Source organism: Xenopus laevis, chromosome 2S (genome assembly GCF_017654675.1).
Source record: "Xenopus laevis strain J_2021 chromosome 2S, Xenopus_laevis_v10.1, whole genome shotgun sequence".
In the NCBI taxonomy this organism is placed as follows: domain Eukaryota; kingdom Metazoa; phylum Chordata; class Amphibia; order Anura; family Pipidae; genus Xenopus; species Xenopus laevis.
Genome location: NC_054374.1, coordinates 66,309,975 through 66,454,153, shown reverse-complemented (window position 1 = coordinate 66,454,153; position 144,179 = coordinate 66,309,975). Strand labels below are relative to the sequence as shown.

The 144,179-nt window shown below is 39.0% G+C and overlaps 3 protein-coding genes across 5 annotated transcripts; 1 reads left to right on the top strand and 2 right to left on the bottom strand.

Moving 5' to 3' along the window:
* Positions 1-7,748: 7,748 nt before the first annotated feature.
* stmn1.S (stathmin 1 S homeolog) lies at positions 7,749-18,617 on the top strand. 3 transcript variants are annotated; one of them, NM_001087203.2, is given in 5 exon segments: positions 7,749-7,832; positions 13,861-13,906; positions 15,482-15,654; positions 16,305-16,496; positions 18,233-18,611. In NM_001087203.2, coding segments are annotated over 4 exon segments (438 nt in total). In that variant the 5' UTR covers positions 7,749-7,832; positions 13,861-13,893; the 3' UTR covers positions 18,293-18,611.
* Positions 18,618-32,836: 14,219 nt separating this feature from the next.
* Positions 32,837-48,391, bottom strand: LOC108709510 (PI-PLC X domain-containing protein 2). The gene is made up of 5 exons (XM_018249421.2): positions 48,283-48,391; positions 47,727-47,939; positions 35,635-36,095; positions 34,886-35,121; positions 32,837-33,319 (listed from the first exon to the last, which is right to left on the bottom strand). Exons 2-5 carry the CDS (start codon positions 47,809-47,811, stop codon positions 33,184-33,186), a joined length of 918 nt encoding a protein of 305 aa, XP_018104910.1. The 5' UTR covers positions 47,812-47,939; positions 48,283-48,391; the 3' UTR covers positions 32,837-33,183.
* A 27,417-nt stretch (positions 48,392-75,808) lies between these two features.
* Positions 75,809-133,747, bottom strand: nectin3.S (poliovirus receptor-related 3 S homeolog). The gene is made up of 6 exons (XM_018249419.2): positions 132,994-133,747; positions 100,532-100,873; positions 97,489-97,785; positions 92,846-92,963; positions 82,749-82,900; positions 75,809-77,598 (listed from the first exon to the last, which is right to left on the bottom strand). The coding sequence occupies exons 1-6, from the start codon at positions 133,064-133,066 to the stop codon at positions 77,006-77,008; spliced, it is 1,575 nt and encodes a 524-aa protein (XP_018104908.1). The 5' UTR covers positions 133,067-133,747; the 3' UTR covers positions 75,809-77,005.
* Between the last annotated feature and the right edge of the window lie 10,432 nt (positions 133,748-144,179).

Genomic DNA, 144,179 nt, shown 5'->3' with positions numbered 1-144,179 from the left:
CATCTGTTTTATAAATCAAGAGCCTACACTACTTCATAATAAACTATGTGATTAATACAAAATAAATAAATAAAAATAAATTGCAAAATAATTGAATTATCTAGGGCTTACCTGTGACTTCATAATAAGCGTTTACAAGTACAATGTACAGATACCCTATTGCCCAGACGTGTCCCATGACTAAAATAATGAATGGTCACTGAATAGGTGTAATGTAATAGTCCTAGAGCCAAAAACTTGTCAACAATGCCCTACAGAAAGAACCAGCCTTTAAAGTGAAGGGCATTAGGTTTACTTGATTAGAACCCTGTTTATGTTGGTGTCTTTTCCAGAGCTGATCTTGTATTTTACAGTTTATGGTAATTTTCTGTTAAATGACTACTGCAGCACAAGGTGAATTTTCTGTTGGGTTGAACCATTTCATTTGCAGCTAACATCAGGTACAACTATTAGGTGTTCAGTAGGAAGCTGCAGATACCTAATTCATAGTGAGATAAATACTGACATCTGTGGGAAAATTCTAGTTGATCCAGTGTTCTGAGATTGCACTTCAAACATTAAACCTTATTTGAAAAAAAATGAAGCATGGGGCATCTAGTACAGGTATAGGATCCCTTATCCAGAAACCCGATATCCAGAAAGCTCCGAATTACGGAATGGTCTCCCATAGACTCCATTATATCCAAATAATCCAAATTTTTTAAAATGATTTCCTTTTTCTCTGTAATAATAAAACAGTAGCTTGTACTTGATCCCAACTAAGATATAATTAATCCTTATTGGAAGCAAAACCAGCCTATTTGGTTTATTTAATGTTTAAATGAATTTCTAGTAGACTTAAGGCCTGAAGACCCAAATTACAGAAAGATCCGTTATCCGGAAAACCCCAGGTCCCGAGCATTCTGGATAACAGGTCCCATACCTGTACAACAAAACAATACCTGCAAATTGGGACAAAGACAAGCTATCCAACTAAATTAGCACATACAAATCCAAAATCAATTTGGGCCCCTACATGTCATATACTTTTGTAAAACCTATACACCTAGGACAGTGATCCCCAACAAGTAGCTTGCGAGCAACATGTTGCTCACCAACCCCTTGGATGTTGCTCCCAGTGGCCTCAAAACAGGTGCTTATTTTTGAATTCCAGGCTTGGAGGCAAGTTTTGGTTGCTTAAAACCCAGCTGTTCTGCCAAATAGAGCCTCCTGTCGGCTACCAATCCATATAAGGGCTACCAAACGGCCAATAACAGCTCTGACTTGACATCCCCATGAGTTTTTAATGCTTGCGTTGCTCCCCAACTCTTTTTTACATTCAAATGTTGCTCACGAGTATAAAAGGTTGGTGACCCCTGACCTAGGACATCAAACAGTTCTTTAGATCAATGACATTCTTATTTAGTATGTTTTTATCTTGGTATCTAATGACCTGTGGGAAAAAGATTCTGAAAACTGGAGGCTTTAAGGTGATTTTTCAGAAATTAAAAAGTAAAAAACAATAAATTCTAGTTTGGACAAAAAGACATATTTACTTATGTTGGATTCAACAGAATGTGTTTCCAAATATGTATGGGTTTCTAGGGTTTTGGTCTTGTAGTAACACACGCATATAGTTAATCACAAAAGTCTCAGTTTATGCCTGAGCTTGCCTGTGCAGCACAATTTCAAATGCAAAGGTTCATGTTGTTTAGTCTTAGGTGTACAGGTGGGTACACGAATATTTACTAAGGATGGGTATAGCCTCTGGGAGTTTAATGTGCATAAATAGCTTGTTCTTTGCCAGATGCCTTCTGTTCTCTGTGTGTCTTGTGTTTGTTTTGTTAAGCTGGTAATGGCACTGCTTGGGGCTAATGAGAGTTTAGAAAATTCCCTGATGATTTATTCTGACAAGGGCTGGGTTCTTTCAGAAGGTAGCTGATCTATGAGTGCAAGATAGTTCAGAGATACAGAATACAGTACATACTGTAGCATGAATGTCTCTCATGGTACAAAAGTATTTGTGACTACATACACAGATAAAAAAATATAAAAATACCTATTTCTATTAGAGAATAAGAACAAAATTTGGTTTGTGCACAAAAGGATATCATTATATTACAAACTCCATTCTGTACATTTTAAGAAATCTGTCTCACAAATGTATAACATCCATGAAACAGACGCAGTGATGTGTAAAGTTACTTACAGTAACTTCTGTGGTCTGTGCTGGAATTAGCCTGAAAATCCAACTATTACTGTTTTTTCGGGCAAAAATGCTGAAAATTGGGGCTTTTCAGGGAAAGGCCTGAAAGAAATCGAGCGATTTGGGGAAAAAAATCACACAATTCAGATTTTTGCTTGATTGTATCGAGTTGTTCCCCGATCCGATCAGAAAATCTAGTGATATAGCTTTTTAAATAATAAATTGATTTGGAACAAATGGCACCCCATATATCTTGATGTTTGGGTTCAGAACTGTCTCTTATTATTAGCACAAATTGAAGAGAGAGTGGTTGCTTCATTAGTTAGGTAGGGAACAAAGTATCTGCAGGATACTTTTAACAACGCTCATTAACAGATGTATTTAAAAAGTTTATAAAATCTATTTTAGCTTTGAGAAACAAATGCCTGGTGGTTCCAATGCATCAACTATCAATAAAGATTCTTTAAACTTGGGTGCTCTGAAGATAATTCTTTTTTGTGTATAAATGTGTATTTTCAGGGTACTTGAAGATACAACAAAACAAATGAATTCTTCAGTGTAAAAATAAAAGATGTTTCTAATATAGTTAGTTAGCCAAAAATGTACTGTATCTATAAAGGCTGGAGTGACTGAATGTCTAACATAACAGAACACAACTACCTGCTCTCTCAGCTCTTCTCTCTCAGCTCTCTCACTCTGAGTTAGTCAGTGACTTTAAAGGAAAACTAAAGCTTAACTAAAAAAGTAGCTAGAAATGTTGTACATTATTTTGTTTCTGTACCAGCCCAAGGTAACCACAGCCCTTTAGCAGTAAAGATCTTTGTCTCCAAAAATGCACCAGTAGCTCCCCATCTTCTTTTCTGCTGATTCACTGCACATGCTCTGTGCTGCTGTCACTTACTGAGCTTAGGGACTGACTCACAATATACAGAACACATAGGGGCATATTCCCTAAAGCGACGCAAATTCGCTAGTGTCCGCTTCGCCCACTTTGCAACACTTCGCCAGGCGTAAATTCGCTAGGACAATGCTAATTTCCTAAAATGAAAAGTTGCGTTCAGGGCGCCGAACGCTGTCGAAGTTGCGCTAGTGTTACTTTGGCAAGCAAATCAAAGTTGCGCTAGCGTTGGTTAATTTGCATACGGCGGGAAGTGAAAGTTGAATGGACGTATATGTTGCAGCAAATACATTACATTACACAATGCCAGGGAACCTTAACAAAATAAAATAGAGTTGTTAATAATGCCCTACACATGAGCCCAGTGTATAGTTTATGTGCCGTATGTTAGGAAATGTAGGGGGGAACCCAAAAAAATTTTTACGGTGTTTTGCAGGCTATCACTCAGAAAAAAGGAAAAGACGCCAGTGTTTTTTGGGACTTTTTGGGGATTTTTTAACAAAAAATTTAGGAAGTCCTATCCACTCCATTGCACTTTGCCTGGTCTGAGGTGGCGAAGGCAAGTCTGGCGCAAGAGGTAACCTTTAGTAAAATCCTCATCTCTGAGTTACGTACGTTTGCCAGAGCTAAAATTCACCTGGTGTTAGAGTGCAAAGCAACGGTACCGTCTATCTCCTTCGCTAGCGAAGTGATGCCTGCACACGTTAGGTAATTGGCAAAGTACCGAAATAATGTCCGCAGGCGAATTTTCGCTAGCGTTAGTCACTTCGCCCTATAGGGAATCTGCCCCTATAGACTAGAAATGTCACACTACAAGGCTGATTAGTAATTAATACAGATAATTACTACATGGCAGCACATAAACCAGTGCAAATAGCATCAGAATTTAATAATCAGTCCTGTAGCATCAGCTTATATTACAGGCCAACCTCATTTTCTGCGGTGACGACCCCTTAGCTTAGCTTCTCAACAGCTGCTCAGAGCCCACTGAGCATGTGAGTGTCACAGACACTTTCCAAGTTGGTGACCCCTTGTGACAAGTTTGAAGTCCTGGATCATTGCTGCCAGTGGCGTAACTACGGGGGGAGCAGGGGCTGCGATTTAGCATGGGCCCGCACCCCCTTATGGCCCACCGGCAGCTCACGCGCCACTGACTCCGGCGGCAGAAAATGGCGTACGGAGGGGGGCGGGGGCCTGGCTGCACGTCCTGTGCCAGGGCCCGCCCACCTCTAGTTACATTACTGATTGCTGCTATTGAACAGCTGACACTTTAGGCTGGTGCTGTGAGTTCGGCATATAAAATATGGCATTTTAACCATATTCATTATTAGGGTTTATTTCTCCATTAAGGGGGCCACATGGGACATACAGTAACTGTTCAGTGAGTTTGCAATTGATCCTTAGCATGCAGCCCAGATTCAAAAGCAACAGTTATGACCCATGTGCCCCCCCCCTAAAGTCACTGATTAATTACTGCCTGGTAACCAGTCAGTGGAACCAAGAGAGATGCAAAGTACTGCCTATTATGTTAGACATCCAGTCACTCCAGCCTATAGATTACATTTTTGACGAACTAACTCTTTTCAAAATATTTTATATTTTGCACAGCCTATCTATTTAACCAGTTTTTATTTTTATACTGAACAATTCCTTTAAAAAGCCACTGACATACTCTGGGGGGGGGGGGGGGTTGCTTATACAACAATTGGTAACATAATGGCTGATCTTCTTGCAATCTTTAGCAGGTGGTTTTACTTCCCAGGCACCAAAATTCAGAATAAAGTACTACACTGCATTATTCAATTGCGAATGAACAACATTGATATAAGAGACTGGAAAACTACTAGGATAGGCCCTAAATAATAGAAACGTTATCTTAGAGGTGAACCATCCCTTTATTAATCCTTATTTTATTTTTGCAGCAAATACAGGTATGGGATCCGTTATCAGGAAACCCCTTATCCAGAAAGCTTAGAAACACGGAAATCCCATCTCCCATAGACTCCATTATAATCAAATAATCCAAATTTTTCAAAATGATTTCCTTTTTTTCTGTAATTATAAAACAGTACCTTGTACTTGATCCAAACTAAGATATAAATAATCCTTATTGGATGTAAAACCAGCCTATTGGGTTTATGTAATGCTTAAATATTTTTCTAGTAGACTTAAGGTATGAAGATCCAAATTATGGAAAGATCCATTATCCGGAAAACCCCAGGACCCGAGCATTCTGGATAACAGGTCCCATACCTGTATACCTATTGCAAAAAACTATACAAATACATAATTTATTAGCTGTATTAATAATTATTCCCATTTATTTGAAGAATTGACAAAGTGCAGGCAAATAATATTGGTTAGTAACTAGGAGTATGTGAATGTATCCAGCTGGGGTTTATTTATTTAATATATAAATATTTTTTTTTTTAGTAGATATAAGGTACGAAGATCCAAATTCCAAAAAGACCCTTTATCCAGAAAACCCCAGGTCCAGAGCATTCTGGATAACAGGTCCTGTGCCTGTACATAGTTTTGCAGGTAGGACTAGCACACTCTAGATAAGTAAAAACATGTTTACAGGGAGTCCTTGAGTAACATCGAACTTACATACAACTCACAGGGGGTTGTTACAGTAACATACTGTGGTTTGCTTGACTTTTATTAGAATTTAGCTTTAATAAACCACCTGCCCCAATCCCCTCTGGTGTGTGTTGTCTAGTGTAGAGCACAGAAAGGTAAAAGTAAATACTATGTTAAGACAGTCATCTGTCTCAGTTTCATTTAATAAGTAAATGTATATGTTTCAACTTACATACAAATTCAACAAACCTACAGTCTCTATCTCGTACGTTACCCGGGGACTGCCTGTATTCACAAACCATTCTAGGACTATATATATATTTTTTCCTGTATTGTAATTGCTGTAGAAGTGTGCATTTCTGCTTATCCTAATGTGACTTAAAGTTGACCCATGGATGATAAATTATCAATTATAATTGATGTCAATATTATATACTGAACACAATATTAAAAAATGTAGTAAAGCTGTATTTACAGAAAATATGGAACCCCTAGACTAAGAATGTGTACATTGAAATAAAGGTTACTACAATAAATAATACCTTAATTATAGTATATTACAGGGATTTACCTTTGAACTGGAATGCAAAAAAAGGGCCCCCGTAATGATTAAAGTGGGTGCTCTTTATGTCCTTTAAAAATGTGATGTTTCCTACTGCAAAATCACCACTCCATTTATAGTTAAGTGGGCTGGGGGAACCCAGGATCCACTGAGTGGAAACCAATGAATGGGAGCTGAAGCTGCGAGACGCCAAATGGGAGTTGAGGCTCGAAGCTGCCTAATGGGAACCAAAGCTGGAAGCTGTAAAAGAGAACAGAAGAAGCTGCTGGAAAAAGACCGCCTACCAAATTTCGAATATAAGTTTCCACTGAACACCAATGGTCTTTTTTTTCTTTAAATCCTTGGCCACCATTCTTAAATTCTTGGCCACCATTTGTATCTTTTATGGCGGGGAGTGCCCTGACGACCGTTTGTTTTTTTTGTTTGGACCCTGGCCACCAATGTTTTTAAAGTGTGTGGGGGGGTGGATGCTAATTTTTTTAACTAGGAGGGCTGGCCACTAATTTCTTAACTTTGGCAACCAATGTTTTTTTTTACCTTAGGGGAGTGGCCACCAATTTTGTTTTAACTTTTATTTGGGGGCCCTGACCACCATTTTTTTCTTTTAGTTGTATGGGGTTGGCCCTGACCACCAATGTTTTTTTTTTTAAACATGGGGAGGAGTTGGTGTCCAATGTCGTACATTTATATGTGGGCTGCTTTGTTTTGTTTTTTTTGCCACGGCCGATATGTGTTCTCAGTTCGGCCCTGATAGCAACCAAATCGCTAAAATGGCAAACTGCAGAGCTGCTGAATAAAAAGCTAAATAACTCAAAAACTATTTTAAAAAATGAAAACCAATTTCAAATTGTCTCATAATATTACACTCTTTGCAATACTAGAAGGCAATTTAAAGGTGAGCAAACCGTCTACCACACAAACGCAAGTGATACAAGTTGCCATTCTGATGTGGCTACTTTGCCTTGGTTGCCAGAGCATCTTGTGGCTTCTTTGTCCACCTGTCAGAACATTAAAGAGAAGGACACACAGCTGCTTTGGAAATGTTGCTGAACTAGCCCATGTCCTTTCAAAAAAAGAGCATCTGTCAGACTCATACACAATCCTTTCTGTAGAAAATGGGCAGATTATAGCTATAACCACAAATATTTGAATGTCCCCATCCAGACGTGAATATTTACATGAGTGTGAGAAACGAAAGGCCTCTATAGAGAGGCGGACTGTAGTTGACTATGTCAGCTTTGTCTATTATGTAAAATGAAAATTGTACCATGGGGGGGAGTTGTTATTTAATTGGCAGAGTCTCTACCATTCTGTCATGTTGTAGCTATTACTAGAAAACCAGTTAGCCAGCAGCAGCCTTATTCTAACATAAGCACAGTGACAAAGCAACCAGCAGAAAAAAAAACAAAAAACTGCCCACTCCCATGATAACCCCCTCCTCTGCCCCGGAATCCCGCCCGGCGAAGGAGGCGGGGCAGCAGCAGGTGCCCTTGCGCCGTTGTGTTTGGCCAATGAATTGCGCAATAATGGGTCACGTGGGCGCGGATGGTGCTTTTCTTCGTTGGTTCTGAAGGAGCGCATTGTAGTCTGCGAACGCTTTACAGGTGAGAGGAGCAGGGGAGAGTGCAGTGGGTAGTTGTCTGCTCCCGGGTGAGTGAGACATAACGGGCGTCTATGTGGAAATATTTTGAAAGCCGGTAATATAGATGGGACTCATTGTGAAGCAATAGCGTTGCACTGACAATAGTAGTAATCTAAGCATGGGTTTTGCCCTATTTATTTGCAATTGAATCTTTAAGAGAGGCGGACAATGCATGGACGCTGCTGCTGTGTGATTGATTTGATAACGTGCGCTGCAGTTTTTGTGCTACAGCTCTACCCCCGAATCTTGGGAGATAAAGCTGAACAATCGCCGAAGACGCTCGCAGGCGTACACGCTAAATCTGTTTGTGTGTAATGGGATTCTAGGCACGTGCTTGTTACATGTTCTTGTATTCGCTGCTTGACTTTTCGCTCAAGACTCCTAGACAGAGTCGTGCGCATAGATTGAGTTATTATTACACGTTTGCGGAGTGTAGTTGAATTTAGCTGTGGCGTGTTACACCCTGCCGTCATTTATATAATAGGCGCGCGCCCTGCTTTGTTCAGGTGTGTGTCTGGTCCCGCCTTGGCTTCTATTCGTCTGTCTGATTGCTGTCCGCTTTTCCCACTGGCTGATGTCCGGCTGGCCCCTCCCTTTTCCATTTCATTGGCCTATTGGAGCTGGACTTGTGTTTGCTTCAGTCCCGTTATCTCGAAACTCCCTCCGTGTTCAAAGTTGCCTCTTTATATATTTAATGTTTCCCATCTCGTTTAAAATCATGTCTCAGCCGCCATCTCCCGCGTTTTTATTGTGTGTGTGTGTGTTGACTGGTTTCCTTCCTGCGTCAGCGACTGTGGGGCGAGCGAGGGGCTGTGGCTGCGAGTGGCGCGCGCTTCTTTGTGTCACAGCTGTCTGTCCCTGTGGGTTTTGGCAGGTGGGCGCGTCCGTTTCTCACAGAACACCCCGCCCTTATAATCTTTAGTAGATGCGTCCAAACATTCAAGTGGCCACATAAAAACAATGTTCTTGCTTTTCAAACCTCCTCCATTTTTTAGCTTTCATCTTCGGCTGCTCCATTGAATGAGAGTGCACGTACACTTGTATGACTGGCCCTGAGAACATCTTTGGCTCGAATCTTTGTTTCTTTCCCTTTACAAAAGGGATGTTTAGACGTAAACCAATGACCAATTCTTTCCAGAATAGAATTGGAGCCTAAAGTGCATTTGTAGAGTGGAGGTAGAACTGAGTCTGGTTGATCTTAAAGGGGTTGTCCACCTTTGGGTTAACTTCTAGTATGATGTAGAGAGTGATATTCTGAGACAATTTGAAATTGGTTCTCATTTTTTATTATTTAAGGTTATTTAGCTTTGTATTCAGCAAATCTTCAATTTGCATTATAAACTATCTGGTAGCTATGATTCAAATTACCCTAGCAACCGTGTATTGATCTGACTAAGAGACTGGAATCTGAGAAGACCATACTAGAAAATGAGCAAGAACCAGTAGCCTTACAGAGCATTTGCTTTCAGATGGGGTCAGTGATGCCTGTCCGAAAGCTGGAAAGAGTCGGAAGAAAAGGGTAAATAATTATAAAACTATAAATATGAAAACCAATGGGAAAGTTGCTTAGAATTGGCCATTTATTACCTACTTAACGTGGTTCACCTTTAAGGTAACTTTTATCATGTTATAGAACAGCCAATTTGAAGCAATAGGTTTTTATTTATTTTTTTATAGTTATTACCCATTTTCTTAACTTTTGCCGCTTTCAAATGGGTTGTCGTTGAGTCCCTTCTAAAAAATGAACAGGCCCGGATTTGTTTGAAGGCCCAGGCCTAGGGCCGCAGAACTTTAGGGGGGGGCGGCATGCTGCACAACTAATTGGTTCGGATGCACTTGGGATTCACAGATACAATCCTTTCTAAAATTTCCTGAGCGTCAATCCCCAGTATTCCAGACCTGATGTTGAAAATTTGCGAATGTCATCAAGGGGAAGGGACAGGGTGATTAACAGCAGCCAGCCTAGTGGCACCTACTATGTAAATCCAGGCCTGAAAACAAATTAGTGCATGGTTGCCAGGGTAATTTGAACCCTAGCAACCAGATTGCTGAAATTGCAACTGGAGAGCTGCTAAATAACAAAAAACACACAAAGAAACTCAATTGCAAATTGTCACAGAATATCACTCTAACATCATTATAAAAGTTAACTCAAAGGTGAACAAGTTCTGACAGTCTGACTTAAGTAGTGGTCAAAATTTTGACTGCTGTACACTTCAAAAAGCCATGGCTTGTTGGGGGGGGGGGGAATTAAAAAAACAGAAAATATATAGTGTAGTACTTCATTTCAAAAAACTGTTACACCCTTCGTGCTTGCTTTTTAGTTTACAAGTGTTGCCCTCTTACCCATCAATATTAAAGCGTGAGTTAAGTATAAAATATATAAAATTGAATTAAGTGATAAAAAAAAATAACATTGGTGGTATACAACAATATCGTTATGCAAAATCCAATATCACCCACACTATCGATTGTGGCAATTTTTCCAGTACTTAGAATTGCTTTTTGCTCAAAATGAGCGAAAGACTTTTAAAACCGCAGTGCTCAAGTCTGACTTAAGTGAATACACCCATAATCATGATGTTCTTTCAGAGCATTTCCTCTTAAACAATGTTTCCCTCTAGGGTGTGAACTTGTGCACGGATGTGAAAACCACACAAATGTTGTATTAATTCTGACATGAGCACACAATAGGGGGCAGCCATTTAAATGAGAAAAGGCTCGGGGTACACAGCAGATATCCGATAAGCTCGGTAGAACACGAATAGCGTTCTCTTATCCACTATTTATCCTGTGCAGATAGACTTTTTCAATTTGCGCCATTGCAACACAGCAGCTTTGTTTATATGAACTATAGTAGTGTTTCTGAAGCAAACAGATCAGTCAGTTTTACCAGTGCAGGGCCACACTACACAATATTTTTATTACTTTAAAACACTAACATCATGCGATGTGCCTTTTCCATGCACCAACTTCCATTTAAGTCGAGGTTGGTCTGGATTTAAGTGTTTTCTACCTCGCCCATGAAGCTGCAAATCACTGGTGACTGCTCCATGTTGTCCTGTGTGCCGTTTCCCTTTGAGGGGACAGGGTGAGGAGGTGCTGTGCACCCTGGTAAGAAGGAAGCAGTGGTTAGGAGTATGTGCTCTAAAAGCAAACCAGATGCTCACATGAACTCCTCCTACGAAAGTTCTTTTTTTTTTTTTTTTTTTTTCGTTAAACCATAAACCGCACATACAGTAACTGCTTTCACTTATACCATTGGTTTCCTGACTGAATTAAAGCAACCACATTTGTGGTGTATAATTTTTCTGTTGAAGTGCTGGATTTTGAGGCCCGAAGTCCTGCTTCACAGAAAAAATTTGTGCACTTCCCACTATGCAAAAGGACTTGAGTCCAAGAATCCATCCAGCGAGGGAGGGGTTGAATAAACCTGTCGGCCAAGGTGAGGGTTTAAATTAGTGATGTGCGGGTAGAGAAAAACTCTACCAGCTCCCGACCCTAACCCGGTGTGCTCCCCTCTTTATATACCCATCCGCTGTGATTTCACTAAAGAGAGTATTAAAAGGCACGTGCAGAGGCAGAATTGGAGCAGAAGGCTAGCACAATCATTACTAGACTGCTAAGACTTTTTTTTTTTTTTTTTGACTGCTGGGAACATTTTTTTTGACAGGAATGTGGTGAAATTGCAAGGGAAAAAAACCTACAACATAGCGTTTGCTATGAAGTAAATATCTTTGTCTCACTCGTATACACAGCTGGTATTCATCCTGTAAAGCATCACTGCACAGCTGGTACTCAAGCCATACTTGACTTTGATTGTTTGCATCATTAAATTTGTATTGTCCCTTGTATTTTGTTGTTCTATACAATAGTAGGTGGTGAAGTGTTGTGTATTTGACAGGGAAAGGTTACTGTTTGAATGCCTGCCCCATGTCAAAAACTAGGATCGGTTTTCAGTCTTTGTATTGTTTACACTAGTCAATACACTATTTAAATGCAACATTTTTCAATTAGAAAAGTAGTGGTAATAAATAGGTATTGTCACAGATTGATTTTCAGTCACAATACCACATAAAGATGAAAAATCGGCAAGCTCTGAGTCCACTCATATAAAATCAAAAGTTTTATTTCAGCAGATTAAAAACATACAAATTCCTGATGTGTTTTGTATCCACGATATGTAGGCATAGGCATCACACAACACTTGAAAATATGGTACTCCACATTTCAATGGGATAGGTGTGGTAGTTTTGTTGACCACAATGTGAAATTATGACTAAGACATTTAGTTGACTTGACTTGTTTGACAATGCTAGTGATATGTTATGTTCCTCAGTAGTGTCAGTGACGTGAATAAGTGTGTACTGAAGAGGTGGGGAAGATGACCACTGTACAATCAGAATAATTGCTTTACAAAATATCAACAATCTGTTCTATAAGTTTTCTTTAATTGTGTCTAGACCTCATGTCTTTCTGGACAGATTTTTACAATTTAATGTTCTTTAAATTAACAATTTAATTATTTTAAAACTGTATAATGTTGCTTTTGGCCTCCGTTAACACACAATTTTGTCAAATGCTGCATAAAATCATTGACACTTATCTATATATAAATCCATATCTTAATAATTTTGAAATTGCTCAATTTGCATGTCTAGCCTTCTTACTATCATGCTGTTGACTCATCTTATCTGCAAGTGCATAGAAAATGCATAGACATTTAGGGACACTCTTGGCCTTAAAAAAAACAAAAAAAAACACAATATTGGCTGATTTAAAAGCCTGCTCAGCCATATAAATTTGCTAATGTCTCAAAATGCTAAAACTTAATGTAAATTACAAATGAGCTCAGAGAACCAGGGTTCAGTCTTTTTTGCATTTAGGTCCCCCTTTTAAAGGAGGATTCAACCCCATGGGCACAAAAATCCCACCCGGGCATATGCCCTTAACTTGTTACTTACCCCTCCTTCTAGGTCCTCTCCAGCTGAGTTTGCGGCAGCCATCTTCTCCCGAGTGATCTTCTTCCTGTAGTATATCGGCCTATGGTGGTGCAGTAGGAGGCATTTGCCGGTTCGAATCTACTGCGCATACGAAAATCGGAAACTTTGTGACTTTTGGGCGCATACACGGTAGCTCTGTCGGCAACTGCACATGCACCTAACAGTCACATAGTTTGATTTTCTTTTTTCGGAAACTTCTTGACTTTCGGCGCAGTAGATCCAAACCGGCAAATGCCTCCTACTGCGCATGCGCCACCAAATGCAGATGACTACATGAAAGATCGCTCTGGAGAAGATGGCTGCCGTGAACTCCGCTGGAGAGGACCTAGAAGGAGGGATAAGTAATTAGTTAAGGACATTTGCCCGAGGAGGGAGTTTAGCCTACACAGGGGAAGGAATTTTTGCATCTAGGGGGTTGAACTTCTCCTTTTAAAGAAGAACTATACATTGCATAACAAGCAGATAATTTGTATACTGGTATGGGTTCCATTATCTGGAAACCAGTTATCCAGAAAGCTCCGAATTACTTAAAGGCCATCTCCCATAGATTCCATTGTATCCAAATATTTAAAAATGATTTCCCTTTTCTCTTTAATAATAAAACCGTACCTTGTACTTGATCCAAACTTACCGTAAGATATAATTAATCTTTATTGGAATCAAAACCAGCCTATTGGGTTTATTGTTTTCTAATTGATTTAAGGTATGAAGATCCAAATTACAGAAAGATCCATTATACGGAAAAAGTACAAGGTTTTTATTACAGAGAAAAATAAACCATTTTTAAAAATTTGGATAAAATGGAGTCTATGGTAGTCGGCCTTTCTGTAAGTCGGCGCTTTCTGGATCACTGGTTTCTGAAAAATGGATCCCATACCTCCTGTATGTGCTTTACTTTTACAATGCTGTATGACGTATGACAATTGTTACTGTAGTTGGAAGAGAAGTCAACCTGTTTTGAGAACTTTTTTTTTTTTTTTCTTCCAGCTGTCCAACTGTCAGTTTTGCATCAAGATCATCATGTGTGACTCTGGTATGATATGCTTTATTTTTTTTTGTTTACATTTTTTTCATTATGGGGGGTGGTTCTTTTTCAGACTTTCTTGAATATTAATTTACACTGACAATTTAACTATTGCTGCACCTCATTTGCAGCTATCATTTGCTGTAGTTACCTTTTTCTATTCTCCATTAGGGTGTTCTTGTGAACCAGCCATTCTCATTATCAAAATATGCAATTTGTCGTCTTGAATAGTATTGCTCTGCAGCATTTCCCCCAACAAAATGGTCTGATCAGCTTTCTTTATAGTGTTTCATCTTAAGAGGGTAGACCTCCGCTGTAGGGGTTTAACTTGTTTGAAACAACAAGTTTTGTAGGGTTGCATACATACTTCCCATAATACATTTTTGTCTCTTAATTAAAAGCGGCAATATACACCTATGTTTAGATTAACACATTGCTTTTTATTTTGCATGTGAAGTCTTCTTCAGCTTGTGTCACAGGTTTACAGATATGGAGCAGTTCTTTATATAGGTGGTTTAAACTAATTTGATACCTCTTCCTCCTTTCACAGTTCTGCCAAGTAGGTGCGATTAGTTTATTAACCTGTATTTATAGGGGCAAATTCACTAACCAGCGAAAATGCGCCAGTGCTGGCTTTGCGCACATCGGAATACTTTGCCAGGTGTAAACTTCTCCTGGACAACGCTAATTCACAAAGATCCGAAGTTGCGCACAGGGTAACGCGGGCGAAGTTGCGCTAGTGAAAATATGCTCAGTTCGGAGTTACGCTAGCGTTGGCTAAATTGCATATGGCGTGCAGTTAAAGTACAATGGCCGTATATGCTGCAGCAAATACATTACACAAGGCCAGGGAACCTTAATAAAATTTTATATTGAGGTGTTATATTGCCCTACACATGTGACCATAGTTTAGGTGCCATATGTTGTCAAAATGTAGGGGGAAGGAGGGTACCCCCCCCCCAAAAAAATCCATCTTTTTCAGCTTATCACCAGTAAAAAGGAAAAAACGCCAGCGTTTTTTTTGGTACTTAGAAAAAATGTTCAACTTTTTTTTTTTGAGGAAGTCCTATCTACTCTATTGCACTTCGCCTGGTCTGAGGTGGCGAAGGCAAGTCTGGCGATAGAGGTAACTGTCCGTAAAATCAAAAACTTAGTGAATTTGCGTAGTAACACTCTTTTGCCAGAGCAAGAATTTGCCTGGCATTAGTGTGAAGTTGCGCCAGAGTCTACTCCTTGGCGAAATTACGCCAGTGACCGTTGGTAAATAAGCGAAGTGCCGAAATGACGTCACAGTGGCGTATTTTTTGCCAGCATTAGCCACTTCGCCCTTTAGTAAATTTCCCCCATAGAGTGACAACATATTGCGCAGCACTACAGTTTAAACTTGTTGAATACATGAATATATTACTCCTTTTAATTTTACATCTCCACCTCCTTAAATCCGTTTTCTGCATCTGTATCTTGTAACAGTTTGTCTTATTGCTATCTACAATAGGTATTCATATAAGTTCACTTTTTGTAGAAAGCTTTTTAATGAACAAAATAAGCAATAACCACTACCCCTTAATATTTTCCTCTCTGAAGATATTAAAGTAAAAGAGCTGGAAAAGCGTGCTTCTGGTCAAGCATTTGAGCTAATATTGAGTCCTCCTTCTATGGATGCTGCACCAGATCTTTCCATTGCTTCACCCAAGAAGAAGGAATGCTCCTTGGAAGAAATTCAGAAGAAACTAGAAGCTGCAGAAGAAAGGCGCAAAGTATGTGAAGCCATTCCCAAGAAACACATCACTTAGGTTTCATATTGTACTATTCTCATTTATTTATGAAGAGCTGATATATTATGTAGTTTTGCAGAGATTGTGCATCAATCACATCTAACCCTACCCCAGTTGTTCTTACAGAAAGTTCCCAAAACGCCTCATCTTTGGACGGCTAATCTCCGAACTGCCTTCCCACCGGCTAGAATCTAAATTGCCGATGGGTTGGCACTCAGCACTTTGTTTTCTGAAGTTGTCTCACGGGGAAACTTCGGGCGTTAGGAAAACAAAGCATTCCACGTGCCATCCCACTGGAGATTTGGATTCTAACTGGCGGGAAGGCTTTTCGGGTAGATTAGTCGTCAGAAGAGGCATTTGTCGCTGGGCAACTAAATCTTTCCAAATCTTCGCGTTTGTCTCTGCTCTTAGGGGTTTCCTTAATGCAGAACAAGTTAATGATTTTTGTGGCAAAACTATTAAACTCAATTTTGGTTAGCTGCTAAAGCGAATAAAGTACTGTAAGAAAATTAAAAAAAATGCTTTCAGCGCAGTTTCATTAACTTATTATGCATATACAAGTGTGGTTTGTAGTAGACTATTAGATTAGCATGAGGTGAGTTGGACTCAAATGTTATGTCATATCTCCATAGTTGCATGAAGCTGAAATATTGAAGCAGCTTGCTGAAAAGCGAGAACATGAGAAGGAGGTCCTACAAAAGGCTATTGAAGAGAACAACAACTTCAGTAAAATGGCAGAAGAAAAGCTAACTACAAAAATGGAAGCCATTAAGGAAAATAGAGAGGCTCAGATGGCTGCAAAGTTGGAAAGGTTGCGAGAGAAGGTACACATTAGAGAATTTACAATGTTACTTTGCTTTATCAGTATTTACAGAGCAAAATGCTTTTTCGAAGGAAAGCATATTTACAAAAGTAATGGGTGGTTTTGGTATCTCTTTCTGAAAAAGTGCAGCTAATGGTAGTTGTCCAACTATATATTATAGTAATTGACTAATGATTGTACAGTGCCTGTGGCATCTAAAAATAGGAGGCACCAAGAAAATGAAGTTTAAAAGAAAGCTATACCCCCCAAATTAATACTTAAGCAACAGATGGTTTACATCATATTAAGTGGCATATTAAATAATCTTACCAAACTGGTCTATATATTTAAGTAAATATTCTCCCTTTTACATCTCTTGCCTTGAGCCATCATTTCATGATGGTCTCTGTGCTGCCTCAGATCACCTGACCAGAAATACCGTACTACAACTCGAACTGTCTGTTAATTGGCTCATGTGACATAACACGTGTGGTTTTTGTGTGCACCATGAATCCTAGGATCCAAGGGGGCAGCACTTATTTTTAAAATGGCTATTTTCTAGTTGTGATTACATAATGGCACATACTACTAAAAAAGTATATTCTGAAAATGGTTAATTTACATGAAGCAGGCTTTTGATACAGTATAAGATGTTTCATGCAATACATTTTTTAGAGACCAACATTGTTTAGGGGGTATAGTTTTTCCTTTTAAACTTAGCTCTTGTAAGATCAATTGGAAAACTTTCTTTAAAATGTGAGATTATTTTGGTGAAACCCCTGTGTACAGCCAAAGACCAGATAACCAGTAGACAATCTCCTCACTCCCGCTTTGTGATGGTTTTGTCAGGAGTCCATTATGCAGGAGGGTCATCTGTGCACTGGTAATCAAATGGTTTTCCTCTCAACAAGAACTAACCATGGACCAAACATGAAATAGCTATAGTTTTCCAGTTGAGCTGATTAAAACAAAATTAAGTGTGATTTACATACATTGGCAGTGAATTGATACATATGTTATTGCACTAAAAGTTAATGTAATACTAAAAAAAAAAACAGCTGGTGTCAGACGTTGTTGATGGCTTACTACATATCAAAAAGAGTGACTGCTTACATTACATGTCTGCAGGTTACATTGAACAAGCCAAAGAACCAAGCTTTCTAGTTTGCTTATTCTCGCCTTAATTTGCAGAACACTTGTTCATGTGGACCTTTGCACAATTATTTGAGACTAATGTGAGTTGCTTTAGCAGATTGCTGAAAATACAATGATGGCTACAGCTCAAGCAACATTGTCATCAATAATGCAATGTTGCCCTGCACTGGTAAAACTGCTGTGTTTGCTTAAGAAACACTACTATTGTTTATATAAATAAGTTGCTGTGTAGCAATGGGGGCAGCAATTCAAATTAGAAAAAGCTCAGGTTACACAGCAGATAGCAGATAAGCTCTGTCTGCCTAATGGTGTTATCTGTTATCCATTAGTTAACCTGTGCCATATAGCAGCTTTTCAATTTCCTCCATTGCTCCACAGCAGCTTGTTTATATGAACTATAGTAGTGTTTCTGAAGCAAACAGATCAGTTTTACCAGTGCAGGGCAACCGTACATGATATTTTCATTACTTTAAAACACTTACATTTTTTGGTTACTGGATGTTGTGTACAAATGACACTGTATGTTGCCTTTTCTTGGATGCCAGTCTAGCAAAAGAAGAGCAGTTTGTTGCCAGAAAACTAAAATTAACTTCCCATTTACAGGATAAAAAATTGGAAGAAATCAGAAAGGGGAAAGAATGCAAAGAACCTTCTGAGGACTGATTCTGCTGTGAGAAGACTGGCTAGAGTATTCCAGAACTACTACAGTGAACGGTTCCCCTTCCTCCTCCATATTTGTCTAGCAGCTGTAATAATGTAGACTGATAATCTTCACCCTAATCACTTGGATAAGAACAAACGGTTGCCTTTTACTTATCCAAATTTCTTGTACTGGTTTCTGTTGTCTCGTGCTGGAAAGTTTTGATGTGGAAGTTTCTAGTATTTACGCCAGTGTTCAGACTGTTACATATTGCACTTAAATCTCAGTGGTTGTTTATTACTTGTACTTTGTCTTAATAAAAATATTCCAAAAATCTCATACTTAAAAGCATCTGGAACTGGTTTTAATGTAGTTCTGCAGCTAAACAAGGCTTAAATCACACACAGGCTATTTTTTCCCACCTTTACCGGATTGTACCTGCAAGCATTCACACTTTTTTTTGCAATGTATATTTCTTTGGGTCTGATACCATTCTGAGTATTTTAAAAAGGGAAATGTCATGTTCGAGGCAAAATGCACTCCTCACCAAAATAAATAATAGTTCAATATATGGCACATTCTAAATCCCTTTTTATATGGGCCCATATAGCAGATTCCTAGCCTGTAGGGGAGGTGTTTTGCCTTTGCTTAGCTTTGTTTCATACATGGGAACAATTTACAAGAGAACTAGAATGTCACACTAGTTTTAGAATAAATTAGTGGATGAGTTACATTATGGAAGCTCAGAAGAAAATTGTGAGTATAAACATGACTCTCAGAGTTATGTTCCTGCTTTGATTAAATATATGCAAGGAGTAAGTGCAGCCCTGGAATTAACATCTGCCTTGCGAAGGTTTTACCTTTTATATCCGGAAACCCATTATCCAGAAAGCTCAGAATTTGGAAAAGGTCATCTCCCGTAGACTCCATTATAATAAAATAATCCAAATTTTAAAAAAAAATTCTCTAATAAAGTTACCTTGTAATTGATCCAAACTAAGATATAATCAATCTTTATTGAAAGCAAAAAACAGCTTTTATTTACATTATTTTCTAGTAGACTTCAGGTATGAAGATCCAAATTACGGAAAGATCAGTTAGAAGAGGGAATTCATACCACATCCCATGAATGATCATAGTAAATGAACTGCAAACGTTATTTCAAGCAAATGTTCCTTTCATGTTTGGTTTTTGCACTTACCGGTAAGTATTTAAGCATAGGCTGTTTGAGCATTCAGCAATTTGGCATGATGCAAAGCTTGCCTTTAAAGGAGAACTAAAGACGTAGGCTACACATGTTGCACATTGTTTTGTGCTTCTGATGTGCCTCCAACGATGCCCCAGTAGCTCCCCATCTGTTCTGATTCACTGCACATGCTTTTTTGTGTTGCTGTCTCTTACTGAGCTTAGGGACCAACTCACAATTAGGGTTGCCACCCAGCCGGTATTACGAATTTGCCGGCAATTTGTAATACCCTTTTAAAAAAAAAAAAAACAAAGCAATGGGCCTGCCCCCAATTCACTCAGAACTTTTTTTTTTTTTTCAAGCCTTCTGGCCATTGTGTGTGTTGCTCTGCCCCCTTTTACATTACAGACCGCCCCTTTTGTTCCCGTTTTTCAGAAAAAGGTAGAACCCTACTCACAATGCACTGTATGTATACAGAATATAAATATCACATTATAAGGTTGATTAGTAATTAATACAGATAATTATTACATGGCACCACAGAAACCAATGCAACTAGCATCAGAATTTAATAATCAGCCCTGTATCATCAGGTTATATTAGACGAACCTCATTTTCTGCTTGTAAATTTACGACGACCCAGAGCCCACTGAGCATGTGGGCAGACACTTTCCAAGATGGTGACCCTGCCCGTGACAAGTTTGAAGACTTGGATCATTGCTGCTATTGAGAAGCTGAAACTTTAGGCTGGTGCAATTTAAATAATTTGTATAGTGTAGGTTATTTTGCTGGACAAACACAATAAAAAAAGACATTGGGATTATTTGTTATGGTGACTGGTTCCCTTTAAATTTATTTTTCTTCAAAATTCATGACTTAAAGGAAAACTATACCCCCCAAACAATGTAGGTCTCTATAAAAAGATATTGCATAAAACAGCTCATATGTAAAACCCTGCTTCATGTAAATAAACCATTTTCATAATAATACACTTTTCTAGTAGTATGTGCCATTGGGTAATCATAAATAGAAAATTGCCATTTTAAAAAATAAGGGCCGCCCCCTGGGATCGTAGGATTCACTGTACTCACAAACATACCAACAAACCATACATGTTAGGTCACATGAGCCAATTAACAGACAGAGTTGTGTCTTTTGCTTCCTCACTTCTTCCTGTTACAGTTTAAGTATTTCTGGTCAGGTGATCTCTGAGGCAGCACACAGACCATCACGAAATGGTGGCTCAAGGCAAGAGATATAAAAGGGCAATATTTACTTAAATATATATTCCAGTTTGGTAAGATTCTTTAATATGCCACTTAATATGATATGAACTATCTGTTGCTTAAGTTTTCATTTTGGGGGTATAGTTTTCCTTTAATAGCTCTCCTCCTGCAAAGAGAATTTTTTTTATTCTGTAATTTAATTTTGAAATGTCATGAGGCTGTAATTTTCTCACTATTCCAAGTACCCTCAGTCTTGTGACTTGTACCCCAATAAAAATCAGTCTCTTTACTGCTGCGTTGAGGTTCCAGTGATGCTAAAGGTCAGATGTCAAATAGTTTGAATTGTTGCTTATGTGAATTGCTGCAGGTAAAAGAAAATTCTCACATAACTGCAATAACGCAGAAGGGAGCATTTCAGGTAATTATGCAATTCAAGGGTATTTTAGGTGCATTGTTGCCCATTGGGAGTGTGATTTTAGTTGTTTTAGGGATGAGAACTGAATGTACTCGCTGTGTCAGGTAATTTTGCTTAACATCAATAGGAAGTGGCATGGGTGATTTCAGCCATTTCTCTGCCAGATAAAATACACCATTGAAAATGGCCCCATAAATTCAGACACTGAATTAGCTTGTAAAGTATAGGTAGATACAGTATATGCACACAGAATGAACTAAATAACAATACAGTTGGACTGTGCCGCGTACCTTCATGAAGAGTCCTGCACGGGTCCATTTTATAGAACCCGTACCCGCAACCCGCATTCTTACCCGCTTGGACCTGCTACCTGACCCGCAAGTACCTTATCCGCAACCCGGACCCGCTGACCATCAAGAATGTGCTGTCATTGTAAGCCAGAAGTGACATCATCGGAAGTAGGTGTGATGTGAAAAAAAGGCGTAAAACCGGAAGTGACATCATCAGAAGTAGGCGTGATCAGAAAAAAATCGCTATTGAGAAGACCCGCGGCCCAACCCGTTTCTATACTTGCACCCGGAACTCTTACCCGCAACGCGCAGGGTACCGCAGGTTTTTGTGGGTACCCGACCTGCTGCAGGACTCTACCTTCATGTGTTCTGGGATTGCCCCAAGATCCATTAATACTGGGCCAAAATAAACATAAACACCTCTCTAGGACTAACCTATATACGGTCATTTGCATTCTGCCTGCTGGGCTACTTTGAAGGACTCACAATGCCCTCCAGTGACAGACTGTTTACAACTTTTGCAGTATGCCAGAAAAGTCATCCTGCTGACCTGGAAGGCCCATGAACCTCCCACAATCAGCTTCTGCATAAAACTAATCTAAGGCAAACACTGACTTACATGGCCGTGAATTCCTGGAAAAATTTGGGACACAATGGGACAGATGGCTAGCGGACTCACTAAGGGTACTGCAGCCTGATAGTAGCAATCACAGGGTAAGCAATACCTCACAGAGATATCAATAAATATACATATGGGAATGCTCATCTTTGCTTCCTCTCTTTCTCTCTACCTCTTTCTTTCTTGTTTCTTCTTGCTTATTAAAGGAAACATCAATAAAGAAAACCTTTAAAAAAAATAATACAGTGACTTCCTAGAATGACATTTCCAAATTCTAAATATACAGAGGCAATGAGTCCTGACACCCCAGTCATCTAAAAGCTGGTGATGGTTTCAGTATTTTATAAATCAAAATCAACTCAGACATCATTTGCATTGCTAAAGAATCCATGCGCCACCTAGCGGTTTGGTGAGTTTGGTTGTGTTGAAAGAATCTCATGTTCTATTTTTTAAAGGAAAACTATACCAAACAATGTAGGTCTCTATAAAAATACATTGCATAAAACAGCTCATATGTAAAACCCTGCTTCATGTAAATAAACCATTTTCATAATAATAAACTTTTTAGTAGTATGCGTAGTGATGGACAAATTTCTCCGGTGAAACTCTGAAATTGACGCCCACGTTAATTATGGCGCCGCGTTAGTCAATGGGCGTCAGAATAGTGTTAACGCGTGTCGATTTTAACGCGAGCGACTTTTCGGACGCGCGTCCAAATTTTTTTAACGCCAGCGAATTTGCAGATTTATTAACAATGCTGGATAGGCAATAATGGGTGGCTTTGTGCCTGTAGATACAGCATGCACATCTTAATACGTGTACTTTAAAAATGCAGTCATTCCATTCAAATTATCTTATTAATGACTGGTCCTCCCACTATTCATTCTCTATACAGCAGAGGACAACAAGATGGTCACTTTAGAAACCATATTCTATAAACTGTGCTATTCTGCTGTTTTCTGCTAGTGTTACACAACATGTGTTGTTTGTCCACCTTGAAAGTGTGTATAGTTGGGACTACGATTTGGGGTGTACTCATCAGTGTAACAGGGCATGGACAAAGCACATCTAAGGGCTGAATTCCACGATGCAGTCATGACCGATTCGTTGCCATGCGATGGCATGAGATGTGTCGGATATGCAGAATATAATGGACTACTCGAGAAATCGCAGGTACAAACTACATGTATCCAACAGTGGAACTGAACGGTGCACGCTGCGTATTCATCCGACAGTCAGATAAATGTAGTTTGTATCTGTGATTTCTTGAGCAGTCCATTATATTCTGCACATCCGACACGTCGCATGCCTGCCATCGCATGGCAACGAATCGGTCATGACTGCATCGTGGAGTTCAGCCCTAAATCACAAAAGAACTGAGCTGTTGTCTCTGATACCCTGGAACTTCATGGGGGTTGGAAGGGTTTAGTTCTCCTTTAAAACGGAACGGAATCCACAGCCTGCATGGCTAATTAGCAATTCATTTAGATGCATGCTGCAGACTGAAATGATTTAGGGCAGGACTACACGGCCGATTCCGCTGCGATCTGACGCGCTGCGCAAAATCGCAGGCGTCACGTCAGATGCGACGGAAATAAGGTAAGTAATTCAATTGTCGGATCGTGTTGCATTATTGATGCGACGCGACACGACTGTCGGATGCAAGTACATTCCAAGTAAATTTGTAATACTGGGCCTAGTTTTGGCTAGAAAATGGATAGTGAATACTTTTATTGCCTAGGTGTTCACATTCACATTAAAGGCAGGTAACCTAATAAAGCAGGGCTAGATTTCAATCCAAGATGGTAAGAATGATGTAGTAGAAAACTTGCGTAGTGTGTGTGGTCTTTGCAAAATCATTACAGTTATAGTCATGTTAACTAGCAATGCTTTGGCCTATAGATGGGGTTTATGGACATCATCCAGAACAGCCCACATCACCATTATTATTGGTGGTTACCCATTTTTGCTTTTAGCCACCTTCTCCCGAGTGTGCACATATAGAGACACAGCCTCCAGCGCTGCGCTTGTATTGTTACTGCATCCTGGTAGTAACAGCGTGGCTCTCGCGTGGATTTGCTGACAGTTTGAGGAGGAGGGTGGAGAAAACAGCGCCTGTGCCTGAACATACACACTTCCAATCTCTGGGTTGTAGGATTTGAAGAAATAACATTTACCTGTCTTTTGACTTGACCTCATATTGCTATAATTACTTAACATGTATAATTGTACATCACTGTGCTGCTTTATACATACATGTTAAAGGGTTGTCCACCTTTAAATTAGCCTGTAGTATGATGTATGTAGAGAGTCATATTCTGAGACAATTTGCAATTGGTCTTTTGTTTTTTATTCAATAGCTCTCCTAATTGCTGTTTAACAATCTGCTTGCTATGGTCCCAATCAACTTAGCAACCAGGCATTGACGTCGGATGCGACGGAAATAAGGTAAGTAATGCCAGTGTCGGATCGTGTCGAATTATTTACGCGACATGACTGTCGCATGCAGACGCAGCGTGCGGCGTCTGCATCCGACAGTCGTGTCGTATCAACGCTGTGGCACAATCCAACAATTGAATAAGTAATTCCGTCGCATCCGACGTGATGCCTACGATTTTGCTCAGCGTGTCGGATCGCGCCGTGTAGTCCTGCCCTAAGGGTTTATTTTTTTCATGCATTATTGGAGAAGGAAAGGTAAAATCACTAAGGTGTGGAATGTTGTTTTACTTGCTTACTTGTTATACTGGGCTGATGCTCCTCTTCTTCAATAAGTGCCCCAGACTGGAGTACGGCTTGCAAATCAACACACTGACTTTATTCTTCCAGGCTCACCCTCTGCAATTCTGCAGTGTGCAGTATAAAAAGAAATCTTGGCAACCCTTCTGTACTGCACATTCACCCAAACCCAGCCTGGTGTAATAAGTAATAGACTAGAATCACTGGAGAGTCTCTAACAACTAGGCCTCCCAATAACTTTACTTTATTTGTCCTTTAAAGGAACAGTGACGGCAGAAAATGAATGTGTAATTTAAATATTTTTAATTTACTGTTGCCCTGCACTGGTAAAGCGGGGGCATTTGAATCAAAAACATGCAGGACCCACCGATCAGACCGGTTTGTGACAAAATTTGGATGACCATGGCTGATTCATGTTGGTTATGGTTTAGACTCAGAAAGTGCAGTCGTAGTCTATGCCCACAAACCTGACTGAAATATTTTGATACTAAGGTGTATTTGAATTTGTGATTGCAGAGAACCCAGGAATGGCCTAATTGCCTTTGTCCTTTATGAGTGTCATAGGCCAACTTGCTTTTCCCTTTTGACTGATTTAAAGGAAAACTATACCCCCAAAATGAACACTTAAGCAACAGATAGTTTATTTCAAATTAAGTGGCATATTAAAGAATCTTATCAAACTGGAATATATATTAAAGTAAATATTGCCCTTTTACATCTCGCATTGCCATAATATTTGGGCACATTAGTTATAACTGAAATGATCTGCCAATTGGTTTATACTGCTGCCTGTGTGGTGAAGGTTTTAGCAATATACACATACTGGCACGTAGTGACGCACCGCTCTCACATACGTCTTTAGTTTAATGTACTGGCACGTCAGTACATCTATTGCACCTTCAGCCCTAAAGAAGTATGTGAGAGCGACTTGTTACTACGTGTCTATTGCCAACACCTTCAGCACACAGGCAGCAGTATAGAGGCAGATCATTTCACCAATGTGCTCAAATATTACGGCTACATGATTCCTGATTGTCTTGGGGGGTGATAATATATTTTTATATGACCACATTTATATGAGAACAGCCTATTCCAATGACGGACAAATGGTTATGTGTCAGAGTGTAAGAATAATAAAGTCTAATAACAAATGCCCCTATCATTCTGACTCAGCAATAACCACATACCCAAGGCAGGAAAGGTGAAGGGATGGGTGATGTTCCCCCATTTATTATTTCTCTTATTAATGACACCCAGTGATGAGAGTCCACTTTGTAAGTTACTGACAGAATTCAGAGTGTCAGCAGATACTAGATGGGGCCCCTGTACAGAAGTGTTTTCTTCATTTACTGAGTCCCTCCCTGTGTCTGCTTTTAACAGATAAAGAACTGCAAGGCTGAGGGACAGTTGTAAGCGGGAAACTATTTTCAGTGCAATATCTGTAGCTAAGAACATTCAGTCCTCTTCCATTTTGGGAGGGTTCAAGTTATATAATGTATATAAGTATGTGTACTCCCATTTTAATCTATAAAAGCTTGTGAAAAGGGAAGTGTCTTTGGAAAAAAACACTCATGGGACACTGGTGTAACATGATCATTTTCCCAAGGCAAAACCATTAAAAATTCTTTGTTAAACTCAATAAACCTCATTTCATTTGAAATAGCCTTATCTCGATGTTTTGCCTTCCATATAATGAGATCATAGCAATAAAATTATCAACAGGGGCCACATTATTATTAATTTCATAACAGAGACTGAGGGCCAGCGTAAAAATTTGAAAATGGGCAATTGGACCCCGGGCCGCACTTCGGACATGCGTGTGTTAAACTTTCAGTCATATGAAAAAGTTTGGAAACCCCTCTTAATTCTTTGGACTTTTGTTTTTCATTGGCTGAGCTTTTAAAGTAGCAACTTCCTTTTAATATATAACATGCCTTATGGAAACAGTAGTATTTCAGCAGTGACGTAAAGTTTAATGGATTAACAGAACATATGCATCACAACAAAATTAGGTGCATACATTTGGGCACCCCAACAGAGATATTACATCAATACTTAGTTAAGCCTCCTTTTGCAAATGTAACAGCCTCTAGACGCCTCCTATAGCCTTTGATGAGTGTCTGGACTCTGGATGGTGCTATTTTTGACCATTTGTCCATACCAAATCTCTCCAGTTCAGTTAAATTTGATGGCTGCCAAGCATGGACAGCCTGCTTCAAATCATCCCATAGATATTAAAGTTGGTGGACTGTGACGGCCATTCTAGAATATTGTACTTTATGTTCATGAGAGGTCAGGTATTATAATCTTTCTTTACTGAGGTCTTGTCATGACAAATGCAGCTAACATACTCACTGTATCTCATGCGAGATTGTAACCATAGAGACCTAGCAGAATGTTGCATCAGTGATGAATGATCATACCAGATGGTGGGATGTTTCGTCCAGTCATTAAGCATGGAAACCTGAAAGAATGTAGAATCAGTTTGCAATGTCTTAACCAATAAAAATACTGGAATCTCTGCATTTAAATATATTTACGGATTTGATTGCAAAATACACAGGGAGTTGTTTGAAAAAGAAAGGACCTAATTATTTTCAAAAACCCTGCAAACACTAATTTATCTAACCACAGCTAGCTGTAGTATCATTGTATCACAACTGCAGATACAATGTAATTATCCTGATCAGATATTGTGCCTCCCACTGGGTCTTGTTTATCAGGCTTTTGCAATAGTTCATAATGGGATGTAAAAAGAATGTATGAGTATGCATGTGTGCGTATAGTAAGTAAGGGTAGCAAAAGACCCAACCTATAACAAGGTGTCATTATACTATTATGAGAGAACTCAATTATAACACCATGCTCTGACCCCGGAAACCAGTTAACATTTCAAATTTGCTCAGATATAATAACATAACATTTAAAGGGAAAACTATACCCCTCAAACAATGTAAGTCTCTATAAAAAGCTATTGCTTAAAACAGCTCATATGTAAAACCCTGCTTCATGTAAATAAACCATTTTTATAATAGTATACTTATTTAGTAGTATGTGCCATTGGGTAATCATAAATAGAAAATTGCCATTTTAAAGCATAAGGGCCACCCCTGGGATCGTATGATTCACTGTGCACACAAACAAATCAAACAAACTATACTTGTTAGGTCACATGAACCAATCAACTGTTCTGTTTTTTGTTTCCACACTTCTTCCTGTTACAGTTACGAGTTGGAGTATTTCTGGTCAGGTGATCTCTGAACAATGTTGGTCTCTGAAAAGATATTGCATCAAGCAGCTTATACTGTATGTAAAACCCTGCTTCATGTAAATTAACCATTTTCATAATAATAAACTGTTTTAGTAGTATGTGCCATTGGGTCAGGCATGTCCAAAGTGCGGCCCTTTTTCAAATTTACACTGGCCCTCAGCGTCTGTTATGAAATTAATAATAATGTGGCCCCCAACACAGTGCAATCAGGAATCGTGTAGCCGTAATATTTGGGCACATTGGTGAAATGATCTGTCACTTGGGCTATACTGCGGCCTGTGTGCTGAAGGTGTTAGCAATAGACACGTAGTAACGAGCCGCTCTCACATACTTCTTTAGAGCTGAAGGTGCAATAGATGTACTGACGTGCCAGTATAGTAAACTAAAAAAGTATGTGAGAGCGGCGCGTCACTCCGTGCCAGTATGTGTGTATTACTAACACCTTCAGCACACAGGCAGCAGTATAGACCAAATGGCAGATCATTTCACTAATAACTAATTTGCCCAAATATTACGGCTATGCGATTCCTTGTTTAAATGAGGTGCGGAGAGTAAGTCCAAACAGACTCCACTTCCTAAACGCCGTGTATGTGTCCAACTCCAGGATTGAATGATCCTGATCGCAAGCTAGCTACCTCAGAATGGATGTCAGGCTGAATGGTCGGCCCCCACACATTTTCACTTCACCAAATCTGGCCCTCGTTGCAAAAAGTCTGGACACCCCTGGTTTAACACATATGGGTTCAATTGCAACATGGAAGGTAGGGTGTAGAGTGCAGCCAGAACTCAGTCTCAAGTGTTCCTTGTGGAGGAACCTCCCTTATTTCAAGCTCAGACATTTAGTTTTGTTTGCTTTTAGTTGTTGAAATTTGTGGTATTACCATGCCTAGATTGAAAGCGCTCTCTGAAGCCATTGGGCTGCAGGGAGGGAAGTCGCATATCTGTTTTTTGTTGAATGAATGATTTTAAAAGTATAATTTTCATTGTCTTTTTTTTTGTTCACTTACATTACCTTTGACTTTATCTTGAAGATCAAATATTTATATGTGGGTAGTACTTTCTTTTTCACTTGACTGTACTTTACTGTTGGGAATCTCTTTTGGCTTACATTGGGTAAACTCGGTGCCTTTTGAGACCTTTCCTGGCATTTTCTAGCATTTAATTAAGAAAGTATATTTTTTAATTTTCACGTGGTACCAACCCATGACATTTCAGCTTTCAATTTCTTTCACAAACAAACTTTTTCTCTTTTTTCATCAAGGGCATTTTTTTTTTTCAGTAACAATGTTTTAGGTCTCATTTACAACAAACCTGTGCCAAGCAAATCGGACACAAATGCTGTTACTGGCACTGTGCACGGACGCTTGTGTTAACTTGCACAAGATTTACACATAGGAGAATAATATTCATATTTACACTGAAAAATGCTGTGTTGTGGGTAAGAAACATGCTGATTTGTGTCCTAATTTCACAAGTAGCACCTGCTCAGCAAATTACCGTTTTTAACAAAAAACTTGCTACAATTTTAGTAGAAGATAAACTGGTTAGAGACGGAAAACATATTTAGGTGAAAAACACCAAATGGCACTTTCAGTCTGAGAGATCCAGTAGTGTTACAGGATCCCAAAGTATATGTTAGAGAAAAAGTAGGTAGCACCATCCATTGGTAGAGATATCATACAAAATGGTGGTGTGCAAGGTCACTTAGCTATATATGATTGCACAAAAGGAAAGAAAAAGTATGACCTATATTATTGCACCTTCCCACACTTGTTATCTGAGTTCCCAAAGAAAAAGATAAAACATAACTTTTATTGGTCACATCCTAAAATTAATATGAAACGAAATTAGTGTAAAGTGTATGTTAAAACAAAGGTTAGGTGAGGTAGCTGAATAGACTCAAGGTCAACAGCTAATAAACGGTACTTGAAAGTTAGAATAACAATGTGGGTTATTAAGTCACGGTGGTGGCAACTTATCCACATCTATCCCAATATTAGGGTAAGGCCACACTAAGCGATAGCGCGGCGATTTGACTCGCCGCGACTATTCGCCGCGACTTTTAATCCTCAATCGCTGGCGAAACTTTGACTCTGGCGTCTATGGGGAATCGCTGCGTAAAAACACACGCGGCGATCTTTTTTCTATTGTCGCTCGAAATCGCCTCGCTAGGCGATTTCGAGCGACTATAGAAAAAAGATCGCCGCGTGTGTTTTTACGCTGGCGATTTTGCGCGATTTCCCATAGACGCCAGCGCCAAAGTTTCGCCAGCGATTGAGGATTAAAAGTCGCGGCGAATAGTCGCGGCGAGTCAAATCGCCGCGCTATCGCTTAGTGTGGCCTTACCCTTAGAGAAGTGCTGGTAACCCACAATTAGTGGACGGACTTGTGGAATATAGGGTCGGGTTTGTATTGTATATTATATCAAGTGTGGTTATGAATGGACCTGAGTCACGCACCACACAACTTATTTACACAATGTAGCAGCTCTTAGATATATTTGCAACTATATATGCTAAGTATCACTTTAAGGTGGATTCACAGACAGAAAAGGATTGGTCGTACTCTGACTGATCCCATGTGTCTGTCCACACAGGTGACAAAGCTTGCAGATCAGCAAGCGAAACGCACGTCAGGCGCTTGGACAAAAACCTTTTTTAACTGTTAGGCAGGGACGGCGCATTGGGAAAGTCTGGTTAAGACGGAAGGGTGGTTTGGGGTGCTATGATACGCCAACACGTGTCCTATCAGTCTCGCTAGTTGGACACCTCCGTGCAGCGTTCGGGGCTAACCGCAAAAGAAGAGTGTAGCGGGAGCAAGCCGGCAACTGATATTATACGAGGGGTCTGCTTCTCCCTCGTTAACGCGGAGACTGTAATGCCGAATGGGGACGAGCAGGCAACCTATTGAATACCGGCAGTTCCGCACGCTAAGCAAAAAATGCTGAGCTAATTTAACAAGTCAGGAGCAAGCGGTCAGACCACATAATATCTGCAGGTCTGATCGCCTCTTGCAAACATCGTATTAGCCATTAAGAACGGTGTGGACAGACACATGGGATCAATCAGAGTACGACCAATCCTTTTCTGTCTGTGAATCCACCTTAACTGATACTTAGCATATATAGTTGCAATATATCTAAGAGCTGCTACATTGTGAAAATAAGTTGTGTGGTGTGTGACTCAGGTCCATTCATAACCACACTTGATATAATATACAATACAAACCCAACAATATATTCCACAAGTCCGTCCACTAATTGTGGGTTACCAGCACTTCTCTACTGTTGGGATAGATGTGGATAAGTTGCCACCACCGTGACTTAATAACCCACATTGTTATTCTAACTTTCAAGTACCGTTTATTAGCTGTTGACCTTGAGTCTATTCAGCTACCTCACCTAACCTTTGTTTTAACATACACCTTACACTAATTTCGTTTCATATTAATTTTAGGATGTGACCAATAAAAGTTATGTTTTATCTTTTTCTTTGGGAACTCAGATAAGTGTGGGAAGGTGCAATAATATAGGTCATACTTTTTCTTTCCTTTTGTAGGATCCCAAAGTAGCCACACATGCAGAGATAGCTAGGTAGTCTCAGTACAGGTATTGGACCTGTCATCCAGAATGCTCGGGACCTGGGGTTTTCTTGATAACGGATCTTCCTGTAATTTGGATCTTCATACAGTATCTACTAGAAAATCATGTAAACATTAAATAAATCCAATAGGCTGGGTTTGCATCCAATAAGTAATAATTATATCTTAGTTGGGATCAAGTACAAGGAACTGTTTTATTATTACAGAGAAAAAGGATATCATTTTAAAACATTTGGATTATTTGAATAAAATGGAGTTTATGGGAGACGACCTTTAGATAATGGGTTTCCGGATAACGGATGCCATTCCTGTATTATTGCAGAATAAATCAGATACACAAATTGCATACAAATACTGATCTATTCACAGGGGCGATCCTGGGGCTGATGCCGTCCCCCGCTCCGTGCTTAAAGAGTGCAATACCACTCTCTGCATTAGCAAAGCCAAATTCTTAAAGTTACAAGAGGCGGCTTTTTGCTGCCCCTTGTAACTGGCTGCTCTCTGCCGCCTGAGGCAAGGTTCTTATCTTGCCTCAAGGCAGGAGTGCCCCTGTATATACATGATGTAAAGAGGGCCCTACTCAACAGAGCTTACTATCTAAAAAGAGAAAAGAGTGTCTTATACACAATTTTTGGGGATGGGCAAAATCAGGAGTAAGTAAAGTGAGAGATGTGGTGTTGAGCATTTTCCTCCCAAAGCCTTGCATGGTTTTTGTGCTCTATGGAGCCAAAGACACATGGCGTTGAGGGGCCTATCATTCATTTTTATGCTCTAATACAGGTATTCTGACACAGCCTGGGGCAGGCAGTTTCCATTAAAAGCAGCCCATTGTGTATTATGATTGTGAAGTCTTTATAGTCAGAGATTCCTGATAAAATTGCAGGATATGCAAAAATGGGCGTAAGCTACCATAATGTGGGGTCATGGCCTAACACCACTTCACAAATTGTTCATTGAACATGCACGTATCTTTAACCTGCCCTTTCTAATGCCAGAAATAACTCAATACGCATGTGCACATCCAGAGTTTGTACAAAAACAAAACAGGGGAATGACCTATAATCAGAGGACAGTAGGGGTGGGCTCCAAAACTGGTAAATCCCTGGAAAATCTAGGATTTTAGTGGGAGCACTTACCAGACATCCACAGGCTTCAGCATGCACCGCCATCCCATGCAGTGAGTCAATTTCCTTAGTAGATACAAATAGCAGAGCACCAAGGAAGCCGGTTTAAAATAGTAGAGAAAATTTATTTAGAGCACATTAAAATATCCAAAATTACAGCAGCATACCAACAAAATAAGCTGCTCGCTTAACGCGTTACGTGGCACCCAGCCACTTCATCAGAAGTAGGAGACCAGATTTAGTAGTCAGGACACTAGGGTGCTTCTGGAAATGTGTTAATGTGCAATTACCTAGATAAGGTTGGAATCCAGTGATGGTAGGGAGCTGGGGAAAAACCTAAAACTGGAAAACATAATTATATAGTCTTGGAGTACAAACATTGGTGTATAATATATGCAGTGCTTCCCATGGGGAGGAAAGTTCATCTTTGGCTGCTTTCTTTGTTGCTTATAAAAGGAGGTCATTTAATCTGATCACAGTTTCTGCAAAGTCAACCAGTTCCACAAAGTCTGAGGTAATGATGTTAACCCCCATCACACCAGGTTTTTGCATTTCGACCCATTTCAAAATCATGGGCAGGTTTCTGCAAAGGAAAAACAAAATGCTGTTTTTGTGTACAATATTAGAGTGAATACTCATACCGCCTCAAAACAGCAGCTCCTTGATTATCAAGAAGGATTTCCAGCGGTCAGATCTATTTTGTTATTTATCACAACTATCTTGACCTTCGGAAAACATTGAAATCTTGGCACATATATGAAAACAGATTGTGAGTGGTTTGAGTAGGAGCAGCGCCGAACACTAACACTCGTCCAAATCCTTGCTTTCCAATTTATTTCCAAATATTTGCCAGCATGCAAAATAAATTGCGAAATGATCTCATGAAATAGCAATTGTTATCAGTGAATACAGTGTCGGACTGGGGGCCCCCTGCCTCAGACATGGGGCCTGTGCACGCGACTATGTCACAACCTCCCTCCTAATCCCATGCATTTCTTGTACTTTTCCGTTGAACCCTTGATCAGGAGGTAAGGGAAAGCCACAATATTGTGAGGCAGGGAGCAGGTCTGGGTCGGCAGTGCTCACCGGGGGTTTTTCCTGGTGTCCTGCTGGCCCAGTCTGGCTCTGGTGAATAATTGATCTACAGAAATTTCAGGATTTTTTTTTAATGGGGAGAGAAACACCTGCATGTGCCATATCCACAGCGATTATCATAGATTTTTTTTACGGAGAGAATCTCTGCATGTCAGAGAAACAAATTGCCTTAGAACTCCTCATTTTCCATAAGTTTAAAGACTCTTACAAACAGAATCAGTTACACCTTACACTGTTTAGGATCACTAGAGCTGACTATTGGATGATGACCCATATGTGTGACCACTGTGAAAAATGCCTTTCTTTTTCCCTTAATACCTAGAGAGGTAGGTCTTAAAGGAGAAGGAAAGCTACCGAAGCAGTTAGTTAATTGCCAATAGATTAGCTGCAATAGTGCAAGCCATAACACTATATTTATTCTGCAGAATGCTTTACCATACCTAAGTCCTCCTTTAAGTACACTTGCAAATTTGACCCATTCTAGTCATATTAGCTAACTGAACCAGACTGGGCAGAGGTTATTACTGCTATTGAGACTTGATTCAGACCCTTTCTGTTAGAAAACAAAAATGTCTAGGTTTTCAAAGAGGTACTCGAGAAACTCGCCTCAGGCGGCACGCTGGAGAGGTTTCCAGGGGCGGCAAAAAGCCGCTCCTGGTACCTTTAAGAGGTGAATTTCCGGTTTTTAAACCGGAAATTCGGCTTTACTAATGCGAGAGAGCGCAATTGCGCTCTCCGCATTAGAGTTCCTGCCTCCCCTCCCGTCTGGTAAACCGGGGAGGGGGGTGGCATTGCAGGAGCCGCCTCAGGCGGCGTTTTCTACTGAATCGGCGCAGGCACAGATGCAACTGGGGAAATGTCAAACCTTCTAAAAGCTTCTAGGACTGCTACCAACCTGATTTGAATCCCATCTTTACTTTGCGATACAAACCATTTCCTCTGTAATTTATAATGTTCATTGGTGATTCTGGCATGTTAGTGGAAATAACGAGTTGTGTAATCGTGTTTCATATTGTGACGTATACAACTATATTATTAAGAGTAATGTCTTTACCTGTGAACAAGTGTATTTTTCAATCCAGATTTCAGTCGACGAATAATAGTCATTTTTTTCGGTGTCAAAATAGCTTGTGATACATGAAAAGTTCCACGCTTTGATCGCTCTGTGAGAGTTTTTTCGAGAAACTGGATAAGCTCGTGAACTTTGATGGTGTTGGCCCAGGGTGCGGGCATTTTATTACCGGGCCAAAGAAATAAATATTCATTCATATAATGGTAGAAAATCAAAACCTAATTTGGGAAGAGAAAAAAACATACACTGAATTAAAATATTTTGATAGTGGCCTGTTGTTTTATCCTACATTTTTCAAATTCTTTCTTTTTTAATCTAATAGTTTTCCTTTAAAATTTAACTAGTTCATATCAGAGCCACACTAATTTACAAACAAAGCTAAGAGGCCAATTTATTATGAAGAAGTGCCTACTGCGCATACCTGATTGGTTTCTATTGGCGCAGAGGCATTGAGCATGCCCAGTCTAAAACCATATAGGTTTGTAACTAAAACAAAACACAAACCTTGTTTATTGGACTTGTGTATTTTGCTTTAAAATATCGGTGTTTCCAATACGTTACGTCAATTTCAGGGTCTAAAAAAATCTGATATGAATCATGCCACAGTCCTCCAGCACCAAGTGGACATGAGAGGACCTCAACAATTTAAATGTCCATGAGCTAACAGCCTTACAGATAAATGTCCTTTCAGGTAATAAAAAAATTATGTTTGCAAACTCAGCACTACTTACTTGATATTTTTTCCCCCATAAGTATTGAAGGGTCATATCTTTATCACAATCAGCTGGGCACAGCTTGCTGCCAAATACTTCCTGAATCATGTTGACCAGGTAAAGGTGATGTTCAATGTCCATGGCATAAAAGTGGTTAAAGTCCAAAAAGACAACCTCTTTGCTGTGCTGTGTTAAGTACTGGTTGATCTCTTTTAACCCCTCCCATACTTTTATTCCATACAAACAGTGAATAAAGTAAATCTCTTTTCCAGCCTCCTCTGGTTTAGAAGAAACACGTAGATCAAAATACCGTATGCCTGATTCAAGTTGCTCTTTAAATGTTAAATTCTGAGTAACCACCCACTTCTTCAATGATCTCTTTACCAGAGAAATCTTTGCTAAGTGTTTGATAAATGCTGCTTGATCTGGTCCGACAGGAGACTTTTCATCAACCCAATAGCTGAATGAATTATGTGATCCTGAAAAACACAATGAAGGTCTTAAGCTGGCCACAGAGGCAAAGATAAAGTTGTACGAAAGGAATATACAATATTCGGACTAAAAAAAAGTAGAAAATAGCCACTGCAGGATTAATGTGTTAAACAACATATCTGCACGGTTACATTTTATTTCACTAACTTTAAAACACAAGAACCAAAAAAATATTAATTGTGGTATGTGCAAAAGTCGGACACCCTTTAGGCAAGGTCCTAACCCTAATTACAACATCAAGTTAGTAGCCACAGAATGACACTGCCCAGAATTAGACAACTTGTTATCTACAAAGACCCCTAGATCCTTTTCATTTAAGGAAACTCCCAACACACTGCCATTTAGTGTATAACTTGCATTTATATTATTTTTGCCAAAGTGCATAACCTTGCATTTATCAACATTGAACCTTATTTTCCAGTTTGCTGCCCAGTTTTCCAATTTAGACAAATCACTCTGCAAAGTGGCAGCATCCTGCATGGAACCTATAGTTCTGCACTATTTAGTATCATCTGCAGAAATAGAAACAGTACTTTCAATGCCCACCTCCAGGTCATTAATAAACAAGTTGAAAAAAGCAAGGGACCTAATTTGTTGCTCTAGTGCTCTAACTTGAGCCTGGTCACAGGGGGTCACCATCTTAGAAACTGGTTTCTGTGCTGCCATATAGCAATTATATTCTATTGACAGCAGCACAGGGCATGAGCAATGAATCAGGAGAAAAGAAGATGGGGAGCTACTGGGACATCTTTGAAGACACAGATCTTTACTGCTAAAGGGCAGTGGTTGCCTTGGGCTGATACAGAAGCCCAAAACATAATGTACAACATTTCTAGCCCACATCTACAGTTAAGCTTTAGTTCTCCTTTAAACTATTGAACTGACGTGAAAAAGTAATGATGGATCAGAATAAGAGAGTATGAGTGTTTAAACATACAAAACAAATTACCTGGAAAATTGCATAAAGCTTCAAATTCACACATTGTGACATATAAATGTGTTTAAAATGGTCTGGACTCAGGCCATTAACAATCTTCAGTTGATCTGCTAATCAAAAGATCAAACTCTAAGCAAGCCTCTTTGGCTTATCAAGCCACAAAACTTACTTTATCATGATGCCATTTTGCATTGAAGTGTATCCAGTTTGAGGAAATTTTTTTAGTGCACGCCACCATCCAATATCCAATGTGTATAAGAAACGGATCCGCACACACGCTGATTAATGCAGTCGGGGAATATCCCCTTTTATTCAGCCACCAAACATCAACATTTCGGGGGGGAACACCTGGTTGCTAAGGGACCCGGCCGGGTCAACGGAAGGAACGCACCACCAATTGCAGGATTGGTGAACTACAGGTGTACGGTAGGAGAATTACATTGTAACCATCCACACATCACCATGAAGAAGCTGCACTCACAGGTCTTATGATCAAACAAATAATTTATTAAAGATTGGTCACTAACGTTTTGGCTGTCGCACCAGCCTTTCTAATAAGACCTGCGAGTGCAGCTTCTTCAAGGTGGTATATACTGTGTGTGTGTGTGTATATATATATATATATATATATATATATATATATATATATATATATATATATATATATATATATATATATATATATATATATATATATATATATATATATATATATATATATATATATATATATATAGCACCAATGAGTAGGAACACACAACCACCATAAAAATAAAGAAAACCTGTGTGACAGTCCATAACAAAAACAAGTATCACAACAGTTTACAGCAATCCAAAGAAGATTCCAACTAAACAAAAGGTCAAATTGAATGAAGGTTTATTTAATCCAATGTTTCAGTTCCACACAGGAACCTTCCCTGACAAAGGTTTCTGTGTGGAACTGAAACATTGCATTAAATAAACCTTCGTTTAATTTGACGTTCTGTTTAGTTGGAATCTTCAGTGGTTCGACGGACCTCTGCCATTGACTTGTAAATGAACTCGGCAGGTTTTAGGAAGCGAAGTATCAATTAGAACTGTTTCCATGGTTGAATGTGATAAATCTCACATTTGAATTCAAATTCGAGTTAATGGTTTTAAACCGAGTTTTGACCCCAAACTAATTTTGAAAATTCAAATTTACCGTTTGAACCTTAAAGGGATACTGTCATGGGAAAACGTGTTTTTTTCCAAAACGCATCAGTTAATAGTGCTACTACAACAGACTTCTGCACTGAAATCCAATTCTCAAAAGAGCAAACAGATTTTTTTATATTTAAGTTTGAAATCTGACATGGGGCTAGACATATGGTCAGTTTCCCAGCTGCCCCCAGTCATGTGACTTGTGCCTGCACTTTAGGATGGAACTACTTTCTGGCAGGCTGTTATCTCTCCTACTTAATGTAACTGAAGTAGTCCCAGTGGGACTTGGCTTTTACTATTGAGTGCTGTTCTTAGATCTACCAGGGAACTGTTATCTTGTGTTAGGGAGCTGCTATCTGGTTATCTTCCCATTGTTCTTTTGTTAGGCTGCTGGGGGGGGGGGTGATATCACTCCAACTTGCAGTATAGCAGTAAAGAGTGACTGAAGTTTATTAGAGCACAAGTCACATGACTGGGGGCATCTGGGAAAATTATAATATGTCTAGCCCCATGTCAGATTTCAAAATTGAATATAAAAAAATCTGTTTGCTCTTTTGAAAAATGGATTTCAGTGCAGAATTCTGCTGGAGCTGCACTATTAACTGATGCGTTTTGAAAAAAGCATGTTTTCCCATGACAGTATCCCTTTAATAAGTCTGCCTCTAAATGTTATTAGAGGTTTAATACACTAACCAGATGCATATTTTGCAATGGTTTTGTGTGTGTAAATAGTGAATTCCAATGAGTCTGCAGCTCATACGGTCATGCACGAATCACTTATTGCTTTAGGTTGTACATGCGACTGACAGAGAGTCTTGCACATGCCCCCCCACAGTGTAACATTTACGCTGCAATGTTTAATCCGTGTCATTAACACAGCAAATATTGTATTTTTAAGTAAAACTGAGTCCTGTGCTTTCAATTCTTGAAGAATAAGGTTTTACACTTTCCCTGATATTTTGCACCACTTTTTTTCTTGTCCCCCGAAAACCATAACAATAGGGTTTCTATTGTATTTAAAGGGGAACTCCACAAAAACATAATTTTAGCTTTTTGAAAAGTAAACAAAATTTCAAGCAACTTTGCAATATACATCAATTAAAAAATATGCAGACCATGATTTTTAATGGTTTCTGACAGTTCCCTAAGCATAGCCCCCTGCTCTTCTGTCTTCTGACTACTTTGCTAAGCTGGCTGACTACTGTTACTAAGGGGCACATTTACTATTGGTCGAATATCGAGGGTTAATTAACCCTCGATATTCGACCCTCGAAGTAAAATCCTTCAACTTTGAATATCGAAGTCGAAGAATTTACCGCATTTGGAACGATTCGAAGGATTTTAATCCATCGATCGAACGATTTTCCTTTGATCAAAAAAGCTAGGAAAGCTTATGGGGACCTTCCTCATAGGCTAACATTGGTGCTCGGTAGGTTTTAGGTGGCGATGTAGGTGGGCGAAGTTTTTTTTAAAGAGACAGTACTTCGACTATCAAATGGTCGAATAGTCGAGCTGTCCTTAGCATGCATTCTCCAAACCCCACAATTCCCTGCACATGTGATTTCAGTAAGGAAAGGAACATCACAGTGCAATGCATTGTGGGTTATGTAGTTCCTGCATGCTGTCTGTGAGCTGTGGAGAAGTTGTTACATCAGTGTTTTAATCCCTCCTTCCCTGCCAGGATTTCAAATGATGCAGAAAGAGAAGAACTGTTAACCAGCTGGATTTCAGGACAGAAAATGGCATTTATTCATACTTTTTGAGGAAACAGGTAACTGTGACGTTTATATTAGGGGTTTCTGTGTTATTTAAGCCTCTTTATTAAATTTTGGTTTGGAAGCCTGAGTTCCCCTTTAACTTTCTCACTATTACTATCAAGAGATGGCTAACCCATTCTTCAAAAAGTTGCCTGAATTTTGGTCACCAGTTCTATAACTAATAGTTACATAGTTAAATTGGGTTGAAAAAGATAAAGTCCATCAAGTACAAATACAAATGAAACCCAACATCCATTCACACACTCCTCCATGCACTCACATAAATGATATATACCAATATCTATACTAACTATAGAGTTTAGTATCACAATAGCCTTTGATATTATGTCTGTCCAAGAAATCATCCAAGCCATTCTTAAAGGCATTAACTGAATCAGCCATCACAACATCACCCGGCAGTACATTCCACAACCTCACTGTCCTGACTGTGAAGAACCCTCTACGTTGCTTCAAATGAAAGTTCTTTTCTTCTAGTCTAAAGGGGTGGCCTCTGGTACGGTGATCCTCTTTATAGGTAAAAAGGTCCCCTGTTATTTGTCTATAATGTCCTCTAATGTACTTGTAAAGTGTAATCATGTACCCTCGCAAGCGCCTTTTTTTCAGAGAAAACAACCCCAACCTTGACAGTTTTCCCTTATAATTTAAGTCTTCCATCCCTCTAACCCACATGTGTCAAACTCAAGGACCGGCCCACAAAGGGATTATCTTTGGCCTGCATGATCATTTTTAATTATTATTATTATTTGGGATTGAAACAAAGGCTCCAGAAGGTAGAAGAGTTGAAAAGAAGTCTGATGTCATAGCAGGCCATGTTCAGAAATATCAAATCATAAAAGCGGGGCTGCTGTAAAAGCCAGTTTTATAGTGGCATCAAATGTTGCAAAATCAGTCCGGCCCTTTACAGAGGGAGAATTTGTCAAAAACTGCATGATAAAAGTTTGTGATGTTGTGTGCCCAGATAAAAGGCAAGCATTTTTAAATGTGAGCCTGAGCAGAAACACTGTTGCTGATCGTGTACCTCGGTTTTCCACCAATCTACAGCAACAGCTGAAGATGAAGGGATAAGATTTCCTCGCATACTCCCTTGCTGCGGATGAGAGCAGTGACACTTCTTATTTTCCAACAATTTTTATTGACAAAAGGATAGATATTACAATCATATACACTGAGTTAGAGAAACTCAATAGGCATACATTATAAATCACAATAAGTATCACATGAGTTTGTCTCAGATGTAAGTTTGTGCAGATATCGTATCAGTTGCAATATTATCCAAAGTCATTCATAATAACCAAAAACATAGAACACAAACCAGATATCAGTAAAGCTAAGCATCGACACTTCTGATACTGCCCTGCTGTCAATCTTTATCCATGGAGTGAATTCAAGTCTGTGCGTAACAGAGGAAATTTTGGGATTACACTTAATGCATGGCACAACTACTTTCAGGAGGTATCCAAATGTGTGAATGAAATAGGGCTGGCTTGGTATAAACTTCTGGGCCTGACCACAAGTGGAGCAAAAGAGTGGATTAGTTGGCAGGATCGTGGAGAAGATGCGGGAGGAAAACGGCGCAGGTGAGCTGACAGCTTATCACTGCATCATTCACCAGGAATCATTGTGTGGCAAATCCTTCACATAGCATGTTATCCTAACACAAGCAGTTAACTTCATAAGAGCTAGAGCTTTAAATCTCCGCCAGTTCAAGGCTTTTCTGGCTACGGAGTTTCTGGAGTTACGTTTAGAATATTGTGACTTGCCCTATCACACAGAGGTGCGGTGGCTAAGCCAAGGAAAAGTGCTGAAAAGATGTTTTAAATTGCACGAGGATATCTGTGAGTTTATTGAAAGCAAAGGGAAAGACACAAGAGAGCTCCCCGACAAAAGGTTTCTGTGTAAGTTGGCATTTCTGTATGACATCACAAGCCATCTTAATGCGCTCAACCTGCAGCTTCAAGACTGTGTGATCACAGACATGTACGCTTCAGTATGGGAGACACAGATGCTGCAAGAAAACTTGTGCCATTTTCTGTGCTGCCAAACCATGAAAGAGCAGGTCTCTACCACTGTGTTTCCCAGCACACAGTTTGTCGAAAAACTCAGCATACTTGGTGCCAAATTCACACGCCGCTTTGCCGACTATCAAGCCCAAAGAAACAGATTTGAACTGTTCAGTAATCCATTTGCAGCTGACATGGAAAACGCCAAACTGGAGAGCTGCTGAATAAAAAGCTAAATAACTCAAAAACCACAAATATAAAGAATGAAAACCAGATGCAAGTTGTCTCAGAATATGACGACATCATACTAACAGTTCATTTAAAGGTGAACAACCCCTTTCATGTATCAACAGTATGCCTTAGATTGAATCTCCCATAAAAGCAGCAAGACAGGAATGGTGTTTAAAGTGGACCTGTCATACACACATAAAAAGCTGTTCAATGAAAGTCCTTTGCAAATTACACATGAAACCCGAATTCTTTTTTTCTAAAACATCCATACCTTTTATAAACTCGTTTAAATGTTTCACCTGTCAATCATATATTGCCTGTCTGTCATGATCGCCGCCCGGAGCAGGTCCAGGAGCTCCGGGCGGCGCGTCCTTCCCCGCTGGCGTCGCTCCCAAGATGGCGGCGCCCATGGCCGCCACATGGGTAGCAGCGCCGGCGCGATGACGTCAGCGCGTCGACGTCAGGACGCCGATGACGTCAGAATGGCGCCAAATTCAAATATAAAAGCCTTACCAAGACGCCAGAATGGCACCCCAAGTATAGGATTCATTCCTGTGAAGTTTCCTGGGTTTCCTGTCTGCTTTGTTGAAGACTTATCTTGTTCCTGTTTGTTGCTGACCTCTTGCCTGGACTTTTGGACTTTGCTAATATTCTGCCTGCCTTTGAACTCTTGCCTGGATCCCGACTACTCTTTTGATTAACCCTTTGGACACCGCGACCTTGCTCCCTCAAGAGGGCTTCCTCCTCGATCCTGACTACCTCCCTGGAGGGACCTCCCGGCTCCCTGACATTATACTTGGGCCATGGATCCCACTGAGGAAGCTCAGCCAGATTTCGGCAGTGCCTTTCGAGGTCTGCATACCCGCGTGGAGGCGTACGAAGCTCGGCAAAATTACGTCGGACGCACACTGGAGTCGATCTTGGAAAAGTTATCCATGCTCACGCCGACTACTCCAACGCCGACAACGCCCACGCTAGCTGCTGCCGATATGGCTACACAATCCTCCACTTCTGGTCCGCGAATTCCTGCACCGCCTCTCTACAGTGGCGACCCTCAAGCCTGTCGTGGTTTTGTGAACCAGTGCCAGATTCGGTTCGCCCTGCAACCTGCGGAATTTAACTCTGAACGAGCAAAGGTTGGTTTCGTAATTACTTGTCTGGCGGGGAAAGCGCTCGAGTGGGCATCTCCGCACTGGGAGAAGGAGTCTCCCTTAATTGACGATTCCAAAGCCTTCCTTCATGAATTCCGGACGGTGTTCGATGCTCCCGGTCGGGTGGCGACCGCTGCTTCTCATCTGTTCCAGATCCGCCAAGGAAATCGCAGTGTAGCGGAATATGCCATTGAGTTCCGTACCCTCGCTGCAGAGACTTGCTGGAACAATGATGCCTATCATGCTGCCTTCTACAATGGACTCTCTATCCGCCTCAAGGATGACCTGGTCTCCCGTGAATTACCCACACAGGTTGAAGACCTCATTGCTTTGTCGGTCAAGGTGGTCACTCGTCAGAGAGATCATCAAGCTGATAGGGACAGAGTCAAGAAATTTCAACCCATGTTGGCTCCTCGCTTTCAAAGACCTCTATTACCTCCTATCTCCCAGCAGCCTTCTGTTATTCCTCCGGAGGAACCTATGCAAGTCGGAAGAGCTCGTCTCTCTGAACAGGAGAAACTCCGGAGACGTACGGCGGGACTTTGTCTCTACTGTGGGGGTCAATCCCACTTTGCCAACTCCTGTCCTGTGAAGCCTCAGAGTTCCCCTCTTCAAGGTAACCTTGCAAAGACTCATGTAGGGGGTGTCATGTAGGGGGTGTTACTCCCAAGTCACAAGAGAACTCTCATAGGTTTCTTCTGCCTTTACAGATCCGTCTGTCCTCTAAGACCATTGTTGGCTCTGCTTTTATTGACTCTGGAGCTGCCGGGAATTTCATGGACGCTCTCTTTGCCAAGCACATGAATGTTCCGCTGTTTCCATTGACTCCTCCACTTCGTGTAACCGCCATTGATGATCGACCCCTTGAATCCGAGTTTATCTCTATGATGACTGGGGAATTGCCTGTACAGGTTGGGACTTTACACAAAGAAAAGTTATCGTTCCTGATTATTTCCTGTCCTTCTGTTCCAGTCGTCTTGGGGCTTCCTTGGTTACGCCTGCACAACCCTATTATTGATTGGTCCTCGGGGCAGGTTTCCCGTTGGAGTCCTTACTGTCAACAGCACTGCCTTCCTGCTGAACCCATCCAGAGGGGAAGGTGACGAATGGAAGACAGCATTCAACACTCGTGATGGGCACTATGAGTACCTCGTAATGCCCTTTGGTCTCTGCAATGCCCCCGCTGTCTTTCAGGAATTCGTGAACGACATTTTCCGGGATCTCTTGGGGAAGTTTGTGGTCGTATACTTAGACGACATCCTGATTTTCTCCAAGGACCTTGCAAGCCATCGCTCCCAGGTGAAGGAAGTACTCTCTCGTTTGAGGAAGAACTCTCTCTTTGCCAAGCTGGAGAAATGTGTATTTGAAGTGTCCAAGATTCCTTTTCTGGGCTATATCATCTCCCCAGAGGGTTTCGAGATGGATCCCGTTAAAGTGTCCGCAATCCAAGAGTGGCCCCTTCCTCTGAGCACCAAGGCGATCCAGAGATTCATTGGTTTTGCCAATTACTACCGGCAATTCATTAAGGGGTTCTCTTCTTGTATAGCTCCTATCCTGGCCCTCATCCGAAAAGGGGGTAAACCCAGTTCCTGGCCTCCATCTGCCATTAAAGCCTTTCAATCCCTGAAGGATGCCTTCACTTCCGCTTCGGTTCTCCGCCATCCTGATCCGGGGTTACCTTTCTTCATTGAGGTGGATGCTTCTGAAGTTGGAGCTGGAGCTATCTTGTCCCAAAGGCATCCCTCTGATGGAAAGCTGCACCCATGTGCATATTTCTCTAAGAAGTTCTCTCCTGCTGAACATAACTATGATGTAGGAAATCGAGAACTCCTGGCTGTCAAGCTCGCCTTAGAAGAGTGGCGTCACCTCCTTGAAGGTTCCTTGATTCCAGTCACGATCTTCACCGATCATAAGAATCTCGAATTCATTCAATCTCTCAAGAGGCTGAACCCCAGGCAGGCAAGGTGGGCTCTCTTCTTTTCCCGATTTAACTTTATCTTGACTTTTCGCCCTGGTTCCAAGAATCGGAAGGCCGATGCTCTGTCGCGAAGTTTCTCTCCGGTGGATCGTTCTCCTGAAAGACAAGAGCCAATTATTCCTCCTGTCAAGATCATAGCTTCATTGTACCCTCAGTTTGCTGATCAAATCCTGGCTGGTCAATCTTCTGCCCCTCCTGATACCCCCATCGGAATGGCTTTTGTACCTCCTGAGCTTCGTCTGCCTATCCTGCAACAGACTCATAGTTCCAAACAAGCGGGACATCCTGGTCCTGTTAAAACTCTTGAACTTTTACGGCGTCTAGTCTGGTGGCCGACAATCTGTAAAGATGTCAAAGACTTTGTATCTGCCTGTACTGTTTGTGCCACTTCCAAGTCCAGCCATTCTCGCCCCAGTGGGTTACTACAGCCGTTGCCTGTTCCCTCTCGTCCTTGGACGCATTTGGCAATGGACTTCATTGTTGAACTTCCTCCCTCCAGTGGGAACACCGTGATCTGGGTTGTCATTGACCACTTCAGCCCTCTACGGAAGCTTCCATCTGCAGTGGAGTTGTCACAGTTGTTCATCCAGTTAATTTTTCGCCTGCATGGCTTCCCGGCTGAGATCGTTTCTGACAGAGGGTCCCAATTCACGGCAAAATTCTGGCGTTCTCTGTGCAAAGATCTGGGTATTAATCTTCAGTTCTCCTCAGCTTATCATCCCCAGACTAATGGAGCGGCTGAGCGAGTGAACCAAGCCTTGGAACAGTTCTTGAGGAACCACGTTTCCCTTTGTCAAGATGATTGGTCTGATCTCCTCCCGTGGGCGGAATTTGCTCATAACAATGCCTGCCACACTTCCACTGGAAGGTCCCCATTTATGTCGGTGTATGGTCAACATCCTCAAGCCTTCCCACAAGACTTTGTGTTGTCTGATGTTCCGGCCGCTGATGACCATGCAGCCCACATGTCTGCTATTTGGGCTGCAACCAAGTCAAACCTGGAGAAGAGTGCTCTGGTTCATAAGACGTTTGCAGATCATAGACGTAGACCCTCTCCTCCCTACAAGGTCGGTGATAAAGTCTGGTTGTCTTCCAGGAATATTCGGTTGAAGGTACCATCTCCTAAGATGGGTCCGAGGTTCGTAGGTCCGTTCTTCATCTCGGAGGTGATCAACCCTGTGGCTGTCAGACTTCAGCTTCCCCCTGAGATGCGAATTCCCAACGTGTTTCATGTCTCCTTGGTGAAACCTGCTACCTCCAACCGCTTTTCCGTTGTCCAGCCTCCCCCTCCTACCATCTTTGTGGATGGTCAACAAGAATATGAGGTGGAGAAGATCCTTGACTCCAGAATCTCCAGGGGCTCTCTTCAGTACCTCATTAAGTGGAAAGGCTTTGGCCCTGAAGAATGCTCCTGGGAAGGACTCTCTGATGTCCATGCTCCTCGTCTGGTGAGGGAGTTCCACTCCAAATTTCCCCAGAAGCCAGGTCCTGGTGGTCCGGAGGCCCCCCGTGAGGGGGGTGGTACTGTCATGATCGCCGCCCGGAGCAGGTCCAGGAGCTCCGGGCGGCGCGTCCTTCCCTGCTGGCGTCGCTCCCAAGATGGCGGCGCCCATGGCCGCCACATGGGTATCGACGCCGGCGCGATGACGTCAGCGCGTCGACGTCGACGCCGATGACGTCAGAATGGCGCCAAATTCAAATATAAAAGCCTTACCAAGACGCTAGAATGGCGCCCAAGTATAGGATTCATTCCTGTGAAGTTTCCTGGGTTTCCTGTCTGCTTTGTTGAAGACTTATCTTGTTCCTGTTTGTTGCTGACCTCTTGCCTGGACTTTTGGACTTTGCTAATATTCTGCCTGCCTTTGAACTCTTGCCTGGATCCCGACTACTCTTTTGATTAACCCTTTGGACACCGCGACCTTGCTCCCTCAAGAGGGCTTCCTCCTCGATTCTGACTACCTCCCTGGAGGGACCTCCCGGCTCCCTGACACTGTCCCTGCTCTATGCCTTACTTTCACTTTCCATTCAGCACTTCCTAGATGTCACTGCACTTCTTACATTCCCTCTCACTCTATAATTGTGTATAGTACCATGCCTGGGCATTAGGTCCCCAATTCTGGCACCTACACAAGATTTTGGGGCGATAAACTTGCCTTGTCACAAAATGGCACCTGCCTTGCTCACTATGATTGTAAATTCCAAGACTGAAGGAAACAAAATGTAAGTAATAAACATAGCTTGTGTGAATTTTATTTTGGTCAACTAACATGATAGAAAAGAATTTGGAATTATTTCTTAGGGTGACAGGCACCCTTTAAAGTGAGAAGACCAAAAACAATCTGTTTGAGCAGTGGAACTTACCTGGTATGGCAAGATTGGTCAGAGGTAGTGCACTAAGGGCAGCAGGAAGGGACCCCATCCAGTCTTGATTGCATTTTCCAGCCATCCCTGCGCATCTTTGGTCTAGCCTGGCTGCATTCCTCTTGTGAGAGCTGTTTAATTGGGCTGGTTATGCCGGGCACCAATTGCTCCCTGCTTGCTTACTCTCATGTTTCCGCCTTTATCTGGCAACTGCTGACAAAGCGACACTCTACTCACCCAATCAGAAAGAATTCACGTCAGACTAGTGCTGTCTAGCCCCGCCTCCCCCTATAGCCACTATAACCAGGAAACAACTTGTTCATTGTTTAGAGACAAATAAGATTCCAGGGCTTTGCAGGTAGCGGCAACTTATACAGAGGTTCCAGCCTCACCACATGACACCAGCCAGTGTTCTGTTGTTTTTCACTGACAGGCACAGTCCATGCACCAAAGTTCAAAAGTAAGCAATAAGAGAAAATGAAATATAATAATCCCCCTTGCACGCTATTAAGCAACCTACTTCGAGTATGGAAAAGCCCCACATTGTATAAGTTACCAGCAGTATTAGTCTCCTTCATGCACAATTTGTAACCTGCTTCCCTTCTTCCCATGTGACTTTCCTCCGGGTGCCTGCAGGGTCCTAATGCTCTCTCTTGAAGTCTCTCCACTCACAGCATTCCCTGACAGCCAAGAATCACAATGCACTGCTAAGAATTTTAATCCATTCTACACTAAATGAAAAATACAAGTTTACAAGTTAGATTCCGGGACAAAGCAGAGGCTTTTTGCAGTAACGTAACTAGAGGGGGGCGGGCCCTGGCGCGGGACGTGCATTTGGGCCCCCCGTCCCCCTCCGTACGTCCGAAAACACTGAAGAATTCAGTGGCGCGCGAGCTGGCGGGGGGCACTGAGGGGGTGCAGGCCCTGGCCCAATCGCACCCCCTGCTCCCCTGGTAGTTATGCCAATGGCTTTCTGTGTACCTTTAGCACCCTCCCCTAGTACTTATAGGTTAAAGCGATACTGACACGTTCCTATAAAAATCATAAGAACGTGTCAATATATAAGTATGTGCTGCACCCGGAATAGCCCCCCACCTCAAAGCTGCCCCAGCCCGTGAACCTTGGTGCAGCAGACCCGCTGACACTACTAACAGATCTTCTGTATTGCTTCAGTGACGCTCAGTGGCGGATTAATACTATGTGAGGCCCCTAGGCACACTTTCCACAGGGGGCCCTACCCCCCACTTTCCACAGGCCCTCCCCCCCAACTGCTGCTGGACCTGGCCGGGTGCCGTGCTGCCCCCATGCATGGCCAGTACCTGCTTTCTGGCTGACTGGGTGAAGATAAGGCTCAAGCTCTATGTGCTGCGTCTGCCTCAGCGTGTGGTGGTGACGTCACTGGCACTTGCCAATTCCCCAAAACCGTGCTTGCATCTTGCCTAATCCTCTGTAAGACAGCCAGAAAGCAGGTACCGCCTGTGCAGGAGTGGAGGGTAGAACAGCACCCTACTGGGCCCTGCAGCACAGTTAAAAAAGTTTTTCTTTAAACAAAATTGAAAAAGCAGGATGGGCCCCTCAGCACTTTGGACCCCTAGGCTATAGCCTAGGTTAGCCTATGCATTAATCCGACCCTGGTGACGCTGGGCTGGGGGCAGAGCTATTCTTCCATAGGCTGAACTCCAGGTTTTATTCGTACGGAAGGACCGCGCAGCCCCCAGCCCAGCGTCACTGAAACTGCACAGAAGATCTTTTAACAGTGTCGGAGGGTCAGGTTAACACAGATTCGCGGGGCTGGGGTGGCTTTTACGGAGGCTTTGAGGGGAACTATTGTGGGTGCAGCACATACTTGATACCGTCACGTTCCTATGATTTTTATAGGAACGTTTCAGTCTCGCTTTAAAGATCATGAGGCATACCTCCCAACTGTCCCGTTTTCCTCTGGCAAACAAGGGAAAGTTGTGCTCACCACTAATTTTTAAAACCATTAAGCAGGGGTGCAATGAGGCCGTGACCACAAAATTAAGTTTTTACCTGCAACTTTCTTGCTGCTTTCAAAGTAAAACTCCCAAACTTGGCTGTAGTTGGCCAGCTTAAATATATTGCAATATATGGACAAAAATCTCTGTTTTGTTTAAAGGGTAAGGCATTTGTCAGTAGCAGTATGCACAAAATGTCTCTGTCTTAAATATATTGATAATAGGTTGAGTGCAGAGTATATCCGTTTTTTTCGGGAACAGACCCGATTTTGACAGCTCAACCCTCAGTCCGGCATTGTTAATGAAATGTCCCGACTTTCACTATGATCTCCTGCACTGAACAGCCAGAAAAAGGTACAAAGTTTCTAATACTCAATTGGCTTTTGGCAGAAAGCCCAGAATACGTGGTAGGTGCACTTAGATACTTTTGTAACAATTTAAGATAAGCAAAGAAACGATTGTACCAATATAAGAAAAGTGGGTCTCTTGGGGAAACTGTGACTTGCAGCTTAAAGGGCACACAACCCTATAAGTTATTAAAACTACAGCTCCAGATATTATTATAAAAATGAACACACATGAAAAACAAGAAGTTAAAAAAAAAATCAACATTTTAACCCCTGAGGTACCAGTGTCCCTAGCTGATATATTCCTGGGAGAGACTCCGTTTTAAGTCTCCTCCTCTCCAGTTGAGTTTTGTTTGGCTGATTCCCATAAACATAAGGTCACTAGGATCTTTATTTTGTACCTTAGCAAAATGTTAATAATGTTTCATATACCCCTGTTTTATAAACCTTATATGTTCCCCCAGTCAGTGGCATAACCAGATATAACTGGGCCCCACAGCAATTTTTTTTTTCATTAATAGCAAGAAGGGCTAGTGTAATCTCTTTACAATAAATTTATTAATATGAATAAAATGCACTTACAATCTTTGCAGGCATCAGTAGCGTATAGTTGTACAATAGGAAGATTCCGTTCCCGTTAATGTACATTCAAAGGATTCAAATCCCAGTCCCAACGCGTTTTGTCACTCTCAGTAAATTCTTCAAGGGTTAAACATCTCTGAATGTATATATTTATCCGAGACAGAAATTTGCTCTGCTATCCCAGCAGTAATATCAAAGTCGCACATTTAGTTGCGTATAAAAAGCGCTCCAATTATTGTTACTAGGGTGGATTATGAGGAGGATGAATATGAAACCTTTTTAAAAGCAAGTGATTTTTTTTCCCTTTAAGAACAATCTCCTTGCACTCTTCTGTCTGTGGTGTGGATCTATACAATTATGCCTCTTCCTTCTTTCCCTACTTGTTAACAGCAAGCTCCTGTCTGGTTTTCACTCGGACAGTCAGGTGGACTGATTGATCGGGTTCTACTTGGACTATATATTCTAATAAGAATTGAACTCTGGCTATTTTTAAAAAGACTCCTCTCCATATACACTATTTCTTTTATGGACTGTGATAAAGCAACCCCCCCAATATATTGATAAAATTTAGTTTTTTAGAGGTTTACCTGTTTTACCAATATTTATTGAAATTGTATATTAATAAGGATCTCACAGGACCCCTATATCTCCTGGGCCCCCTGCAGCCACAGGGTCTGCTTTATCTGTAGTTACGCCCTGTGACATGCCACTGGCCTGCACATGTACTTTTTGGGGGAATTAGTGTTTGGTAGGCAGGTAGCGTAGGATTTGGAGCTTAGAGACAGGGACACCAAAGTTTTGGACAAAACAGCTTTATTAAGCACTGGGCATTCCCAACAAAAAGGCAACAGAAAAATGTTCAGGTTACAGTTCAACTTCACTGTAGAACAGGCAGGGTACAGTTCAGCAAATACACTGCAAAACATTATGGGTTTTCACCTCCTCTGGTCGATCACCATCAAGGGAAACTCTCACCCTCTTGCACCTTGAAGTATTTGGGCTTGACACTCAGCCCTGCTGGCTTACCCTCCTGGGATTCAGACTCACTAGCCTCTGCCAGTCCTTTTCTCGTTCTTTCCCCACAAGGGATTTTGGCTCCAAGCTCTGGCTGGCAGCAAAGATCCTTCTGCCCAACTCTGACTCTCACAGCCCCTCACTTCCCTGGAGAGCCCTGAGTTTTGCTCACACAGCCCTTTTACATTTCCAGGTAGATCCTCTCTCAGCTGCCACTTAATTACCTGGCTGAGAGGGAATATTAACCCTACCTGAGCCGAGTATCTCTCTGCAACACCTATCTTGCAGTTTAAATGTACTCTTTTCCATGTACTTTCCTGCAAGTCAGTGGTGTTTTCCAGAAACCCTGTCACAGCCCCTGTCCCCAGTCCTCCCCACATATTGTTTTCCACAGGGACATTGTAGGAGGTAGACTATATTACTCATATTGCAAATGAAAGATTGTTTCACCATTTAAGTATTTCCATTTGAGGTTGCCTTAAACTCTTTAATGGATTTTTTTGTGCAACTAGTTTAATATTATCTGCCCTTTTACTTTTGGTTTATTCCCAATCACAGAATCCATGTTTTTACCCAGTTTCAAAACATACCAATGCCTACTGATTATACAGTACGTTCTAGGAATTTATAATCAGCACTATACTGGGTAATAAAGATGACCTTCATCCTATACCATTTAACTAACTGCTTTTCTTATAAGGGCCTCTCTAGCAGAGATCCTCTTTAGCTTTTGTCTGATCAGTTAATTCCTCCATATAACCCTTTTCTATCAATTTGGTGGACAGTTCCTCACAAGCCTTTATGAAATCTGCCTTTTCTGTACCGTTATGTTTAATCCTACCGTACTGTCCCCGAGGCAGATTGTCAAGCCACCTCATATCCCGTGGCTCAAAATGCTTAAAAATCCATTTTTATTCAATTCCCCCTCAATGGTTCACCTCAAGCGTTTCGTACCTACCAGTACTTAATCATAGGTGATAATGTACCGGTAGGTACGAAATGTGTAAGGTGGACCGTTGAGGGGTCAGTATAAGTGGTACCTTGGGAACTGAGGCAATATCTGGTAGCATATTACCCAAAACAGACTGGCAACTATTTATTTTCCTAAATATTTTTTCGAATCTGAACCCAACTCTTATGGTGACAACTTGAATAAGGGATATAATCATTCACATCAGTTGGTTTTTGTACATCCTTGTACCTAACCTATTGCCCATTGAGAAAATGGGCACACACTACTGCGCTTTCTGGTCATCTGGAAGTGAACACCAACAGACTGTATATTCCACTCATCTAACGTGTAACAAGTAACTTTTATTTATGTATGGAGCATTAAAAGGGTTTGGAAGGAGTGCTATTTAATTCATACCATCAGTAACGTAACTAAGTGGCGTTGGGATTCCCCCCCCCCTCTGCAATCGTTCTTCTTAGTGGATACACAGGCACACGAACCGTCGGTGGGCCCCGAGGGGGTGCAGACCCTGGTGCAATCGCGCCCACTGCTCCCTGATTACCATATTATATTGGTACATTATATACTTTGAGAGTTTAAGCAAACCTGTGGTTTCCAAAAAAAATTGGGTAGCGCACTCACATCTTAGAAAACATATACCAAACACATTGTTACCCATTTCTTATTGGTCAGGCTTATTTGTTTTTATATTTTTGACACAGGCATTGTCTGTTTTAGTGCAAGTCAAATTCTATTTTATCCCCTTACTAAATATTTGTTTTTGTTTTATTATGTTTTCTTCTATGTACAAATAGCCTTGATAAGATATTGTCTTTTTCATGTCACTTAAGCTGGCCATAGACGCAAAGATCTGTTCGTACGAATCGAGAATTCGTACGAGTTTCGAACCGTGTGTGGAGAGTCCCGACATTTTTCGTACGGCGGAGATCGGTCGTTTGGTCGATCGGACAGGTTAGAAAATTTCTGTCGGCTGCCGATAATATCTCTGCGTGTATTGCCGATCGTACGATTTTCAGTGGGAGACTGTCACTAGCTTTGGTCGGACATAGATATCGTACGATTGCTGTCAGGGGCAGAACATTGCTGATCTGTTCTTTAACTAATCTGACTGGTAAGACTTTGATCTGAATGGTTAGTGGCGGGTCGGGAGATGGGAAAGTCCGATCGTACGATGATTCGTACGATCGGATCTTTGCATCTATGGCCAGCTTAACAGAGCCCCCTCCTGCAACTCACACCACCTCTGTTTAAAAGCACTAGGTCTGCAACTTCCAGCTTTTATATTGTAACAAAACCTAATGACTTATAATATGTCTATACTTTACAGTAGGGGTTACATTATCCATTGCTAGGAGATTTATTTAGTGAAATATATCATGTCATACCTTGCAGTTTCATAGAAGATCATGGAGGTTTTGCAAGGATTCTTTATATAAAGCTAAAAACATCCAAAACAGAAATTACACTCCAAACAAATTTAATCTGGCTTTAGAAACTGAATCAAAGATGCCACAGTAGCTCCCCATCTTCTTTTCTGCTGATTCACTGTACATGCTCTGCACTGCTGTCACTTACTGATCGTAGGGACCAATGCACAATATACTGAATACATATAATATAAATGTTACAATATAAGATTAGTAAATAATTGGTTCTTGGCAGATTTATAATAGTATTTGGGAACCGTGGATTCAATAGCAATATTTAGGAAATTTAATGAAAACATATATATAAGCCCAGGAGGATTATAATGGTAAAAGAAAGGCTATAAAGCCAGTATTGCAGATATATATGGGTATCTGGCTAAAAGATGGTGGATTTTGGGTTATGTTATATGAAATGTATATATTTTTTTATTTAGTTCCCCCCTATCCCCCCTTCTTTCTTTCTTTCTTTCTTTCGTTCTCTTTCTTTCTTTCTTTCTTTCTTTCTTTCTTTCTTTCATTATAATTGTTAAAATCAAGAAAAATAAATAATTCCGATTATTGGTTCATGGCAGCTCAGAAACAAACACAATTAGCACCAGAATGTAATAATTAGCCCTGTATCATCAGCTTATATGACCAGGGCCTGATTTGCACCCGCGGTGCCTCGCAACAAATCTGGGCCTGCCCAAAGCTTAGCTTCTCAACAGCTGCTCAAAGCCCACTGAGAATGTGCGTGTCACAGACACTTCTAACAATGTCCCGTCTTTCCTTGAAAGTGTATGGGGTGGCTTTTGGTACAGGGGAGGTTTTTAGCTCTCCTTTAAGAAATTCCCCAGCCTGGCTAAAATGATGCATTGGTGGAGCCAAAAAAACCCAATATAAAATGTAAAAACATAATATCAGGGGAGGTTACTGTAATTATTTAAAGCTTTTGTCTAAAGTGCAAACCTATGCAAGTTTATTCATTTTCTATATTCAATGTCCATGGAATGGGTAATTTTGCTCCAATTCTTTCTTTGCTTTGAAATAGTTTTAATTTATTGCAATTATTATTCTTTACAAAGACACTCTTTTCCTCAAAATCGTGCCCAAGCTTTCACAGGACCCTGCATTTAGAAACTGGTTAGATCCAACTGTGGGTATTCCATCACACTGCCTAAGCTAGTATTCCGTGGTGCTTCTATCCGCTATGACCTCCCACTGGTCAGTAGTATTTACAATTGCTTAGAGAAGTGAGAAGAGCATACCAGATGCAGATTGCTGCTGCAAGGTGCTTTATAAGTGACTACATACACACAACATGTTTCGGGCCACAAGTGCCCTCAAGTGAAAAACAGAATTGACCTTTTAAACAAACCCTCCTTACGCCCCGCCACTCAGTGTCCAGGTGAAAGTTCAGGCTTAAGGGTTTCCATGTATACAGATACTCAGCACATTCTGAAGTGTCCTATTTAACCAAGGAATCCATATTCAAATATGGTTATGTAAAAAACAAGTCAGACGTGTCCATTAATTGTGAGACTGTAGCATAATGTGCCACAAGAGTCCAAATTCCAAGTGTCCTTGAATTGTGTAGTTGAACTGTAACACCACCCTGTTAAATTTATTAAGTGTTAAACAATATCAGTTTATAAAATTCATTGATCATGCATTTGGGTACTGCCCTAGCAGCGCCTACCTTGCGCATCGAAACAAGTTATAGCACAAAGAACAAGGGTACATGTATTAATCTACTATTATTGCTATAAGGGCAAGTTAGGTATATACATAATACCCTACCAGTACGTTACACAACTACCTTAAAATCTGCATAACAGCAGCAATAGAATAATCTTACCATTACTTTTCAGTTCTTTTATATGTAGCTGGTGTATTCTATATTCAAGTCCTGGAATATCGAAAAGAGAAAATTAGCCTGATAGAAATGGTTTTAAACTCCAGTTAGGCAGAATTGATACTGTGTCACACAGTTGATACCACATGTATACGCTATAAATGGAAGCACAATTCTATGTATATTGTATGATGTTTACTAATATTTGGAAACACTGCAATTGGCCATTATAATTTTTTTAAAACAATTTTTACAATTATTTAGCTATCCAGTTTGGAATTTCAGCAGATTTCCAGTTGTTAGAATCTAGTTTACCCTAATTACTAATTACTCCACAAGGTGTCACTATTGCCTAAGTATTAAGATAAGCTTTTACTTGTGCTATATACACATATGCATCAGCACTAGTGTTCTTTTAAACCCATTTTTGTGGTCCTGTATTTGAACAGGCCTCCTTTGGTTCATACTATAAAGTTTTTAGTCTGGGCCCCTTGTCCATGTCTTGCGAGAACCTAGGATTTGAATAATCGCTGCTATTGATAGGGTTTCCTGGATCTATAATAATGTTAGCAAAATAAAACAGTGTATCACAGAAAGATATGTCATTTTTATTAATAAAAAAAGAAGACTTTAACTCCTACAAAAGATATATTTGCCCAGACACTCAAGGAGTATCACTGAAATTTGAATACAAAGAAAGAAAAGAAACCTTGTCTGTGACTGTATAAACTTCTCCTTGCTTTCTATACCTTATACAGGATTTCCCAAGTATATGTTTCTCACAGTTATAGTTACCACTTAGTTCATTTATCTATAATATATCCACTTGGAATGTAACCTTATCCACTGTGTAAACTTAAAGTGGACCTGTCACCTACACATAAAAAACTACATAATGAAAGTCCTTTCGAAATTAAATATGGAACCCCGTGGCATAGAGGAGGGGCAGTCCATTACTTTCACTTTCCATTCAGCACTTCCTAGATGTCACAGCTCTCCTCACATTCTCCCTTCCCTCCTCAGGCTCTATAATTGTGTACGGCACTGCACATGGACATTAGGTCCCTCATTCTGGTGCATACACAAGATTTTGGGGTGATACACAATTTCCCTTAATAACCGTGTCCACAAAATGGCAGCTGCCTGCTTGCTGTGATTATATAATTCCAAAACAGAAGGAAACAAAATTTAAATAAGAAATACAGTGTAAGTAAAGTTTATTTTGCTAAACTAACATGATAGAAAAGAATTTGAAATTATTTCTTAGGGTGACAGGTCCCCTTTAATTGAGACTCTGTTATTAACCTCAAGGGATACAGGGGAATACTTTGTTACAACAATGTATGATAGATACAAGATTACTCAGGTATTTAAAAAACAATCACCGTGTTTGTGTTCAAGTTAAAAAATCGACGACTTCTCAGTTAATTCATTATAAATTAATTATTCTAAAATGAAATCAATTTGCCACCTTAATCAATTGTTAACACTATTAAGTTATAACACGACAATGAATTCTTGATAACCACCTTATTAAATTAATTCTATGTACCAGTACTCTTAAAACAAATCAAATCATTTAGGTAGTTGTAAATAATCACCTTGGATGTCTCAATTTAATCCATTATTTAAATTCATCAATTTTAAAGTGACTTGTGCAATTAATTGATGCCCACTTAACTTATTCCTCCTTAGGATCTAAAGTGCACAATTTAAGGAGTGACTTGTGCAATTAATTGATTATAATAAGTTATAAAATGATGCTGTGCTGTGTTCCTAGATCAAGTACCCAGAGATTCCTCCTTCTGTAAGGATATAGAAAGGTGAAAAACATATAGAGGGTGGAGTTGCTCCCGAGAATCTAACTAAATTGTTTTTCTAGTCCCTAGGAGCACCACAAAGCTGGAGAAGACAGAAACTGTGGGGCTGCAGTCTCGATTTATACCTTTACTCTTTCTAATTGGAAGAGGCTAATGTAACCTATAAAACTGCAAAGCCCACAGTTCTTAGAAGAGAAAATAGATTAAGTAAAAGAGTCTGGAAGAGTTTTTTAAAAAAGTATTTCATTGCCGCAATCCCACCCCACCATCCAGTGGCTTGAAATAAAATCAATCTTTGCCCTGAAACACGTTTCACTATCTGCTGTTTCAAAAGGCAATTACTTGTTCGCATTTTGTCGGCGATTCTTATAGACGCATGTTCCTTTCCATCACTTCCGCCCACTTCTCACGTCAACGTCAGTCCTATGTCATAGTCTCACGAGTGAGCGCAGTTCGTGTGGAACGCACGCGTCGCCATCTTAGTTCAGCCTCTTCAGACGCCAGACTGAAACACTAGAGACAGGAACATTCAACTTTACACTTAGGTTTTGGAAAAACAGTAAAGAATAATGGAAAGTAATTGAAAAAAAGTCTTTATATCTGGAGATCTGAAAACATCTCAACTGAAAAAAAGTGTTTGGAAGGTGAACAACTCCTTTAAACCAAACAAGTAACTAGGGCTCTTATCTTTTATGATATAATCAATGTAAGAACTATAAAATGTATATTATTGACAAGAAAATCTTCTGGAAGAACAGTTACACAGGGATTGAAGAGATACACTGTATAGCATCTCAGCATTGCTAGACCAAAAGTAATTTTTTAGGCACTTAGTCTCTTCCTATGAACCCTGGAATTTACCTTCTGTAAACTCAAAAAAAGTTATTCCCTAGCCTGTGACCCTCATTATTTACCAGAGGGATGACAAGTTAAAGGTGGGAACCTGACACTTTAAATGGGTCTGTGACCTGAAGCTTTCAAAAAATCCACAAAGGGGGTAAAAAAACCCGAAAATACTAAACAGTCCTACTGTTCCCTAGTCTTTATGGTATGGGACCTGTTATCCAGTATGATTGGGACCTGGGGCTTTTTGGATAAAGGATCTTTATACCATAATTTGGATCACTGTACCTTAATGGGATTCTGTCATGGGAAAACGTTTTTTTTTCAAAGCACAAGTCAGTAGTGCTGCTCCATCAGAATTCTACACTGAACTCTGTTTTTTAAAAAAGCAAACAGATATATTTAATCTTGAAATTTGACTTGGGGCTAGACATGTTCCTAGTTTCCAGGTGCCCTTAGTCATGTGGCTGATATGCTCTGATAAACTTTAGCCACTCTTTACTGCTACACTGAAGTTGGAGTAATAGCACCCCCTCCCTTTCCCACCTCCAGCAGCCTAACATCAGAACAATGGGAAGATAACCAGAAGATAACCAGATAGCAGCTTCCTGACACAAGAAAACATAGATATGAGAATAGTACTCAATAGTAAGAATCCAAGTCCCACTGTGACTCCTTCAGTTACATTGAGTAGAAAAACAAAAGTGCTGGCTCTTTCTGAATGCACAGGATCAGGCACAATGACCTGAGATGTTTGCCTACACACCAATATTATGGCTAAAAAAATACATTTGTTGGTTTATGACTAAAATTGTATATGGTAAAGTAAAGTTTCTGTAATGTAAACAGTGCAATTTAGAAACATAAACAAAACCATAAAATCATGACAAAATCCCTATAAGTCTACAATATTAAGACATTAATTAAACCAAATAGGATGGTTTTGCCTTCAATAAGAATTCATTATATCTTAGTTGGGATCAAGTACAAGTTATTGTTTTATTAAAAAATATGTATGCACAACCTTTAAAAAATTGGGGATATATTCTCTCATATATATTATATACTATAGTATAAAAAATAAGGAAAGTCAGTTGCATGGAAGTCTTTATCCATAAACAGATCAGTGAAATGAGTGAGCCGTGTGAGCCAAACACAGGCACTTACAGGGCTTTCTTGTGAATAAAGCGTGAGAATTTATTGTGACAAAGTTTCAGGCCTGGATGGCTAAATTCTTTAAAGTGCATATAATCATGCAAATGTATTTAATCCTGCTTCAAAAGAGGCACACAATGACTCTTAATGGGGGGTTTATTCAGCAGAGTTTGTGGCCCACGCTGTGCCTAAAAATCAGTTATAAACAGCTTTGGAGCAGAACAACTAGCCATTTTCGATAATCCTGATAGAAATGAAAATATGACAAGTGGGGTTTTATGTGAGCAAGAGAACAATGTCCCACGGTATCAAAGAATGGGGCCCGTTTTATCTTGGGAGTTAGAAACACAGTCACAAATATCGTTATAAGAAAAACAGCAAGAACAACTCCAATAACGGCTCCTTCGACTGTCAGAGATGACGTATACTTTAAAGCATGGTCTGTAAAATAAGTTTAATTTCATGTGCATGCCAGTTAATTTAAAGGGTTTGTTCACCTAGTATGATGTAGAGAGTGATATTCTGAAACAATTTGCAATTGGTTTTAATTTTTTATTATTTGTGGTTTTTGAGTTATTTAGCTTTTTATCCGGTAGCTCTCCAGTTTGCAGTTTCAGCAATCTGGTTGCTAGGGTCCAAGTTACCATAGCAACCATACACTATTTTGAATAAGAGACTGAAATATAAATAGGAGAGGGCCTGAATAGAAAGATGAACTGTAAAAACTGGCAATAACAATAATTTTGTAGCTTTACAGAGAATTTGGTTTTTTTAGATAGGGTCAGTGACCCCATTTGAAAGAGTCAGAAGAAGGCAAATAATTAAAAACCCATGAAAAATTAATTATGAAGACCAATTGAAAAGTTGCTTAGAATTGGTCACTCTACAACACACTAAGGGGCAGATTTATCAAGGGTCGAATCTCGACGTACAAAAAACTTCGAAATTCGACCATCGAATTAAAAAACTTCGAATTTGAATATCGAATTCAAAGTTTTTTCAATACATTTGGCAATCCTGCGGTCGAATAAAAATCTAACGATTCGAACTATTTTAGCAAACGATCAAACGATTTTTATTCGATGTGTAAAGACTTAGAAAAATGTTGTACAAGGTCCCCATAGGCTAACATAGCACTTTGGCAGGTTTCATTTGGCGAAGTATTGAAGTCAAATTTTTTAAAAGAGACAGTACTTTGATTATCGAATTTTTGAATATTCAAACTATTTTTACTTCAAGTCGAAGTAAATTCGAAGTCGTAGTATCCTATTCGATGGTCGAAGTATCCAAAAACTACTTTGAATTTCAAATTTTTTTACTTCGAAAATTCCGTCGAATTCAGTTCGACCCTTAATAAATCTGCCCCTAGAAGTTAACGTAATGTGAGAACAACACAGAGCTTGCGATCACATATACAGAAGGCCATGAACATTAGTGCTGCGTGTTAATAAACAGATTTGGGGATTAATCCAATTATTCTTATAACAAATCTCCATCATAACCACAAAAAATAGACAATGATCAGTGGACAGAGGGGATTATGAATACTACTTGTCTTAGGGTGATGACCATAGTAAGCAGTACTGGGTAAATGCACCAGAATGTTTGTCATTTGTGACACTGGTTCATGGATATGGTTGTTTGAATTTACCAACCATATAAAGCAAAAAAAAAAGTCAAACAAACAGGATTGTTTTGCCGCTAATAAGGATTAATTATATTTTCGTTTTGATGAAGTACAATTACGGTTTCTTTATTATGGAGAAAAAGGAAATGAATCTTAAAATCAAAATGTTTAATCAATATTTGATTAAAATCAGTCTGTGGGAGTCTTCCCATAATTTGGAGCTTTCCGGATAAGGGATCCCACACTTTTACCCGACCATTCCAGAACTAACAACTCCTACAGTGTTATGTAGGGGGAATAAAGACCCAGACCAGTGTCAAAATACCCTTGAAACACAACTTGAAAATAACTTTTAAAAATAATTTTTCCTGCTTGCTCAACCCTAAAAATGTACACAGGGTTGGACTGGCGGGACACCGGGAAAAGACCTGGTGGGCCCCAGCCCTCATGGGACCCCACCGGGCCAGACCCCTTCTCTCGATTTCCTGGCCCTTAAAAAAACAATTTGCAGTGCCGCGCAGCACCGTTTGCGCATACATGCCACAGTAGTGGGGCCAGGGGGTCCGGAGGGGGGCCCTGGACAGTAGTCCCGGTGGACCCTGGGCCCCCCAGTCTGACTCTGAATGTACAGTATGAATTGCATAACCCAACAGGCATTGCTATAAATTTCATCCAGACTATCTGCTGGGCAGGATTATAAACCTTGAAAACTGTGTTGGCCCCTATTACAATGTGATGTCTGGCCTTGGGGACAAATGACTGGAGCATTGGGTCTTTTCATGTATACCCAGTGTTTAGTCCCCTAACTGAAAACAGAACAGGTAGCATTAGTCAAACACCAATAAGGTTTGTGTCCTGAAAAGAAAATTGATTTTATTTAGGGAATTTGGTACTGGAGCTTAATGACTTACAGATAACACATTAATGTTTCCATCAGGTTCAAGGCACCTTTTACTGTAAATATATATATATATATATTATTTTTACCACAAGAGGTCACTATAACATGAAAGCATCTAATGCACTAAGGAAATAATAGACCAAATGTGTTTAAATAGACGTCTTAATTGTTCTGCGAAAACCTTGGGAGGGTTTGAAGGACTCATGCTGAATATGGAAATAAAGGTCCCACTTTTTGGGTAATTGAGTGTCTTTTAACTTTTATTACTTGTATTTTAACTATTAAGTTGGCCATAGACGCAAAGATCCGATCGTACGAATCATCGTACAATTGGACTTTCCCATCTCCCGACCTGCCACTAACCATTCAGATCAAATAAAGTAGTAAAAGAACAGATCAGCCGATGTTCTGCCCCTGACAGCAATCGTACGAAAGTAATTTCCAACCAAAGCTAGTGACAGTCTCCCACTGAAAATCGTACGATCAGCAATACACGCAGAGATATTATCGGCAGCCGACAGAAATTTTCTAACCTGTCCGATCGACCAAACGACCAATCTCCACCGGACGAAAAATGTCCGGACTCTCCACACACGGTCCGAAAATCGTACAAATCCTCGATTAGTGCGATCAGATCTTTGCGTCTATGGCCAGCTTTAGTTCTTTCTTTAATAGGGTCACATTTACATATGAAGGCTTGGTGCTCATTAATCCATTATTACAGAAGCTGTCTGACCCACATAGGCGACCCCATTTAGACATTTACCAACCAAGAGTATGAATGCACTTTATTCCCAAGATGGGCCCAATACACTGTGCATACATAAATGCAATCTCCAACCTATCGGTTACTAGTCACAGCCCAAGGCAAGCAATACTATAACTGGAGATGCCAACATGCTGTTTGAAATCTCCCTTCTCTCTGTATAGACTGTGATTTATCTGCAAATAAAATAGAGATTTAGAACTGAAATCGCAACACTGTGCATCTTAGAAATTCAAATTATACACAAAATATTCAAATAATATAATCAGGATGCAAAAGTGTCTGGTGTACAGAGCTGCATATGAAAAGAAACGTACGAGTATGAAATGTTATGTTTATAAAGGAGAAGGCTGAGTTCACCATTGTTTCACGCCATTTATATCAGGGAAAGAAAATAAATTGAATGAAGGAATGTGATAATCTCTGGAGATGTGGGCAGTTTTATTTAGTATGTAAGCATCAAGTTGTGTTCCACCTACAATCAGCGCTTGCATGCAATGAAAACTGTGAGTACAGACCAATCAGGAACCATGGGGGCAGATTTAGTAAAGAGCAAAGTGGCTTTGCTTTTCGCCAGCGTTGCCAATTTACTAACAGGCGCAGGCACCAATTCGCTAGCGAAACAGACAGTCACTTGCGATCATTCGCACTCTATCGGCAGGAGACTTTTTTCTCTGGCGAAAGGACGTTACTCCGCACATTTACAAAAATGCGGATTTTACTGAACGTTACCTCTTTCGCCAGACCAGGCGAAGTGCTATAAAGCAGCTAGCCTTCCTCATTCTTCTGTCACTTACATCATATCCTGTGTGCCGAAAATGCATCAAAGTTCAAAAAATGCTGGCGTCTTTTCCTTTTTTCAGCGGGATTGCCTGCAAAAGACCTAACAAACTTTTTTTGGGGAACCGTTTTTTTCCAGACATTTCATAACATATCGAACATTCATTTTACAGTGGGCTCATGTGTAGGGCATTATATTAACTCTCTTGCCTTTATAAAGGTTCTCTGGACATGTGTAATATAAACCGGTAACTTAAACCATTTGCAGCAACATTTATACAGGTATGGGATCTGTTATCCGGAAACCCGTTATCCAGAAAGTTCCGAATTACGGAAAGACCGTCTCCCATAGACTCCATTATAATCAAATGATCCATATTTATTTTTTTTCCTTTTTCTTTGTAATAATAAAACAGTAGCTTGTACTTGATCCAAACTATGATATAATTAATCCTTATTGGAAGCAAAACCAGCCTATTTGGGTTTATTTAATGTTTACATGATTTTCTAGTAGTGTTAAGGAGTGAAGATCCAAATTACAGAAAGACCCATTATCCAGAAAGCTCCAGGTCCCAAGCATTCTGGATAATAGGTCCCATACCTGTAATAAAGTCCTCCATACAACTTTAAATTTCCCGCCCTATGCAAATTGACCTAAGCGCACTAGCGAAGTTTTGCTAAGCACAAATGAATGCTAGTGCGTCTTCGCTATGAAATGCTTGCACTGGCGAAGTAACTATAACAAAAAAGTCACCAGCGTTCGGCACCCATGACGAAATTCCGCATATTAGTAAATTGGCGTAGTCTGAGCGCGTTTGCAGCTGGCGAAGTGTTGTGATAGGTGCGAATCGGATGCTGGCGAAAATTTGATGGTTACTAAATCTGCCCCATGGGCTGTATTTGTTCCTACATTCCCAGTGGTGCAACACATGAAGAATTGATCACAGGGGAAGCAGGAACAAATGCTTGTATGTAGGGGCCCTTGGTCAAGTTTTCTGATTGAGGAAAAAACTGAATCTTTCTCTGTGACAACATTGTTATGATTAAGCAAGGTTTTTTACCCCTCAAAAAAATCGAATAGTCCCCTAGAGTCACTTATAAGTGTAAACTACTTTTGTGGCACGTGCCTCACTTTAAAGGGATTCTGTTATGATTTTTATGGTGTAGTTTTAATTTCTAAATGACATTGTTTACACTGCAAATAATTCACTCTACCATATAAAATGTAATTCCTGAACCAAAAGGTATATTTTGTTTAGTTGTATAGTTGTTTAGTTTTGCCTGGTCATGTGCTTTCAGAAAGAGACAGCACTTTCTGACAGGCTGATGTTTCTCCAACTCAATGTAACTGAATGTGTCGCAGTGGGACTTGGATTTTTACTGTTGAGTGCTGTTCGTAGATCTACCAGGGAGCTGTTATCTGGTTACCTTCCCATTGTTATGCTGCTGGGAACTGACAACATGTCTAGCCCCATGTTAAATTTTAAAATTAAATATAAAGAAATCCATTTTCTCTTTAGAAACGTATTTCAGTGCAGACATCTGCTGGAGCAGCACTATTAACTGATGTGTTTTGAAAAAAAACAGGTTTTCCCATGACAGATATTATAGATAACTCTCAGATCATAATTCTGTAAAAATTTATTTTGCTCAGCTCAAAGTAACAATCATTTTTGTTTTACAACAAACATATCTTTAACATCACTGCAAGCTCAGTTCAAGAATAACAAATATTTTATCATAAAAAGTCATATTTATATTAGCAAATCATCCAAATTAGTAAACTCATATTGCAGTACATTTAAAAAAAAAAAAAAAAATTATCGGAATCCAAAAGTTACGTTCCAACACTTACCAGAAGCGCAAGTAAAACATTTCATATATATATAAAAAAAATAGATATCACATTTTTTTCAACAGCTTAATCTAGCCGTCAAAATCGAACATTGCAGATTAGAAACAAGTACATTTATGTACAGATCTAAAAACCCATTTCACTGCTCTAGACAGATTTCATTTTATATTTATATTTCAATTCATGGGTAAATATATCCCTGAAAGCAGCAAGCAAATTGTTACTAAATGTAAACGTGAATATATTCAAAATATATGTATATATAAGATATTTTAAACATGGCCGGATATGAAGTCCGAGCCGGGGGGGGGGTTATTTATTAATGTCCGAATTCCTAAAACAAAAAAAAAATTTTTTACTATAAAATCTGGAATTTTAGTGGAAATAAAAACCCTCGCATTTTTCTGAATTTATTAAACCCTGAGGGTGGTAAAAGTCAGGATAAAAGTACTCCTACTCAGACCTGCCGAGTTCATGTAGCAGTCAATGGGAGAAGTCACAAAGATATCCTCATCTGCGTTGGGGTTGGTGCAATAATCCATAGATTTCATGGTTTTCGGGTAAGAATCTGAAAAATCTGCGTTTTCGGGTGTCAAATCCGAACAAAAATTTGTAAAATGTTAATTTTTTTTCAAGTTTTTTCCCGCACAGGTAATTTTTAGGAAAATGTATAGATAAATAAGGGGGGGGAGCTGAGTAGCTTTCAGAAAATAATGAGATATTTTTCAATTTTGATAAAATAATCCCCCCAAGTGTCGCATTTAGCAGGAAATCATACACATTTCATAATCAAACACAGTGCTGAATGGATGAAATGAAGAGGACTGATGTAGACCTTTAGCAGGCTGAGCAAATGCTAAATACACTTTTCTAAATTGAATTTAGAACCAATTGTACAATCATATCTCTGTAAACGTAGAACATTATATATAAAATTAACAATTCAACGCGTAAACAAATAGTTCTATCGCTCGGCTACAACCTGTTGTAACTGAAACATTAACGTGTAGAAAGTGTTCGCTTGGAAATCAACAGTGTCGTTCATTATAAATCTAGAGATACTGTGGAAAATCTAGTATCACATACACAATATACAACATTTGGAAGACTTCAGAGAAAAGTGAACTTAAATCAAATCCATTTTTAAAATCAGACAGCGCTCCAGTGCAGCCTGAGTCTTTTTACAATCTTGATCATTAAAGCAGAAATGAATTACATTCAGTTGAAGTCTATTTAATATTTGGGTGACAATGTTAAAAGCCTCAATAAACAGCCATTTGTCGTTGCTTATTTAGAGAGAAAATTGCATTGCAAAGCTGTTGCTATGTGTCTTGCCTTATTGTTTACCCTGACTACACACACTGAGATCCAGGTCTTTACGGGGCAGATTTATGAAAGGTTGATTTTTGAAGTTATGTGAATAAATTCAAATGTACTCACAACTCGAAAGGGAGGTAAGAAAAAGATCAAACGTCAAACATTCGATTGAATACGAAAGACCCGAAAATTTGAATCGAATATGAATCGAATTTGTAAAGAGTTTTCCTCCCGAAAAAAACCTTGAATGTCAGGAAGGCAATCAACATCTTCAAATGTGTCCACGGACCTATGCCATTGACTTGTACATGAACTCGGCAGGTTTTAGGTGGCTAATATTCGAATTAGAACTGTTTCCAGGGTCGAGGGGTGATAATTCAAATTCAAGTTGGTGGTTTCAAATTCAAATTTCTGAGTTTTGACCAAAATTGTTTTTTAGAAAATTCGAATTTACAATTTGAACCTTAATAAATCTGCGTCTACAATCATTAACATACAGCAGATGTGTACTATTTCTATCCAGAATGCAGCAGTACTTGTAGTAATAGCCAAGGCAGCACGTTTTGGACTGACTAGAGACAATATAAGGCATAAAGACAACACAATATGGCTCTTTGGGAGACATCACAATACATGCTGCCCAATAAGGAAGGTATAAATCATACCAATCCCTTTTGCTTTTAAAAGTGCTTTCACAACAGCTTCTCTTAAAAAAATGAATAGAACAAGGAAAACATATTGTTGCAGATAATGGCATCACATCATTACTCATTATTTTATTCATTATTTTACACTCATTTCATATTTTTACATTGTCCAATGCACCCATTTATTTTGCTTGAGCTAAGCTTTATGTTTCTTGTGGTTGAATCAGCCACATGTATTCCGAGTGGAGCAGAAAATGCTACACTTGGATCAGGGATCCCCAAACTTTTTTGCCTGTGAGCCACATTCAAATGTAAAAAGAGTTGAGAAGCTACACAAACATGAAAGTCTCTGGAGGTGCCAAATAAGGGCTGTGATTGGCTATTTGTTAGCCCCTATATGGACTGGCAGCCTACAGGAGACTCTGTTTGACAGTACACATGATTTTCATGTAACCAAAATTTGCCTTCAAGTCAGGAATTAAAAAATAAGCACCTGCTTTGAAGCCACTGGGAGCAACATCCAAGGGGTTGGTGAGAAACATGTTGCTCATGAGTCACTGTTTGGGGATCACTGCTTAGATAAAGAGTAATTGATACTTCTATATCTTGTGGGCATTGGTATACTTAGAAACACCCTGCCATTAAGCAAGACAAGACTACTGTTTGCTAGAAAGGAAAAAATATAAATGGGGTTATGTGTATAAAGGCACAAGTTTGTCCAGGGGCAGTAACCCGTAGCAACCAAACTGCAGGTATAATTTAAAAGTCACCTGTTTAAATGCAAGCATCTTATTGGTTGCCATGGGATACTGCTCTGGGTACCAGTTGTTGCTGCTCCTGCACCAGTTTAGAATGCAAGGGAGCTCTGCTATTAACCCTTTCTGTATGACCCCATCTGTATGAAGTACAGATGAATTCCATTTAGCATCTAATAAAAAGCCAGCTAGTAAGAGGCGTTGGCTGCTGTACATGACTCGCATGCTATTCTGTATATTCAGTACCCAGCACCATTCTTTACACCTTCAAAACAGTAAGTGAAACAAGACTTCAAAACAGTGGGTGAAATTATGGAGGCACATAATGGGCCTGATTCAAGTTAAGGAGAAAAACTTTGATTCTCCATTTTTCCCACAGAAACTTTTTATGAGATCAATTTAAATGTGTTTTTTTTATCATCAAAGGGAACCTGACCCAATATCACACTAAAGTCAAAAGTAAACAATAAAATACGATTTCTCTACATCAGTATCCTTTTGATGTTTACATCATATATAATGTATTTAAGTATCTGCCCAATTGCCTTTTAGTGTTGGGGGGGAGGCAAAGAAGACTGTAGGCTAAATTTAACTGCAGTACTGGGACTGCCCAAAAACCACACTGCAAGAAGCTCCCTTTTTCTATTACAGGCAGAAGCAAAAGCTACATAGTCCATACAAACTATTGCTAGCATTTTCTCCATGAATTCTGCACTGATTTATAATCAGGCCTTTGTTTTTACCTTTAAAAGGGACCCATCACCCAAAAAATTATTCCAAATCCTATTTTATCACGTTAGTCAAGCAAAATGAACTTTAGTTACACTATATAAATTATTTGAATCTTGTTTCCTTCAGTCTGGGAATTCATAAATATAGCAAGCAGACAGCAGCCATTTTGTGGACACTGTTATTAAAGGAAAACTATACCCCCAAAATGAACACTTAAGCAACAGAGAGTTCATATCATATTAAGTGGCATATTAAAGAATCTTACCAAACTGGAATAAATATTTAAGTAAATATTGCCCTTTTACATCTCTTGCCTTGAGCCACCATTTCATGATGGTCTGTGTGCTGTCTCAGAGATCACCTGACCAGAAATTCTAACTGTAACAGGAAGAAGTGTGGAAGCAAAAGACACAACTCTGTCTGTTAATTGGCTCATGTGACCTAACATGGTATGGTTTGTTGGTATGTTTGTGAGTACAGTGAATCCTACGATCCCAGGGGGCGGCCCTTATTTTTTAAAATGGCAATTTTCTATTTATGATTACCCAATGGCACATACTACTAGAAAAGTATATTATTATGAAAATGGTTTATTTACATGAAGCAGGGTTTTACATATGAGCTGTTTTATGCAATATCTTTTTATAGAGACCTACATTGTTTGGGGGGTATAGTTTTCCTTTAAGGCAAGCCTTGTATCATCTCAGAGTCTTGTTTGTGCACCAGAATGCGGGACCTGATGTCCATCCCCATGTACTGGCTACACAATTAAATGGTAAAGAGAGAGGGGGGTAATGCGTGGAGAGCAGAGACATCTAGGAAGTGCTGAATGGAAAGTGAAAGTAATTGTCTGCCCTGCCTCTATGACTAAGGATTTGATTTGATATTTGATTGACAGCTGAGATTTTTAACTAAATTTACAACAGCTATGAATGTTTTAATAAAAAAAAAAGAATTTGGCTTTCATGTTTAACTTGAAAAAGACTTTTATTAAACAGCTTTTTATGTCTGGGTGACAGGTCCACTTTAAATTCTTTTATTATACCTCTATTGGCTAGATAGATATCTAAAGTAATACATACACATTGTAGACGTGATGCTTTTGGTAAGCTTAAAGGGGAGGCTCACCTTTAAGTTAACTTTAATTTTGAATGTCCTTCATTTTTAATTTTTTTATAGCTTCTTTAATTATTTGCCTTCTTCTTCTGAGTCTTTCCACTTTTTAAATGGGGGTCACTGACACCATCTAAAAAACAAACGCTCTGTAAGGCTCCACATTGAGGGGGTTATTTACTAAAGTGGGGAAAAACAAATTTTTTTTTGTGGAAAAAAACTAGCTTTCTCCCCGAGATTTGCTAAAAATCTGAAAAAAAAAATACTCCATCTCAAACCTTCCGAGTTCACGTAGAAGTCAATGGCAGATGTCCCTTTTACAATTGGAAGATACTGCAATGGGTTTTGTACAATAATCGGATTCATTTGTGTTTTTCAGGTGATAATTGGGAAAATATCTGAGTATCTGAAAAAATCGTACAATTCAATTTTTTGTCAAGATTTTAAGTCTTTTCCAATAGAAACAGAATGGTCCACCTTGCACACCCTGGCCTTCCAGACTAGGAACTCCCTGGTGCACAGTGAAAGAGGGATCCGTGACCTCTAATAAACATGTGGATATAGAAGAAACATCGGCACACATGGATACTGCTGGCAGGACAAAGACCTTGCTGTTTATTGCGTGATCAAGTCTTTTCCCTCGCATTTATTTATTAAGAAATAAGATAAAAATGTGTATGGGAGTTTGGTCAAAGTTGTTTTAGTGCTAATTTTTATTACTCATCTTTCTATTCAGGCCCTCTCCTATTCATATTCTAAATTAATGCATGGTTGCTAGGGGAATTTGGACCCTATCAACCAGATTGCTGAAATTGCAAACCAGAGAGCTGCTAAATAAAAAAACAAAACCACAAATAAAAAATGAAAACCAATTGCAAATTGTCTCAGAATATCACTCTTTGCATCATACTAAACGTTAATTTAAATGTGAACAACCTGTGCAAACCCTTATGGCTCATCATGATTCATTTTTAAGACTGATGTGTATTGTGACCTGTGGCCTAGCACAGATAAATGAGTCTGTAATTGTAATGAACCAGGCAACGAAATGAAGGAAATGTATGAGCTGTTTATGTTCCAGGAGTTGATTGGTGGAACAATTCATAGTGCCGGCACCATGAGGGTGTTTCACATGAGACATGCGCTACAAATGCTTATACAACTGGTGATGTTAAGATAAAACTGTTTACCTATAGCAGGATCTTCAAATATGAAATACTGTACAATCATCCATATATTGTCAGTCCCATTAACCTTGCACAGTGATCAAATGGGCATTGGTAATGGTGATGTATTGGTTTAAAGGAACAGTTCAGTGTAAGAATAAAAACTGGGTAAATAGATAGGCTGTGCAAAATAATAATTGTTTCTAATATAGTTAGTTAGCCAAAAATGTAATCTACTGTATAAAGGCTTGAGTAACTGGATGTGTAACATAACATAACTCAATACAACTTCCTGCTTTGCCGGCTCTCTAAGCGACTTTAAAGGGGACCTGTCACTCAAAGAAATAATTCCAATCAGTTTCTATCATGTTAGCAAAATTTTTTTTACTTATATTACATTTATTATTTACATTTTGTTTCCTTGTCTTGGAATCACACAATCACAGTATGCAGGCAGGAGCCATTTTGTGTATAATGTTATTAAGACAAAGTTGTGTATCACCTCAAAATCTTGAGTATGCACCAGAATGGGAAACCTAATGGGGGAATGTGGGAAGTGTAGTGACATGTAGGAAGTGCTGAATGGAAAGTAAAAGTAATTCACTGTCCCTCCTCTATGGCTCAGGCATAGAGGCGGACAGGTAATTTTTGATTGACAGCTCAGATATTAAAATACCTTTATAACAGGTATGGATGCTTTAATGAAAAAAAGAATTTGGGTTCCATGTTTAGTTTGCAAACAGCTTTTTATCACACAGCTTTTTACGTGAAGGTGACAGGTCCCATTTAAGGGGGGCCACATGGGACATACTGTAAATGTTCAATGAGTTTGCAATTGATCCTCAGATTTCAGCTCAGATTCAAAAGCAACACGTATGACCCATATGCCCCCCCCCTCAATTCACTGATTAGTTACAGCCTGGTAACCAATCAGTGGAAACCAAGAGAGCTGAAAAGCAGGAAATAGTGTTCAGGCTATTATGTTACACACCCAGTCACTCCAGCCTTTATACATTACATTTTGACTAACTAACTATATTAGTAACATTTTTATTTTGCACAGACTATCTATTTAGCCCGTTTTTATTTTTATACTGAACTGTTCCTTTTACAGTTTTTGATACTGAACTGGAAACGAAGTTACTAAGGTCCCTGAAATAGGCACTCACATAATATTTTATATCAACACAAACAAACTTGTAGCCTAGAAATGTAGCAAACCTCTTAAAGAAGAATCACTAAATTTTAGACTTTCTTTCAACCTATTTGCAGCATTTTAATCACAAATTCCTTTCTATACAGGTCAATATGACCCAAACATTACAGGCAGCACAGTATAAATACAAGAATGTCAGGGCCAATTCTATTCGTACATTCATATACAAAGTACCATGGGTTTTTTTTTTTTTACAATGAACAAACAGACTTTGGCATTTGCAAAGCAATTTGGTACCACCAAGTGATCATTATAAATACAGACATTGCCTCATACAAAAACAAAAAGAGAAACCTTTTCACCAAGTCAGAAACAGATGAACATATTCTTAATCCATAAATATTTCCACTTGCAGATAACGTTGTTTGGCTGATAAAGGATAAAACGTACCTGCGGCCATGTTGAAACACAATGAAAAACAAAGATTATGCAGTTCAGAAAAAAAAGTACAATCCACACTGAAACATATTTGCATGATGATAATTTAAAGGGCCAGTAACACAATAAAGCTGAAATACTGTACTGACATTTAAAGGATATATGTGTTTGTATAGCAACTGCATATAGAAAATTTGTTGGCAGGAGGAGTTCTATGTTATTTTTATCCTATAGGTTTATAAAGAGCAATATAGAAAAGTAGAAAAGATTTATTGTGTCCTCTGCCTTACGCGTTTTGTGATACAAACACTTAATCATAGCCTATGATTAAGTGTTTGTAACACGAAACGTGTGATAATAAATCTTTTCTACTACTTGATGTAAGATTGCCTTTATTTGAGTGCCTGCTCCAGTTTCTTTTACGGTGGTCCGCTCCCCAAGCTGAGGGCTTAGGGCGGTGCACCTGGGCCACTTCCGAAATGTGGTGAGTAAATAATTTACTCTATGGAGTATCTTTTTCTTATTATTATAAAGAGCAATGGATGAATTTGATCCTGTTATTGTTTCTAAAGTACTAAAACTGTTAGATGAAACTTGAATGGCACCCCCATGACTACATAGAATAATTATATTAGAAGCTTCTGAAACAAACATTGAGCTTTTACCAATACAGAATCACAGTTCATTATACTCATTCTTATTTTGTGTGTTTCTGAACTTTTAATACCAGAGGCTGAACAGAAACACATGGTCCATCAGTAGATCTAACATATAGAAGAGTGTGAGTGAGTGAAGACAATGAGCTTGGCCATGTATGACGTTTTAAAGACAAGAAAAACAGATACAAATAGGATATAGTTTCCACTTAAATCCACCCGGAGACAGTGCTATATCAACAGTACAACTGATTTCCTCATACACTAAGAATAATGGCACACGTGATGTTATGTTGCCTCAGTTTTCCTTCAGAAAAAAACCTGGGGTGGCTTTTAATGATGATTAAAATCCTTGTTGCACCCAGAAAAAAAGTGTCAGCTACAAATGCAGAAGTCTTCTACAGTAAGCACCACCAATTTCCACTATCATTTATAGAAAGCATTGATCTAAGTGATTCTAATGTAGATCTATATTATCAGCAACAGGGAACAGCTCATAATTATCAATGTACCCCAAGACCAGATATTATAGTAAGACACCTCAATCTTCATTGTTTTGGGCGCACACTCTAGAGTCTAGACCAACCTCAGGCCACTTGTGAGTGAAAGTGATCAAACTGGGCAGGGATGGCTAGTTGAATGTGGACAAGATCATATGATAAACACGGTTTCCCAAACTGTGTGATGGACCCGCAAAAGAGTGCCCAAATCACTTGATGGAGGCATCAATACGGTACATATGGAGGGAATGTTACTTTGCAGCTCTGGAGTCGTTTTGGTACAAAATAATAGGGTGATAATAACTTTAGATGTCTCAAAATTTGTAGAACTAAAGGTGGCCTTTACAAATTGTTGTCCTATGGGGAGCTGGAAATTGAAATGCTTATTGTTACTGTCTGACATCTGATCTGCATAAGAACTGACCACTTTTTGCTGTGGATGATGCCAGTTGCAGTGATCTATAGGCCACCTGTTTAAAATCTACAGGTAGATCACAATGTAGCTTTTGGGCACCCAACTATCTCTTAGTCCATCTAGCTCTCTATGGAAGCTGTCATAGACTGAGATGTATTTTGAGTGTCACTGTTTTTTTGCTTTATGACAGCAGCGATACAAACATTGGGTGTGTAATAACCCATAGCATCATAAAGTTCCTTCTGGGTGCCTGGGTGAGTCATTGTGACATCACTTGCTCTAACATTAAAGCTTAAGGAAATGAATACAGATAACTGTACATAACCTCAATAGGATTGTTTTGCCTCCAATAAGGATTAATTATATTTTAGTTTGGATCAAGCACGAGGTAATGTTTTATTATTGGAGAGAATAACATTTATAAAAATGTAAATATTTCGATTAAATGGGCTCTGTGGGTGATGGCCTTCTTGTAATTTGGAACATTCTGGATAACAAGTTTCCAGATAACAGATCCCAAACCCATAATCTCCTATCCTATTATTATTATGTATCTATATAGCGTCAACATATTGCGTCATTTACACATACTCATTATTACTATTATAGTTATTAACTTTCATTGCAACCACCAGCCTATTCGGTTTATTTGACGTTTACATGATTTTCTAGTAAGCTTAAATTGTGGAAAGGTCTGTTATCTGGAACCCCCCTGGTCCCATGCAGGTTCCATACCTGTCCCCCAATTTTTCCTAACTGTAAAACTGTGGGTTTTTAAGTTTATACTGTTTTCTTGGTGAGAATTACATGTCTGTTTACTAAACACACTGTTAATGCAGCAGTATTTAGATGAAAAGACAATAATATTTGATATATTAACCACATTAGGGGTGACTTAAGCATCCCATAGAACCCAGTTAGAAGTGTGCTTTTACTATTTAGTCTGCAGTCAGCTGTGGATTACTGCACTGCTGCAAACCTGCCCAATGCTAGTAACTAAGTCCATGTGTGATTGAAGCAAATACTCGTAATATGAATGCCTCTCCCCACACACTATGCAAGTGTTGTACAGGTATGGGATCAGTTATCCGGAAACCCATTTTCCAGAAAGCTTCCAATTACGGAAAGGCCAGCTTCCATAGACTTCATTATAATCAAATAATCCAGGTTTTTTAAAAACAATTTTCTTTTTCTCTGTAATAATAAAACATTACCTTGTACTTGATCCCAAAACTACGATAAAATGAAAATGAATCCTTATCGGAAGCAGAACCAGCCTATTGGGGTTATTTAATGTTTACATTATTTTCTAGTACAGCTAAGGTTTGAAGATCCAAATTATGGAAAGATCTGGAAAACCGCAGGTCCCAAGCATTCTGGATAACTGGTCCCATACCTGTACTGTAATGTAATATCACGTTTAACCTAGTTCAAATCCCTATTTGGAACAAAAGATATTAACTTATAATATTTATTTGATTTAAAAATAATTTCTATCCAATTGTTCAAAAAAAAATGTTTTGTGAGGGGTACAAGTCTCTCTTTTATTAGAGTGTCTGTTCTGCATGCAATGGCACACAAAAGATGCTTTCCATTGACTAAAAATAAGTATGCCACTTTTGGGCTACTGTAAGCTGATTTTTTTTTGTCTTTTTGACATAAGCTCTCACACCTATCCATAAAGCATCAATACTAAATGCACATACTGTATGCTCTGGGTGGTTATACAGAAACCACGTGCTGCTATAGAGTCAGAGGCACCCACAGAGTCTGGGCAACAGCCAACTACCTGGAAAACTTTGGCAAAACTGATATATTTATAATAATCTCTTAAAATGAACAAGCATTCCAGCAGATACTAACTTGTCAGACCTGTTACAGGGGATGCTATGTAATGGTACATGGTACATTGTCCCTTATAATAAGTTCAGTATTGCTTAATAAAAAGGGGAAAAAATTATGTCTGTAACCACAATTAACCCTTAAAATCCAATATGACCAGTCCTTCGTTAATGTGGAAGATTTTGAAGTGAAGTGATGATATACTTTAGAAAAAGAATCATTCTGCTGAGCACAGGAGGCATTTTAGAAATCAATGTTATTTGGTTTTCAGTGCTTCTGAGAGTGGAACCACTCATACTGCAATGAAGCTATAGAAATCACCAGGGGAATACTCTGTCTATGAATAGCACCTTTTCATGGGGAAATGTATGTTGATTTCTACACTGAGTGTTACCTCTGTACCTAACTTCTCCCCCACTCAAGGGAACTACGTTTTAATAATCAAACTTCCAATGTATTGATTACATTTACATATTTCCAATAGACAAGAGAGGCAGGAGACCATATTGTACTCATCCACTTCTAAAGTAAGGTAAACGGGTATGGAAAAAAACAAGTGTTTTTAAGAGGTCACATGACCCCCACCCCCATCTTATCATGTAGTTGAATGCACTAAGTTTTTTTTTCCCCAGCAGTCTTTCACTAAACGTACCACTCTCTCCGTGAGATGAGAGAACCGTCCACATGTGATACAAGGTCTTCTTCATTGTCATTAAAGCAGTTTTTGTTGTACCTGGATACAACAGGCAATTGTTTATCTGGATAGTTAGTCATTGGCCTGTCTAAGTGTTCTTGGTATCGGTCGTAGCTAATCGCATTGTTCCAACCAGAGTTCTCAACATCTTGGAGATATTCGTTATAGATATGATCGTTTGCTTTAATATTAATATCCTTTTTGGGATTCTCGGGAAACGGATCCAGATCTTCGGGTTGAAGAACATCTATCTGAGACTCCTTCTGCATGTCAGATGGAGGGATGTAGCTCTTGGTAAAGTAGTCGCCACGGAAAGTCTGCTTCCTCCTATAGTAGATTATCCCAAAAATGACAATCAGCAGTATCAGAAAGAGACACCCGCCTACTACGCTGCCAATAATTGTGCCAAAGTTTCCATCCTGCAGGGCAGCCAAGGTTGATGATGGAATATGGAGCTTTTTTGAAGATGTTTCTATGCCAACAATGTCAGTAGTTGAGTGGGTCTGTGGTATTGTAGGAAGTGGGGTAGTAGCGGGAGGATCTAATGAGAGAAGTACAAAGAAAAACAGAAAAGGAAGAGAATGTAAATACTGGGTGAATAAGAGGAAGGTTATCAGTATAAGTGTCTCCTCCATTTGTATTCCCACTGTTGTCACTTTTCAAGCACTGCCATACAACATGATTTGTATAACTGTATCAATATATTTGCGGAATTAATCATCATCTCTGCTGCGGAGAAGGCTCTCTAGTTTTTCAGTCCTAGTACACTTGATCTGACTGCATTAAGCCAGTAAAATGCTGATATAGGTATTGAAGTGACCCTGGGAAAACACAAGGTGAATCTATAAAACTAGCACACACACATCTGCATTCTGCACCACACTGAAAATTCACCTAATAGGACCATGCCTTTTTTGTGACTTATTTGTACTTGTGGCCCTATACAATTGCCTGGTAAACCCGCAATAAAAAAGCAAATATGGCAGCCAGATGTACATGGTGATTAAGGCAATTAAAACAAACCAAGGCTGTTAAAAAAATAGCAAAACAGATACCTGATAAGATGTTTGGTACACACTGGTTCCAATACTTAACTGGATATAAACAAGAGGCAAAATGTTCTTAGTTCGTCTCTGCACAGCTATAAATTGAAAGCCTTACATATCATATGGGACAGCGCTGCCAGGTTCTGGACAAAAAAATTACATTTAAATACAAAATGTCACTTTTTGATGTTACTAGCCCATTGAGGTAAACTTAGGGCACTTGTGTACCTAAATTATCTGGCTAGTACTGAACTAGCCGCTAAAATAATGGCCAAGACCAGTATTATAATTAAATTGTAAACCTCAGTCATTCCCTCCCAAACCACCTTTGATCTGCCCCAATACCTTCACTCAGCTCCTCTCTATCCTTCAGGCACATTTTTAAACCTGCCCTTCTCACCAATTTCCCACTAGAACTGCCTCTTTATGCTACACCTTCATCACTTTACATCCTGGTTCTGTCTCTGTTATATCAATGCTCCGCCACCACGTCCCCACCTCCACCCCTTATATCATCACACATTTACCTACCAGATGTACTAGGTGTACCGATATTACAACTATGGGTCCCTGTTGTGCATCCGTCAAGGACACTGCTGTTTATATAATAAATAAATATGCCCACAATGTTTCTTGATGAGAGCAGGTAGCATAGTTTTATTCCCCTTGATGTGCAGATGCTGTGGGAATGCTACTCCTATCTGTTGTATAAATATTTAATATCATCTGGCATGGCTCACACACTCTGCACTAAATGAGGCCATTAAGAGCAGCTGAAATGGGCAGAGACACACACCAGAAAACACAACACAGTGTGCATATTGCAACTCCACACAATTCTACAGTTGCCGTCATCCCCACTCCCCCCACTGCCTGGATGCTGGGAGTTGTTCACAACAACAAGACTGAAACTCCCCTGAACTATATCAGTGTTATAATTTACTCTGGAAGAGGGCTAATTTTAAACCATAAGCCCTCCTTACGGATTCATCTGCTCACTGAGAAAAAGATAAAATTGATAACTGAGAAGAGGCAAAAAATGATGAACGATGTGGAAGTCTTAAATATGAATAATAACCTGTGTTAAGTTTTTTCAGGGACGGCACTAAAATAGACAAAAGGATAATGTGACAAACAGGGAGGCTTCAGATTACAGGAACAGCATAAATAAATTGCTGAAGCATTCAGACTTTTAGGAGTCCAGGATATTTGCTTCAATCCGAGAACCCAAGAGTTTTCTATCCAAGCTAATTATAGAAATATGATTTAACTGAATGTATTTCACTTTTCTTTCTAGCTATTCAGTCCAGATAACAGGGTCACAGCACACAAACCCCAGATAATATGGTAGTATATGTATAGGACCTTTTATCCAGAGTGCTTGGGACCTGGGGTTTTCTGGATAAGGGATCTTTGTGCAATGTGGATCTCCATACCATGAGGCTATTTTAAAAGCATTTGAACATTAAATAAACCCAACAGTGTTTTGCTACCAATATGGATACATGCAGCTTAGTTACTACATGGTACTGTTTTATTAAAACAGGTAAAAATAATCATTTTTTAAAATTGGACTCTATGGGAGAGGGGCTTCACATAATTCTGGATAACTGGTTTCCGGATAATGGATCCTATACCTGTACAGCCCACACCCTGCTGAAATCACACAGTGTTAATGCTAATGAGCGTCTGCCAGATACAGTACTTATTCTCCTGTGATAAGGAATTAACCAGAAAGACAACGTCTTTGATTTGCATTCTGGTATGTGAAAATGTGGTAGATCTTTTTTATAACCATTTATATGGATCTCAGCAGCTGACACTTATTATACAAAATAGGAGACCTATGTGATGATACATTTTTATTTCTCAGCAGGGAAGAAAGACATAGAGGAGAGGTATTAAATGTTATAAATAAAAGCTTATGTATAGGATAGTTGTAATAATAGTCCTCTGTTTTATCTATTATGGAACTGTTCTTATTGCTATATTTATATCACCAATTTTTCACTGTTCAAAAAGATGCAGTTCTTGTATATCATTTTACAACTTTTAGTATTTTAAAGATGGACTTATTCTGTCTGTTTCAGTTGGTCTTTTTTTCATTTTTTTTATTTATAACCACAGCAACTAAATAACATATATACTTAAAGGCTTTCATTTTCTTATTATTGTTCTCAGTGATGGACTGGTATGCCATGGGTCGACCGGAAAATAATTCAACAGGGGGAAAAAAAAATGCAAAAATATGGACAAGGAACCTTACATAAAGGTATTAAATGTGACATAACTAGGGCCTTGTGTGGAAACTAGGGAAGCACGGAATACACTATTTGGGATTTGGACAAATCTCCGAATCTTTTGTGAAAGATTTGGCCGAATACCGAACCGGATCCGAATCTGCAGATCTCTCAGCCAAGCTGGGTGAGAATGAATTGATCACTCAGTAGGCTAAATTACTGTTCACATTTATATTCAGCTTATTGGGTAACCCACAGTCCACAAGCCTAGCTTGACTGAGAGAGTGTGGTTTAAGGGGGTATTTTTTTTCCCTTCTTTTTTGGTGATACTGACAAAAACAAGTAATAAAAAGTAGCAATAACAATCATTTTGTAGCCTTACAAAGCATGTGTTTGTTAGATGGGGTCAGTGACCCCCAACTAAAAGCTGGAAAGACTCAGAAGTCGGCAAATAATTGAAAAAGATAAAATGAATCATTTGAAAAGTTGCTTAGAATTATCCATTCTATAACTAATTATAAGTTAACAAAAAAGTGGAACTACCTCTTTAACAGAACCTTGGTGGTGAATTGTGTAGAAAGCAGTTAAGCCATAAGGCAGCACCCCCACTAACTTGGATGTATGCAGCTAATACTGAATACTGCATTAAGGGTTAAGCTGGCCATAGACGCAAAGATCTGATCATACGAATCGAGGATTCGTACAATTTTCGGACTGTGTGTGTAGAGTCCCGACATTTTTCGTCCAGCAGAGAACGATCGTTTGGTCGATCAGACAGGTTAATTTCTGTTGGCTGCCGATCATATCTCTGCATATATTGCCAATTGTACGATTTTCAGTGGCAGGTTGGGAGATGGGGAAGTCCGATCGTATGATGATTTGTATGATCGGATCTTTGCGTCTATGGCCAGCTTTAGTCGTTTTTGTTGCCTGCAGGGAGCACAATTTGCCGACAGTTGATAAAGTACCATTGCCGTTAAAACCGACACTTGCAGTGTCTAGACTTGTGTTTAAACATATAAAGCCCATGATTACATATAGTTTCAGTGTCATAGATGAAGAAGATCAGTTGACACCCCTTGCTTGGGTTCAGAATGATACGCACATTGAATAAGGAATGTCTAAAATGGCCAGTTATGGACACACAAAAACCATTTCAACATATATATCCACTACTTATACTCAATATACATTAGAAAGGTTTTGCAGTAGATCTCCTATCTTAAATACTTTGAGAAAGGCCTTAAGTAGAGAGCTCTGGATGTGAATGATATGGTGTTAAGGGTCATTGAAGGTGATGTCCACATCCCTCCACTTACACGTAAGGTGCAAATTGTAGCAGCAAGTGTGCTTTGAAAGTGTTTGCGAGATGCAAAGATCTGTGCCTGAAAGTGGTGGGAAAAGACTTCTTGCCTCAGTTCGTATATAAGCCCTATAATTACACACATTTATTGCATGCATAAAGTAGTACAGGTATAGGACCGGTTATCAAGAATGCTTGGGGCCTGGGGTTGTCCGGGTAACTGATCTATCCGTAATTTGGATCTTCATACCTTAAATCTACTAAAATAATCATGTAAACATGAAATAAACCCAATGAAATCGTTTTGCTTCCATTAAGTATTAATTATATCTTAGTTTGGACCAAGTACAGGTATGGGACCTGTTATCCAGAATGCTCGGGACCTGGGGTTTTCCAGATAATGGATCTTTCCTTAATTTGGGTCTTCCTGCCTTAAGTCTACTAGAAATTCATTTAAACATTAAATAAACCCAATAGGCTGGTCTTGCTTCCAATAAGGATTAATTATATCTTAGTTGGGATCAAGTACAAGCTACTGTTTTATTATTACAGAGAAAAAGGAAATCATTTTTAAAAATTTGGATTATTTGGATAAAATGGAGACTATGGGAGACAGCTATTCCGTAATTCGGAGCTTTCTGGATATCGGGTTTCCGGATAAGGCATCCTATACCTGTAAAAGTTTTTATCATTACAGAAAAAAGGAAATCAATTTTAAAAATCTGGATTATTTAATTATAATGTAGTCTATTGGAAATGGCCTTTCCGTAATTCAGTGCTTTCTGGACAACAGGTTTCTGGATAATGGATCCCATACACATACAAAGCTGCTGTATGCCTTTCCCTGTACAGTACCCCTATGCAACTGAAGTACTTCACTGTATTCCATGCTTCTTTCACCGTCATCTTTTCTGTGTCAGCTATTGCTGGCTGCTCATTTACAAAAGGACAACGTTGCCAAACCAGGTAGAGGGCTGGGCAGGAGAGACAGGGGTCTGGTGGGTAAGTAGCAGCATTTCTAGTTTTACAGGCTTACATGATTACACACCAATACACATGCATACAAAGACAAGGTACAAATAACTGCAGAATGCAAACTCACCTAGAATTGTGATGATCTTTTGGTCACTTTTCTGACCAAGGGCATTGGCCACTTTGCACACATATATCCCAGAGAAATTGTGAGTAAGTGGGAGGCTGAAAAGTAGTGTATTATTTACAGACTGTAAGCCTTGAGGCCAAATTCCATCTAACCTGTATTAATAAGAGTTAAACATGGTATTAGAATGATGATGTTCAGCACAACAGCAACATTTTAGTAAACTGTTAAAATATGAACATATAAAAAGCTAAGCAAGCAATTTAGACTAAGATACAGCAGTCAACTACAAGAGGTCCTCTGCACTCAACCCATTATCAATATATTTAAGACAGAGACATTTTGTGCATACTGCTACTAAAAAAATGCCTTACCCTTTAAACAACACAGGATACAGCACCCTTATTTCCAAGCTGGAAATCACAGAAGCCAAAGTATTTGTATGTCCACAAATATATTTGTAGCAAGTCAAACATCATTGGGGTTGGGGAGCTCTTAAAAATCCCCCTTCCCCACTTGTGATGTCACTTGTACCGTGTGGCTGGGAACTCTGTACGGGTATGGGACCAGTTATCCAGAATGCTCGGGAACTGGGGCATTCCAGATAACAGATCTTTCTGTAATTTGGATCTTTTACTTTAAATTTACTAGAAAATCATATAAACATTAAATAAACCCAATGAACTGGTTTGGCATCCACTAAGGATCATGTACATGGTACTGTTTTATTATTACAGAAAAAAAGGAAATAATTTTTAAAAATTTTAATTATTTGATTATAATGGAGTCTTTTGGGCAAATTTACTAAAGGGCAAAGTGACTGACGGTGGCGAAAATTCGCCAGGGTGACATCATTTCGGTATTTTGCCAATTAACTAACAGACATAACTTCGCTAGCGAAGGAGATAGACTCTAGAGGTACTTTACTCCCTAACACCTGGCGAATTTTCGCTTTTCCTTTTTTCAGGGTGATATGCTGCAAAAGAGCGTAAATTTTTTTGGGGGTAAATCACTTCCCCCCTACATTTCCTAACATATGGCACATAAACTATACACTGGGCTCATGTGTAGGGCAATATAATAACTCTATTTTCTTTTATTAAGGTTTCCCGGGCTTGTGTAGTGTAATGTATTGGCTGCAGCATATACGCCCATTCAACTTTAACTTCCCGCCGTATGCAAATTAGGCAATGCTAGCGCAACTTCGCTTTGCTTGGCGCAGTAACGCTAGTGCAACTTTGCCAGCGTTTGGCGCCCTGGACGCAACTTCGGATTTTATCGAATTAGCGTTGTCCTGTAGAATCTACGCCTGGCGAAGTGTTGCGCTGTGAGTGAAGCTGTCGCTGGCGAATTTTCGGAGGTTAGTAAATTTGCCCCTAAGGGAGATGGCCTTTCCATAATTCGGAGCTTTCTGTATAATAGATCCCATACCTGTATTATAAAAAATAATGTACTCCCTGTAAAATATGATGATAATTTGAAACCATCCCAGAGTTCCATGACTGCAAAAAAAGCCTTTGGCCAACAGCCTTGTGCCTCTGTACTGCCAAGGAACTCCTCAGTGATATTTATCCCTATAGTTTACAACAGTGGGTACAATATTACCTATAAAAGAACTCCTACTTTAAACTCAAAAATTCAAGAGCTCTAAAGGCCTCAGTCTGCAGCCTTGTGCCTTTATTTGGTCATGGAATTAAATGATAACTTATAATATTCTTATATATTACAACAGGGGATACATTATTCTAATATTCTCATATATTAGAACAGCGGATACATTATTTCATGTCTCATTCACTGCAATATAATCCTGGAATGTTATCAGGGGTTAGAGCGTAGGCCACAAATAAGATCGATTTCAACACCTGTCACAAGGAGCTTCAGTGAACAAGACACAACACCCATCGATTGAACCAATGGCATTTGGCAGTTCTGCAGCTGCAACTCGAGTAATGCGTATCCCACGCTGACAAGAACAAACATAAAGTTCACTTTAGTCCTGTTCAAATCAGAGGGATGGCACAGAGTGAAATCTTTTGCCAACAAAACCAAAACAAAGAAGGCCTTGAGCTCATTTTTATATAATTTTTTCTCCAATAAAACAGCGTGTATCACTTCAAGTCTATTTAACTGAACAGCTCAGAATAGATTTTGTATGTACAGTTTTGTGACACTTATTAGTAGCTGCTTGTGAACTTGACATAAGCAGGAGGAAGCTAAATGATATGGGATTAGTAAAAATCTATGTAGAAAGTGAGTATGCTGACAGACAGCTGGCATACCAAGGAACATGCAGAATGCAGTCCAAATGTTACGTGAAAAACATGTCAAGGCGACTGTGTATTTGGCAAGGATTAAAGGGTTATTTCACCCTAAATATAACTTTCATTATAATGTAGACAGTAGTATTCTAACACAACTGCAATTAGTCTTCATGTTTGTGCTTTTCTTATACAGGTATGGGATCCGATATCCAGAAAGCTTCGAAATACCAAAATGCCGTCTCCCATAGACTTCATTATAATCAAATAATCCAGAATTTTTAAAATGATTTCCTTTTTCTATGAAATAATAAAACAGTACATTGTACATGATCCAAACTAAGATATAATTAATCCTTGCTGGAAGCAAAACCAGCCTATTAGGTTTATTTAACGTTTACATCATTTTTTAGTAGACTCAAATTAAAAATTTACAGAAAGATCTGTTATCCGGAAAACCCCAGGTCCCGAGCATTCAAGATAACAGGTCCCATAACTACATATTTTTATTTTTACCTTTTCAAGCCCTATTTATTGCACTTGTGTTGAACACGGCATTATACTGCACCTTTGAAATGTTAAATATTTCCCATTTAATTTTATAAAGCACATGCACATGAGCACTATAAAAATGGATGTATTTACACTGCTGAACTGGTCTGTCTAGGGAAAGGTCTAGCTAAATCCTTACAAATATATATAATATATATATATATACATATATATATATATATATATATATATATATATATATATATATATATATATATATATATATATATATATATATTTATAAACAGTGCTTAGTGATGTCATCAGTTATATAGTTAAACAGTACTTAGTGATATAATTTGTGCCACATCACTCTATGAAACCTTGTGTACTATAACAAATAATGTACTCACCTTAGTCTACTCCAAATACCTGCTGGAGATGCAATAGAACAGAAGGAACAATGTTCCATATTTGGTGGTCATGTCCAACTTTATCACCATTCTGCATGAGGTATCACAAATAATTATCCAACCAACTAACACCTCAATGGTGTTGAATCCAGCAATGGCATTGCTCAACCATGAACTATATAACTACCCATCAAATCTTCTAGTATTCCACATTCTTACAGATGCTAGGTTACTTATACATAGACTATGGAAATCTCAGGAAATACCACAAAGGGAAAACTTGATTCAATTAATAAATTCCAACGTCACCTTCGAAAAGTTACTAGCTAGAAGCGGGACATCACCAACTAGAATGCTAAGCCCTCACCAAAAGTGGCAAGAATGGCAAACAAAACAAGAAGAAGAGGAATGAAAGCAGGAAGGAAACCAACAGAACTCATAAAAAGATCAGATCAGATCATAAACGAAGCCAACAGAATAAAGGTTTCCAACTGGAGAGACATCCCCCCTCCCTTCTTAATTAGCTTTCTCTTTTCTTTTTTCACACTTTGCTGTCTTCAGAATCAGAATCACTGTATAAGGACATTTTCTATATGTTATGGTAAATTAAATAAAAAAAACAAGTTTGAAAAAGGAAAAGTCCCCTTAGTGTTCCATGACCTGTATAAAAGCATTCTGCCTTGCATATGGTTTGTGGGATTCCTTATATTATATAATAGGGCACATTATTCCCTATTTATCTGATATGCATGCATGCTTGCAACATGTATCCTGAGATGACCTAATTATCCTTTTAGTGTATGGACAACTATGAAAGTGGCCCTTTTTAACGTCATATAACTGGGTTCAAGTATGAGAAATAGCTGTAGACAGTGTCTGCATGCAGGCAGTTGGAATCTTTCTCATCTGATATGATTATGACTTGTAGACCTGAAGGTTCTGAAGCTTTTTCCAATTTAATAATGGCATACCATGACCCTCATTGGCTTCTTTAGAATATCACAAAACTGCAAGACAGTTATGGGAAAGCTATTTAATGTGAATAGGGCGCTATATTTCACATGTCAAACATCTGCTGTACCTATACACATATAAATGCATCCATATTAAATTATGTATATATTATTTATAGGGATGCACTGAATCCAGGAATCGGTGTGGGATTCGGCCAGGATTCAGCCCTTTTCAGCTGGATTCGACCGAATCATTGTGCCTAGCCGAACCAAATCCGAATTTGCATATGTAAATTAGGGCGGGTAGGGAAATCACGTGACTTTCATCACAAAAGAAGATTTTTTTCCACTTTTTCCTTTCCTGCCCCTAATTTGCATATGCAAATTAGGATTCGGATTCTGTTCTGAATACGGCCGAATCTTTCACCAAGGATTCAGCCGAATCCCAAATAGTGGATTTGGTGCATCGCTAATTATTTACATTTCAGTATTACGCTTAAATGGTCACTATTCTTTAACAGACTAGGTCAATCAACTAAAAAGACCATTTCAGGTGATATTGCCAGCAAAACTGAAGAGTAGCTGCCTGCTTGATAGATTGCACTGGGACCGATAAAGATTTTTTAACCTGGCCGATCAATTTTCTGACAGATGTCGGGCGAAAAATAGTAAGATGTACGATCGTTCGAATCCCACTAACCGCACGATAATTTCGAAGGATTGGTCGGACTTTGCTAAAATCGGTCGTTCGGCAAGAAAAATCTTTGCATCTATGGGGAGCTTAACTTGACTCTGCTCTGATGTCTTATGAGGTATGTATGCTCTGATTAGAAGTAAGTGTTATCTACAATCCCAACCATAAAGCAAGCGCTGCAGCTGTTTGTCAGGAAATAAATATAAATAAATATATTAAATAAACTTCTCAAACTAAACTACTTTACATAAACTACACATTGTTCTAAGGTAAGTATATCTGCTTCTGCTACACAAATAACCCAAGTTGCTTGAGGCAGGGACTTCAACTAGAATTGTGTCGGAATATATTTCAGACAATGGCTGTTAATACCTGTGTGCTGGTGTCATATAAATACATTCATTCTCTGCCAGTCTGCCACTAGTTGTGTTTTGGCACCGATTGTCGGATTAATCTTAAGCAATTGCACCCAATGAAAAACGGTTATTTGCATAATTGTATATACTTTAGTATGTTTGCTTTTCTACTAATGGCCGAGCTGTACTTGTGCCAATATGCCTTTTGTCTTTTACACTGGCAATATTTATAGGTTGCTGGTAATTTAATGGGAACAACATGACATTTAAAATTGCTCAAAAATGTGTTTGCTTGTTTTATCGTGAGGAACATGGATGTTGATTAGAAATGTCCAAGAATCCATCACTATATAACGATATTTTATTTAAATACAAGTAACAGGATACAACTGCATTTGTGCTAAAACGGCATGAATGTGATACAGGCAGAAGAGTACCTGAATGAGAAATGCCTACTATCGATTAATAGGATTTCCAATGCAAATGGTTACATTTAAAGAAGACTATACTAGTGAATTTAGAGCTAAAAACAAAACCAATCTAGCTTTTCACTCTGTATTTATATTAAAAAAAGGAAATGAGTGCAAAGCTTGCTAAGTAAGTTGCTACATTTTCCCTTTGCAAGGTTCTATAAGTGAATACACCGCACAAGATAAAACTGTATTACTGAATCTGTTGAATAGTAACATATGCACAGCCTAGCACAGCATCATTGTTACGTACTGGTAGATTTGAAAAGCACATTATTGTTTATGGTTGTATTGTACGTTGTACAGTATCCTTTAAAGTTCAACTTGCGCGAAAGACAGTATGTACCACTCAGTTGTACCCAGTATGGGGGATACGCAGCACTATATGTAGCCCAGCCAATGGAGTAGTGGTGGTGCTGTAGATACTCTTGCTGGCCAGAGAAATCTCTACTACTTCACTTTTCTATGATGTAGATACCAAGGAGCAGATTCATTAACTGGCGAAAAGTCACCAGTGACCGCTTCGCACCCATCTCTCAGACAACGCTAATTCACTAAAATGCAGAGTTTCGTTGTGGCCGACAACGTTTTCACTAGCCTTACATCGCCAATGTGAGCTATTCAAAGCGAAGATGCCCTAGCGTTCATTTCTGCCTAGCGCAAGTTCGCTAGAGGTCTTGCGCTCAGGTTAATTTGCATACGGCGGGAAATTTAAAGTTGAATGGACATCTTTATGTGATATGTTTCAGCAAATACATTACATTTCCACTGTTAATTACACATGTCCTGTGTAACCTCAATAAAGAGATTAGAATTGTTATAATGCCCTACACATGAGCCCACTGTATAGTTAATGTTCCATATGTTAGAAAATGTAGGGGGGAAACCGGTTACACAAAATTTTTAGGACTTTTGCAGGCTATCACTCTGAAAAAAGGAAAAGACGCCAGCGTTTTTTGAACTTTGATGCTTTTTCCACTAAAGAATATGATGTAAGTAACAGAAGATTGAGGAAGATCTATGTACTCCAATGCACTTCGCCTGGTCTGAGTTGGCAAAGGCAAGTCTAGCAAAAAAGGTAACGTCCATTCGCCAGAGCAAATTGTTGCCTAAAGATAGAGTGCGAATGAGCGCTAGCACCTATCTCTTTCGCTAGCGAATTGGTGTTTGTGCCCGTTAGTAAATCCGCAATGTCCCTGTGGGAGGTAACGCTGATAAAGTGTAGCCGACGTTTGCCACCACCCTTTAGTAAATCTGCCCCTGAGCAGGGGCATAGTTATACTTTTTCCCTACACTCAGTTGAAAAGAATCAAGCATTAGTCATCATTTAGCTGTGTTTTGTAAGCTAAATTAACGCTGACCGGCTTGCTCTATACATACAAATACAACTGAACCCCGAGTCTCCATCTCTTTAATGTCTTTATTTTCTATATGAACTAAAACTTGTAACTATAAGAAAAGCACAGACTGTGCTCTGGGTTCCCTGCTTGTAACATCAATGGCACAATCATCCTATTTTTTTTTTTTTTTTGCTGTGGATATCGGATTTAGTAGTGATAATGCACGCACACGTTCGGATGATCCTGGAACTGTACACCCTGTTCTTGCTCACTTGCTACTGGCCCCCCTTACAATGAGGTGAAGCACAAAAACTGCATAGTAAAATAAGTGATTATACATATTTTAAAGTGGTTGTTCACCTTTAAGATCGCTTTTAGTATGTTATACAATAGCTAATTCCATGCAACTGTTCAATTGGTCTTTATTTTTTCTTGGTTGCTAGGGTAATTTGTTCCACAGCAACCAGACAATTCCTAAAATTTCAAACTGGAGAGCTGCTACTTAAAGGGGGTTATTTATTAAAGTCTGAATACTAAAAACTTTATTTTTTTTTACTATAAAATCCAAATTTTGAATTTGGTTTTACATTTTTTGAGATTTATTATATCCAAAGGCTGCAAAAAGTCTAAATCCAAAAATACACCATCAGTTGAGGTCCTGTAGAAGTCAATGGCAGAGGTCCTATTTGCAATTTGAAGATATTATTGCTTGCTCTGGGTTTTATATGATAATCCGAATATTTTGTGCTTTTCCGACGATTTGACAAAAAAAAAATCAGACTTTTTTGATTGTCAAAACCAAAAAATTCTGTTTTTTTTTTTGTTCAACAATCGAAAACAGTTGCGTTTTTTTGTGCGACAATCCTAAAAAGTCACGTTTTTTTTGTCAATCTGATTTTTTGGTGTTTTTTTATATTGATAAATAAGGGAGAATAGTCTATTCTAGTTTTTTTTAATGTAAAAAAACAGAAAAATTCGGATTCTGATAAATAACCCCCAAAAAGTTAAATAATCAGTACACCACATCTAATAAAAAAAATCATGGTGAACAACACTATTAGATATACCGTATATACTCGAGTATAAGCCGATCCGAGTATAAGCCGAGGTACCTAATTTTACTTACGAAAACTGGGAAATTTAATTGACTCGAGTATAAGCCTAGGGTGAGAAATGCAGCAGGTAAACTGAGATGTTTTAATGCTGTAATAACAGGCATTTTTTTATTCAAAATAATTGTTACAGCCAGTTATGTATAGAGGTTATGGGAAAAGGGCCAAGGGTTAAGCTATTTTTGATTCAACTATATGAGTTGATTTCCTTTCTGAAGACAAGAAAAGAAAATCAATAGCCTGCTGCATTTTTAGAATTACACTACCAACGTCCAAACCTAAAACTCACTGTACCAGCTTCTTGACTAACCCGGCGGCATTTCCTCTTTAAGAACTAGTGTTGCCCTTTTAAGAGCAGCAACTCAGATTGAGTTTGAGGCTGTGACGTTATTGTGGAAGTGATTCGCGCTGGAACGTTGAGTAATTGGTAGCGTGATTGCAAAGTACAGCCCCTGACCGCCGACATGCACAACACGATGCCCAGCAACACAGAGCAGGTCAGGGAGTCCCCCCACGATCTCCCGGCCAACCCACCCCACACACAGCCGCCACCAGTCTCACCGCGAAACACCAGGCAGCGCCACCGAAGGGAAGCCCCACCCCTGGACCAAAGGAGGGACCGTGCCCGCACCACGCAGAGTGTGCCGCAGCGCCCCCCCCCACCCAGGCAGCACCGCACCAAAGGCCCAAGCCTGACGAATGAAAAAGAGGCACGTTCCTCCTCTGGGCTGCCAGAGATCACATCGGTAAGTAAACCGCAGGTCTAGAGGAGAGGAGGGGGGTGGCGCGAACCCTGCTGTCTTTCCCAGTTGTAGATTCCAAACTCGAGTCTAAGCCTAGTTTTTCAGCACTGACCCGGCTATAAGCCGAGGTAGACTTTTTGAGCATATTTTGGGTGCTGAAAAACTCGTCTTATACTCGAGTATATACGGTAGTTTTGTAGATAACAATGTATATTTTATTTCTTCTAAAATATTTTAGTTCTTCAACACTATAACTCAAAAGTTGCCAGAAATACTGAAACTGTACACTCCTGTATGGGCCAGGTTTGTCCAGCTCTATGAATCACGACCGCTCCGCCTAAGAAAAGGCAGTTGGTAATGAAAGGGGTGGTGCGCCTTAGTTATAGAATGGCTAATTCTAAGCAATTTTTGAATTGGTCTTCATTGTTTTTTTTAGTTTTTGAATTATTTTCCTTCTTCTTCTGACTCTTTCCAGCTTTCAAATGGGGATCACTGACCCCTTCTAAAAAAGAAAATGATCTGTAAGGCTGCAAATGTATTGTTATTGCTACATTTTAGTTCTCCTCTTTCTATTCAGCCCCTCTCCTATTCAGATTCCAGTCTCTTATTCAAATCAATGCAGGGTTGCTATGGTAATTTAGACCCTAGCAACCAATTACCGAAATTGCAAAGTGGAGAGTTGCTGAATAAAACGCTAAATAACATAAAAACTACAATTGATAAAACATTAAAGCGAATTACAACTTGTCTCAGAATATCTACTCTCTACATCATACTAAAAGTTGATCTAAAGGTGCACAACCCCTTTAAGACAGTACTGCCTAGAAATACAGAATTATTAATGAAAGAACAGAGGATCAGTCAGTTCATGGTAGACTGAGGCTACACACACCACTAGCTAGTAAAAAAGGGCCTTATTTCTTTATTCTATTGGTGGAGGTATTATTGCAGTGAACATTTCTGGTGGCTGCTTCTTCTTTCTCAGGCATTGGGCAGAAGTCATTAATTATATCCAATAATTGCTTCACAATGAGTGCCACCGGTGTATAATCAAATAATTAACTGTACAACAATAGTACCATAATCACATCATCAATACTTAACTAACATAAGAATTATCACTGACAATCCATGGACCCATAAAAAAACGAAGTCAATTCTTTCTGGGGGTCTTTGTTGTGTGAGCTGCACCCCTCTTCCAACAGGAGTGTATTTGGACCTACCTGATACAGAATATAAATGGCTCACAATCAATGAAGGGCTTACCTTGTCCATTTTATTTCAGTAGGAGGAGGATTAGCGTCAGAATTGCACTTAAGATAAACATCTGTTCTGCCAACAAACCAATTATCATCATATCCAGTTATTGAAACTTCAGGGGCATCTAATGAAAAACATATTAATAAAGCATGAGTCATATGCACAGGTCAGACTACATGAATTTGCAAGGCATATTATTAGTAATTACCCATTAACCAAAATGATACTTGCTCATCTACCTTCCATATCCTTTATGTCATGGTATTCTTGATGTGATATTCATTGCAAACTGCTGTACTACAGCCAGGCCCAGATTTGTGGGAAGGCCACAAAAGCCTGGACTTATGGCACCAAGTTTTTAGGAGCAGCATGTTTGGTGGAACTTAACACTTAACTACTAATTCATCGTCAATATTCAACATTTTAGCTCTATGAATCACCACTGTTCTGCCTACGAAGAGGCAGTTGGTAGTGAAAGGGGTGGTTCACCTACACGTTAACTTTTAGGGCTTTAGCACACGGGCAGATTCGGGATCACCAAGAAACTTCAGGCAACTTCGGAAATCGAAACGCTGCAAGTGCAATGCCGCAGGAGTTTTTTCATTTTAGCAGGTGGAAGGCAGTCGGAAGGCAGTTCGGGGAGATTGTCGCCCCGAAGAAGAGGCGATTAGTCGCCAGGCGACTAAATCTCCCTGAATCTGCCCATGTGCTAAAGCCCTTAGTTATAGAATGGCTAGATTGGCTTGAAATTCAAGGTATTAAATAATTACAAATTTTTGGTTGCATAAGTGAAACTGCAATCATTTGTTAGAGTATCCCTGTGTATCTTTAATGTTACTAAGGGGCAGAATTAAAAGCAGACAGGAAAACCCAGAAACAGTTCTATCTTTTACACAATATAGCGAAATGTTCAGGAATTTTTACTGAATTGACATATTTCTAAAATCTGATATGCATATCATTTTTTCAGGATGTGTTTCGCAGGCCCACATGCATATGATCTATGTCACATTGATCTACTAGTTTGAATAATGATAATCTCAAGGAAAACACAGTAAAGACCAGACCCTGCCATTTATGGGTCAGTAGATTTACCTGACAAATGGAAATGCATGCATGGAAAGTCATCAATAGACCGGATTGTCTATGCAGACAAAACTGGCAGTGGTCCAAAGGGATCACAAGGCAGTCTGTAAGGAAAGTTATTATATGCAGAATGGTTGTGCATTTCAATACAGCCAAACTGTCCAATCATCTTGCTCTATTCTTGCTTCATCCAGAGATTAAATAAAAACTGCTTTAGATTATTAATTGAATTAAAAGGATTGATTTCTGATACTTTGGTGGGACTGTGCCAAAGATGAAAAACCTTTAGAGTTAAAATAAAAGCAACAACAGCACAAGAAGTATACATATATATTAATACATGTTTTATGACTCAATAAAGAGGAATTCTCTTTTGTTTGTAATTTGTTTAAATAAAGAGCTGATTTCTTTCATTTAAGCCATGAAGGAAACATTTAGGTCAATAAGTCAAACCGCAAAATGTTTAGATTTAACTCTCTCGGTGGGCCTGTACCAATCATTGTTTCAATGCAGCAAACCTGACCTGTTTTTAATTAATCTAAACAAAGGAATCATCATTCCCTCTTCCAGCAGCTTAGCCCTTATTTGGAAGAGTGGATTTCCTCACTTCCACATTGAACTGCCAAATGCAGCTATTACATTATAAATACAGGTATAGGACCTGTTATCCAGAATGTTCAGAACCTGGGGCTTTTCAGATAACAGATCTTTCTGTAATTTGGATCTTCATACCTTAAGTCAACATTTAATAAACTCAATAGGTTGGTTTTGCTTCCAGTAAGGATTAATTATATATTAGTTGGGATCAAGTACAAGGTACGGTTTTATTACTACAGAGAAAAAGGAAATCATTTTTTAAAATGTGGATTATTTGGATAAAATTGAGTCTATGGCCTTTTTTTAATTTGGAGCTTTCCGGATAACGGGTTTCCATATCCCATACCTGCATCACATTAAATATGTTCACATTATCAGAGGAAAATCTAAAAACAATAATGAAGGAAAGAATAATAGGTCAAATAAGGAAGTCAACGTCATTGGAAACCTGTTAAAAACCCATTGCTGAGCCATATTTCTCTGTTCAGAATAATGCCTTGTTATATAGCAAATGCTTATGTATTAGGGGTTGGAGTGCTGCCTACAGTTCTTTGGGGTACTGCTCCCAAACTGACAAACTAGAATCACTTCAGAGAGAGCTAGATAACAAGTATTAATGAGAATAGATAGTTGAGGAAGTTAGCATATTTAAGTATAGGATTTCTAGAGCAAGGTGATCTAATTTGAAGTTGGAAGAATACAAATACTGCAGTGGATCTTAAATAAGTTGAATAGAAGGAATAAAAAACACATACCGTATATACTCGCGTATAAGCCGAGTTTTTCAGCACCCAAAATGTGCTGAAAAACTCAACCTCGGCTTATACACGGGTCATACCGTAGATATGCCCAGCAGTGCGACCCCCTGTGACCCGGCCCCAGCAGGACTGTCTGTGACGCGGCCCGGAGCAGGTCCAGGAGCTCCGGGCGGCGCGTCCTTCCCTGCCGGCGTTCGCTCCCAAAATGGCGGCGCCCATGGCCGCCACGTGGGTAGCGGCGCCGGCCGCTACCCACGTGGCGGCCATGGGCGCCGCCATTTTGGGAGCGAACGCCGGCAGGGAAGGACGCGCCGCCCGGAGCTCCTGGACCTGCTCCGGGCGGCGTCACAGACAGTCCTGCTGGGGCCGGGTCACAGGGGGTCGCACTGCTGGGCATATCTACGGTATCTACGCCGGCAGGGAAGGACGCGCCGCCCGGAGAGTGGACACAGTGAACCGTCCTGCAGCTCTTTCACAGGGCCCCTGGCGGCCATTGTTAAAAGGTCCTAAAGCTTGATTCCAAGTTTGCCAGCAGCAGAGTGCTATCTGTGGAGCTGTACATGTACATATAAATTGCCTTGTCACTCCCCTTTCATTCTGTCATCATTACGCCAGGTACATAGGGCGGAGAACAATGCTGCCTGGCAAGTCCTTGCTGTTGTCAGATAGAAACATGCCAAGCTTGTGACTTATGGTGGGAGTCACAGGGAACTCCAACATTCAAATGTACTGGGTGCCAGTATGTGAGGTTCAATGGCTATTTATAACCTGGCCCACACTGATCCTTCTCAGGGTAAGCATATTTTTGCAGTGTCATGTTCCTGCTGATGGAATTATGGGGAGGCTCTTTTAAATAGTTTTAGATAGATTTCTATGCCATAAAACATGATTACACATTTACACATTCACATTTTGAAATCTGACATGGGGCCCCTAGGCTTATACACGAGTCAATACATTTTTCCAGTTTTCTTAGGTAAATTAGGTACCTCGGCTTATACACGGGTCGGCTTATACACGAGTATATACGGTACAGTCAAACTGAGAGTTACACATGGGGGAACTCGGTAGTCCTTGAATAGATCTACAAACAGTACTTTAATTAGGAACAAATCATTGAGTGGTGCTTTAAGGACAGGGGCACATGGGCAGATTAGGAGAGATTTAGTCGCTTGGTGACTAATCGTCTCTTCTGCAGGGCAAAAATCTCCCCAAACTGCCTTCCACCTGCTAAAATGAAAAATCGCCTGCGCCAATGCACTCGCGGCGTTTCGATTTTCGAAGTCGCCCGAAGTTTCCTCATGAAACGAGTGCTGTATTTAAAAAATAACTCCCTGCAAAATATCACAAATTATATCCCAGTGCTTCTATCACCAGCATGTGTGAAGTTGGCCATATACAGTTAACATAATACCATAAAAGGTGTTGGTTCCTTTAGTCTAACTTCACTAAAACTGAAAGGGTAACTCTGATTCATGTCCTCTCCTATAATGGCATCATAATCCAGCCAGATTTTTGGCCAAAACTACCAACTGTCCAAATTGCCCAACCAAATCACTACGGGGCAGATTTATCAAAGGTTCAGTGATAAGAGGTTTTTTTTTTTACCTCGAATGACCTCGAAACTCGAATAGTATCTTATTTAAGAAAAAACTTGAACGTCTAACAAATATTACCGACCTGAAAACTTAAATCGAATTTGACTAAACTCGAATCTAGTTTTTTCACCGAAGAAAAGTTATTAACATCTTCAAATGGGTCACTGGAACTCTCCCATCGACTTCTACATGAACTCAGCAGGTTTTAGGTCATGTACTATCGAATTCGAGTTGTTCCCAGGGTCAAGGTATGATACAGTAAATCTCGATTTCAAATTCAAATTTTGGATTAATCCCAACTCGAATTGGTAAATTTTGACCAAAAATCCAACTTGAAAATTGAAATGGGAATTTACAATTTGAACCTTGATAAATCTTCCCCTATGTGTTTAGTGAGATCCTGAGTCATTTAAATACTTTGACAAAATAGAGCAGAATTAAAAGATTTCCTTTAGCTTATTTTCTGAACAAATTTAAAAGTAAAACTTGGACATAGTGCTTCTACTCTAAGATGGTCTTTAGCAATGATTACTTTAACATGAGAAGTGGGAAATGGATTCTGGAAGTAAACACAACTAAGAAAATAAAAATACTTAATCAGATTACTCACACTGTATATCCAACGTAAATGGATACCTAATGTCATTTTCCAGAGCAGGATGCTTCACCACACAGGTTATATTTCTTCCTCGTGCAAACCGACTTGGAACCAAGCGGTACTGGCTCATAACAGTCACTGTTTTGTTTGGATAAGATGTTGCATTTGTTTCCATTCTTCCAAGAGACCCTTCCCAGGACACTTCCGCAGCAGGCTTTCCAGTAGCAGCTGAGCAATATGCTGCTACTGTTTCATGAGCGCCATCCAGTAAGGGTTCAGGTCCCTTTGAAATGGTCACAGTCGGTTCAACTAAGATAAAAAGAATATTGAATGCATAATACACTATATGACACATAAGTAGCATACACATTTCATAAGAAATTACATACACAATTATGTGCTTTAAAAGCTTACTTTTTAAAGGAAATTTCTATGGCCTTTTTGCCATTATTCCTTAAAGGGATCCTGTCATCGGAAAACATGTTTTTTTCAAAACGCATCAGTAAATAGTGCTACTCTAGCAGAATTCTGCACTGAAATGCATTTCTCAAAAGAGCAAACAGATTTTTTTATATTCAATTTTGAAATCTGACATGGGGCTTGTGCCTGCACTTTAGGAGAGAAATGCTTTCTGGCAGGCTGCTGTTTTTCCTTCTCAATGTAACTGAATGTGTCTCAGTGGGACATGGGTTTTTACTATTGAGTACTGTTCTTAGATCTACCAGGCAGCTGTTATCTTGTGTTAGGGAGCTGTTATCTGGTTACCTTCCCATTGTTCTGTTGTTTGGCTGCTGGCGGGGGAAAAGGGACGGGGGTGATATCACTCCAACTTGCAGTACAGCAGTAAAGAGTGATTGAAGTTTATCAGAGCACAAGTCACATGACTTGGGGCAGCTGGGAAAATGACAATATGTCTAGCCCCATGTCAGATTTCAAAATTGAATATAAAAAAACCTGTTTGCTCTTTTGAGAAATGGATTTCAGTGCAGAATTCTGCTGGAGCAGCACTATTAACTGATTCATTTTGAGAAAAAAAAATTCCCATGAAAGTATCCCTTTAACCCTTATTGTGCCAGGGCAATGAATAATCTACACGTCACACACAATTACCAGTGCTGTATTTTCTGTTTCAGGGTTACACTTTTCTATTTGGAAAAAGCAGGGGCAGATTTATTAAGGGTCGAATTGAAAATTCCAAATTTTTTTATGGTTTCAAAATCGAACTGTGAATTATCCAAACTCGAATCGAATTATAATTCAAATTTCGCGATTTTTCAAACTCTGGCCCTTTAAAAATTGCCACCTAAATCCTGCATGAGTTCATGTATAGATAGGTATGGTCGAATTTTTTTGCCTTGTTTTGCTGCGGAAATGACCCCCATAGACTTGTATGGCGTTATGCGTAAAAAAAAAATACTTTGTTTTTGACGCCCATAGACTTTAATGGGCGTCTGCGACATTTCGCCGGCGGCTAATTTTTGCCGAAACGGGTCAAATTCGCCCAAGCCTAATCATGTATAAGTCAATGGGAGAGATCCAGGGATAAATTTGGACATGTTATTAGCCTTCCTGACAGAGTTTCTTTGGAGAAAAAACTCAAATAGAGTTTAGTCAAATTTGATTCGAATTTGATTCAAGTTTTCAAGTCGGTAAAATTTATGTGAGTTTTATACATTCAATTTTTTTATCAAATAACCACCCCCCAATTCGATTTCTAAATTTGACCTTTAATAAATGTGCCTCCAAGTGTTGGACATAGACTTTAATGGGCGTCTGCGACATTTTGCCGAAATGGGTCAAATTTGCCCAAGCCTAATCATGTATAAGTCAATGGGAGAGGTCCAGGGACAAATTTGGACATGTTATTAGCCTTCCTGACATTAGAGTTTCTTTGGAGAAAAAACTCAAATAGAGTTTAGTCAAATTTGATTAGAATTCCATTCAAGTTTTCAAGTCCGTAAAATTTGTGTGAGTTTTATACATTCAATTTTTTTTATCAAATAACCACCCCCCAATTCGATTTCTAAATTTGACCTTTAATAAATGTGCCTCCAAGTGTTGGTTTGAGAACACACTGTCGTGAAAATCAAAGCAGCCCACCACAGAAGGGTTTAAAGGAGAACTAAACCCTAAAAATTAATATGGCTAAAAAAGCCATATTTTATATAATGAACTTATTGTACCAGCCTAAAGTTTCAGCTTCTCAATAGCAGCAATGATCCAGGACTTAAAACCTATCACAGGGGGTCACCATCTTGGAAAATGTCTGTGGCACTCACATGCCCAGTGGGCTCTGAGCAGCTGTTGAGAAGCTAAGCTTAGAATTCGTCACAAATTAATAAACAGAAAATGAGATTGTCCTGCAATATAATCTGATGCTACATGGCTGATTATTAAAATTCGATGCTAATTGCACTGGTTTCTGTGCTGCTGTGTAGTAATTATGTGAATTAATAACTAATTAGCAGTATATTGTGACAGTTATATTCTATGTGTACTGTATATTGTGAGTTGGTCCCTGAGCTCAGTAAGTGACAGCAGCACAGAGCATGTGCAGTGAATCAGCAGAAAAGAAGATGGGGAGACACAGGGGCATCTTTGGAGGCATAAATATTTTACTACTAAAGGTCTGTGGTTGCCTTGGGCTGGTACAGAGGCCCAAAACATAATGTACAACATTTCTAGACTACATCTTAAGTTAAGCTTTAGTTCTCTTTTAAAGGAAATGTAATTTATTAACAGCACCAGCATCTGGCGCACTTGATGGAATTGTGGCTATTAACCATTTCCATGCCTTTGTTTTGCATGTGCCAGAGGTTAGGCCATTACAACTCAAATTCTATGAAAATGAGTGATTTGCCAAACCAAGGTTAATTTGCAGCCATATTGGTGCATTGCACACAAGTTTCAATGAGCAAAACCTAGCATTTGCTGGAATTTTAGGAATTGTGATTAGATTGTGGGTAAAAACATGGCAACTTCTGAAAGTGTCTGAAATTTCCACTTATTCACAATCAGATGTTTAAAAAACAAAAAAAGATGTACATTTCCTTACCAAACACTGTAACAGTAGTTGACGACTGGACATTTCCAAGTGGGAATGTGACTGCTTTGCAGATGTATTCTCCAGCATCAGAAAACTCAATGTTATTTATAACAATGGTTGCATCATGAAGAGAAGTGTTTTTGAAGGTCGTTCTTTGCTGATATGACTCTTCAAATGACGTTCCGTAAATAGGGTGATGTACAGCGATGGTCTGTGCACCTTTACCAATGATTCGCTCCCATGAGATCTGAGTTATTGTTTCATTAACTTCAATTAAACATTTCAGTGTAATGTTCTTTCCAAAAACCGCTGTTACGTGTGGGTCCACATGAACAGGTCCGGCAAACGAGCCTGTAAAAAGAGAACAAATATATGAAGTGTAAAAATCGACAACAGTTGTATGATTAAGATATGTATTATGGTACATAGGCATGGAAGTATGGGATCTGTTATCCAGAAAACTCAGAATTACAGGGAAACCATCTTCCATAGTCTCCATTTTAATCAAATAAAAAATGTTTAAAAATGATTTCCTTTACCTCTGTAGTAATAAATCAGTACCTTGTACTTAATACTGGCTAAGATATAATATATCCTTATTGGAGTAAAAGGTATCCTATTGGGTATTTATTATGTTTAAATTATTTTTTACAAGACATTATTGTCTAAAATCCGAAAAGTCTCATTATTTAAGTAAAACCACTTTTACCAAACTCCCATCCACATTTTTTCACCTTATTTATCAATAAATGAACTCAAAAAAATCTGGTGCAATTCCGAATTGTACAATTTCTTCGGATTTGACAACTGAAAACTTTTTCAGTTTATCGTCCAAAAACCACAAATTATATGGATTATTGGCTGAAACCCAGGGCAGATCAGGATATCTTCCAATTGTAAAAGAGACATCTGCCACTGACATTCTAGACAACCCCGGCAGGTTTGAGATGGATTACCTTTTTATTCAGACTTTTTAGCAGCCTCTGGGTATAATGAATCGAAAAAAAAATTTGTTTTTCCCTTTAAAACGCCCACCAGAAAAATTCAGACTTTAGTAAGTAACCTCCTTGATGTAGGGAGATACAAATTATGGAGAGACTCCCCTATCCAGAAAACCCCAGGTCCCGAGAATTCTGGATAACAGGTCCCATACTTGTACAAGTAAACTGCATTGCTGTAAATATTCCTGCTCTGTATAGTTGTTAAACAAACTCCAGCCCTCCTTGGCTAAACTACAAAAACTCAATCAGATTGGCTGGGGAAAATCCCCTCAGGCTCTCAAGACTGCAGTGGGTTGAGGATGCCAAGCACAGGCCAATATTAAGGTATTTTTTTTTTCTGGTCAAAACTTGTGAATTATCCAAACTCAATTTGAGTTTTAATTCGAATTTCGAGATTTATCATACTCTAGCCCTTTAAGAACTCTATTTTCGACTATTTGCCACCTTAATACTGCCGAATTGCTGTATCAGTCAATGGGAGAGGTCCAGGGATCAATTTGGCATTCGATTCAAGTTAAAAAACTCGAATCAAGTTTTTTTAAATCCGAATCGAGTTTTTCTAATTCGAATCAAATTCAATTTTTCAGATCGATTCAATTGGTCAAAGCTGAGAAAATTAGATTTTATTAATAAATTTCGATTGGTCGAATTTCTAATTTATGTGAGTTTATGGATGTTTTAAAAAACTCACATGAATTTGAAATTCGACCCTTGATAAATGTGCCTCTCAATATCAACTTGTACCAACTGCACTTCATTGGTAGCTTATTGGACAGTGTATGGGGCTTCTGTAATATCCTGTCCAAGCAACACCTGACCAGGGATTATCCAGATATCAGGCAGGTTGAAAAATCCAGCTCAGGATCTGAAGACAGGGGAGACGTTGGTCTGGTTATGAATACTTTCCTTGCGAAAGTATTTTAGTTCTTCTGCACAGACAATCATTTTTCTAACTCCGCAACAAGCTTAATAAGATTTTCTGGAATGTGCCAGAAGGTATAATAAAGAATGACTGACAGAAAATAAAACATTTTCAGAGGCTTCAAAAAAGCAATATGTATACTCACAGAGACATGTACAAATAAATACTGGCACGGGCACATATATATCCATACACACAGTATTAATACTGAAGAACTTTGCCAACAATAAAAAGGAAATGTTTCCAATCAGTACAGCACTGTTCACACTACAGACTCTCACACAATTTGAGTAATGAAATGGATGGTTCTGCTTTCTGGTTTTGTATACTTTAAGGGGCCCATTCACTAAGTTCGAGTGGAGGAATAGAGGAAAAATAGTTCGAATTTCGAATTTTTTTTTGGCTACATCTACCATCGAATTGGCTACTTCGACCTTCGACATCGAATTGAACGATTCAAACGAAACATCGTTCGAACATTCGATAATCGAAGTACTGTCTCTTTAAAAATTTCTTCGACCCCCTAGTTCGCCACCTAAAACCTACCGAGGCCAATGTTAGCCTATGGGGAAGGTCCCCATAGGCTTGCTAACAATTTTCTGATCGAAGGATAATCCTTCGATCGATGGATTAAAATCGAACGAATTACGCAAAATCCTTCGACTTCGATATTCGAAGTCAAAGGATTCGGCAGTCGAATATCGAGGGTTAATTAACCCTCGATATTCGACCCTTGATACATCTGCCCCTAAATATCACCTATGCTTAGGGGGTTATTTATCAAAACTCGAAAGGCAGACGGCACTTCTGAAAATGGGGTTTATTGGAGTGCCTGCTGGAAAAACCTAACGCGTTTCGGGAGTTATCCCTTAGTCCTAGTCCTAGTACTAAGGGATAACTCCCGAAACGCGTTAGGTTTTTCCAGCAGGAACTCCAATAAACCCCATTTTCAGAAGTGCCGTCTGCCTTTCGAGTTTTGTTGTGTGTACAGTGGGGACACTGTCTGACTGAGCACCTGGCTTGAGGGGAGAGCGGTGAGCTGTTTGCGGTCCTTTCTTGCTCTTTTGTTATTTATCAAAGTCCGAATTTATCTCAATATTTTCTGCTACAAACTCCGATCAAATCCGCTCGGGTTTTTTATGCTTATTTATTATTACATTTTCCCAAAAAATTGCTTTGCAGAAAAAAAATCAGATTTTCAAAAATTCTTCAGATTTTTCCATCATTTTTTCGAAAACTTTGGAGTATTGCACGAAATTCAACGCACATCAAAAAAATCATTGGGACTTCTCCCATTGACTTATATGCAACCCTTAACAGGTCTGAGATGCCGGATTTTCCGATTCTGAACTTTCCATCCTTGGGGTTTAATAAATTCTGAAAAATTCGTGATTTTTTAAAAGTCAGATTTTCTAAAAAAAAAAAAAAAAAAAAAAGAAAAGAAATCACAAATTTTTCGTGATTTTTGCATTAGGAGTTTAGTAAATAACCCCCTTAGTCTGCATTGGTACCATTTTATAAGGAAAATTACCTTCTAAGTTCTATATTAAATGGTTTATCTTTTTTTTATCTCCACTTATTACAATCAGCGCTGCATTCAAGGCCACAGCAAACATTCCACGTAGAATATAACCTTTTGATAATGACACTGAGTCATTCTTCCTTTTATTTCTGCCACTGTTATGAAGGTACTTTAATGAATACATTAGTTTAAACTTGAGCAAAAACAAGAAACTGTGAAATATAGAAGAGAGGAATAACAATAATCAAACATCTTTTTATGTTTGCATAGGTTGGGGAAGTAGGGAATGGAACAATCTTTTAAAGACAATAGGGGGAATGTAATTAAAGTGGCAAAGGGCAAAACAATTCGCACCAATAAGACAAAATCCACATCTCGCATTGCAATATTGTTCCTTAAACTCTTATTACATTGCAAATTTTAATTATGTACAATTAAGAAGTGCTGAAGGTGTCGTAATCTTTTAGAGCAAACATAGCGACTTTTTCATTAAGAAGTTTTATTACATTGACTGCGCATTGGCACAAACTATAAAGTTTGCAAATGGTCTTACACTGTCGGAAGTGGTCGCTAAACAGTTTCCGGGTTCGCAAAACCTATATTAAATTCGCGCAAAGTAAAATTTGTTTGCGCAAAGACTTTTCTCATTGCGAATACTTTTTCTGTTAGCAACTTTTATTACATTCCCCCGAATATGCCATTCCATCTGGAGAACTACTCAGCTTCACATACTGGCAAAAGTACAGGTATGGGACCTATTATGCAGAATGCTAGGGACCTGGGGTTTTCCTGATAAGGGGTCTTCTGTAATTTGGATCTTCATACCTTAAGTCTACTAGAAAATCACGTAAACATGAAATAAACACAATAGGCTGTTTTTTCTTCCAATGAGGATTTATTATATTTTAGTTTGGAACAAGTACAAGGTACTGTTTTATTAGTACAGAGAAAAAGGAAATCAATTTTTAAAATGTGGATTATTTGGATAAAATAGAGTCTATGGGAGACAACCATTCCGTAATTCTGAGTTTTTTGGATAATGGGTTTCTGGATTATGGATCCCATACCTGTACAAAATATGTACCTAGGGTTTTTTTTTAAATGTTGATACTTCAATTTCACTTGGGGTATTAAATGTTCCAATTTGAGATCCCGGCATCACAGACCTACTTTTCAGACCAGAAATATAGTATTAGAGAACTACTATGCACTGCTTTGTGGTCAATGCAAAATTATTTATTTTTGCTTATAGGGGTACAGACTCACAGGGTACATTTAGATCAAGTTATACCAGTGTTACCTTGTGCTGAAATGCTTAAAATTAAAATGTACCGGATAGTACAGGTATGGGATCTGTTTGTTATCCAGAAAGCTCTGAATTATGCATAGGCCATCTCCAATATACTCCATTTTAAAAATGGTTGAAACAGTACCTTGATCCTTATATATAATGAATACTTGGAAGTTAAACAATCCTGTTGGGTGTAATTTATGTTTAAAATTACATAAACTATTTATTTACATAAAGACCCTTTTCTGGTCCCAAACATTCTGGATAATAGATCCCATAACTGTATTCTCAAAAATGATGTCATACATGCTGTAATTCTGCATTCTGTTATGCTTGCTGCGATGCATTATTACTCATTTCTTTCTAAAACATACTTCCACGGTAGTGAGAGGGTTAGTTTTCCATTTCTATTACACAGGAGAAAAGTGTAGGAACAGGGTAGATTATAATTTATATAATTATATTGTTTCAAAGAAACTGCAGAACGCCTTGGCATTTCATACTGTGACAGTCTAATTTAACCGAACTGAAGTGCTTCAATTCCAAGGCAATAATAGGAAAGAAACCTGCCAAGGAACAACTTGCAAAAAAATGTTCCAAAGCCATTAACAAGCTTTGTCTGGGCACCCAACGGGGACAAGGCTAAGTCTCTGACTCAATAATTATGCCATATAGGTTTCTGGTATCCAGCAAAAAACACATAGTGCTTTGTCATTCATTACCAACAAATAAGGGACTGGTCTGTACCTTTCTCAAATATGGATTGTATTTATTAAAGCACTTGTGTTATCATAAACAGTTATTTACCTGCATACATGATTTCACTGTTTATTCATCATTTTATCTCATAATAGGCTTCTATTTGATGGTGCCACATAAGTATTCTGCAAGCTATACTTGATAGGTTAGGATCCTGTGTGGTTTGCTTTTAGCTCTTAGTGCTTTAAACTGGGATATATTTAAAGAAGGCCATAAAGTGTTTCATTATACAGGTAGAATGTTCTTGTGGTTTTCAAGATAAGGTTTTTTTATAATTCAGATCACCATACCTTAGGTTTACTAAAATACATTTATAATAAATAAAACAAACAAAGATTGTTTTGCCACTGATGTGGATTTGTGCAGCTTAGTTACCATCAAGTACAAGGTTTATTACTGTATAGAGAAAAAATTAATAATTAAAAAAATACTTAAAATAGACTGGCCTCCCAATAATATGGATTTTTCAAGAAAATAGGTTTCCAGATAAGGGATCCCATACCTGTACTACTGTTATAAACATGAATTACGCTATTTATCGCAATTCCTTAAAGAACATGTATAGCCTACATTTTTCTACCATGTATATAAGTTGGGCATATCTTCCCCAAGCAAGCCACATCATTTTTACTGCATATACCCCCTCAATGTGCCAGCGTCATTATATTTTCCTAAAACAAATAGCAGCTTTCACCCGGGGGCCATTTGACACATCATCAGTGCATTTATATCTGCAAACAGCACATATGTGATGTAAAGTTCATGCAACTGAAGAATGCAAGACCTGCTGGGATTGAGCACTGTAATGGTTACTCTGAGCTCAGGAGAGGGGTTATGATTTAAAAACAGGAGCAGACAGCTAGAGCAGAGTTTCTATGGGAACCAGCAATGTCATCCCTTCATTGGCTGATAGACTGGAGGGTGTGTTTATTAATCTGAGTTGAGAAGCCAACAGCCCGAGCGAGGTGGCTGAGTGGGTTAGAGGAGCAGAAGGAATCCTAAGTTATTATGGGGAAGCTACAGAACACAACCATTTTTATCACTTTGAGCAGGTTGTATTTGGATTATTAAGGTCAGGGGCTCCAAAACAGATGAAACAGACAGATGCAATACTATACCCAGTATATATCCATTTTAATGGTACCAGGCCCAGAAGCTGGGGGGGTGGAGCTCCTTGAATATGGCACCTCACAACAAGGCATTCTATATGACTTGAGAAAACAGGCCAATATATTGTCCTTGGCTATACTTGGGGCTTTTTTTCATAGAGGTGCACTTTCTCCAGTCACTTGCAGCAGTCTTATACACAACATTATAGCACCATTTTATATTTTGTGCTTGTATACTGACTTGCTGTTTTAGTCATGACTGCAATGAAATGATTGGTTTAGTTCAGCCAACTTCAAGCAGAACACTGAAAGCAAATAGTAATAGCAAGTTTGATTGGTTGCCATGTGTTTCTAATTGGGGCAAATTTGCCCAGTGTCAGTTAATAAGCGCTCAGACTTCCTTATCACCTCTACTATTATTATCATACTGTATTTATATAGCAAAACATAGAATGCTGACCACAGCATCATTTTTTGAATTATTACCTGTTCCTCTATAATATATAATAAAATCAATAACAATAAAACAATTCTGTATACATGATGGTAGCTGCATTGTGTTTCAGTGCTCAAGCAGCCCATCAGTGGGGTACAGACCATCACAGTCATAAATTAACATCTAGATTTTCACAATGACATTTGTACTGAGAGGACAGCATAAATCCATGTAACCACAGGAATTTTGCTGTACAATGCTGCCTGGAAAGAAATAAGAATATTACAGGGCATATTAATTTTATTAGTACAGGTATGGGATCTGTTATTCAGAATGCTCGGGACCTGGGTTTTTCTGGTTAAGGGATCTTTCCATAATTTGGACCTTCATGCCTTATGTCTACTAGAAAATCATGTTAACATTAAATAAACCCAATAGGCTGGTTATGCTTCTAGTAAGGATTGATTATATCTTTATATCTATTTTGGATTCGGCTGAACCCCAAAATCCTTTGCGTAAGATTTGGCCGAATACAGAACCGAATACTAATTTGCATATGCAAATTAGGGGTGGGAAAGGGAAAACATTTTTTACTTCCTTGTTTTGTGACAAAAAGTCACGAGATTTCCCTCCCCGTCACTAATTTGCATGTGCAAATTAGGATTCAGATTCGGTTTGGCTGGGCAGAAGGATTCGGCCGAATCCGAATCCAGCTCAATAAGGCCGAATCCTTGCCGAATCCTGGATTCGGTGCATACCTATTTACCACTGCCTTCTAGGACTAAAGATCCAAATATGTTTGGGAAAAATGCCTTACTTCTTCCTCTAGCAATTATATAATATGTATTTGCCCCATGTCCTCTGTGCACACAACAAACAAATGTTATTATATTTCTTATTATATATCAGCCAAATAAAGCAAGAACAAAATTACTTATTACAAATAAGAAATCTAGGAAAAACACCAGTATATACACTGATACTAAAGAGTCTGTATTTCTACATGACTTCTTCGCTGTGCCTTCAGTTGCAGTTTTACAAAAAGTAATACAGGCAAAAGGAGGAATCATTGATCACTGTGAATCTGTAGATATGGCAAATTACATAATTGAGGCAATTGAAAAAAAAAAACGGATCATGATTTATAATCTTCATATGTTAATCCACATGAAATCCCTGAATCCCTTCCCTGCTACTGACCATCATAAACCCCATCAATCATGAGTTACATTAGAGAGGATTACTGCAAATATTTCTCATCACATCTATAAATGTCCACAAGAGGGCAGCCTTCCTCTTTCTCATCTATTCTAGTTTATAGGTTCAATAAATATATCTTTCAACCATACATATATCTTTAAAAAACTCAGTGCATTTTTTAGTTATTTTTTTAAGACTACTGCGATGCAACTGTTGTTTCTCTCTTACATTGTGGAGGGGGGGAACGGATCTAAAAATTGAATCCTGCATTGTATTTTAACTGAAATATAAAAAAAAATTGAGAAAAGGCAAACTGTGCAAAGATCTTAAGTTAAGCGCTACGGAATTTGGTGCATTTAAGGGAGGAACTCCATGGACGATTTTGGAGCGATCCAACACGCTGTGCAAAAACAAGGCGTCAAAACGGATGCGACGGAAATAAGGTAAGTGAATGCATTGTCGGATGGAGTTGCAGTGTTGATCAGATGTCGGATGAAGTTGCGATGTTGATCCAGCATTACACGACTGTCGGATGCAGACGCTGCATCAACGTTGCAACTTCATCCATTACTTACCTTATTTCTGTCGCATCCGACGTGACACCTGCATTTTGCGCACTGCATCGGATTGTGTGGAAATCATCCGTGAAGTCCTACCCTAAATGAAAGAAGTTCATTCAAGAAAACACAACAGAAATAATTTTAACTATCCTAGAAACCCTGCTTTACCACTTATTTTTTAACATCTAACACCCTTTTTAATTGTCACCATTCCCAAAGTTACAACATAAACTCTTTCCTATTTTCTGATTTCTTTATGTATGCATGTTGCATTACGGTAAGGAGAAAACACTAGGCATTGCTAGGAATCACGCGTATAGCATTCCAATGGGTCAAGCGGATGGCTGTTTAGATAATTATGTGACACAGTAAACTTGCACACATTAGGAAAATCATGGGTAGAGATACAGGACCTGTTATCTGGAAACCTGTTATCCGGAAAGCTCAGAATCATGGAAAGACCATCTCCTATAGACTCTATTTTATCCAAATAATCCAAATTCTAAAAAATTTATTTTTCTCTCTGTAATAATTAAACAGTACTTTGTACTAGATATACATAATTCTAATTGGAAGCAGAACCATTTTATTTGGTTTATTTAATGTTTACATGATTTTCTAGTAGACTAAAAGGGGACTAAAAGACCTGTCACCCAAAAAAAATATTCAGAATCCTATTTTATCGCATTAGTCAAGCAAAATGAACTTTGATTACACTATATTAATTATTTGAATCTTTTTTAGGAATTCATAATTATAGCAAGCAGGCAGGAGCCATTTTGTGGACATTGTTATTAAGGTAAGCCTTGTATCATCTCAGAATCTTGTTTGTGCACCAGAATGGAGGACCCGATGTCCATCCCCATGCCCTGGTTACAAGGCATAGAGGAGGGGCAGACACTATTTGATTCACAGCTGAGATTTTTAATTGAGCTTACAACAGCTATGAACGCTTTAATAAAAAATAGAAATTGGATTGCATGTTTAATTTGAAAAGGACTTTTATTATACATCGTTTTGTGTCTAGGTGACAGGTCCACTTTAAGGTATGAAGAACCAAATAATGGAAATATTTGAAAACCACAGGTCCCAACCATTCTGGATAACAGGTCCCACACCTGTACCTTGTATTTGATCCAAATAATGATTCCTTATTGGTAGCAGAACCAACTTATTTGGTTTATTTAACGTTTATATGATTTTCAATTAAACTTAAGGTATGAAGATCCATATGACAGAAATATCTGTTAAACCCCAGGTCCTAAACATTCTGGATAACAGGTCCCATACCAGCAAAAGTTTTACTATTCAGCATATCTGGATAAGGCATTAAACTAACCAAAGTGACAACCCAATTTCAGTAAACTAGACAAACTTTAAAAGCATTCCATTAGGTTTTGCAATGCAGTAGTTATGTGTAAGTAATATAGCCCTTGAAACACAATCCCCTGAATATTATGTTCCCTACCAACGGTATACAGACATATTAATGGCAGGAGCACTAGTGTGCACGTGTGCATTACCAAGATTATTCCTCTACCCATAACCATATATGAAATCAAAAGATACTGATAAATACATCACAATTCTGTTGTTTGGAGCAGCAATTTATAAATACCCACAAAGGGCAAGTAGAATGAGTACAGTGTAGGAGTGTTGCTGGGAGATTTTTTTAGTGTTGCTGAATTGGTAACAAAACAAGCTTCTTCTGATGATAGGCAGGCAGTCTTTACATTCTTAATTTTTGAACCAAGGTCAGTTTAACAATGAATTCAGGAATCATATAAACTGCCAATCTTTTTTCTTTTCACATGTACTGAACTTGGGTATGAGAAAACCATTTTGCAACATCAAATAGATAGTGACATACTGCTGGCAAACACTCAAGATTTTTGGATGAACTTGAATTCATGTTTTGGAGAGCAGCATCTCAGAATCAAGGAGGTCAATCTGGTCTAGTTTGTTATTTTTCGTTTGTCTGTTCAATCACGGAATTTTCTTAAAGGGGTTGTTCACCTTTAAGTTAACTTTTAGTATGTTAGAGAATGGCCAGTTCTAAGTAACTTTTCAATTGGTCTTCATTATTTATTTTTTATAGTTTTTATAGTTTTTTTTAATGATATGCCATTTTCTTCAGATTCTTTCCAGCTTTCAAATGGGAGTCACTGACCCTATCTTAAAACAAAGGCTCTGTAAGGCTTTTTATTTCTCTTCTTTCTATTCAGGCCTCTCATATTCATATGCCATTCTCTTATTAAAATCAATGCATGGTTGCTAGGTTAATTTGGACCCTAGCAACCAGAGCCGCCAAATTAAAAGCAAAATAACAAAATAAAACCTAAAAATAATAAAAACCAATTGCAAATTGTCTCAGAATATCACTCTCTACATCATACTAAAAGTTAACTCAAAGGTGAATATCCCTTTAAAGGAAAAGTGAAATCACAGTGGGACAGTGGTGTAACTAGATGTTACTGGGCCTAGGGCCACCAATATATCCAGAGGTTGTCCTGTTTTACCAATATATGTTGAAATTGCTCTTTATTTGGGCCTCATGGGGCCCCCTATTCCTCCTGGCAGGGTCTGCTTCCTCTTTAGTTACGCCCCTGCAGGGGGATTCAAACTGGCAGAGAATCGCTGAGAGGGGTTTACAGGAAAGCAGAACAATAAGAACAGTAATTTAGTTAATTTTAGATTGTATTTAACAGCTATTTAACAGCTATATGCCAAGCTCAATTAATACATACGTTTTTTTTTTTCAGTTTTCCAATACTTTTTGGTTAATGTAGTTTAACTTTGATTTTGTTTTAGATTTAACTAAGGATGTGGTTTATATTTTTGAGCTTTGGCAGTGATAAGATGCCTTGTATGCTGTGCACTTGACTTCTTTCAAACAACATGAAAATACATTAGGAACAGTAAAACCAAAAAATGAAAGTGTTTTAAAGTAATTTACATAAAATATACAGTTAGCATGCATTGGTAAAATTGTGTGTTTGCTTCAGAAAGATTACTATAGATTATATAAACAATTCAGTTTGCAAAAAGGAGAAAAGTCACAGGTTACATAGCACATAACAGATAAGCCCTGTCCAATACAATGGTATTTTATCTGTTATCTGCTAAGTAACCTGTGCTTTTTTTCCAGCGTGAATGGCTGCCCCCATGGCTACATAGCAGCTTGTTTATATAAACTATAGTAACAAATAGTAAAACATAGTAAAATCCGACTGTCAGGCAAACATCTAAAAATTCTGATTTTTCTGGAAAAAAAATCTGATTAAATAGTGCTTTTCAAATAATAAATAAAGTCAAATCTTGGATTCTAGTTTGGTCTGACTTTTTTAATTTAAAAAATCTGAAAAATTCAGTTTTTGATAAATAACCCCCTTTAAATCTTTAAAAACAACACAATACTTATTTAGCCATAAGATACACGTACATGATCTATTATCTAAAATTCATTGAAAGTAAAATAGCCATCAAAGTGGCTTTTAGCTAGTTAACATCAATTAGAAGGCAATCTATTATTATTACTATAATTAAAGAGGAAAAACAAATCCGGTTTCATAGTAATTGATAATGTACCACTACTTAAAAGCATCATATTATTTGTCCATCTGAAGAATTAGGAAACTTTTCTCCACTCATCAATGGTTCTGTGCAAACCACTTCCCTTCACCTGCTCAACTAAATTTGTCTTAATTTGAAAATATGAAAGGTTTTTCAACGAAGCTTGCTGATTGATCTGACAAAGATCAAGGGCCAAAATCTAAGCTCAGCAAAGAAAGAGCTGACTGCTGATTTTGATCAGTTAGATGGCACAAGAATAAAGGGACATAATCAGAGGTGATTATATTCAAAATATGTATAATTATAGAGTAACTAATCATTGCAAAATCATTAGGGCATGTTTACTGATTGATGTAGCTTTTATTGCCCGTTAACGAAACCAAAATATGCAATTATGCCATGTTTGAGAATTTTAATATATATATATATATATATATATATATATATATATATATATATATATATATATATATATATATATATATATATATATATATATATATATATATATATATATACACACACCCCCTCTTGGACCATGAGCTGAAAAACTGTTGCTTTTGTACAAGATACAGATTTAAGCAGTGAATATCCTTTGAAATGTACAGCAGTGCTTGGATTACTGATAATAAAACTTGTGTTTAACTGCAAAATAAAGTTCACCTAGTCTTTGCATATTACAAGGTTAACAACAAGGCTGACAGTTACACTTTTAACTAGGATATAATAATCAGTAGGATGTGTGGTGTGTGTATAGCTATTTTAACATAATTCATGAATGACAAAACAGATCAATACAATATGAAAAGTATTAATGGCAGAATATTCTTTACAAAGGAGATGTCCATTCTTGAAGACAGCAAAACACTATGGGGGTTACTTACTAAACTCAGAATTTATCTTATGACCGCCGCTTCTGCAGTTTTCGTGAGTTTCGGCGTATGTGCAATTGTCGTGAAACAGAATATTGCTCCAACTGCACTTGCGCCGGCATGGTCTCATTCCGAAGAGAAGAATACACATACACGGCACACTATCGCAAACTATAAAGTTCCCAATCTCTATCCTACTGTCGTGTGAGGGGCAAAGTGTACGAAATGTGAACATTTATTTGCATTGCGAACGAACTGGAAACGTTTTTTGCGTTAGTGACCATTATTACATTCCCCCATTGGTGTCCAGGCATCCAAGTTAAGAATCCCCAAGTACGTTATGGTGCATTAAGAAGAGCTCATTCTCTGCTGTTAGGAAAGAAGCAGGTGCAGCAGATACAGCTGCTTCGGGAATAATGGATGAGGAGAAGTCAGTGCTGATGTATTGGTAGTCACTGAGAGCAGTTGCTCACCAAGGAACTTCTGACAATGAATCCCGCATGCCCATAAAGTGCGAGCTCCATTGTTTTGGTAGTATATTACAGATGGCACAATAGTAGAATAGGAGACAGACAAATACAAAACCTGCACTAAATAAGTATAGTGTAGTAAAACATCCAAATTATTAATCAATGTTATTTGTAATTATTATGTTTTATATAGGGCTGACAAGTTTATGCAGCATTTTATAGATTTTACACACCAGATCATTCCTTGCCCAGTAAGCTTACAATCTAAGATCCACAAACAATAGGGTCAATTTTGTCAGGAACCAATTAACATGCCTGTATGTAGACAAGGGGAGGACATACACACCCTATCACATGTATTGAGACAGAATATTAAGCTATAGTGGCAAACATAATTCTGTCCATTTATATTATCTGCATTCATTCATATTAGTGGGGTTTATATGCTGTCGCTCATCAGATCAACCAGACAATTTTTTTTAGGGATGCACAGAATCCACTATTTAAATTTTTTTATAGTGGATTCGGCCGAACCCCCGAATCCTTTGCGAAAGACTCGGCCGAATACCGAACCAAATCCTAATTTGCATATGCAAATTAGGGGTGGGAAGGGGAAAACATTTTTTACTTCCTTGTTTTGTGACAAAAAGTCACACGATTTCCCTCCTCACCCCTAATTTGCATATGCAAATTAGGATTTGGATTTGGTTCGGCCAGGCAGAAGGATTCGGCCGAATCCCAAACCGAATCCTGGATTGGGTGCATCTCTACTTTTTTTTTAATAAACTCCTGTAAAATAGAGTTCAAAAGTGGATATATTGTGATCAAGCAAACTATTTGGCAAAACTCGTTGCTGCCTTACAGTATGATATAGAATTTGTGTATATAGAGTGTATTTATTTAATCTTATACTAAAATGTATGTATGTGTTTCAAAGGTAAAGGAACCAAGCAGCACTATCTAGATTGCTACATATTTTTTTTAATTATTTTGTAGCATACGCATACCTAGTTACCACTAGTTGCAATACCACTTGGGGTTCCCAAACCAATTCTCCTTTCCTTTACCCTCTGTTACACCCCCCCCCCCATTCGATCACCAAAAGCCATGAATAATCTGTAAATTATGTCCCTATAAATGGTCCTTCGTGATGTCACCTCTTGTAATCAGTGCTTTGAGATTTCATTTCTGTTGCATGACTCCATGCAACCTGTGTATTATGAAGAATAATGTAACCCTTGTAAAATATGAGGATATTAGAAATGACTTCCGAATTCTATGCTTTATATGGTAATGGAATTCATATGTGATTTATCTTTATATTTTTAATATATAGATTTTTATTAAGGGACACATTAGTCACTATATAATGTAAGATTTCTTGTTTTGAATGGCTAGGAGAGCACTAGAAAATGGAAAGGCTGCCCCCTAAAGTCACTACCTTGAGGCAACAAGAAGTAGCAGTAGAGTAGTCAGAGGAAATTAAATCAAGATCCCTGGATCTGAGTATAGTGATTTAACCACTGGCCAGTCCTTATTACAAATGCTTTAATAAAAACTTCTGTCAGGCTACCTACACTAGAGTCCTTCATCAGGCCACTACCTGAGGGTACTTAAAGTGGCCATAGATGCAAAGATCCGCTCGTTTGGCGATGTTGCCAAACGAGCGGATCTTTCCCCGATATGCCATTAACAGGCATGGCTATATTGGGGGTAATCTGATTGTTCGGCCGTATGGCCAAACGATCAGATTACGATGTGCCATGGGCTCCGGCGGGATCGGTCTGGTCAAAATCAAACCTGACCGACCAACCAAACGACCGATCTCCTCCGGACGAAAGATGTCGGCACATGCCACACACGATCCGAAAATCGTACGAATACTCAATTCGTACGATCGGATCTGTGTGTCTATGGCCCCCTTTACCTGGAAAATAGGTAAATCAGGTTAAAGGTGGCCATAGACGTAACAATTACGATCTTTCTTGGAAAAGATCTGTCCAAGAAAGATCGTTCATTTCAATACACACGTAGAATTCTACCTGTAGAATTCAGCACGATTCAGCACTAACAATGGGCAATGTTTGGGTTCCTTCAAAGGCACCCGATCAAAATTTTCCATCCAGCCCGATCAACGTGCCGACCGATATCCAAGTCTTCTGCGGATATCGGTCTGCTCTTTTCCGACCATACACCCACCGAATATCGTACAGAAATAAGTTTTCAGCGATATTATCTGTGCTTCTAACTATGGCCAGGGTGGAAAGTCCCAGAACAGCTGACCATTTGAGAGGTCTACAGGTACCCAGCCCGGGTCATTTGCAATTGCAGACACTCATTCCTCCCCCCCTCCCTGCGTGAAAAAAAGTCTTTCTCCCCTGACCTGGTTTATCCACCTCCAGAGCGGGCCACTTCCAGACAACAGTGACGTCACTTCTGGTTTCGCCAATCCCATGATTCATTTAGAGGTGGGGGTAGGGTGGGTAGCATGGAGAGCACATAGCAGATCTCTAACCTACACACAGGGCACGTACTTGCACTTATAATCTTGAATACTTCAACTGAAGTATGTGGAGGAAGGTGTATATATGAAATGCAATATATTTAAGAACTTTTAGTGGTCCAATTTGGTTTGTGACATTTGAGGCTTAATACTCAACCAAACTGCTCCTGTAACAGCACAACAGTAATTCCTGCAAAGCAGAGAAAACTGTGGATGCCTAGAAGCAGAGATCACTGTAAATAGATTTATTAAACTGTGCCACTTTAATAAAGCCAAGAGAGAAAGGGCTGTACACCCAAACATGCAGTGGCACTCTTTATTATATCTATTTACAGCATAGTTCTGCAGGGGTTCTCTATTTTCTCTATATTGTATAAATACAATATTTATTTTACACTAGTTACAATGTGCTTACAATGCATTTGGCAAATAAAAAAGACATGATTTATGCACTGTCCCTTTTTTATACTATGTTTATCAGCAAATCAAATATGCATTTATAACATCTCTGCAGCTCTATATAATACTCAGGTTTAGCAAACGATGCATATAAAACACAATGTGGGTGTAATCCGCTCTCAGTATTAATTTGAATGTGCATAAAGCACAAGAGAACTGTGCATGCTGCGCAATTGAAAAAACGATGAAAAAGCAAGTTAAATGCATAATGAACACTGGTAAATATTGGTCAGTGCACTTATTACGGCACATTTTATATACATTTGCAATTCATTTAGGGCTCTTACACATGGAAATTTTTTAAATGCATGCTGAGCATGAAAAAGCTCATAGATTGCTTTTAAATGTTTTTTTTACGCAACTATGTTTCCATTCCAAGTGCAACCTCTTGTACTATTGATAGCGGAAAGCGCATCAAGCCCAAGAAAATGCAACATGCTGCGTCTAAACAAACACACAAAGGCAAATGGAGTCAAACACAACTTACAAGTACAACCAGGCAGAATATTATGGAATCAATGAGCGAATGCTATTTACGATCAAACCTGTGTTTAAACGCAGAAAAAACTCGGAAAAAAACACCAGTGTGTAAGATCCCTTAATTTGGCCATAATGTCGGAGCCAATTCATGTCTGTGCAAAGAAATATCAAACTATATCTCGTGCATGCATTCCAGTAAATGTACTTTTAGCAAAATGCAACTTGAAAATCCCATGATAATATATCAGTTTCGCCTGACCTGTGCAATTCCCATAAAATACAATCAACAATGAAAATTCCAGTGACTGCAGAAAATAATAGGCCTGCATCAAGACTACAGTTCCCAGCATTCTGAGATATCCACTGCACCAAGATCTGATCTCATGAATTATAAACTTAGCATGGCACAATTTTATATCATTTCTGCTTGCTTTTGGGTCTTAGTAATAACTTTTTTGTTTTTTCCAGTAGCACCAGTACATTTTTGTGAAGAAGCAGCATGTTTATCCATTAAATTCAATAAAAACGGCAACAAATCAACAGCATAAACCTTAACTACCTAGAGAACAATTCAGAGAGTTTAGTACATGATTAAAGGTCACGGTCACTGTTTTGCTCCAGCCAGACAAGGGCACATTTTAATGCAGATTTTTTTCTCCTAATTAATAGGCAAATCTTTGCTATGACCAGCATCTAAACTGGAGTCCATTATTTGTGAGTTAGTTCTTCATGATTAAGCAGAGTTCGTTAAAAAGGAGGTTTGATTTCAAGCACACATTTGTAGTAGATACTGCAATATGATACAGGACACCAAAAATAATTGTATTTGAGCCACAATATGAATAGCTCATGATGCAGAAACAGCTGGTAAGAATTACATATTCTCCAGAGCACAAAGTGCCTTTAACGCGTGCAAAAAGTAATTATACAGTGATTGTAAATGTTGATCAAATTTATCAAGCTCTGAAAACCTTTTCCTTAGGATTCAGTTTAGACCAGTAAAAAATCATGCTGAATATCGAAAATGCAACTCAGGTCTGGTTAACATTAATTCAAACAAGACATGGCATAAACAACAGAAGCTACACGTGGGTGTACTGTAACAGTATTAGCTCGAGGGGTTGTGTCATGCCTTTATCTGTCTTTTTATATAATTACATCAAATTAGAAGTTGACTGGTGTCAAGGAATATTATATGCTTAGAGCACCCTCAGTCAAGAATAACAGAACAGCATATGCTCTACAGTCGTTCTGAAAATGTCAGGCTGACCCCCTAGCCGAAGCTGTGACTGAGGATAGTACAGTTAGTTCCTAAATGCTTTCCTAAATACTCCTTTAATCTCAGACTGAAAGCTGAGATTTTAGGGGAACACTAGATATCCTTAAAACTAGATTGAAAGACTGATACAGAAGAAATCTTTTCATATTTCCCCAAATTATCTCAGGGCTCACTGGTTGCTAACACTTGCTACATTTTTATAAAAGGATTATCTCAATACAGAGGGCTTTGCAAGGCTATAATATATCCTCATGGAAAGAAAAAAGAAAACTTTGGAAATCTTATGTAAGGCAGAACCAGTGACAATGTTTAAGGCAATGGCACACCAGAAGATTAAAAACTAGGGAAGATTTTCCATTTAAGGTTCTTCAAATAACATTTAGATTTTTATCAATAAAACATATGTGGGGTCAGTGGCTTAACTAGATATTACTGGGCCCCACAGCAGATTATTTTTCAGGTGCCCAAATGGCTCACTATGGCTATAACCACATGGGTGAATCAGAGCTGAGAGTCACAGAGGGCAGAAAGATAGGACAGACTTGTGCATCTATGGCCAACATTAAATACTGGAACAATCAATTACAGAACAGTCGATGAGGGCAAATTTAGGACAATAGGGCAACACAGCACTAAAACATGTATTATGCTATGTAGCAGCTTGAAAGGTTTTGTGCCAAATAAGGGCAATTGTTTTTTTTTGCATTTTTTAAGGCTGCACATAAATGTAGAGGCTCTGTACTTTATCTTTGCCATAAGACTGACTTATGTAGAGCTAAGCAGTTTCATTTGTTAGTTAGCAGAACATTAAAATATTGCATGCATAATTTACCTCAAAGGTCCAGACCCGTCTACTAACTTTCTATTTGCCTCTACCAAGTTCACACAAGTCTTTAGTGTAAGAGGGCCTTCTTGTGACTTTCAACAGTAGAGCTAAATACTTAGCATCACTAAATGGTGCCTCACATTTTTATGCAATCTTTTTGTTTAACCCACTGAATTAAAGCTGAAAGTCTGCAGTTCAACTGCATCTGAGTTGTTTCATTTAAAATTCATTTTGGTAATTTACAGAACCAAAATTAGAAAAAAGTTGACTGTCCAAAGATTTATGGACCTAACTGTATGTACAACAGTAACAAGTAAGCAAAAAAAAGGGCTAGATTCAATTTGATCAGAAAATTGTGGTCTCAGGGTTTAAAATGCAATTGAAGTCTAAATGTAAAATCTGAAATTGAATTAGGAGACATGCTTTCCCCATTGAATTGAATCTGGTCCTAAGTATCTTATTGTGGATAGACAACACCAAAAAACCTATTGGATAGCATGTTACCACATTATGCCACATCGTTGGCTTTACTGCTGTGGAATACCTGCTGGGGTCAAAGTGTGCAATTTGCCCTTTTGCTAAGTTTGTTTGAAGAGCAGTTTTGCACAAACATTGATTGTAATTTTAGAAATGCTTGAAGAATGTGCAGCCACACGTGGGGTCAAAGCCCGAAACCAAATGATTACAAACTCCCTGCTGCAATCCAGAAACAACTGTTTCAACAAAACTTGTAGTATATCATGTCTGAGATAACAAACAGGTGTATAGTTTATAGTTTCTATGCAATGCAAGGATGCCTGAATATGTACTGTGACAACAAAAATGTCACAAACAGTACCAAAATTAGAAAGGTCATTTTTGAAAAAAATAGTTGAAAATGCTTATTACATAGCATGAAAGTTTAAAAGCACTTTACAATAGCTAGCATGAAATCAGGTTTGTCTAAAAGCAGCCAGATGATCCCCATAATTTATTATGTCAGCATGTGGAAGAGCTCCACAGACTTTTTTTGCAATAAGATTCTCCTATTAAGCTTATAGGGAAAAGCAACGCCTTATGATACAAGCTGGAAATATTTGATTTAAATCAATGATGTGATTTTATTTATTACTGCTCCCTCAGAAAGAAGGGTACAAAAACAAAAAATAAAGACATACATACCAGCGAACATCAAAAAATATTGGGACTTCTCCCATTGACTTATATGCAACCTCAACAGGTCTGAGATGCCGGATTTTCAGATTGACACTTTTCCATACTCAGGGTTTAATAAATTCCGAAAAAATTTGTGATTTTTTGTTATCACAAAATCACATATTTTTTCGTGATTACTGCATTCCAAGTTTAGTAAATAACCCCCTTAATGAAATAGTGATCTAAAATTTACAGAAAGATCCCTTATCTGGAAAACTCCAGGTCCAATTCAGAATATAAGCATTCAGAATATATACATATCAGAGGCAGGGACAGAACGAAAGAGATGAGTTACATACAAGCACTTCAATGGGAAGACAAGTCACCACCAATGTTAAACAAAAGAGAGGAAAAGTCCTGTATATTGCTCAGTCTCATAAACTGACATTTCCACATCCTAAATGCCTCTGACTAAACATTTAGAATGTGGAAGTGACATTTAAGGACACCAGGCTCCATGTCTCCTGCATTTGTCCAGTCTTCCCCTCTGCAAGATATCATTTCAGTTCAGTTGCTAAGTTAAATTTAGATTTTTGAGAACAGAAATAAGGCACTTACATATGCTCCTTTTGTAGATAGCCTTGCAACTGTAAAATCATTTGGTTATACATTCCTTTTAAAAAAGCACTTAGCAACTAAAGTACCAACAAAATCCACCACTCGCAAAAAAAGGGTTTCTTTTTACACAAAATATAAGAACAGATTTGAAAAGTAAAAATACTTCAAATTCATTAACATTTAAAAACTAAAAACAGACTTTGCACACGCTTTCAAACTTTTTTTGTACAGATCAATCTAATTAAACATATTGGGGGTAATGTAATTAAAGGTGCTAAGTAACCTACAGCAACCAATCAGCAGGTAGAATTTACTGGACACCTGTTTAAAAGCAAACATCTTATTGGTTGCTATGGGTTACAGCTCCTGGGCAAACTTAGCACCTTTTATTACATGTGGGGGATTGACTTGTAACATTGGTAGGTAAACTGTAACAAGAGAATTCATGATGGCATTAAAAGAAATGTATGATCCTCACACCTCAATAAAATCTAATACAGATTAGGGGGCAGTTGTATCAAAGGTCGAGGTGAATTTTCGAATCAAAAAAACTCGAATTTCGAGCTATTTTTTTTGTGTACTTCGACTAGGGAATAGCCCAAATTTGATTCAAATTTGAAAAAAATAGAATATTGAAATTTATCATGTACTGTCTCTTCGACTTCGACCATTCGCCATCTAAAACCTGCCGAATGCTGTTTTAACCTATGGGGGACTATATTACTTTACATTCTTACATGAATTCGTTTTTTCTGAAACTCTGGCTACAAAGTATCCTTCAAATCCATTCTATTGGGCTATTTGTTGTATTTCTGCCTGGACCAAACTTCCTTCCCACATGACCAGTAACATGGAATAGCACTTGACAAACAGAGAGATGTGGTTACAAGGTAAAATTTAGAATCAATTATTTTTTTATTACTTAAAACAATTCACAAGGCCATATACATACCAATAACATTTTTGACAATTTTCAGTGCATGTATGCTAGGGCAACATCTCAACCCTTAGCTTTGTAACATGGATATTGATTTATTAATTGAATACTGTGCTCTTCTTCACACCTTTACCCATAGCATGCAAGTTAAAATCATTTTTTCCAGTACCGCTTCAGCTTCATCCCATAGACTACACACAATAGATATTCCAACACTAATGTTTGCTACTGGTTATTTTAACACATTAATGGGTGTAGTTACATCCACATGGGCTTCAGAGCAAGAATAAAAAAACAACAAACAAAATTTTCTTAACCCCACACTCATCAACCATACACCCAAAAGCCTGCATAAACAATTTTTAAAATGGCCCACTCTATGGATTATTTTTATTCTTTTATCAATGTGTAGATGGGGTCCACAACAGTTCACTGTAAAACACACACAAGTGCTCTTTTGTGGAACTGCATGAAACGCTCTTAAAGGGATTCTGCCATGATGTTTACGATGTAGTATTTACTTCTAAATTACACAGTTTACACTGCAAATACAGTCATATGAAAAAGTTTGGGAACCCATCTTAAAGGGGTGGTTCACCTTCAAGGTAACTTTTACTATGTTATAGAATGGCCAATTCTAAACAACTTTTCAATTGGTTTTGATTTATTTCTTATAATTTTATACTTATTTGCCTTTTTCTTCTGACTCTTTGCAGCTTTCAAATGGGCATCGCTGACCCCTTATAAAAAGGTAATGCTCTGTAAGGCTACAAATGTATTGTTATTGCTAATTTTTATTACTGATCTTCTATTCAGGCCCACTACTATGCATATTCCAGTCTCTTATTCAAATCAGTGCATGGTTGCTAGGGTAATTTGAACCCTAGAAACCACATTGCTGAAATTGCAGACTGGAGAGTTTCTGAATAAAAGGCTAAATAACAAAAAACACAAATAATAAAAAATGAAAACCAATTGCTAATATCACTGTCTACATCATACTTAGTTATTTAAAGGTGAACCACCCCTTTGGAGTTTTGTTTATCATTGGCTGAGCTTTCAAAGTAGCAACTTCCTTTTAATATATAACATGCCTTATGGAAACAGTAGTTTTTAAGCAGTGACATAAAGTTTATTAAATTAACAGAAAAGATGCAATATGCATCATAAAATTTATACAGGTGCATAAATTTGGGCACCCCAACAGAGATATTACATCAAGCCTCCTTTTGCAAATGTAACAGCCTCTAGACGCCTCCTATAGCCTTTGATGAGTGTCTGGACTCTGGATGGTGTAATTTTTGACCATTCATCCATACAAAAATCTCTTCAGTTCAGTTAAATTTGATGGCTGCTGGGCATGGACAGCCTGCTTCAAATCATCCCATAGATTTTCCATGATATTGAAGTCGGGGGACTGTGACGGCCATTCCAGAATATTGTACTTCTCCCTCTGCATAAATGCCTTTGTAGATTTTGAAGTGTGTTTAGGGTCATTGTCTTGTTGGAATATCCAACCCCTGCGTAACTTCAACTTTGTGACTGATGCTTGAATTCATCCGACCTTCGACTTTAACAAGGGCCCCAGTCCCTGAACTAGCCACACATCATGATGGAACCTCCACCAAATTTGACAGTAGGTTGCAGGTGTTTATCTTTTAATGCGATGCCATGCAAATCACCTTTTGCTATGACCAAATAACTCAATTTTTGTCTCATCACTCCAAAGCACTTTGTTCCAAAATGATTGTGGCCTGTCTAAATGAGCTTTTGCTTACAACAAGTGCAGAAAGGGCTTCTTTCTCATCACCCTGCCATACAGATGTTCTTTGTGCAAATTGTGCTGAATTGCAGAACGATGAACAGATACACCATCTACAGCAAGATGTTCTTGCAGGTCTTTGGAGGTGATCTTTGGATTGTCTGTAATCATTCTTACAATCCTCCGCATATGCCGCTCCTGTATTTTTCTTGGCCTGCCAGTTGAAAGTGACAGTTTAAACCGGAGATAGCTTTTTGTAACCTTCCCCTAAACCATGATACTGAACAATCTTTGTTTTTAGATCTTTTGAGAGTTGCTTTGAGGATCCCATGCTGTCACTCTTCAGAGGAGAGTCAAACAGAAGCACAACTTGCAATTGGTGACCTTAAATACCTTTTCTCATGATTGGGCACACCTGCCTATGAAGTTCAAAATTACAGGGGTGTCCAAATTTTTGCACAGCCAGTTTTTCACATGTGATTTCATTTCATACAACTGAATACTGCTTCACTAAAAATCTTTGTTCAGAAAACACCCCAGTACTCAGATGTTCCTGGGAAATAAAAGACATACCACTGTTATCTTTTTTGTTAAAGTGGAGAAAATTATTATGCAGGCTGAGAGGGGTTCCCAAACTTTTTCATATGACTGTAATTAACGCAACAATATAAAATTTCATTCATGAACAAGGACGTGTATTCTTTTAGTTGTAATATTGGTGTGCAGGCAGCTATCTCAAGTCATTTTGCCTGGTGATGTGATTTCAGAAAGAGCCATCACTTTAAGATGGAACTGATTTCTGGCAGTTGTTTCTCCTACTCAATGTAACTCAATGTGTAGCAGTGGGACCTGGGTTTTACTATTGAGTGCTGTTTTTAGATCAGGCAGCTGTTATCTTAAGCTGGCCATAGACGCAAGTCACATGACTGGGGGCAGTTAGGAAACTGACAATATGTCTAGCCCCATGTCAGATTTCAAAATTAAATATTAAAAAATCTGTTTGCTCTTTTGAAAAATGGATTTCAGTGCAGAATTCTGCTGGAGCAGCACTATTAACTGATGTGTTTTGAAAAAAAAATGTTTTTCCCATGACAGTATTCCTTTAACATTAGAACATTAACATACATATACAGTGGTGTGAAAAACTATTTGCCCCCTTCCTGATTTCTTATTCTTTTGCATGTTTGTCACACAAAATGTTTCTGATCATCAAAAACATTTAACTATTAGTCAAAGATAACACAAGTAAACACAAAATGCAGTTTTTAAAAAAATGAGGGTTTTTATTATTTAGGGAGAAAAGAAATCCAAACCTGTGTGAAAAAGTAATTGCCCCCTGAACCTAATAACTGGTTGGGCCACCCTTAGCAGCAATAACTGCAATCAAGCGTTTGCGATAACTTGCAACGAGTCTTTTACAGCGCTCTGGAGGAATTTTGGCCCACTCATCTTTGCAGAATTGTTGTAATTCAGCTTTATTTGAGGGTTTTCTAGCATGAACCGCCTTTTTAAGGTCATGCCACAACATCTCAATAGGATTCAGGTCAGGACTTTGACTAGGCCACTCCAAAGTCTTCATTTTGTTTTTCTTCAGCCATTCAGAGGTGGATTTGCTGGTGTGTTTTGGGTCATTGTCCTGCTGCAGCACCCAAGATCACTTCAGCTTGAGTTGACGAACAGATGGCCGGACATTCTACTTCAGGATTTTTTGGTAGACAGTAGAATTCATGGTTCCATCTATCACAGCAAGTCTTCCAGGTCCTGAAGCAGCAAAACAACCCCAGACCATCACACTACCACCACCATATTTTACTGTTGGTATGATGTTCTTTTTCTGAAATGCTGTGTTACTTTTACGCCAGATGTAACGGGACGCGCACCTTCCAAAAAGTTCAACTTTTGTCTCGTCGGTCCACAAGGTATTTTCCCAAAAGTCTTGGCAATCATTGAGATGTTTTTTTAGCAAAATTGAGACGAGCCTTAATGTTCTTTTTGCTTAAAAGTGGTTTGCGCCTTGGAAATCTGCCATGCAGGCCGTTTTTGCCCAGTCTCTTTCTCATGGTGGAGTCGTGAACACTGACCTTAATTGAGGCAAGTGAGGCCTGCAGTTCTTTAGATGTTGTCCTGGGGTCTTTTGTGGCCTCTGGGATGAGTTGTCTCTGTGCTCTTGGGGTCATTTTGGTCGGCCGGCCACTCCTGGGAAGGTTCACCACTGTTCCATGTTTTTGCCATTTGTGGATAATGGCTCTCACTGTGGTTCGCTGGAGTCCCAAAGCTTTAGAAATGGCTTTATAACCTTTGAAATTGAACTCAGGTGTGATAAACCACAGTTAAGTTATTTTTTAACAAGGGGGGCAATCACTTTTTCACACAGGCCCATGTAGATTTGGAGTTTTTTTTCTCCCTTAATAACATAAACCTTCATTTAAAAACTGCATTTTGTGTTCAGTTATGTTATCTTTGACTAATAGTTAACGGTTTTTGATGAGCAGAAACATTTAAGTGTGACAAACATGCAAAAGAATAAGAAATCAGGAAGGGGCAAATAGTTTTTCACACCACTGTATTTAGCAAACATTTGAATATTCTTTGTGAATGTAAAAAAGCCTTAAACTGCTCTGTTGGAATTTATATAAGAAATTGCTTTCAAGTGAATTATTTTGACATTACTGGCAATGAGCTGAAATTTTGTCTTGACCTTTGATTAATTGGCCCCTTAGTCTGCACTTCTGAACATACTACACTTTTGCTTTTTGAGAATATGCCCTGCATGCCACGGCACTACTGTGGATTTTGTGCTTCCATTAAAGGGACATTATAACAATAAATTATGGGTTTATTTTGTGCTTCCATTAAAGGGACATTATAACAATAAATTATGGGTTTATCAAAAATACATGTTCTGCAGAGCTTTTCTTGCTGAATATATCAATGGTGTCCTCACATTTGAGTGATGTTTTGTTCACCCTACTTTTTTTTTTTTTAAAAAAAAAAAAAAGGTCAATTTTGGTGAAGCGAGATGACTGCTTAAAGTTTTACATGCAACACTCAGCAGTTGCAAGAATAGGAACTTGCTGACCATAAAACAAATACAGATGCTGGAACAAACGTAAATAAAAAAACGCTGAATGATGCTGCAGTTTGCACGCCTTTAACATTGACCTGGACATGTCATTCTTTCTATACCTACAGACTGAAACCTATGACCATAATATCATGCTGTTTATATGGAAAACGGACACAAAGATATGTATATCTAATAAAGCAGACTGTTTGGGGCCGATTCACTAACTTTGAGTGAAGAATTCGAAGTTAAAAAAAACGTCGAATTTCGAAGTTTTTTTTGGGCTACTTCGACCATCGAATGGGCTACTTCGAACTTCGACTACGACTTTGAATCAAAGGATTCGAACTAAAAATCTTTTGACTATTCGACCATTAGATAGTCGAAGTACTGTCTCTTTAAAAAAAAATTCGACCCCCCTAGTTTGCCATCTAAAAGCTACCGAAGTCAATGTTAGCAATGTTCGATTCGAAGGATTTAATCGTTCGATCGAAGGAATTATCCTTCGATCGTTCGATCGAACTATCTGCGCTAAATCCTTCGACTTCAATATTCAAAGTCGAAGGATTTTAATTCCTAGTCGAATATCGAGGGGTAATTAACCCTCGATATTCGACCCTTAGTTAATCGGCCCCTTACTGTTTGCAGAGCACTAGTGATCTGACCTGGCACACAATTTGGTCAAAAAAGTGTTTTTTTTTTTAATAATAGCTTCAATCTATTTAATTTTTTTCCTCCCTAATATCGGGTTGCCTTTACATATCAGGATTTATGTTAAACAGCCACAGTAAGCTGTAATTGTGTCACTAATACCCTACTTTAGCTACTGTAGGAATTCTTCACCATACAATACTGCATTGTCACTATACGGTAGGAAGTGAAAGTGACTGATGTGTGTAGAATTCACGTCAGTGATAACAGTGGCTGCTTAGTGATTAGTCCATTTACTAGGAGTCAGTGAGCTTTTTTACTGTACATAACAAAGGTCTTTTAAATGTTACTGGGGCACAGCCAAAGTTTTCAAGAGTCAGGATAAGTTACAAAACTATACCTCAGTTATCAACAGCAGAAATCTGCCAGGCTTTTGAGAAAAAAAACAGTTTCTCAGAATCTTTAAATAAGTGATATGCGGGTCAACTAAATTTACCTGCTCCCCTGTTTATATACCTGGGCACGCCTGCACAAATAAATAGAAAGGCACGCACAAAGGAGAAAGTGTCGTGGTCCAAAATGTTAAATTTGGCCATTCACTGCAGGTAAGGGTTTGAAGCAGGTCAGACTGGGGATGTACATTCCTCTATTGCTCATGAAGATTCCGTCTTGGAAAAAGAGGAGCACACAAAAGTAGAATACAAAGCATTAAAGTGAGGGTTCAGGTTGGATGCAGATCCTACCATAGCAACATTTTGCAGGTTGGGGTCGGTGTGGGTGGAATTTTTCCTGACCCACACATCACTAATAGAGATATTTTACAGACTTCAGGAACAACACAGGTAAAAACATGTTAATAGATCCCTTGATTTCACATTTTCATCCTGTTTCTTGTAGTTTATTTTAAGGTGCCTTTCATGTGTATGTTTGTGGGGGTGAATGTCAATTTGTTAGGCGCCTCAAATAATTCTAATCTCTTATCTGTCCCAGGGATCCCATGCAGCTTTCATTCAGCATGCCTCACTCTAATTATAACAAGGTGCCTGCTTTATTGACTGCATGCATCAATGGAGTAAAGTTAGGCACAGGTACAGACATCACTGTTAATATCCTGGTCAGGCTCACTGTGACATGGCCCCTTGATAAAACAGTAGCTTTTAGATGCTCTGCGCTGGCCCATAGCCAGTAAGGCACACTGAGCTGACACATGCCATCATGCACTGGTAGTTGCTGGCAAATAGATATACAGTATGTAGAAGAAGCTTAACTGACACTTGTGTTTTGTCTGCATCTATAGAGAGCTAAACCTCAGATGTGACAATAATGTCCTGCCTTGAAACACAACAATAATGTTGCGTATCTGAATCTAACTTCAGATGTAAGGGTTTTTAACATTGTAGAGTACTGTGGAGCATTCCTTGTCACATGGGTTTTCTTTTTAAAACGATCCAATGTAGTAACCCATAGTAACTAATAAACTGACTTTGATGAGTCTACTGCAAGTTATAAAATGAAAACAAATCTATGAGTGGTTGCTACGGGTTACTGCACTGGTGAAAATGTGCACAATTTTAGGAATAAAAGACTTTATGTGGTCTAAAATACACAGATTCTCTTACCTTACGGTAGCAAAACATGAGCAAAGATGGACAGGCAGTTTTGGTCTTTAAATCCCATGCCATCTGTTCAACCTGATACAAAGTTTGCTGTGATTCCATCACATTGTACCTGTGTCTGGACAAAACATCTGCTCTGCTGATGCCTCCCATCAGTATTGGGATGTGGAGCTGGCTGACCATAACAGTGACAGACACACCTTCCTTCCACTCACATTCCTAACTCATCAGCACATCAGATAACAAGACAGTAAGGGCAGAGAGACATGTGAAGATTCTGGGAGATGTAGTCGCTTGCCGACAAATCGCCTCTTCTTCGGGTGACTAATCTCCCCGAACTGCCCTCCAGCCGGCTAGATTCTAAATCGCCGGCGGGATGGGACCTGTCGCCTGAAATAAGAGGCGATTTGTCGCCGGGCGACTGAATCTCCCTGAATCTTAGCGATTGCCTTTACCCTAAGGGCAGAGACAGACGCGAAGATTTAGTTTTAGATTTGTGAGATTAAGTCGCATGGCGACTAATTGCCTCTTCTTCGGGCAACTAATTATATAATATATACTTACAGCAAAATACATTTTTCTTTTTAAAAAAAGGAACACCTCATATGAACATCTTTGTAGTAACTATCTGCATATAAAAAGCAATGATATCCTTAAACTCCACCACCCCAGACAAATCAGCATATCGAAGAGTTGGGGTTACTACTTTTTTATTTTTTTTAGTTTAGGGTGAATTATATGTGCTACAACATACTCAAATACTAACATTCTATTAATTAGTCAATCCACTTTAAAGATGCCATGACAAAATGCAATCACAGAAATGTATTTATTTGTGTAAAAATCCCAAATGAACCATTCTGAACATAAGAAAGCAGACGATATATGAACAGGGTTTCCCCGTGGTCCCAATTTTCACATCAAATATTTCGGTTTATTTTAAGATATTTGTCCACACACACCCTTATTTTGCTGCCTACAATAAACTGGCTGTCCTACTGTGTAAGTCATTTTATACCCTGTTTTCTCTTTACTTCCTGGTCAGGTGCCTGTAATTTATTATGGCACACACAGCAGGAACTGATACGGCAACGTTAAATAGCGTCTCTTAGTCTACTGAAAGCCAACACATTCAATATCTCATATATCTTTGGCAGTATGGAATGTTTATCCAAGGATGCTACAATATTGGCAAATCTGGTGTGTCCCCTTTAAACACATCTGCTTTATGATATCATTAAATGATGTGGATTAACATTCATACATCCTTGGCAGCTGCATTTAATTTTTACATACATGTTTGAGATTAGTATTTCTATTTCAAGCAGCCAGTGCATACTTGAAGCACAAGCTCTACATATTGCTCTAGGAAGCAAAACAATAGTACAGGTATGAGATCCGTTATCTGGAAAACCGTTATCCAGAAAGCTCTGAATTATGGAATGACTATCTCCCATAGATTGCATGTTATCCAAATAATCCAAAAAATTTAAATTATTCTCTTTTTCTTTACTGTTTAAATGATTTTCTAGTAGATGTAAGGTATGAAGATCCAAATTATAGAAAGATTCATTATCCAGATAACCCCAGGTCCAGAGCATTCTGGATAACAGGTCCCATACCTGTATAAAAATTCTAGAACTCGAAAATCTCAACATCGCTGTATGAAACAAGGCAAAGCATAATTAGCAAATGGGCAAAAGGGTCGAAGCAGTGGCCGTACCACAAGGTTATGGAACTGACAAATGAGATGGGACACTGCAACTCTGTTACAACTCAGGGGTTTGTATAGGGTCAAAGCAGGTGGAAAGAAACACTACAGTTCATTTAATAATAATATTCAATGGTACCGTGCTTTGTCTGGTGCTGTTAGAAACTTTTTATGACCCAAAAAAGGCCACATTCCAAAAGTTTTCTAAATATATGTAATCAATTGGTGTCAGCTTTACAGTATTGGTTTTATTTCAACTTAAATCAAAGTGATTTGTGAGAATTACATAAGCTTTGCAAACAGTTAGCCAATATGCACCCCTGGCCCAAAGCTGAAGTTAAACTTACCTAATAGTCAGCATAAGAACTCTACAAAACAGTGGCCTTTCCACTATTAAAAACATATCTTTTTAGTGGATGTGTCACTATATTGTGTAGACTATAAATTCAGTATAATCAGCCTGCGAGCTGGGATATGTAACCATATTTATGAAAGCCACGGGTACAGGACATTATTCCCCTTGTTAATGGGGGCATAACAGTTGTTATTTAATCTTTTTATTGTGTTGGTTTCCTATTGGAAAAAAACACAAAACCTGCAATGGGTAAAAGGTTTGCAGGGGCAAACTGTCCTAGGTACCTCTAGGTCATTTCACGTTTGCTGGTCTGGCAGTTTAACAAGAGTCCAGAGACTATGGTTAAGAAGCATTGATGCATGAATATATCAGTAAAGTATGCATGTCAAGCCACAATGCAATATAATGCATTCATCCCTAACAATACACATATACAGGCGGTTGCCAAAGCAGCAAAGTGAAGGTTAATCCCTCTTGTCAGTCGGCATCATAAACCAGTGATGAGAGAGGCAGTGCTGTGATTCCAAGCAACACATCAGCCTCCAGTGCCTGCACCTCAGGGAGCTCTGACATCACAGGTCTGCCTGCACCTCAGGGAGCTGTGACATCACAGGTCTGCCTGCACCTAAGGGAGCTGTGACATCACTGATCTCCCAGGGTCACCCACTCAGAGGTGGCCACTTCCCTGCTACAGTGTTCTTAGCTCTAGTTCTTTGGAATGGGTCCGCCAGGCAACCCGCAGGCCCCGTCACCGTAAAACTAACTTGTAAAAAAGGGGTTCAGCCCCTGTCTCATACAATTGTCTGCAAGGACAGGGGAAAGAGCTAAGGATTTTCACCACACAAAGTTGATGAGGCCATTATTAATATGACAGGCAAGAGGCTTGGTTTTTAAGCACACATGGGTCTCCAGATGGTGCTGATAAAACATGCCAAAACATGATGGTGGGAGCTGTAGTTTAACAACAACTGGACCCATGAGCAGAGAGGCTGCAATAAGTAGTTGGTGTCTCTGAATTTGCAGAGTATGACAAGCTGTACATGAACTATATCTCCCATTCAGGGCTGTAGCTGTAGGGCAGTACCTCTGAAATTCCCCCACACACGGGGCAGGTCAACTAGTACAAGTCAACTAAAAAGTATTAGAGTAGGGCCGCACCTCCTCCCCATAGCATTAGCCGGGAACATAGGAAGTAACGGTCCTGTTGCACAGACATCCCAGATCAGCCCGGAGCACTGGGGACTGGGCACAGGGTGGGGTAGGGAATTGTGTCAGCATGGCATGACTGTGCACTGATTCCTGGCACCACCACAAACAACATTAACAACACTGGGCAAACCCGCCGCACAACTCAAACTCACCGCACAGCCTGCACAGGAGCAGCAAGGCGAGGGCAGCACTCAGGGACGGGTTCCCTCCTCTCCTCCGCGCCATGACACAGTCCGAGGGCTGCCGTTCCCCGAGAGCCACTGCACTCACACACCGCGACTCCCAGTTGTCTCCGAGACTGGAGAGAGAGAGGAATGGGGGGTGGGATGCGCCACAGAACCCGAGCCGACTGGGAGGGGCTAGGCGAGACAGATCGCAGAAGGTCACCCGAGCTGTACTGGTGGCTGGTTGCTTTACAATGGAACTATTAGGGAGGGGAGAAGTGCAGCCAGACCCTCTTTGCTAAAGAAGGAAGTAGACTCAGTGGTAGAGCGAGTCCCCTCTGCTTTGCGCTTCTTCCACACTCCTGACACGAAGAAGTAGGCGGACTGAATCAGCGCCCAGACACAGTCCAAAGTGCGAGCTTTCCATTAAGCTGAGCCTGCCCATTCGCTATCCGCTCCCAGGATCCCTTCTTCCTCTCATGTGCCCATTACACCCCTTCTAAACTCGCAGCCACAATATGCCGCGTGTTTGACCCTCGGCTCGTCTCGTCCCCTACACTGGCCATCAAAGTTGTAGTTCAGCAACATTAGAAGCAGGGACACACGTCCCTTACAATCAGCGTCTGAGGAGCCCGGCGCCAATAAACGCACATAGTAGACGCTTTGCTAACCCAGTCCAGCTAAGCCATGTCAAATGTTTGTCTCCAAGCTGAATTGCTACCATGTGTGGCAAAAGCAGCTGATCTGAGCGTTAGGTGGCGATAGAGGGTTGAGCTATCTGGAGCTGTTCTTTGTTGACCATTTGAATCCCCCTTGCGCTGTAGTTAGAGACAGGCCACATTACTTGCGCATGTATACCTGCTAAATGAGGTTATTGGTGCCTTTAGTTCTTATTAGCAAATACATTGACTCAATGGAGAGTAAACTATCGAGCTTTTTCTCGAAACCTGATGAAGTACAGAATAGCACAAACTTTATTACAGGAAGTTTTCATTTGCTAACTAAAGATCAAGAAAGTGACCTTCAAGTAAAGGACCTATTCGTCAGCTTATCTGCCCATGTGTGGGGGCTCCCAATGGGTCCTCTCGATCGATATCAGGACAAAAATCAGCCAGATATCGATCGGTCAAGTTTGTTTTTGTTATTTTGTACGATCCAGGACAGTCGGAGCCCCAGGGCCGAATGTTCGGATTCATCCGATATCACCCAGACGTTAGTGGGCATATCGGGTTAAGATCCGCTCGTTTGTAGATCTTGCCAAACGAGCGGATCTTATAGTGTATGACCATCTTTAAGGCATAAGGAATAAAAGCTAGCAAGGTCAGTCTTGGGGAAATCAAAGGAAGGCCATGATTTTCCTTAAGTAGTCGCTCCCTGACCAATACCGAAATCTATTGTCTGTCTACTGAGGCTTCACCAACATCCCAAAATAAACCAATTCATCATGAGGCTGAATCCTTAAAAAGGGAAGGTAGCGGGTGAGTTAAGATTGTTGTTTCCAGCACTTCTGTGTTTTACCAGTGTCGGACTGGGATGCCAGGTTCCCACCAGAAAACCTTAGACTCTATTTTCCATCTATTTGGCCCCTTTGTTTCCATACAGAATTAAAGAATGTCCATGAAATTGTTACAAATGCTTAAAAATGTGCTGTGATTGGCCATTTGGCAGCCTCTATGTAGAATGTCAGCCAACAGGAGGCTCTGTTTAGCAGTACACCTGTTTTTTATGCAACGAAAATTTGCCTCCAAGCCATGAATTAAAAAATAAGCATCTTCTTTGAGGCCACTGGGAGCAACATCCAAGGGGTTGGTGAGTAACTGGTTGTAGATCACTGTTCTATGGAAACATATCAGATCTTATTGACAAAGCAGGGTACAGCCTTGCAAAAGGCTGAGTCCTTTATTGTGTACATTGCCACAGGCTTCTGCACTCCTTTTTGTGCTTTGAATTGATCCAAGAGGAGCAGACAGGCTCCTGTGCCCCTATAGTGCTCTTGCATTTGTGCCAGGGGTGTTGTAAATGAGGCCTATCATATGTTAAAAAACTACTTTACTATCAGTACATCTCCCCTATTTCCTACAAAACACATTACTCAGGAACATATCATAACAAGTCAGCAGTTTGGGAAGATGTATCCCAGAGACAGTTTTCCTGGGAACCAAGGTCCTGAAATAGAGCATTTCATGGTAAACATGGATTACTGGAACCTTAAGTTAGTGGTCTATGGCAGCAGGGTGCATGAGATGTAGTTGGGCACTTTACAAGTGATACATCGCCCCTATTCACAAAATAAAACATTACTCAGGAAGCAAAGTGAGTGGTGTGGGAGGCAATATGCCAGGGACAGTTTTCCCAGGGACCAAGGTCCTGAAATAGGGCATTTCAAGGTAAACAGGAACTACTGGAAACATTAATTTAGTGGTTTATGGTATGGGGGTGCTGGAGATGCAAAGGTCTGGATATGGGGCTGGGTTTGTGGGGGGGGAGGTTTGGGTAGATTATGGTCAAGGTGTGGGCATAATGGGGGTGTGTTTAGAGTTGATCAAGGCATGGCAAAGTGTGCAATTAGGTATAGACATTTTTTACATGGGGTCCATTCTATTTAGCTGGCAGAGCCCACTGCCCAGGTGGGCCATGGAGTAGGTAACATGGGGCTTAATGCTATTGTATTCATGACCAAAATACCTAGAGTTGAATTTATCCCCTGTATTACTGTAACATTAGCAGTAATGTTCATATATTAAGTCAGGGGCGTAACTACAGAGGAAGCAGACCCTGCGGCTGCAGGGGGGCCCAGGAGGTACAGGGGGCCCCATGAGGCTCTCATTGTTGAGCAATTTGAACATATATTGGTAAAACAGGACAAACACTGGATATGTTGGGGGCCCTAAAATTAATTTGCTGTGGGGCCCAGCAACATCTAGTTACGCCACTGTATTAAGTAGTCACCATGCTTTTCAGTCCAATTCCTCCATCCTTGTTGTGAGATCTTTACTGTATCTTTACATTTGTGTAGATACAGCTTTAGGCTTATCATTGATCTTTGTGATATTGGATTATAATATGGTGTGAAATGAAAACTCCATCAGCCAGGTTTTATATTAACTGCTGTAATAGACATAGCGGTCAAAGGCATAACATTCAATGGCTTGCAGTAATCACAAGGCCACCCTCTGAACATTTCATAAGATGAAGCTCACAATATTACATATACAGCAATTGTTTACAATCTGTCTGTAAAGCTTTTTTTAAAGCAACATTTTCACAATATAAAAACATGGTTAAATATCAGTCTAGTCAATTAAAACTGGTAAAAAGCTAATTATGATTAAATATTTTTAAAGTAATAAAGTCCGTTTAGCCAGTTGCCAGTTGACAAAGGCTTTTTTGGTGGTGTAAAACACCCTATAATCTTAAACCTGCTTGATAAAATATGTCTCACTCTCAGTTCTTTTAATTCTTCTTTAATTTTAATACAAATGGACTTGCTGAGAAATTTTAGCAATCATCTAAGTTTAACTTAGATGATTGCTAAAATTTCTCAGCAAGTCCATTTGTATTAAAATTAAAGAAGAATTAAAAGAACTGAGAGTGAGCATTTCCTGTCTGACTTGCAGCATCACTAATAAAGTCATTGCCTTGCTGAGTCAACACAGAAAGAAAGAAAGAGGATCATATACCAAAGGCTTGTAAATGGAAAGACAACCCTAAAACATTTCCTTTACTAAGTACATGAATATTTCAGATTTCTTTTGTCTCCCTTTCTGCTGCCTTTCGGGTCAGTTAATGTGGGGGAAACAACTGTATTCTGTATATAAATATACATTATGGCTAATTTTCATGTTCAAATTATGGCTAAGAAACAGCACGCAGTAGAGGCAAACACACTCTGTACCATTATTGCTTCAATAAATCATAGAATTACACCATTATTTAACTCAAGTGCAAATAGCATAATAGCAGAGCACACAAACTAACACGCAGAAAAATGTGCTCACAATTTACCCTGGCCAATGCAAATTAACATCCATGTTGGCAAATTGCGAATAAGTTGTGTTTGGATTATGCAGTCGTTAGTTGAGGTGTGAATCATAAGCAAAACAATACATGTCACCAAAAATGGCATAGGTACAGAATATGATTAAGTGCCCACTGGCACAAAACGCATAAGGCTATGTATTTATCTACTTTGTGGCCTAAATAAAGTTCTCAGATTTTTTACAAGCCTGTTTGTGGGATCTGTGAGTGCCTGCCATTTCTTCTTTGGTTGGATACCTCCACCTTGAGCTGTAGGTCTGGGGCATGAGCACCCAGGCCTCACATATTACTGGTGAGACAATAACCTTTTTAGGATTTTACATTGAAACTTTTTCTTTAAGTGTATGACCAAAAATGGCTTTACCATGTGATTCATCAGTTGCATGTTTAGTTGAAACATGCACCATTTTGGCATGGCATGTGTCCTTTAGGGGTGCCTTGGATTTATGCTCCCTGTACCAAGTATAGAAGAGCATGCATAGACACAAGTACCTTTGTGAATAGCTTTTATATAAGAGAAATTTTGCACTCCTTGGACACATGTATCATCTCCTACTCATCTGCATAAAATAAATGCAGAGAAGAAATATTTAATGCATCCAATATGTTATAGGTGCACAAAAAGGTAAAAAAAATGACGATCTTTGGAAATGTAGTGTTTTCATTGTATTGTATTAAGTCTTTACTGGCCAAGAGCCAATCAGATCAGGCAAAAAAACCTTGTTAATTTCACAGCTGGTGTACTAATGCAGCTTCCCACTCATCTTCTGTATACTGAAATTATCTAATGTTATTTCAGCAGTTTCACAGGTAATTAAGACTGATAGACCAAGAAACTGAACTGGAAATAGATAAAAGGATAAAGACACTGCTGGGCACAAATGGGCCAACCTTTTATATTCCCAGCAGTCTGTAGATTCATGGTTACCGTATTATTTTTACAGTTTTACCATGGTCAAATAGCAATGATCAGACCATTTGGCCTCTCAGTGTAGAACTTCTGGTCAGTGCAATGGAACAGCTGATGACCCTTTTATACATGTCATCTGCCAGTTTCTCATTTTGACAAACCAGTGCTGGTATGAATACATCAGTTTAATGAGAAAATTAATTGGCACAGCAGTGCACACATGATCCGATAACCATGTAAAATTGACCCAAATGTGGGCAGCTTAGCAACTTGGGAATGCTATGTAATAGTAATAGTCTTGCAACGGGTCGGGTACCCGCGGAATACTCACAAAGTGGTCGGCATTCGGCCAAAAATTCCCAGATTCCCTGGCTGTGCGGGCAGTCTGCAAGTAACCCGGCTGGGTATCCGACAAAGGTGAAGGCTTGTGGTTCTGCCAGTTTTTTCTTGTTTTGTAAAGATTCGGCACCGGAGGTGATGTCACTTCCACTTTCGTGTGTCTCCCGAGTCGAAAGGTTAGTTGTCGTATTGCGGGTTGGGTGGTGGATCAGTTGGGGGGAAATTGTGGGTTGCAAGTCTAGGTTGTGGGTAACGGGTAGCAGGTATGGGTCAGGTATGTGTACTAGGACTCTAGTAAATACTACCAAAAACAAATCAGAGTGGTTTTAGTGTGATTTATTATTATTTATTTTCTGTTAATTATATAACACCATGTGCCACAACACTACAGGGATTATAGATTGTCAATCCCTGCCCCAGTGGAGTTTATGATCAAACGCCCCTGATTCACACATACACTGGTTAACTTTATCAGGAGGCCATTACTCTGCCTGAATGCTCTTGGAGTGCTGGAGGAAACTGGAGTAACAGGGGGTGGCATTAGGGGTTGTATGACAGAGCCCATTCATAAACATTCGCCTGGATGACACAGCCAATGCCACAATCACCTTCTTTGATTATAATTAATAATATACTGCTATTGTTTTGTATTTACTTTTCATTGTACTTCATTTTCTGCTTGCTAGAATTCCTACCAGAATGTTGTTTAATTGGTTGATGTCGTTTTATTAAGGTGTTTATTAAATGATGACTAGGGTAACATACCTTTGGTCCATCAGCATACATGCAATTGAATGAAGAAGGTCAGCTATTGCATACATTTTGGCATGTAAAAACATTTGTGGAGCTCAACCTCTATAGCATTTTTATGACCCCCGACTGACCCTCTGCTTTGCAAATATTTTGTGTGGCATCATAAGTTAAATACAAAAAGCATGCAAACATTTTGTTTGGAAAATTGAACATTTTGAAATGCAGCTGGTCTAGATAGCTTTATCTTAGACTTCTCTCCAAAACCAGTTACCAGTCTGCATGAAACCAACTGAAAGTTTTTTGTTTGCTGCTGTTAATATAGAACTGGTTTACTAAAATGTAACTAATTCTTGGGTGTAAATTGGTGTTTTTTTTTGTGAAAAGTCAAGCTTGAAATCAATTTTCTTGGATGCCATTCATTAAAGCTACTTGAGCCTGCATTATATCACTCAGTACTGCTGCATCTGTCACATCACCTGTTGCTAATCTTGTGCAAGTGCTTCTTTGACACTGGAGAACCTTGGCAGCATACTGAAGAAACATGCACAAATGTTATAAAACCTGGTGCGAACAGAATAATGTTTGCAAGGGGCATTTGGGTGGCCATGTTGGTGCACACACATAGGGGCAAATTCACTAAGCGCCGAAGCGCCGAACGCTAGCGTTACTTCGCTAGCGTTTGGCATTTTCGTTACTGCGCAAATTCACTAACGAACGCTGGCGTAGTTTTGCTAGTGCTACTTTGCACCCTTACGCCTGGCGAAGTTTCGCTAGCGACGTAACTACACAAATTCACTAACGCGCGCAGTGTACTGAACGCTACCTTTTACGCTAGACTTCCTTCGCCACCTCAGACCAGGCGAAGCGCAATAGAGTAGATAGGGATTGCTTCAAAAAAAGTAAAAAAATTTTCTAAGTCCCAAAAAACGCTGGCGTGTTTTCTACATTATGGGTGATAGGCTGAAAAAGATCGAAAAAATTTTTGGGGCTCCCCTCCTTCCCCCCTACATTTCCTGACTCATGGCAACTTACCTAGACAGTGGGCACATGTGTAGGGCAAATTAAAATTTTTATTTGATGTTTTGAAGCTTTTCTAGCCATTTGTAGTGCTGATACGTATTCCTCCATTGAAATTTGAATTTGGCGCCGTATGCACATTCGCCTTCGCTAGAGTAACTTCGCTTTACTTAGCGAATCAACCCTATCGCAACTTCGCAACCTTACGCTACACCTGAGCGCAACTTCGGATTTTAGTGAATTTGCGAAGCGCTGGCGAAACTACGCCTGGCGAAGTGTGGCGAAGTACGGCGAAGTTAAGCCTGTCGCAACTACGAATCTTAGTGAATATGCACATGCATATGACATGGGATCCCCCAATTCTACATCACATGCATGTGGATAATGAGCTAGCTGGGACACTAGCTTATTGCTTCCCACCTACAGTGCCAGGTTAGACTGACCAGGTGCCCCAGGCTCCCCCTCCCCGCACAGGTGTGCATGCATAAATAAATATGCTTGTGTGAAGGAATGCACATAGGTTTTGAGTACAGGCAAGCAATTAACAACCAGTTGCCAGCGAGGAGACAAGGTCCTCCCCTGGGGGTAGGCAACAACACAGGTATGTGCCTGGCACCCACCCAGCATTTCACCCTAGACAAAGCTAGTATAAAGATTTTTTTTTTTTTGAGACAGTTATGTTTATTCAGTTAGATAGATAGATATTTTGCTCTCCATCCTGCAGAAGGCGTTTTAGAATAGTCACAGGTAGGAATCAAGTCTTCTCTGTAAGCCCTCCAGTTGTAGGACATGATCATTAATCTTTCAACATGTTTATTAATTTCATAAACAAGTATGAGAAATTACAATCCAGCCAACAGGCTGGGGCTGCACAAAGCTGCTATTTTTATGTTTTTTATCTATTTATTTATATTTTTTCTCCTTCTGAGTCACCTAGCATGCGGCCCCCCACCCCCCCTTGTGGCCCCCCACATGAGAGTCTGCCTGCTGTGTCTGCTTGCCATGTTCACTACAGAGATTACTGGCCCCTGAATTGTTTACACCTCAAATTCAGACTATATGTTTATGGGATCTTACAGCAGCCCTTCTGGTATTTGCCAGAATCCACAGATTGCCTGTCTGGGCCTGAAACTGTACCAGTGAATGAAGTACTGAAGAGATTGTCTAGAGAGAGAGACTAGAATCAAGAATGCTTTCCACTGCATATTGCTTTTTACATTCCACAATAATATTAGCACAAGTGGGGCACTGTAGGTAAGTGACACACAAAATACATAGGGATTCACATTCCTGGAGGACATTGTAGAAGAATTAACAAGGTCTTGATGATCTCGATGACGGAAATGACCACTGAATTCAAACTTTTCCCAGATTATTCTTGGCAGACTGTCCCCAACTGAATACAGAGAAGAGGACTTGTTTTTCCTGTCATCAAAGGTTTTTGTGCAAGAGAAATTTGTCCAAAATAACCTTTGTTCCAGTACAGATGACTGATGTTGACAACATTTTCATTGGCAACTGGGACATCAGAAAGGATGTCTTTGTGCTCCATTCTCTGTATTCAGTGCTGTCTGTCTTTGATAGTGGTGCATACAGAACGGACACACTGGCATTCCCAGTGATGCTTCTAGTTTACAAGTGATTCAGAAGAGGGGGAGCCAGGAAAATAAGTCATTGGGGAGCCCTGTACTTGCATAATGTAGAAGGCTCTCTACTTGTATTATGTAGAGGGCTCACTAGTACTTTAATTACTTTTGAGGGTTAGCAATACCTTATGGAAAAAAAACCCTGAAACTTTAAAAAATGGATCACTGGAATAACTTAAAAGCAAGGAACCTAGATTCTACATCATTGGTTTCTTATTGTGACGTACAATTTTGATCCGCATTGTTGGCAGGGGAAAGGCTATATAGGTGAATCAGAGAGTCTTTGTAGGTTTCAGGAAATGTAGTAGTAGAGAGTGTGATAGATAATGGCAGGGACAGGTAGATGCATGAGTGACACTTGCATTAGGAAAGGCATAAGGTTATGAAAGGTGAAGGACAAAGCAGAGTGTGAAGAAATGTATTCTGAGATCAGAGCTGAGATGTAGGGATGGATTTCATGGTTATAGACCTAGAATGGCAGTGTTAAAAGATTAAATCATCAGTAGAAAGCACCAGTTGTAAACCTTTCTTTTAGCAGACGATCATGCTCTTCTGGCAATCCAAACACATTTTATAAACTGAACACTTTTGTTTCTGAAATAACAACCCACCTTACAAATATTCGATATCTTCCTTGATTAATAAATAACATTTCTTGTTGATGTCACTAAGAGACTTACAATGATTGCACCATTTTACACTATTTTATCAAAATGTTTACAGTCTGAACCTGTAGACTGCTATGTGAAAACAGGAATGATGCGAAAATACCACTATACATGTATATTACTCAATGCAGGCAAATAATCTTAGTTCACACAAACAACCCAGATGCATTCGGTGCTTTAAAATAACAAAATCAACCCTGCCAAGTCTGTTTCTATGGTTGTGAGACTGTGCTTCACAGGACATCTGCAATGCAAGCATATTTTTGGTTCACTGCTGAAATAATTTCTACTAAAATATTATACTGAAAAAATGCAGGGACAGGATAATTCCAGTGCCACATATGAATACATGATTAAAATGTTATTAAGACCTTAAATTACTGCACATTTCAACAAATAAATTATGCATTTTAAAAAAATAATGAAAACAAGATCTTTTATAAACATTTGCCCTATTTCCTATGTAAATGTTTTTAAAAAGCACAGTGCTTTCTATCAGCAGAATAGGTGTGAGCACTTTAGGCAGGGTAATGGGCATGGGAAGTGTCACTGATAATACGGCAACTGTGTTATGTGCCAGTTACTCCATATGAAGTCCACAGGCATTGGCATTCTGCCTACAGTATGTAAATTCCGTAGCTTGCTTGTTTTCAAAACAGGTCACTGTTACGCTCCTATCCTCCTGCCTTGCTTTGCTCCATCCTGCTTAAGTCGCTTTCCAGTCCTAGTTCATCTAAAGAAAATAATTAACCATAGTTTTTGATGTCATGTATAATTAGTGCCAATGCCTATCAGAGGTTTGCATTTTTTAAATATGTCCAGTATATATGCATATTTCTACAATAGTTTGTGCAAAAATGTTTTTATTATATTCTAACTCTATGGAAATCATATACTTGAGAAAACAATAAATAAATAAATAGCCTGAAAGCTTGCATTCTTTTTTTATTTTATTCATTATTAAAGGAAACACTTTTAAACCATGTTTGCTAATGTTTTAGTTTTATTTACAATTTCCTTATATTGGTTTGCAAAGATGGTAAAATACTTTTCCAGTGTGAATACATTGCTAATTATATGGTTATAATTTGTGTTCCTTCTAGAATGTAGAAGTAGGCCAGAAAATGTGAGCTCGAGATCAGTATCATGATCAATAAACAGATGTACCTTTTCTTGATGGTCTTCATATTTGCAGTTATTAACAATTCCTTGGATGTTGCTATTTGTATGCTGTATTAGAATTATAGTTGATGTAGTTGGTCTCTTTTTTAAACTAACCATTCCCATGAAATAATATTAACCATTCAATACAGGATACATGTGGAAATAACAAAAGTACTTATTATTTACATGCATATAATGCATATACTCTATGGGGCAAATTCACTAAGATGCGAAGTTGCGCCAGGCGCAACTTCGCCGCACTTCGCCAGGCGTAGTTTCGCCAGCGCTTCGCAAATTCACTAAAATCCGAAGTTGCGCACAGGGGTAGCATAAGGTTGCGGAGTTGCGCTAGCGTTGTTTCGCTATATAAAGCGAAGTTGCGCTAGCGAAGGCTAATTTGCATACGGCGCGAAATTCAAATTTCAATGGAGGAACATGTATCTGCACTACAAATGCCTAGAAAACCTTCAAATCTGCAAATAAAAATTTTATTTTGCCCTACACATGTGCCCACTGTCTAGGTAAGTTGCCATGAGTCAGGAAAAGTAGGGGGGAGGAAGGGGAGCCCCAAAAAAATTTCGATCTTTTTCAGCTTATCAGCCATCATGTAGAAAACACGCCAGCGTTTTTTGGGACTTA

Excerpts from the sequence above, each read along its gene's own strand:
- stmn1.S (XM_018248069.1), top strand. Across the intron at positions 15,655-16,304 it reads CTGCAGAAGAAAGGCGCAAA|TTGCATGAAGCTGAAATATT; the intron begins GTATGTGAAGCC and ends ATATCTCCATAG. Across the intron at positions 16,497-18,232 it reads TGGAAAGGTTGCGAGAGAAG|GATAAAAAATTGGAAGAAAT; the intron begins GTACACATTAGA and ends TCCCATTTACAG.
- LOC108709510 (XM_018249421.2), bottom strand. The coding sequence starts at position 47,811 with ATGGCTGGAAAATGCAATCAAGACTGGATGGGGTCCCTTCCTGCTGCC. Across the intron at positions 36,096-47,726 it reads GACCAATCTTGCCATACCAG|GATCACATAATTCATTCAGC; the intron begins GTAAGTTCCACT and ends TGTGTTTTTCAG. Across the intron at positions 33,320-34,885 it reads AAAAATACACTTGTTCACAG|AAACCTGCCCATGATTTTGA; the intron begins GTAAAGACATTA and ends TTTCCTTTGCAG.
- nectin3.S (XM_018249419.2), bottom strand. The coding sequence starts at position 133,066 with ATGGCGCGGAGGAGAGGAGGGAACCCGTCCCTGAGTGCTGCCCTCGCC. Across the intron at positions 100,874-132,993 it reads GCTCCTGTGCAGGCTGTGCG|GCTCGTTTGCCGGACCTGTT; the intron begins GTGAGTTTGAGT and ends CTCTTTTTACAG. Across the intron at positions 92,964-97,488 it reads ATTTACGTTGGATATACAGT|ATGCCCCTGAAGTTTCAATA; the intron begins GTGAGTAATCTG and ends GTTTTTCATTAG.